Below are 144,179 nucleotides of genomic sequence, written 5' to 3'. Positions count from 1 at the left end.
TTTTTACCGTAACTGTATATTATTTCATCAGACTTATGATTACAATATTTGGTAGCTATTTAGAGGTACTTGTTTTGTTTTGCGGTGTACATAATGGTTATTTGTGTTGTAATATAAAAAAAATTGAGTGGAGCATAGAAATTCGCAACGTCGGCAGTGCGTGCCTTATCTATTCTTCTCGAGCCTTATGACCTACGGCGCTTGTACCCTTTCCGGCAATAATGGGTTGCAGCAATTTTCTCTTTAATTTAGGGTTATCTTTGGCTTTATTACCGACTGGGCTACAGAAATACTACTCTGCATTAGCATTACCTTTACTTTACCTATAGTATAAGCTAGTAGAAGCAGGGAATTACAAAGTTTATTCAAAGCTGGATCAAAGCCACAAAATTTTAAACCTATTTTAACGACTTTAATAGTTTAGGAGTAGGTAAGTTATCCATCATCTGACACTGAGTTCGCGAAATTCTGAACAATTGAACGAACAATTGAAGTGAACGCACTTGATATGTAAAAAAACTACGAGTCTGAGGACTACGACTTCGGCATGTCGTTAGGTTCGTTATTAGGAACCACCTTGTTTAACACTTATAGTTAAATTGGCAAAAAAAAATTTCATCGTTTTCATATATAATAAATGAATTAGTGTGAGAGACCCTTAACAATAATATTCAAGTTAGTGTCAAGTGATTGACGGCACATGTCAAAACAAATAACATTGGGAAGTGTCACACACGTGTTCAGTAATTATTTTTATTTTTTTAATACCTAACTCAATAACCGTAAGAGTTAAGACGCTAGTTTCTTAGAGAAATTAATTGTATTTGATCTAAATAACCATCCCTTAAAGTTAACGGAATTCAATAAAAACAGGGTGTATAGCACTTTAGTGTTTATTTTATAGTATTTTATGCAACTGGTGGTTAAAAGAGGTCAAAAAAGGTGAGTGGCGTGGGTAACAATTTGAGGCGAAGCCGAAAATTGTTAATAAAGACGCCACGAGCATTTTTTGACTCAGTTAAACACCGTTGCATACAATACTTTTTCTACGACCAAGCACTTATTTTGAAAGAAAATTATAAATTCAACAAATACCTACTTTCAGTCATCTTAGTTATCTAGGTGGACCGTCTACCATTTTGAATATGCAGTTTGAGTGCGAACATGAAAATAAAACTGTCTATGGTATGGTTCTTTGAAGCCTGGCCACTAAGACGAATCGAGCCGAGTTGAATCGAGTTCTATACATTTGAATGCGATTCGACGCGTCGCCAATGAACGCAGCAGAAAACGAAGGAGTCTCGACTCTGCGAATTGGTTTGTTAAGTTGGTAGCAATGTATTTACTAAACTGTAAAACAGCTATATCGTGCGACTGCTACTAAATGTTTTCAGGGTATAGACTAGATAGACTTGTCCTGACATCTTTTATGTAGGGTTTTAAAGTTCTATGCACGACCTTGTAACTCACGAATAACAGTACGGGAGTAGAAAAAATCCTTTACCTACTGAGATGGCACGACAGTTGCCACACAACGAACTAAAAACACAATAAATTTAGACACATTTGCATTCGTGTCGAAAAGTTAAGTAGCGTTCCAGATTTTCTAGGTGAAACTAAAGCCACTTCTATTTGGGAAACGGTTGACGTTACTAGTTCGCGAACGCGCTGAAAAGGTCAACTCCACCTACATGAGTGCAGAAAGATTCGTTATATCCCACTTGCACAACTGCTCTCGTCACTAGCATTATTACCTCTAGGACACAAACCTTTTGTTGAGACAACTTTATATCACACACATCTAGGCCCGAACATGACATCCACCATATCCACAAACGTTTACATCCACCATAATAGACATTAAAGAGTTAAGTGTCGGTAATGCCAACATGCCAACCTTTTCTACCGGAGCGAATGAAACGGTATTGATTCTCTATCGCACTAACATATAATGGTAATAGAGAGAGGTTAGTTTCGTTCGCTAGGGCACAAACGATTGGCCTCTTCGCTAGTCCCTCAGGTACGTCCCCAAGCACGAGTTAATCTCCTAGCAGCATCATAAACTCCTGTATGGCTACCTCTGTCTTATCGATTTCTCAGACGGAGCTATTTTTAGACTGCAGCGCATTTTACGATCGGGTAAGCAAACCTCGTTACGCTGCAGTTCTCGAGTAGGTAGCTTTTAAAGTCGGCATGACTTATGTCAACCTTAAAAAACCGGCCAAGTGCGAATCAGGCTTGTATGTGTGATTCTCATGATCTTATAAAATTAAAGACTGTAAAGTAACTTAACGCAAAGTAAACCATGCTTTAAAATGTTGGCTCTCCAGAAGAGAGTGTTTCTCCACCAAACACAGATTGGTCTCAACATACAACAGAATTTTAAATCTTTCAGAATCTTAAATTAATTTTCAAAAGGCCGAAAATTATGCCATGTCAGAAGTGAAACCTATAAGTATACCAAAACTGCGCTCATACATGAACACGACACACTGATAATAACATGTTAATTACATTATTAATATTTGGATATGCGTCCGGATTATGATTCATACCTGTCCGCCAAGTTGTCGTTCGCTGTACACACCTGGAAAATACCAAATATCTGTGTTAAATTCGTGTAAGTATCAAGATAAGTACCTCTAAGGGCTCTACCTTCTCTTAGATTTTCCCAGTTTCAAAACATTTGAAGAAAAATATGTAAGCGTGAGAGTCACGCACGCGGAACAAATCGAAATAAGCAACGAATCACATAAGCCGGTGGCGAAATGTTCAAAGATTTGCATGCCAATAAGTCAAGTGATAAAAATCGACGATCAGACATCACATCTGTGATATAACGTGAATATTAGAGCTTTTGAGCATAACTCGGGAATATGTAAGGAAAGAATGAGAGGATAGCTAACGTATTGAACTTATAACGTAACGTAAAAGAACCAAGTAGCCGACATAGCCCGTACGACTGCACAGTAGAAGCAGAATAGGAAGGCTACAGAGTCAATGTAGTATCGATGTCGTTGACCATTGAGGCAGGACGGTCCTGAAGTGGCCACAGAGCCACAGATAGAAGAACGCAGGGTCAGACAGCCACAAAATACATGGACGAATGGTCTCGTACATGTCACTGTACCGATCCGATGGCTGCGTTGTACTAGAAATCGCTCCCAATGGGTAGGTAAGTATGGGTATGGCCTAAGTCTATCTGCCAGCAGTGGGTCCTGTCCACTGCTGGCATTTGTGGTTAATTAGGTATTAGATAAGTGTACATTCATAATATTGTTACTGTAATACCCGCTTTTGGCTTGGTTACCTTATACATTTATATAAGTACTTCCTCATAGTGCCCGTGTGGTGACGGGTTAAAAATTTCACCACCCCTTTTCTTCCCGTAGGTGTCGTAGAAGGCGACTGTGGGATATGGGTTGAATTGTGGCGTAGGCGAGAGGCTGTGGTAACCTGTCACTGCAATGTCACAGTTTCGTTTTCTTTAAACCTCGTCGGCACTGTGCACTGAAACTTGAGTAGTTTCTTGTGCCTGCCTACCCCTTCATGGGATACAGGCGTAATTGTATGCATGTATGTATTTACTTCCTTATATTTAGGTATTTACATAAATATGCGGGCTAATAATTCATTTCCTTTGAACAATACGCAAGATCGATGCAAAGCCGTAATGTAGCAAAGGAAAAAGATACCATAATCGAGGTTACGATATGTTTTATTTGGGTTGCTACACTCCTTATCCTAGTCGCCATAAAATAACGTCAATACACAAATTCGGCGAACGGATAGAAGCCATCTCCGAGTCGCGTTTATGTCAAGGAAAAAACTACACGAAAGGGATTAAGGGCGGACACTATCGCATAAAATATTAGGTATTTGCTCTAGGATTAGCGCGAATCAAAAGACATGGGTTAAATTGGTTCTTTATTTACCTACATACGAGTTAGTGGGTACCTAGTGAGTAGTCATACCAAACTAAGCTGGCAGTGATTTCGACAGTCCCGTGGGTGCAAATGTTATTTTAAACGTCAAACTTCTATGAAATTAAGACGTTCACACAACCCTTACAGGTTGGACCAATAAATATTTACTGGGGACGCTATTGCACAACACCCTGCATTTTATGATTAAGCACTGAGACTTGGCACAGGTTGTTCCTTGGGTGGCCCTGAGTAGATAAAGATCGGGAGGCATCGAGAGCCCCCCTTAATTTAGGAGGGAAGAGGGGGGGAAGGCTGGCGCCGCCGCGCTTCCTTTGAAACCATATTTCTCTAAAACTATACAAAATAGGGCATGCGATATATCATTTTCGGATAAATGAAGGACGAGGAATTCATTTTTGGAACAAAAAAAATGTATTTTAGAACAAAAATACAAAATAAAATGGGAAAATCTGAAAACGAGATTTTTTTTTATACATATTATTGCACATGTTATGATAACTGTAATGGTTTTTTCTAAATAAAAAATATTATTTAATAGCTACATTTATCTAGTTTTAGAAAATGTATAATTTGTTATAGAAATATATTATAGGACGAGTGATAAAAAATAATTTACATCGCCCGATAGGGTGATTTGAATGCTCATTTCAATAAGTTTTGTCAATGATTTCAGGTATAATCACTATTTTTAACACACGAAAGCCGTAATCATTGTAGTTTATGGCTATTTTAGTGATTAATGAACTTAAAATAAAAAAAAATACAAAATTTTTAAAAAATATTAAAAATGTGATTTTTTTTTAACATTATCCTATTTTGTTCTTTCTACACAATATATATCTAAAAGCAATAAATATCAATAAAAAGCCACATTTATGCAGTTTATAAAAATATATAGTTTGTTATATAAATATATTACGAAACGCGAGATAAAAAATAATGAAAATGAAAATTTTAATGTACGGGTCAGCTTGCATTATTCGATGAGGTGAGGTAAAGGTACTACCCGCTATGCAGTGGAGTTCGTCTAGTAATACAGAAATATACTTATTCTAATAACGTTTACACATGTAGGTATATCACGACCCAGTACAGAAAATTGTAAAAGTCCTATAATATAGTTTATTTTGATTGTAAAATAAAATTGCATGTGACTTATATTGCAAAAAAAATGTCTTAATCACGTTCTCCTCTCCTAAAGCAGTTCTGCATGCATAGGCTTGAAGATTTTTTTGTTTACTAGCAGAATTTAGTTACTTCCTTTGGGCCCCCTTAAATCGGTTTTACCCATCCATAAAAGATAAAATAAAAATCGTCATATTCTTCCTTTCAGTATCAATGACAGTTAGTTATTGCGCAATAGTGCCATAAAAAATAAACTAGATTCGTATTAGCATTAAACATGAATGATTTTTGAACTAAGACATTGCTTTTGTACAAAGGAGAACCTCAAAAAATGGTCTGACTAGACGAAAAATGTGTATCGGGGCTAGTACTCAAGGCTCTCAAAAAGTGTAGCTATTTTGAGTTATTCAAATAAAACAACATGAATAGTCTGAATTTAATTATGTATATGTCGCAGTAAGATAGATAAAGCCGTTATATAGTTATAACCCTAGGAATATAATTATACGTCGTAACATAGTTAAACGAAAGCGATTAATTGCTATCTTACTAGGAATATAACTATAATACGTTACTAGTTTAGTCATATAGTTATATGACTGGATTCAGTTTAGTGAAATGATTGTAGGCAGGAGTGCGGCGGTGCGGCGGAGGTATAGTTATAACCCTAGGGATATAATTATATGCCGTAACATAGCTAAACAAAAGCGATTACCATCTTACTAGGAATATAATTATAATACGGTATTTAAAATTGCAAACGGGACTTAATCGCGTATTACTATGTATTAAGTCCCGTTTGCAATTTTAAATATGTGTAAAAATCGTGAAAATTTAAATCAGTGTTCTATAATACGTATAGCAAGACGATTTGGAATAACAACACCGTCACTGACGTTAGAACAAAGTTTATTTTGTATCGAACATAGTACACAAGGTTTGGTTACTAAACAAACGAATCCAAGCTATATTAGTTAAAACGTAACAGTTAGGGCATGCTCCCGGTATTTCCCGGTTCTTGATTTCCCGGGAAATCCCGGTAATTTTATGGTGGCGAAAGAACCGGGACAAAAGTTTAGGAACCGGTGCTCCCGGTTCTTTTCAAAATATCCGATTTATTCATTTTTTTAATTGTATCTGCATTTGGATTTGTGCGATGGCAGTTTTAATTTAATCTGACAAGATAAACATGATATGTATTTATCCCAAATAGTGCAATTTGCAGCACTACACTGCTACAATTATACTACTGAACTTAATCCTGTAATATAACTATATTACTTAACTAGAGACGTATTATAATTATATCCCTAGACTAAGTTTAATCCAGTGATATAATTATATAACTAAACTAGTAACGTATTATAATTATATTCCTAGTAAGATGGTAAGGAATCGCTTTCGTTTAGCTATGTTACGGCATATAATTATATCCCTAGGGTTATAACTATACCTCCGCCGCACCGCCGCACTCCTGCCTACAATCATTTGACTAAACTGAATCCAGTCATATAACTATATGACTAAACTAGTAACGTATTATAGTTATATTCCTAGTAAGATAGCAATTAATCGCTTTCGTTTAACTATGTTACGACGTATAATTATATTCCTAGGGTTATAACTATATAACGGCTTTATCTATCTTACTGCGACATATATATCACAACATCCACTGCATAAGCACATCAGCTCCGAACATTTAATTTAAAAAGTATTTTTTACGATTGCACCTTACGCGGCACTGTTTTTTACACCTGCATCCGACAATTTCGAGGCATGTTTCTGCAGCAACAGGCAACGTTGCGGGCAAGTAGGCTCCCAAATCCCAATTGTTACAGACTTTCGTCCAGCCACAAGTAGGTGGGTTTAGTTGACCCCATAAATGGACACCTTGATATACATATAACCCTTACAAAAAAAGTGCAAGGCAGCTTTTGTCGGTGAAATGCTGTTAATTTGTCGGTCTTTTTTGGTTAATAACTATTTTCGGCACTCGTTAACCAAAGTACAGGACGCAGATCTGGAATATTATAATAAATATGTCAAGTAAGAATTATCCATAAATTATGCAAATCATATAGATAACTACTATTTCATAAGATGTATTAGGATCAGATGTATATATATCTGACCTATCATATCAATCGATCATTTCATGTAATATAAATAGTTAAATTCAGACTATATAGGAGTATGTTGTTTAATTTGAAGTACTCTAAATAACTACACTTTTTGAGAGCTTTGAGTACCTTTACCTCACCTCATCGAATCATACAAGCTGACCCGTACCGTACATCAAGATCGCCCTGCCACGTCACTTTCATTATTTTTTATCTCGCGTTTCGTAATATATTTATATAACAAACTATATATTTTTATAAACTACATAAATGTGGCATTCATTCATATTTATTGCTTTTAGATATATATTGTATAGAAAGAAAATAATAGGATAATGTTATAAAAAAGTTATCACAATTAATTTTTTTTTATTTTTGTATTTGTATTTTTTTATTTTAAGTACATTAATCACTAAAATAGCCATAAAATACAATGATTACGGCTTTCGTGTGTTAAAAATAGTGATTATACCCGAAATCATTGACAAAACTTATTGAAATGAGCATTCAAATCACCCTATCGGGCGATGTAAATTATTTTTTATTACTCGTCGTATAATATATTTCTATAACAAATTATACATTTTCTAAAACTAGATAAATGTAGCTATTCAATATTATTTTTTATTTAGAAAAAACCATTACAGTTTTCATAAAATGTGCAATAATATGTATAAAAAAAAATCTCATTTTCAGATTTTCCCATTTTATTTTGTATTTTTGTTCTAAAATACATCTTTTTTGTTCCAAAAATGAATTCCTCGTCCTTCATTTATCCGAAAATGATATATCGCATGCCCTATTTTGTATAGTTTTAGAGAAATATGGTTTCAAAGGAAGCGCGGAGGCGCCAGCCTTCCCCCCCTCCTCCCTCCTAAATTAAGGGGGGCTCTCGATGCCTCCCGATCTTTATCTACTCAGGGCCACCCAATGAACAACTGTGCCAAGTCTCAGTGCTTAATCATAAAATGCAGGGTTCCCATACAAGACATAGCAATAGCGTCCCCAGTAATAGTACTCCCAGCGATAAACGCTAACTTAGTGTTATAAAACAGCTAATAAAAACAGCTTTGCAAAAACAAACGCAATCCTGAAATACGAGCTGAGATGTTCTGAACGCTTATACATCTCTCAAACCAATATAAGTGTGACCTCTACTTCCATTTCTCTTATGCCTAGTATGAGTTGCAGTTTACGTGGTCAATTGGTCATCCAGATGTGCTGGGTCAATAACAGTCATGGAAACAACAGGGGCCTGAAAATTACGATAACACGGACGAGTGACGTCAACACACCCGACCCCACGTAAGTGTGCTATTCAGCTGCCCCTGTATTTCAATCATTCACTGAACGCACATCCTTTGAGTCAGAAAACCAGTTTTATATGATCCGAGATCAATAACACGTCTGCTTTATCGGAATCAGATTCAAACTGGTTCGCGGTAGGCTATCCCTCGGCTACAAATGGGCAGAACAGATATTCCAGCCAATGGCTTATCGAGCGCATACGATTCAATTCAAACGCTCAAGTGAGCAGAAGACCCGATTGTACCAAGTGCACGAACCACTATTTTATTGACGGTCGGAATCTGACCTAACAGCAAGGAACTACTTACACGCTGCATAGCGACTGCAGAATTTTTGATGACCGTAAGTGTTATTCAATGTTTATGTTTTGACATCTTGAAATCACAGTATACGGGTTCTGAACCAGCCAACAGGATACCAATCCCGAAAGATACACTTGTCATGTCTGTAGCAAATGCATATACATATACATATACATAAGAAAATAAAGCACAAGCAAATCGGAAACACATCAATGTAAGGACGAAATCCAGCCGAAAGGAATTCAGAAACGAGAAAATGGGAATTGTTTATATAGAGACTTTGGTGAGTCGAATATGTTGAATACTGGATGAAAAAATCCCGAAAGTTCCAAAGCTCTCTCGATCGTTACGAGAAAAGCTTTGCAGATCAGTGTCCTTTCTCCTGAAGGCTGAAAATCGATGACAAAATAACGTAGAAGAGAAAGTAACGATATTGTTTGCAGATTAAATCTGTAAGCTTTACACACGCTTTACACCACCTTAAATGATGATTAGTTGTGTAATTCACCTGCAATAATATGGAGGTATTGTAGGTAATACTGAGAAGCTTTTAGTATAGGACAAATTCGCTTTTTCAGACACATAAATTATCAACATTATTTTTTATTATTGTGGGTCACCTTACACTGATCAAACCAGCCCCAAAATAAGCAAGACTTGTACTATGGGTGTGGCGACGATATACATACTTATAGGTTATACATAGAAAACATCCATGAGTCAGGAACAAATATCTGTGCTTCATCACACAAATAAATGCCCTCAAATAAATTAATATAAATACCTACATACTTTAATCAAAAATTTTTTATAAAGTTTGTTATTTGTACCTTTCGAGTTAAATAACTACCATTACATAATCACAAGTCGCCGAAAAACCCTATATCGTGAAAAACCGTATACCTACTGAGAAAAGTAGGACCTTGTATTACACAAACAACTCAATTTGCAATCTCTCGAATATCAAAACGACTTCCAATATGTATGCCTACATTAAGCTAATGTACCGTACATTAAATGGGATCTGAAAACCTCAAATAAAATTGTCTTAAGACGCATGTTACCCCGGCAGAGTACCAAAGTTAAATATTTCAAACTCTCTGAACATGTGCCTGTATACTTGTTATTCAAAGCATGGCGTAAGAATTTTTTGCCTCTTAATAACATGTTGCTTTATGGAAATTTTTGCACATTGTTGTTGGTATTATAAATATATATTATAAGTTCGTGACTTTATGAGTTTACTTTTAAATCGAGAGCATATTAGATTCAGTACTTTTGATGTTATTTTATAATAATAGGGGATAAATGCGAATGAAATAATCCAATTTCTTTTCAAATATATGAAGTAGATTAAAGATATACATCAAAGGTTAATACTACTCGTAGAAACGGTCGCTGCCAGTGTCACCCTTTTCCAACGTAATTCTAAAAACAATTTGGTCTGTAATCAATGCGGCCTGGGCGAAAAATCGGTCTCATTCGACTTTTTATTTTTATTTATTGAACCCAGGTACAGTAAGCAAACACCCGTAGATATATAAACTCTTCTTTTAGTCAATGTTCTCAAAGCTTGCTGAGCAAAGAAAACATATTGATTAAAGTATCTTCATTCCGAGCCTGTATCTGGAGCTCCGAGTTCTCGGCCTTCTAGTTAAACACTTTTAATAGGTACAGTGCACCACACAGCGAGGACAATCCGGTGCAATAAACTCTAAGACATTTTAGTTAAGGTCTACAATAGGCGTGATTAGTCATGTGGCGTGCTGTACGCTGTAAATAGTTTACAATGAACAATAGCATAAAAAGATGTCGTGATTAAAGGTACAACATACTTTTACTCAATGTGAGTCGTGTGTTTGATTCGCGACGTCGCTTCGGCTCCGATACATATTGAAGATATCGAGGTAAGGACTTATTTATTCCTTAAAATAAACTTCTTGTAAAATAAGAGTATGCCTAAGTGCCTAAGGATATGTGGGCTGGTAAGGCAGTCTTGGTACCTTGATTTGCAAATAAATATATACATTTAAATATTTGTCCACTTTAATCAATCATCAATATGTAGCACTTTAAAAGTACACGTATTAAAACGTATGATGAATATGTACGTTTGTATTAAAGATGATCAGGCAATTAGTTACAGTCAGAGCATCAACCCTGCAGACATAATAATATACCTGCCATAGCCGGGCACCGTTAATCAAATATTTAACTTCGATAATCGTTAATCCGTTACTAAAAAAGTTAACTTCGTTAATCGTTAATGCGATACATTTCAACAAATTTAACGTAAGTTAAAGTTAATCGATAATCCGTTAACGCGTGACAAAAAAATATTTTTACTGTAGGTATATATTTAGTTGTATCAGTAATCCACTATAATGTATTATATTACTGTAAAAGCCCGAATTACAGCAAGCCTATTGAACTCTAGGCTACATGTGGAAGGCAGTGATTGCCTGAGCTACTGCCAAGAACTGTGTCAGGAGAGCTGCAAGATCACAGCAGGCGGAAGCCGGGTAGAAGCTAGGGAAGAGAATGTGGTCTTAAATTGGGCTCGAATTTGCTGCCCTGTCACTAGAACCACAGTATAATCTAGAACAGTTGCCATGGTAAAACTTAGGATTCATCGAATCAACGTTGGTAAAAGCGAACCCATGTGAACAACAATTTTTTAGGTAATATTTGGGCTTTTGGCGATCAAAATCGGTAAAAGCTGGGATTTACCGGTTAAATCCTAGGATTTTCCGTACTTCGGACTTTTACAGTAGCGTGTTTTTAGCGGCGCTGCCCTGCTAAATTAACGATTAACGGACTCGGAGAAATTTAACGGAAGTTAACGAGTCCGTTAACATTTTTTAGAGTTAACTTAAAAGTTAATCCGTTAATCGAAATGTTAACTTCGTTAATTAACGATTAACGGATTAACGAGTTAATGCCCAGCTATGATACCTGCTCAGATTTGCCGAAAAATAAATGAAAATGTCAAATTAAATACTAAATGGTCTCAAGTGTTGACACGAAAGTAGATTATTTTTCCTTCAGAGTAGAAATCGGATGAGAAAATAGTTACGTGTTATACAAGGGGGCTAAGTTATATTTTAACGCCGAGTGTGGAATTGAAAAACGAGCAAGTGAAAGGATTCTATAGTTGAACCACGAGCGAAGCGAGTGGTTCGAGAATAGAATCCTGAACTTGCGAGTTTTTTAAACACACGAGAAGTAAAATACATTTGCACCCGAGTGTAACACAAAACTTGTCCCCTCACTATAGCGAGGAAACTACAACGCAAAAAATGCGTTTATCACTGCTTCCAGTAGTTCTACAGGTGGTAAGTCATGTGTATTACTAGATTCACCTACTTTTATCAATTTTAAAGCAGTTAATTTGACTTTATTCAAGGTCAAATTACTTTACCCACTAGTGGACAAAATGCGTTTTTACCCGCTGGTATTAAAGGACAAAACACGTGTTTCCGAGCTAGTGAGGTGAGGGGAAAAAACAATTACTTCCACATTGCGATTTGGTTTTGGTGCCCAAGGATACCCGCGTCAAGCGTAGGAGTAATACTTGAAAAAGTGCGTGGACACGACAGTAATGTAATAAGTAAATCCAAGTGGGATCTTGCTTTCACCACAACTGGTTAAATGCCTGCTTTATTCTTTAAAAACCGATTAAATAGTTACATTTAGAATTATAGGTGCTTTGATTTGTTATCGCGTTTTAATTTGGATTTGGTTGTTTGTATTTTATTTCATTTTGAAGAAAAAAATCGTATACCTAATAACTCTCGTGCTTCGAAATCCTGAGAACATTTGCTCGAGGGGTTAACCAACTACTTTTCCCTCCTGTAAATCTAAGGTTGAAGATGTTCAGAAATAAGTCGGAAACTCGGAACTAAAGGATTGTATTTACTATTGGGTTGGTAAAAAAGTAATGAGCGAATCATAACCAATATTGTAATTTTTATTTAATTTATTATTTTATTCATTTATCAAAAATATAACGGCCTTCGTTATCTACTACTTGTCTCCATCGTTCTGGTAAAGAATGAATAGCATCGGCGAAGAAGTTCTTAGGTTTAGATTCAAAAAACTCAGCTATGTACTGTCGTAGATGGGCTTGATCATCGAACTTTTTTTCATTCAAGGCATTGCTTAGCGATCTGAACAATGCGTAATCCGTAGGTGCCAAGTCTGGAGAGTACGGTGGATGAGGTATCACTTTCCAACCTAGCTCCAATAGCTTTAGCCGAGTCACTTTTGCAATGTGTGGGCGAGCATTGTCGTGTAAGAAAAAAACTTTAGCATGCTGTGGACGATTCTGACAGATTTTTTGGTTTAAATTTTCAAGCTGATTACAGTATACTGATGCGGTAACAGTAATTCCACTTGGTAGGAGTTCCCAGTGAATAATACCATGAATATCCCACCAAACGGACAGCATAAATTTTTTCGGGTGAGGCTCTGTTTTTGGTGCCTCTATTCCTTTTTCGTTTGGAGCTAGCCACTGACGTTTGCGTGTGTGATTTATATATAAGACCCATTTTTCATCTCCAGTGATAAGATGGTCCAACCAGTTGAATGTGCGGCGAAAAGACAGAAGTTGTATGCAGATATCGGCACGGCGGTTTAGTTGATCTCTATCAAGTTCGTGCGGTATCCAAACACTGTATTTGTAGTTTTTTCCCAACTCGTGTAAATGTGTTTCTATGGTGACATGAGAGCAGCCTAACTCGGTGGCAAGAGTACGACTCGTTAGCCTCGGATCTCCTTCAATTAAGGTTTTTAATTTGGCTACATCAATCTTCACCGGTCGACCAGACTTAGGTTGATCTGATAATGAAAAATCGCCACTACGAAACCGCTGGAACCATCGTTTCGCCGTGGCCTCAGACACAACTTCAGGAGCAACACGCTGACATATATTACGCACTGCTTCGGCGGCTGAATGGCCAGACTGAAATTCATATAGTAAGAAATGCCTTACATGCACTTTTAATTCGTCCATTTTCTTCCTTATATTAGCTCGGCGACAGCTAGTGAATGACTGACGAGAAACTGTGCGACTCGCCCTTTATATACTTTCGACTATAGAAGATTCTAGAACTCTCTCAAAAATTTTATGTGGAATTCAATCGATCGCTCATTACTTTCTTACCAACCCAATAGACTACATTGTATTTAATAATACCTACATATTTTAAGCAAGGCAAAGCAAAAATTATTATTCAAATATCATATTGATATTACATATGTATTTACTGTCGTGGGATGACAGTAAGAAATCCAATACGAGCACAAAATGTTACAGTACCTGGGTCATTGTACTTTGTAGTACAATAATCTATCTTCAATTCTTCATATTTACTTACTCTTGAGTTAATTTACGAACCAATGATTTTGTAAGAAATAAAATAATTTGAAGAAATAAATTTCGGCCCAGGTACGTGCAATTGAGAATGCCAGAAAATTCGGTGATGGAGTTAATCGCATTGGTAAGCTGATATACTGTGCACTGAACGGCTTTTAGGCAAATGATCGATCGCAATATCGTTAACATGATATGACGTGACATGTATTGTAAACGTTGCGATACCAAATATGTTTTTTTTTTTAGGTCGACCGCAGGTAAAAAGGAAATTAAATTCCTTTGCTACGAGGTAGTAGGATTATTTTTGGAAGTCTGTAAAAATGTAGCCTACGGCTGGTATATCACTCGGACCATGAAGACAAATCGATTGACACCTCATTCATCAATTTCGGTCGAGTAGTTTCGCGTTGCTAACGACAACACCACACGCTGGAACAGACAATACCAGGAAAAAAAAGCTACATAGACTTCTGAAATAACATTTCTTTATATGTATTTACGTCATCGTGGAAAACGGCCTTAGATCAAATATTTACAATATTTACTTTAGAGAGGTAGGTTCGATTCGTCCGATCGATTCATACAGACTGACTGGCGAAAATTAATAAAAGATTTTAGTATCAAATCCATACCTTTGTGTCCCAAACCTACCAAAGAAGTGATGTACCTACTCGCACAGTCGCTATCAAATATACCTATCGGCAACGCACCACCCTTCTGGTGTTTCGGGGCGACAGTGATCGCTTACCATCAGGCGAACTGTCTGCTCACTTGCCTGCTATCACATATAAAAAGTCTGCCAAGGTGATCACAAACATCTGAGCACGCCTAGAATGTGCAGGCGTTAAGTTTGTTTTTATATATATAACCGATATTCCGACGGCTACTGTACCAAAAACCTTCCGACTCTACTCCTTAGCAAACAATATATATTATTCAAATCCAAAGTACTAAAATTATATAGTACCTATTTTCTACGAGGAAATATCTGCTTTATAAATGCAATTTCAAACTGATGCGTAGTAGAAGGCCTGCCACAAGGTGAACCCGGGCTTATCAAGGACATGCTGCCTGCGCTAGATAGGGAGTGCAGATGTCAAGGTTCATTTGAATTCTACCTGTCCGGAGTTTTTTAAGATTTTAAAGTTCGTATAATATTATATATATATAGCTATGTTATTACTTTGACACATGGCTTCCCTACCTTCTGTGCAATAATGATTACCTAGATAAATATATATGTATACTTATCAAACATCGTAAATTTTCTAGCAATGCAGCATGGCAGAAATAAAGGAGTTTATATAAACATTATCTCCAAGCCATTGTACTATTAACTTGAACATCTGTATAATAAAAACCCAATAGATACGGCGTCATCGTGAAATCGGTTACCTATACTTGAAGTAACGAACTAGCTACTGAATGTTTATTTTTTTGCATTCCTAATGTTCCATGATGGTTTTTCCAGCGTAAATGAAGAAAACTATCCGCAGTAAAAGCACAGTGAAGAGGTTATTAGAGTACCTAACCTATCTCTGCACATTCTGACATGTATCCTCTTAGCCCTCGACATTCAAATATCGTGACGACTACGACCCTTGGTCCCTTATTCCTGTTCCATCAGACTGTTGCTCGATAATATTATAGCTTGTACACATGAAGTTGGGCTACTGTATAATAAAAAATCTACTCTGGTGAATGGCTGCCAATAGAAAAACGTTTACGCCTTCGTATAAGCTTTACTCGGCGTAATGTTACGAGGTTAAATCCCAATCTCCCCATGACTTCGAACTAATAGCCTCTGGCGATAAGCCTACCGTAATGCTATATGTTTTTTCATCTCAGTCAGTTTCGGAAAAGACACAATTATAATATATATAGTTCAAATTACCTTTGGTACCTGCTGGATGTCTCGAGAACCCGGTATTTAGTTATGGTTAACAAAATATTGACATAAGTAGGTGCTTTGCAAAGTATTTTTGCCGCATCGTTTACGTTAGTGAGAACCAAGTTCCGTAATAAATGATTGTAACCCTCGATTTAGTAATTAGTTATCATATCACGTCCACGATTAACGGCTACTGCTCCCCACCCTCCCCTCCTCAGTTATAGATTGATATTATTAGTATTATTACGAACGATTACATTCAGTACAACAAAAGCCTTTTATGTTACGTTGCTTTTGTATTAGACAATCAAGTAAAACGTAGTTTTTTAGAATTCGTGTGCATAGAGGGGTGAGTGGATTACATAATAGTATTTACCTAACCGGAATGGTTTAGTAGGTAATTTAATGGTAGTAAGAATTATTTATTCTGTGGTAAGAATAAGAAACAATACAAGTGATATGCTTGGAGATAATCTTTAAAATCGTCCTAAGTAAAGGCCTTTTTTCCGCAAGGCTAGTTTTTAATTAAACATGTAATGAGAATAGGTATTGCTAGTGGGTATATCTACCTATACATACAATTACATACATAGCATCTAGTATGGTATGGATAAAGCTACAGATTTTACCCACATGTTCATTGAAAACAATGGGTTCATATAAGTGGATTCCCTGGTTCACCTGGTTGATGAAGGCCCTGACGCGCAAAATGTAAATCGACATTTCTTCTGTCTTGCATATTCGACCTTGCATATTCTTGCATAAAGTAAGTATGCAACAATATATACCTAATGAAGCTAACTTCTGAGACTCGCTACGGAAACTATTGAGAAGAATCTAAGCTAAAGACACCTGTACTACAACAGTGTCCAGATCCCATTGTTACGGTACTAATACTAAGTCAAATTAATATTAATAGTCCTATACAAAACATGCCTTAAAATATTGGCTTCAGAGGGTCTGTCACTCAATTTAAAATAGCTCATTAGTAACATGTGTGCTTGTGAACCATGCGACGTAACGTGGGTAAACACGTCATAGTTACGCCATAGCTAGCCAATAAGCAAAAAATAAGTAGGTAAGCCCTTACTGAAATTGGGTACTACGTTGGCTTCTAAAGAGGATAACTTTCTCAATTTGGTGGCCATTTAAAAAACATAGCTTATTTATAATTAAGTTTTATTATAACTTAAGAAACTTACTGTATTGAAACAAATTTCCTAAACTCTGACGCTGTTTCACAAAAATTGCCAACGAAGAACTCATCTAAATTTTAATTCCTTAAATTTCAATTGGGACAGAGTATCACGATGCCATCAGTCGTTTGACAGACCCACAATGCAACATGCTACCCCTCGGTTCAGTTCAGACGGGGCGGGGAGCGAGAGGGTAACGAACGACCCACTGTTATTGGGAAGGGTGATCCAACTTCTAACTACTGTTAAAACTGCTAACTAAGCGAACGAGACTGTGGTAGTGAGCTGTTAAGAGCGTTATAACATTTCGGCGTCGGGCGAAATTAGGTATTTTACCCGCCGCGCGAGCCCAATATGCCGACCCTTTCTAGCACGTCTTATCACTCGCTCGCACTACAATAATGGACAAAACAATCTTGATCCTTTCTATGGAATTTTGATAACAACCACAATCTACTATCTCGATATAAACTTTTGGTTTCTAATAAACATTATTTTGTACGAAAATACGAGAATATAGCGCGAAATAATATCAATTATGTTAAAATTTATTTAAAAAATTAAAGTAATAATTATAAAAGTAGACCCCATCCCAAATATTTGCTTTTGTTATATGATAAGTATTAGAGTAAAGTATATATTAATATGATGATAAAATAAGACAAATACAATTCTAATTACTTCAAGATGGTGCTCACGCTCAGGGTCTGATGATGGAGCCAGATGGTGGTCACCAATACTAATGAACAATATGACTATACAACTTCGTGGTTTACATGTCATTCTAGCATTTTCACTTTCACATTTCAAGTGCATATACCACGAGTATAGGTTTTCGGGTGCGCTGATTTAAAAATTAATGACCGATTTGGAATCTGACATTGCTGACTGTCACTTTGACACAAAAGTCGTCATGGGTGTCGTAAAATAGGTTTTAGGGGGTGCTGATTCCAAAATTAATGACTAATGTGGAATCTGACATTGCTGACTGTCACTTTGACGCAAAAGTCGTCATGGGTGTCGTCAAATAGGTTTGCGGGGGTGCTGATTCCAAAATTAATGAACAATGTGGAATCTGACATTGCTGACTGTCACTTTGACACAAAAGTCGTCATGGGTGTCGTAAAATTGGTTTTAGGGGTGCTGATTCCAAAATTAATGACCAATGTGGAATCTAACATTGCTGACTGCCACTTTGACACAAAAGTCATCATGGGTGTCGTAAAATAGGTTTTAGGGGTGCTGATTCCAAAAATAATGACCAATGTGGAATCTAACATTGCTGACTGTCACTTTGACACAAAAGTCGTCATGGGTGTCGTCAAATAGGTTTCGGAGGTGCTGATTTGAAAATTAATGACCGATTTGGAATCTTGACATTGCTGACTGTCACTTTGACACAAAAGTCGTCATGGGTGTCGTCAAAAAGGTTTCGGGGGTGCTGATTCCAAAATTAACGACTATTTTGGAATCTCACAGTGCTAATTGGACACAAAAGGAATCATGGGTGTAGTCAAATAGTTTTTAGGGGGTACTGATTCCAAAATTAATGAAATGATTTAAAAAGTAATGACCGATTTGGAACCTGACATTGCACAGTACCCCTGGAAACCTATTTGATGACACCCATAACGACTTTTATGTCAAAGTGACAGTCAGCAATGTCAGATTCCAAATTGATCATTAATATTGAGATCAGTACCCATGAAAACCTATTTGAAGACACCCATGATCACTTTTGTGTCAAAGTGACAGTCAACAGTGTCAGATTCCAAATTGGTCATTAGTTTTCAAACACCTCCGGATACCTATTTGACGACACCCATGACGACTTTTGTGTCAAAGTGACAGTCAGCAATGTCAGATTCCAAATTGGTCACTAATTTTGAAATCAGCACCCCCTAAAACCTATTTTACGACACCCATGACGACTTTTGTGTCAAAGTGACAGTCAGCAATGTCAGATTGAACATTGGTCATTAATTTTGGAATCAGCACCCCGGAAACCTATTTTACGACACCCATGACGACTTTTGTGTCAGAGTGACAGTCAGCAATGTCAGATTGAACATTGGTCATTAATTTTGGAATCAGCACCCCCTAAAACCTATTTTATGACACCCATGACGACTTTTGTGTCAAAGTGACAGTCAGCAATGTCAGATTCCACATTGGTCATTAATTTTGGAATCAGCACCCCTAAAACCTATTTTACGACACCCATGACGACTTTTGTGTCAAAGTGACAGTCAGCAATGTCAGATTCCAAATTGGTCATTCATTTTGTAATCAGCACCCCTAAAACCTATTTTACGACACCCATGACGACTTTTGTGTCAGAGTGACAATCAGCAATGTCAGATTGAACATTGGTCATTAATTTTGGAATCAGCACCCCCTAAAACCTATTTTACGACACCCATGACGACTTTTGTGTCAAAGTGACAGTCAGCAATGTCAGATTCCACATTGGTCATTAATTTTGGAATCAGCACCCCCTAAAACCTATTTTACAACACCCATGATGACTTTTGTATCAAAGTGACAGTCAGCAATCTGAGGTACTACATATTCGTAATCTGAAAGTAATCAAGTCAATAATTTCAGTTATTTTGAATCGACTATGATTCCGAATTATTGGTAATAGTAATGATTGTATAGATGATTAGTGATTCCTTTACATGTAATGGTAATTTACCGTTTCACTTGATTACATTACAAGTAATCTGACACCCAGTAGTGTCAGATTACAAAGTAAAATCAAGTAATCGTGTAATCCGGAATCGATTACGATTTCCCCATCTCTGGGTTTAGTTATACGGTTCATTGGTACTGGTGACCACCATCTGGCTCCATCATCAGACCCTGCCGGCGTATCATGCTGCCAATTTTATCACTTATCCACGTGGATAAGACATCTGTCACTCTCACACTGACATACTTGCTAAAGCGTGACGGATGCTTTATCCACGTGGATAAATGATAAAATTGGCAGCATGATTCGCCGGCTGAGTACCACCTCTTGTCAAAGGTCTTGTTGAGACGAACCCAACGAGCCTAAACACGAAGTCGTTTACTTACATGGTTCACTGGTACTGGTGACCACCTTCTGGCTCCATCATCAGATCCCGAGTACCATCTTGATGTGTCTTATCATCTTGACCGTATTGTAATTTTCACATTTTTATCATCACAATGTTGTAATACTTTAACATTCAAACATAACAAAGTATTACAAAAGCAAATATTTACGGATCTAGGATCAAATTCGTTGGTCGCTGTTTACACACACACAATGCGAGGATAGCCCGTGTATAAACAAGGCGTCCGACCCACACAACGATAAATATTCTCGACGTTTGCGATGAAAACTCGGAGACCAAAGCGACATACGTCTTACCTCCTCGAGCTCCGGCGCGGCACTGAAATCGCAGGCGTCCGTCGCCGGTAAAATAGCGACAGGAAGGCTAGTTTTCAAAAAATTGGCAAAAAATCATGATAAAATATTATAACGACAAATGGATAACAGCAGTTTAAGCACATTGTGCAGATTATTTATATACTAAAATAACTTCGATAACATGTAGATTTTCGGAGAAATGATCACTTGTTTCGATGTATTTTCAAGAAAAAATTGAGTTCGTTTTACTTTCAATTTCTCAATTTCAAAGGATTAAATGATAAATATTGTTTAATGGGCCTAAAGTACAAGATATTAGGAATTTAAATTTACCGCATTTATGAGAGTGAGCTTATCAAATTGTACATAATAAGAGCTCCGAAATCTGTGCTTCGCGCGGTTTTTCCTAAACAAGCATCAGAAAAAAAATCATTACTAATTGAAAACGCTTTTTCATCCATATGTTTTTTAATGAACCGACAGTTAATTAGATTTTCTAACTGAAACAAGTACTTTAACTGTCTTTTAGTATGAGTAAAGTGTACAATTTTGCCGATAAATATTGTACATTTTACAATATATCGCCTTTTTTTGTCATAGCGCTCTTAATTAGACTTGCGAATACGAAACTGAAAAGAAACATTTTGGTAAAAGAGATCAGTATAGGCTGTTATTGTACTTAAAAGTGCTAGTGCTACTCAAGTGCTAGCATTAGTTTAATTAATATTACTTTGTATCTATCTGTGAGATCCTGTAATTGGCTTTCTGAATCATATCTTGTTGTATACTGCTAGTTTTATAGCTGTTGGTTCTCCATAACATAAATAAACAAATAAACAAAATAATACCTACATCATAACGTTATAATTATATGCGTATGAAGCGAAGACTCCTTTACGGGACTAATTTAAATTTGTTCGGTTTTGAATACTCTGTGTATTAGACTAAGCATCAAGCTGCTACCGAAATTTTGATATTTTCCCATGGGGATTCTAAGAACAAAAAACACACTCCATCAAAATTGGGGTGTCATTGTTTAAGGCTCATTGTGTTAGGGCCATGTTATTCCGATAATTTTATCAAACGAGGCGAGAGTTCTACAATTCTGTAAATCAGACTTATTTTCAAGAATTTGCTTTAATTGCATGACACTGGTTCAATTGAAAACTTTTTTTTTAAATAGTGAATATAGTAATCCATTCACTAACATAACTTTCTACGGGCCTATAAAGATTTGATTTTCAGTACCTTCTATTTTATTTTGTTGGGCATAAATATAAACAAGGCGGGAATAAACTGGAGCTAAATAGTTCGCGCTTGCAAAACTTTTTTCATTAGTGTCTGTCTTCAGATAACATCCTAAAAAGCAATTAGGTTACATCAAATTTAGTTTCTAAAAGGCGTTGAATATGGCCATTATGCTTAGATTATGATGTCCATCTAAATGAATAAGTAGGTTACGGAATGTAATATACAAACACTTTGCATGTTGGCTTTATGTCGACTGAATACTGATTCTGTATCTATTTTTTAAGACCTAAATTGTGATGTATTCTAGCAAATAAACATTTCTATTTCTATTTCTATATCAATGACTAACCATGCGTGTGACCTTTGAATCAATCAAATGGCAAAAGTTATAATATAACGTAGATTCTTCATGACTTATTAGCGGATTATTGCAGGCATCATTCAAGTAGTTAAAGTGAAATCAGTAGCAGTGAAGACCCTACTTCCGACTAGCGTATGGATGACCGACATTTGCTAATTGAATTTCTGTAAAGCGAAATCCGGACGGCGAGCGATCGACCGATAAAGATATTATCCTGTAAGGTTGCCACGAAAACAAATTGCAAAAATTAAAGTTGAGCCAAGTAAATGGAACGTTAAATTGGGAAGCCGATTTCACCCAATTTGAGGTGTTTAGTAATGAAAAACCTTAATAGGAATAGAAAGCAATTATTACAAAAGTTTTGCACGACGGCAAAATGCGGACGGTTTTTAATAGTACGGACAAAATACTTTTTAGGAGTTAACCAAATGTAACAATTAGAAATAGATAGATAATACCTACTCTCTAGATTGACATTCTATTTATTAGCAGTATTAGCACCGTGTAGTGTTACTAATTTAGAAAAGGGGGTATGGCGGAGCAATTTTAAATTTTAAACCGTAACGATCACAAATGTCACATGACAACTCGCAAACTAACAGAACGATTAAATATTGCACCACAAAGACAAAACACGAACAAAAACAAGATAAACTAAAGTAACAAGCTGATTGAACACAATATTCTGTCAGTAAGCAAAAGTTCATGAACTTACCAACTAATCCTTACTTCGTTGAGGGTACCGGCGTCCCGCCAAATTGAACACCCGAACACAACGCATCTCACGGGTAGCGAGTAGCTAGGGAGGCGATCGATACGCCCGGTCAGTACGCGGAGCGTCCGTTCGCCGGCACCCGACGCGCGACGCTCGCGGACCGACCTACAACACCTCGTAATATTCTCAACTTATTATTTTACACGCACGTCCACTCATGAGAAAAGCAACCTGAGACGACCGCAGCGTTCGAAACCTTAATACTTCCCTTCGCTACAAATATTAGGTGACAGATGCCGCTACAAACCCGATCGGATACCGAGGGAATAATTTGCACAATTTCCAGTCACTTAATTATTAATAAAAATTCACATTTTCACTTTCAGCTTGCTGGCGATATTTTAAACGGAGCTGCGAAATCGCGACGCGTCATGCGTATACCGATATAAAAATAATCTGAATGTGAACAATATGGGGACAGGAACAGGAGTCGCGTAATAATAAGAGTACTCTACGCGTGGGGATGGTACAGAGGGTGCATTGTGCACCGGCGAATTTCGGAAGGGCCCGCTCCGAAGCCCTTGTTTGTTCCCCCTCTACTTGCGCAAGATGCGAACCAGTTTTGATTTTTGTGTATTAAGCATGGAGTTAGCCCGTTCACGAGGGGGTTCAGCCTGCTGTTAGAAACGGCTAATTTGCAGATCGCGGACAACGCACCGAGTTACTTGAGCCGGCCGGTTCGTTTTGTATACACTTAGTACACACGTTTTATCATAAGTTTTCAATCTCCCTAAAATCTCGTTAAGAAATAGAAACTGTCCTAAGATTTTTTCTATTTTACACCTTATTTCTAAGGACGATGGGAAAACAAAATAGAAATAAAGTAGTTTTAATGGTTTATTTTAAAACAATATCCTAAAATATGCGACGCGACGTTTGTAAACAAAAACCACATTGTCGCTAGACGCTAACCATGTGGATCAAAATTGTTTGTATCTTTATACAAATAATATGTCAGATCGTCCATCTTAAACTAGGTACTCTTCACTGATTTAAACTTTCACGATTATTACACATCATTATTTTTAAAATCGGGACTTAATCGCGTATAACTACATATTAAACCAGTGTATATCAGTGTTGTATGTCGACAGAGTAACATCCCTAGTGCGCAAACAGTTCAAGTTGATAATCAAAACCAAGTGCGGGTAGTTCGAAAAACTCGCGCGGCTGTCAGAAGGTGTTGATGTCATTTCAAGCCAGTCTTCTCCGAGACCACGGGAACAACGCCGTCCTTGATACGTTGGAGGTCAGTTTAATATGTAGTTATACGCGATTAAGTCCCGATTTTAAAAATAATGATAGGTACTCTTCGTCAAATATTAGTGAGAATAAAAAGCCTGGTCAAGAGAGCGATTTTTGAATCTCGCATACGGGATTTTGTCACTAAAATACCGGTTGAAAACGGTGACTTTCTTATTATTTTCAGTGACAATTTTCTGAATTCGAACGCGTGAGACTCAAAAATCGGCCCTGTTCATCAGACTCATAGACTTTTTTTTACATTTACCGTTTTTAGAATTTTTTTCTGTATTTATGTACATTTCATCACTTTTGTAGGTAGGTACGTATTTTTTAGAAATGTCATAGTGTTCTATTCTAGGGCAACCGGAACTAGGTACCCTATTAATTTTGATTCCCTTGAGAGGATAGAAGTAATTATAGGTCGATATTTATGTTTTTTGTGACAAACGGATCTTTTCCTGTAAACGTAAAAAATCCATTCTTCTTTTTTAAGTGCGGAATCCTAAAACGGCCAAATGCGTATCGGATCACCCATAATAAAGGGTTCGGTAGTTTCCATACCTTCATACAGTAAGTAGTGTAAGTACCAAAGAGCATATTATTCAAGTGATGAAACAATATTATAGGTAGGATAAATAGTACAGTCAACAAAACAGACAAAGTGCCAGAAATATGTTTACACTTAATGTACAGGGAATAGAGTTCTGTATATATATTTTTGGCACTTTGCTGTGTTGTTGACTGTACATAAGTATATGGAACAGTAAAAAAACTTTGTCAATAAGGATCTTTTTATCCGAATTATCTACTGTTGAAATTATAGATGGAAAGGACCTTATTGCATATCTACTTGAAGCATAAATACTCTTCTGAGACGGAAAGCCAGTCACAAAATATTCGTGAATTTACAATTTGTCGTGAAAATATTGTTAGGATATTAGTGAGGTTTTCTGCAAAAAGGAACCCTACCACGGCGCGCCTATCAATGTTAGGCCTCTTTTATTGACCGCTACACATATGGAGGTGCTTCTTTCTTTAATTCTATTAACATTCTTTATTCAAGAGTTAGAGAGAACGTAATTAAATTATAAATGCCGCTTGAATATTGTATTACCTACCAGTCCTACCACCATGCAAAGGTCTTAATAATAAAAGTTTCAGGAAACAAAGTTACCTTGAAGAAATGTATTAATTTAGACATGACTAATTGAATGAAACACACACGCTTTTGCAAATATTGCACGGATAGGTAAGTAAATAATTCGTAACATTCATTGAACAAATTTTGCTAGATATAACATTGACAAAAAAAAGACAATGTGCACACACATTCGGGACGTAGTCGAGTACAGTTCATACCAATTTTTATTTCTACTTAAAATATCCTAATCTTATACTTTTAAACGAGCAATTCTTGTATATTTATTTATTTATTAATTTATTTATTTATATATACCGACGATCTCGGAAACCGCTCTAACGATTTCGCTGAAATTTGTTATGTGGGGGTTTTCGGGGGTGAAAAATCGATCTAGCGTAGCCTTAGATCCCGGAAAACGCGAATTTTCGAGTTTTCATGAGTTTTTCTTTCGCGTTAGTAAACATAAAATATGGTCGTTAATTTCGCCGCGCGCGCATCGATTCCGCTTAGCTCAGTCGTACGAGGTCGGTCTAATGTACGCAGATAGATCGTAGGTGTCAGGGTTTCGAATCCCGGCCAGAAATTAAGTTTTTGTTTTTTGTCTTTTTTTTGTTTTAGTATTTATAAGAGTTTTTTTTTATCTAAAGACGTGATATATTAAAATAGAACCGAGCGAAACTCGGTCGCCCAGATATTCTATTTTTAAACGACGAATTTTATAACAAAATAATGATAAGATAATGCATACATAATTATAAATCTAAAGTGTATAATTTAACTTCTGATAAACTAAAGCTACTTAAATACCAAGCTAACTAATACTGGGGACGCTATTGCTATGTCTTGTATGGGAACCCTGCATTTTATGATTAAGCACTGAGACTTGGCACAGGTTGTTCCTTGGGTGGCCCTGAGTAGATAAAGATCGGGAGGCATCGAGAGCCCCCCTTAATTTAGGAGGCAGGAGGGGGGGAAGGCTGGCGCCTCCGCGCTTCCTTTGAAACCATATTTCTCTAAAACTATACAAAATAGGGCATGCGATATATCATTTTCGGATAAATGAAGGACGAGGAATTCATTTTTGGAACAAAACAAATGTACTTTAGAACAAAAATACAAAAAAAATGGGAAAATCTTAAAACGAGATTTTTTTTTATACATATTATTGCACGTTTTATAAAAACCGTAATAGTTATTTTAAAATAAAAAATACTATTTAAAAGCTACATTTATCTAGTTTTAGAAAATGTATAATTTATTTTAGAAATATATTATAGGACGAGTGATAAAAAATAATTTACATCGCCCGATAGGGTGATTTGAATGCTCATTTCAATAAGTTTTGTCCATGATTTCAGGTATAATCACTATTTTTAACACACGAAAGCCGTAATCATTGTAGTTTATGGCTATTTTAGTGATTAATGTACTTAAAATTAAAAAAAAATACAAAAATTTTAAAAAATATTAAAAATGTGATAATTTTTTTAACATTATCCTATTTTGTTCTTTCTACACAATATATATCTAAAAGCAATAAATATCAATAAAAAGCCACATTTATGCAGTTTATAAAAATATATAGTTTGTTATATAAATATATTACGAAACGCGAGATAAAAAATAATGAAAGTGACGTGGCAGGGCGATCGTGATGTACGGTACGGGTCAGCTTGTATGATTCGATGAGGTGAGGTAAAGGCACTCAAAGCTCTCAAAAAGTGTAGTTATTTAGAGTACTTCAAATTAAACAACATACTCCTATATAGTCTGAATTTAACTATTGATATCACATGAAATGATCGATTGATATGATAGGTCAGAGATATATACATCTGATCCTAATACATCTTGTGAAATAGTAGATATCTATATGATTTGCATAATTTATGGATAATTCTTACTTGACATATTTATTATTCCAGATCTGCGTCCTGTACTTTGGTTAACGAATGCCGAAAATAGTTATTAACCACAAAAGACCGCCAAATTAACAGCATTTCACCGACAAAAGCTGCCTTACACCATTTTTGTAAGGGTTATAGGTACTCGTATATCAAGGTGTCCATGTATGGGGTCAACTAAACCCAATTCAAAATTTGCCAATATTTGCTACTTGTGGCTGGACGAAAGTCTGTAACAATTGGGATTTGGGAGCCTACTTGCCCGCAACGTTGCCTGTTGCTGCAGAAACATGCCTCAAAATTGTCGGATGCAGGTGTAAAAGACAGTGCCGCGTAAGGTGCAACCGTAAAAAAATACTTTTTAAATTAAATGTTCGGAGTTGATGTGCTTATGCAGTGGGTGTTGTGATATATACATAATTAAATTCAGACTATTCATGTTGTTTTATTTGAATAACTCAAAATAGCTACACTTTTTGAGAGCCTTGAGTACTAGCCCCGATACACATGTTTTCGTCTAGTCGGACCATTTTTTGAGGTTCTCCTTTGTACAAAAGCAATGTCTTAGTTCAAAAATCATTCATGTTTAATGCTAATACGAATCTAGTTTATTTTTTATGGCACTATTGCGCAATAACTAACTATCATTGATACTGAAAGGAAGAATATGACGATTTTTATTTTATATTTTATGGATGGGTAAAACCGATTTAAGGGGGCCCAAAGGAAGTAACTAAGTTCTGCTAGTAAACTAAAAAATCTTCAAGCCTATGCATGCAGAACTGCTTTAGGAGAGGAGAATGTGATTAAGACAATTTTTCTTTTACATTATAACTATTATAAGTCACATGCAATTTTATTTTACAATCAAAATAAACTATATTATAGGACTTTTACAATTTTCTGTACTGGGTCGTGATATACCTACATGTGTAAACGTTATTAGAATAAGTATATTTCTTTATTACTAGACGAACTCCACTGCACAGCGGGTAGTACCTTTACCTCACCTCATCGAATAATGCAAGCTGACCCGTACATTAAAATTTTTATTTTCATTGTTTTTTATCTCGCGTTTCGTAATATATTTATATAACAAACTATATATTTTTATAAACTGCATAAATGTGGCTTTTTATTGATATTTATTGCTTTTAGATATATATAGTGTAGAAAGAACAAAATAGGATAATGTTAAAAAAAAATATCACATTTTTAATATTTTTTAATTTTTTTTTTTTAATTTTAAGTACACTAATCACTAAAATAGCCATAAACTACAATGATTACGGCTTTCGTGTGTTAAAAATAGTGATTATACCTGAAATCATAGACAAAACTTATTGAAATGAGCATTCAAATCACCCTATCGGGCGATGTAAATTATTTTTTATCACTCGTCCTATAATATATTTCTAAAACAAATTATACATTTTCTAAAACTAGGTAAATGTAGCTATTAAATAGTATTTTTTATTTTAAAATAACTATTACGGTTTTTATAAAACGTGCAATAATATGTATAAAAAAAAAATCTCGTTTTAAGATTTTCCCATTTTTTTTGTATTTTTGTTCTAAAGTACATTTGTTTTGTTCCAAAAATGAATTCCTCGTCCTTCATTTATCCGAAAATGTTATATCGCATGCCCTATTTTGTACAGTTTTAGAGAAATATGGTTTCAAAGGAAGCGCGGAGGCGCCAGCCTTCCCCCCCTCCTCCCTCCTAAATTAAGGGGGGCTCTCGATGCCTCCCGATCTTTATCTACTCAGGGCCACCCAAGGAACAACCTGTGCCAAGTCTCAGTGCTTAATCATAAAATGCAGGGTGTTGTGCAATAGCGTCCCAGCTATAACGTATGGACGAGTTATGAGTCACATTAACCGTGTAGGTTTTTGTAATATCATGAATCATAAATAATCATGAATATCATGATATGTAACTTTGCTTGACCGCAACACGACGTAAGTATAGGTATTACAACTCCACTTGTCTTAAATACCAATAGGTTACACCAATTGAACGTACTTACTAACCAAGTAGAACGGAACGGTGTTTAAAGACAATACATTATTAAAATTTTCTTTAAAAAAAAATGTTGTTTTGTATTGTTATTTTAACAATTCTATTGCAATTTATAATAACCAAGCATATTTCTGAACGAAATTGTTAGTTCCCCGTCCAAGCCAGAAGATGTCGCTCGGAACACGTTTAGCGCTGCGCTAGTGTATCGATTTACCAACACTCGTCTGTGTTTACACCCGCAAATACGTTTGGAGAAAAACATATTTTACTCAAGAAACAGGCAGAAATTACACATGTTCCCACTTAATACATAACTCATTGGGAATGCAAAATGAGATAACCAAGTCTACACAAATTAAACAGTCGTTTTTGTGATGACCAAATTAAATATTTTTAGCTCGACACTCGGGCAACACAGAATGTCTATGAATTTGACCCCGAAGCTCGTGTCCCGAACGAGCAGGAGAGTGTAGTGTAGGGCCTGGCCCTTCGATTTTGATCTTCATCTCGTTGGAGATTGTATAAAATGGGCACATAAATAGGTAACAATATTTTCGTAATTAAAAATCGTATCGTTATTTGTGCGTGACGCCGCGGAGTGATTGTAGTATTTTTTATCATCGAAAATTATCGTGACCGAACTGTAGCACTCATACGGACTACTATTGCTAAGAATATAATCTTATGTCGCGCTTTGATCGCTACATTACTACATTATTTATAACAGTGTTATTTTTAAATTTTATCAAGCCACGATGCAGCGGCGAGCGCTTGTGGGAATTATTTCATCCATAAGTGGATTATAATAAAGATGTTCGAGTTTTGGTGAATGTGTCGAGACAATGGTGTATCGATTATTTTGCGCAAACGAAATGTCATCCCGGTGCCGTAGTGTTAATATTAGAAGTCTATGTTTGTGACCACGATTACAATTGTCTAGGTATCTACGCGTTTTATATTGAGCTTGCAGATCTTCGATTTAGAATGAGTGACAAAAATAGTGCAAAGATTTTCATTCGGATAAGTTTGATCTGCTCTCGGTATCATCAGCATTTATTTAATCCAACGCTGTGCATTCACATTAATGCATCGTACTAAAAATGCAAATACATCATATTATTAAAATTAATACAAAAGCTGCAAATATCGTGGTTCATGAGGAAAATGATATGGACATCTCATCTCAATAATCAGACATAAGGTCAGTTGGGGTAAGTGAATCTATGGGGAAAGAGAATCTATATGCTATAAACTAAAAACTATGCGATGCAGCAAAGTGGTTACTGTGTCAGTAAAGCAGTATACACGGACTAATTCCAATTATCTAACACAGATGAGGGTAGATCACTTATGTGACAGTTGAGGGTGCAACAAAAAAATCAGTTGGCTTCTTGTTTGAACTCGAGCTGGCAGGAGGTTTTGCGTGCGGCGATAAAATAATAAATATAAGTGCTCAGAGGCTGACTTTCAAGGTAGTGCAATATAACAGTTTTTACTTTATTCACATAACCACATTTTTTAAATTTTCGTCATTTTGTTATTGTTATGATGGATTAAAAATACATCATATATAAGATACCGAGTGGGGAAAGAGAAACTGGTAACACCGGGAAAGTGAATCATATGTCTCTCTTTCCCAGTGTCAGGAGTTACAAACATTTACATTCTCGTTCGTATAAGAAGTTGAAGAAGAGTTATTTATTTATTTATTTTATTTTTCATTGGACATCTTACACTGATCAACCCAGCCCTAAACTAAGCAAAGCTTGTACTATGGGTGCTAGGCGACGATATACATACTTAAATATAGATAAATACATACTAATATACATAGAAAACCTCCATGACTCAGGTACAAATAACTGTGCTCATCACACAAATAAATGCCCTTACCGGGATTCGAACCCAGGACCGCGGCGTAGCAGGCAGGGTCACTACGCGCTAGGCCAGACCGGTCGTCATTTGTTTTGCAAGGTTGTTTAACCGCACGTGCCAATATTGATACCCGAGCAAGCGAAAGATTCCAATATTGAACTGTGAGCGTAGTAAGTGGTTCAAAAAGTGGAATCTTGAGCATTGCGAGGGTTTCAAGGCACAAAGGATAAACAAACTTTGCCACCGAGTGAAACTCAACATTTTACATTTAATACAACAATAATCTAATACTTCAATTTATTCAATATTAATGAATCAAAATTATCACTTACAGATAAATTCTACCAGCCCGCTTAAGACATCAAGTTAAAATTTGTATGAAATTACTTTGCACTCTTGAGGATAAAATTAAATTTTGCTATCTGTTTTCGAAGAACAAAGTAAGCCTTTACCAGTTGGTGTGGTGTAAAATATATGACGCTTTTCGTTTTATATGTTGCTGTCCAAAAAATTAAATATTTATTTCTGCATTTCCAGAATAGTCTTTCAGTGCACATTAGTGCGTAGTTTATCACACTAGTGCGAGAAATTGTACTTTATATGTGTCGAAACTTTAAAGGGCTATATGTGTATTGTGCACCTACTGAAAACGTCGTACAATTACAATACACGTGCGTAGAGGAAATTCGTAACCTGTGTCAACTGTCAATTTAAAACACCCCGTTCGGTCGTGCAATTAATGAACTTAAAACTTGGGTTTAGCGCCACTCGTTTTGTACATCCTCTTTCCCGCACTTGTATCTATAATTTTGAACCAACTGTTTTACACGTCTGACTACATCCCGTATGTTTCTCTTGCCCCGTTTTCGGCAATGTCACTCTAGTTCCAAAATTAAACCTTATACCAATATGTTAAATATTATTTTGGATTAACTTAACTATACTTAGGATATTTAAGCGTGAACTATTTCATAAAACGTCAAATTAGCAAGTAAAATGGAACCAGTTTCACTTACCCCAAAAACCGGGAAAGAGAAACTGTTCTTCGCTGTGCTACTTAGTTGATGATTTGAGCATTATGCAGTGCATGCAGTTTATTAAAAAAAATATATAGATAAGCTGAGTATCACAGCAATATTATCCAATTATCATCAAAATGAATAAACGTCTTAGAAGCGAATTACATGATTTTATATTTTATTTTAAATAAAGTATGTTTCTCTTACCCCAACTGACCTTATAGGAAAAATATAGCTTAATATAAATACATAATTATTGATTATTTAGGATGTTCATTATAATAATTAAATGAATTAAAAAATGTTGAACTTAATTGAAATAATTTTCAGAGTATTAACATTTAAGATTAAAAAATACTTTAGTGCTCAGTGATAACATTTTTTTCTTTTTGTTACAGTCACCAAATCCGAAATATTCGTGCTCAAAGTGACGGTTTCACCTTAAACTAGAACAGTGAGTATACCTTAAGTGTTAATCATGGCAAATCCGAATCGCGATGGTGTTAGCACGCGTTTTTCTGATAACTACGACCTTAAAGAAGAGCTGGGAAAAGGAGCATTCTCTATTGTGAGACGAGCTGTCCAGAAGTCGACAGGATATGAATTCGCTGCCAAAATAATCAACACTAAGAAGCTCTCAGCTAGAGATTTTCAAAAATTGGAAAGAGAAGCCCGAATTTGTCGAAAGCTGCAACATCCTAATATTGTAAGACTGCACGATTCCATTCAAGAGGAGCATTTCCATTACCTCGTGTTCGATCTAGTTACTGGCGGGGAACTGTTTGAAGACATCGTGGCACGTGAGTTTTATTCTGAAGCTGACGCTTCTCACTGTATACAACAAATTTTGGAGTCCGTTCATCACTGCCACCATAATGGGGTAGTGCATAGGGATCTGAAGCCTGAAAATCTGTTACTGGCTAGCAAAGCTAAAGGGGCAGCAGTCAAGTTAGCCGACTTCGGTTTAGCTATTGAAGTGCAAGGGGACCAACAAGCATGGTTCGGGTTCGCGGGAACCCCTGGTTATTTGTCACCTGAAGTTCTCAAAAAAGAACCATATGGAAAACCAGTAGATATATGGGCCTGTGGAGTGATTCTTTATATTTTATTGGTCGGCTATCCACCTTTCTGGGACGAGGACCAACACCGGCTTTATGGACAAATTAAAGCAGGTGCCTATGATTATCCATCTCCTGAGTGGGATACTGTAACGCCTGAGGCAAAGAGCCTCATAAATCAAATGTTAACCGTTAATCCAAGTAAGAGGATTACTGCATCTGAAGCCTTGAAGCACCCATGGATTTGCCATCGCGAACGGGTGGCATCTGTGATGCACAGGCAAGAGACTGTAGACTGCTTGAAGAAGTTCAATGCTCGACGCAAACTAAAAGGCGCTATCCTAACTACTATGCTTGCTACCCGAAACTTCTCTGGGAAATCTATGGTTAACAAAAAAGGAGACGGCTCTCAAGTGAAGGAGTCGACTGACAGCAGTACTACTTTGGAAGATGATGATTTGGATAAAGACAAGAAGGGCGTAGACCGTGCCTGCACTGTTATCTCCAAGGAGCATGATGACGAGGGACTTACTAAAGCTGATTCATTCGGCAAAGCTCGCGGTGACAGCAATGCGTCACAACGTCGCTCAGAAGTAATCAAAGCCACTGAGGTACTTATAGATGCTATTAACAATGGCGACTACGATACATATTCGAAATTATGTGATCCTAATGTGACTGCTTTTGATCCTGACGTACTAGGTAACATGGTTGAAGGAGTAGAGTTTCATAAATTCTTTATTGATAACACTCCTCAGCACGTTAAGGCCAATACAACCATACTTAATCCTCGCGTGCACCTTATTGGCGACGATGGAGCTGTTATAGCATATGTGTGTGTGACGCAGAGCGTCGATGCCGAAGGTCGGCGAACCACACAACAAACTAAAGAAACTCGTATCTGGCACAAACGCCACAACAAGTGGACAGCGATACATTTTCATCGCTCCTAACTAGTCTCTTTTTCGATCCCAACTTTTATGCCGAAGGATGGCGGTCTAACGAAGAAAAGTATTTGTAATGGTGAAGCCATAGAAACACGCGTAAGTTCGTACATTAAATATATATAATTAGACCCTTCAAAAGTCCTAAGGCAGCGACGTAAGTTATAAATAAATACTTAATATCCAATTCAGCTATAAAATTACACGAATTTTATTAGAAATTCTTTGTAATCTCAAGGAATTATGTTAATTACATATAGGTAAATGTTATTATCTACACCAATATAAGCATTTCAAAAGTTCTTATAACGTTAAAGGTCACTATACTATTAAAGTCTTTTACATCACAATGTGACTAAAATGTGATACCGTTTAAATACCTAATGCTTTGTACTAGTTCTAGTAGAGTGTACAACCTGATCTCCACGATCGAAACAAACACATCGAGGCAAATGTACCGATGTAATATTAAAATTCTCGATCTAATCAAAGTCAGATCTGATCAAAATGAATCTATATTAAATATAAAAGATCGACAAGGATTTCAAAAAATTTAGAATTATTAGCACATTTCTCAGTAAGTCTCTCTACATTTTTAACTATGAATGTTTTGTCGTGCTTAAAAATGGTGTTCTATTTGTTATCAAATACCTAGTTAGTAAGGTTTAAGTAACTGATGGTACAGTTATTGGCACTACGCATCTTACAGTGAATGTTTCTATAGAATATTCGTAAGATTTTACTTCAATTAGCTATTAGCTTGAGTGGATTCATTGTAACATTTTACATATTTTAAGTGAAATTATATCAATTTCGTCAATTTTAGATTTATTCTCAATGTTGTTGTATTATTCAGCTTTTTATTTATGTTGCGTTATAATTATTCAACGCGTACATTGTTATACCTGGTTATTCAAATTATATGTATTACTTACTTACTCTTATTCATGCGATAGCTAATAATTTGAAAGTGAAAACTGTGCAAGAGAATGGTCTGGTTGTTGGTACTTTAGCCATTAATAAGAGGAGCTTGTCAACCGTGATATTAATGTGTATTAAGATGTAAAGTGTTTTTTGCACAGTTTCACTTAAGAGAATGTGCTTTAACTATTGGATCTAAACCTAACTGTAAGTCTGCAGTAAATTCAGTATTTCCTAGGAATATATTTAGATATAAATAACATTGAACCGTGTTTTTTACAATTTTGTAACATATTTTAGGATTTTAGTATAGTTAGCATCACTTAATTTGTATAAACCTGAAAGGAGTTGGAATTGTAATTATAAAATGCAATGCATACATATATAAAATAAATATAAAGGATATTTATGGTTACCATCATGTTCACGTAACCGGAGTACATAGTTGTGCCATTATCATGAATTTAGTGCCAATAACTGTAAAAACTAAAGATGTATTCTAGTCTTTATTGTTATGCATATTTAGTATTTAATCAACGTTTCTAATTTAATTTTGATCTATAAATAGGTTAATAGTAACATTACGTAAATAGATATTGATTTGCACATTGTGTGTTTAAGAGTGTCGTCTTCTACATACCTACCTTCATCTATCAAAATGTTTGTATTTACATTATATGTTTTATGGGTCACAAATAATTGATCATATTTTTGATTCCTTGGCATGTTAAGTAAATATACAGAAGTTACAAAATTATATCGTTAGGCAACTTTACCGCCGTGCTCACAACAGACGCATATTTAGGTAGTAGAATTTGTTTTTGTTGTACTTTAAATCCGTCACAGGAAATTAGTTAACTATCACAATTAAATATCTAGGTCTAGCAAGTGTTACGTACCTGACCTGCCTTCTTTTGGAATCTTGTATAAGACACGACAGTGTTGAATAGACTAGTAAATTTTGAGAATCTCTGAGCCTAACTGAATGGTAAAATTATCATCCCACTGTAGTATACCTACTTGAATGTTTTGTATAAAATATTCCTCCTTTACAAATATCACCTCTCCTTTATTAATATTCAAAGAAAATATATTTTTGCTTGTCTTGTAGGTTTACTACAAAACGAGATTTAATTGAACTTTCATGGTCATTAATAATGGATCATGCTCTGGGCATTCAGATACTTAAGTTAGCAAAATATAGTACATATTTTATTTGCTTCGAAAATATAGCCCAAGTACCTGTTGCTCGTGACTTAAGGGAGATACTTCATTAATGGAAGAACCCAAATGAGACTTAAATCTCTGACTAACCAATCTATTATTTTAAAAATAAATATACGTAAGATATTTGAAATAGTTACCAGATTATCTCAATAACGTGTTTAGTATTATTAACTAATTAACTATCTTTATAAAATCCCAATAACAATGCATTGGAAGCCTCCTAAATAAATAAAAAAATAAAAGATGCACAAATACAATATCATGTATCTTCCAGAACCTTTACCAAGTTTTCAACCGTTTTAAATATTATGCATTGTCTTCCCTAAACTGTGTTCCAGTATAATGATCTTCTATAATACCTACAAAAGGGATGCCTATCAGATGCATTTGGTTATTTCAAAGTCACACGTTACACAGCTGTCCACGACTTTTTGCACATTAATCTCTTTGCATGCATTTACTTACCTACTCCACCATGCTTCTACGATTAGGGGAGCTACCTACTTAAACTAAATTTCAATTCCTTCTATTGGCTACTTTTATATAATGCCTGCTTATACATATTTATTCATACTTAAGAAGTACTTGTTCAAATCTCAAGTGCTATATTTAAAAATATTCGTTATAAAGTCACCTATAACTTGGAATGGAACTAAGTGCTGTTCACAAGTACAAATTATCTGAAACACCAACTAATGGGTACAGTGCAATAAAAAACAGAACTAATTTATAACGTGTTTAAGATTTTAATTATGTTTTGATAGATAATTAACTCATAAAGCTTCGTAGCGTTAAAATTTTCACCATTCAGCTAGTATTTGTATTAACCTACGTTATTGTTACTGTTTTGTGTTACTTTGCGTGTTTGGTTACTTATGCCTCTTCATTATAAGATGTGTATACCCTGTACTGAAATTATAATTAGGGTGTATGTTAAGCTTATTTGTCCAAAATACTAATATTGACACTCATCTGTGTCTAGCAAAACTATGGAGATTACTTTTCGGATAGTGGTTAACGAAATTTATATTAAGTACTTTAAATGCACCACTTTCTTAAATATTCGAACTTTGTTATGATGAAGGCTAAAATGTTGTAGCATAATTTCCATATGTGCAAGTGTAGGTGTATTGAAAAAAAAATGTCAGTATATTCGTATTCAAAATAATTTCTTCAACCTCTGCATTGCCGATTACCATGTAACATTCTCTAAAATAAAGTTCTTTTGATCTAAACTATGTTTTATTTTGGCCACTATGTAAAAAATCTCAATCTATTTTCCGCTAGGTACCGTTTTTAAAATTAGGACTTTTTGTGTTCTACAGGGTATTAGATAATATTAAGTCATGAGAAATAATTTACCGAGTAATATAAGTTGAGGTTGAGTTATGATAATTCATAACTACTGAGAAACTTTTACTATATGGAAGCAAAAATTAACCTTAGAAAATATCATATTCATAGAGTTTTGAATGATTCACGGTTATTTTCATTAGACTTATATTGACCGGGATATAGACCGTGATTACCTTTTTGAAAAGGTAATCACGGTCTATATCCCGGTCAATATAAGTCTAATCATATTCATAGGTCAAAATGCTTGAAACAAACCATTTTTTTCGTATTAATGGGGTTGTGGTTCCACAGTAAGAATTAATCAAATAATCAGTAACTTTGTATTCGACACGTAAATGATCGCAAGCGACATAACATTAAAAATTGCCCAATGTAGCTATGACCTCCCAATCTCCTACCATTGCCAATAAATAGAGCGATTCAAGAGATGTTTACAAAAACAACGCTGAGTACACTGGTTGACACTTATACAGGAATATTATAGATGGCTGTAGGTATCAACCAGTATAGTGAGTTATGTTATTTTTGTAAACACCCCTTCTATTTTTGTCACCAGAGCTTGGAAAAAAAGGTGAGCTGTTTCATGTTAAGGTAGTAAAAGTGGTCATAATTTTGAGAAACTACTTATCTTCTGAAATATCATACGTTAAAGAAAAAGCGACCGAATCTACCGGCGGCCGAGCTGGGAATTGAACCCGGCTTACCTAGTTAACATTCTAAAGGTTTTTTTCATTAGTGTATTATTAGCTCAGTTTATAATTTATTAAAAAGAAATAAAAATATTTTTTGATAAATTTATTTGGTTTGTTTCCTAGGTAAAATACCTATAAAACCATGGAACAAATCAGTTATTTTCATTACCTATATGTATTATTTTTGCTATGCAAACACTACAAAAGAGCATAGCCATGTTAGCATGGAAAATCCGTAATGTCACCAAATGTTTACTTAACTGTAATTTTTTTTTAATAAGAGCTCTCAACAAATATTATTTATTGTAACTACCAGCTTTCTATCTTTGTTATTTTCTAAAATATGTTTTTTTTTTTCGCATAATAGCCATTAGCTAATTAATGCAATTCACCTGATCTTATGGTTCAGTAATATACATATTTTATAGTGACTCACTTATTCCTGAAGTAATACTTATTATTTCCAGCTTTTTATAAATGTGACACCTACACTTCTTTGTTAGATGATTGCTTATATAAAGACATTAGAACTAAATCTACTGTGATTATGACATACTTATTTAAAAAAAAATCAAAAAATATCAAAATAATTTATTCAGCAAATAGGCCACAGGGGCACTTTTACACGTCACAAGTACATAGGTATTTAAAAAAATATTTAAAATTGAGTTGAAATTACAATTGATACTATTATATACTAATTCTAAGTTCTAACTAAAGTTAACTCTATACAATTAATTAGAGATGTAGAAGGTCTCTAAATGTCGAATTACAACCAAGAACTACACTAAATTTTAATATAAAAAGTACAAATACAAAAAAAAAAAGTCTAAAATTACTTAAGAGGTGCAAATGACTCTAAATGTCACAACTAAAAATAAAATGTATATCTACTTAATCTAATTCTCCTTAGAGATGTATATGGTCTCCATGAGTCAAAATCATATATTTAAAATATTCACTAAAAGAAAGGAAACAAACGACAACCGAACAAAGTGTCCTAATTTAATAAAAATTAGAATTAAAGTTACTAAGTTATAACAGCCCCAGTAAGCTTAAACAGACCGGTCTTCACAGACGGCACCCGTTCACGAGTATGACGCGTATCTCAGCCATCGCCTCCCTCAACCTTTATTCGGGAAGGTGGCGACCCGATCAACGACGCCACCGAAGCAAAGACTTTTAAGTGTGCATGACATGTTCAAGCTGCCAGGCTAAATTAAATATTCAAATAATAAAACATAGCTGTAAGACACTATATTCTGTGCTCGTATGTTACAAAGGAAGGAAATATAGATTTATACAATAAAATTAAAGTAAGATAAACATTAAACATTAAACACATAATCTTGGAGATGTATAAGGTCTCCAAGTGTCCACAACTAAACTTAAATAAAAACAATATAATCAGACGAGAATATGTTCTCATACGTCAATTGAACACTAGTATGCTTAATTACACAATGCAGAGAAAATGAAAAAATATATACGACTTCATTCATCTATTGACAAGCAACCACCTTAAAGGCATCCCTATCATCTATAAAATCCTTCACAGTGTAGTACGCCTTACATAACAACAAACGCTTAATGCGTGCCTTAAATTTGTCAAATGGCAAATCCACTATATCGGTTGGTACTTTGTTATAAAAACGTGTACAGTTCCCGACGAAAGACGTACCAACCTTACGGAGACGGTGGGCGGTCACAGCAAGTTTATGTTTGTTCCTTGTGTTATAGTTATGGATGTCACTGTTAAGCTTGAATTCGTGGATATTTTTCCGAACATACATAATATTTTCGTATATGTATTGAGAGGCAACGGTAAGAATGTTCACCTCTTTGAATTTTTCTCTTAAAGATGCTCGACCGCCCAATCCGTAGATTGAACGGACTGCTCGTTTTTGCAGCACAAAAATAGCCTGAATGTCTGCAGCTTTTCCCCATAACAGGATCCCATATGACATAACACTGTGGAAGTAGCTAAAGTATACCAGCCTGGCCGTCTCTACGTTTGTTAGTTGTCTGATTCGCCTTACTGCGTAAGCTGCAGAACTAAGTTTGCCAGCTAAAGTGGCTATATGTGCATGCCATTGCAGTTTTGAATCCAAAGTGACTCCAAGGAAAACCGTTCGATCTTCAAATTCCAGCGTTTCACCTTTCATTTGGATCTTACTGTTATTTACCTGCTTAACGTTCGGAAGCGCAAATCTGATGCACTTGGTTTTCTTGGCGTTTAGAAGTAAGTTATTCGCCGTAAACCAGTCTGTTATGCTAGACAGTGCATCGTTGATGTTATCGAAGCTGCTTTCCTTTCTGTCAACTTTGAATATAAGAGAAGTGTCGTCAGCAAATAACACTATATCATGTTTATCTTGCACTAGTTTCGGTAGATCATTAATGTATACTAAGAACAGGAAGGGACCGAGAATTGAACCTTGAGGCACTCCAAGTGCTACCGGTGAACCTGCTGATTGAGTCCCATTGATAACAACTCGCTGAGTTCTGTCGGAAAGGTACGATGAAACAAGGTCAAGGGCAGCAGCTTTAACCCCATAGTGGCTCAATTTTCTCTTTAAATTCTCGTGATCAACGCAATCAAAGGCCTTTGATAGATCACAGAAAATTCCAACAGCATCTTGAGCTCTTTCCCAGGCGTCAAAGATGTGTTTTAGAAGTACCACACCGGCATCAGTAGTTGAACGACCTCTGGTAAATTGATTATTGTCAAGCAATTTATTTCTGTTAAAGTGAGACAACAGTTGATTAAGAATAAGCTTCTCAAAGACCTTACTTAGCGCTGGTAATATTGAAATAGGTCTAAAGTTGGTCGGGTCTGATTTCGTTCCTGATTTAAACAGCGGGATAATTTTGCTGTGTTTCATAATATCAGGAAAAATGCCAGTTTCAATACATCTGTTGAAAATCTCAGCTAAATAGGGTGCGATTGATTCTACTATTGAGTGTAATACTTTAACTGACAAGCCCCATAGATCTTCAGTTTTCTTTAAATTTAAAGATCTGAACGTTTTAATAACTATGGTCGGAGTAACATAAGAAAATGTGAATATTTCTGAACATTCTTCTACATTAGCTTGCAGCATTTCTTCAGCGACAATTGGCGATGAGTTAAGAGACTTTGTTGTCTCTGCCGGTATATTCGAGAAAAATCGCTCGAAGTGATCTGCCACTTCACGGTCGGAACTTACTAAAGTATCAGCAACTCGTAGGTTGTAGTGCCGTTCTTTTATTTTACGCTTTCCTGTTTCACTGCTGATCACTTGCCATGTAGTTTTAACTTTATCGCTGGAATTTAAGATCTTTTTGGATAAATAATCAGCTTTAGCGGCGACACACATCCTTTTAAAAGATTTCGAGAAATTCTTTACGTACTCTATAAATTCCGGCCTTTTATCAGTTGTTCGCAGATCATACAAATCATAGAGCCGGCGTCTCTTATCGTGAATATCCGGCGTAGCCCAGTCGCTAAATTTAACCTTGACCTTGCCCTGCATCTTCTTGGGGATGAAGCAGGCATCAAATTCCTTTTTTATACAGTTAAACAACTCAGAACTCAGACAGTCAGGGTTCTCTCGGTTACATGAAAGAAAAGGTAAGTTGTTCCTAATATTACGATTGAATGACTGTAAGCGCCTTTCGGAAATCAGTCTGCACACAGTGTCTTGTGGAATATCCTCTATCTTCCCGCCAAAAGAGGCTTTTAGTCCACAGTGGTCAGAACTCAAGGTGTTTATTACAGATTTACTAATCGCAATATCGTTACTGAAGATGTTGTCTATACATGTTGCACTGGTTGCCGTGATTCTAGTTGGTTCACAAAATAAATTTACTAAATTAAAAGATTTAAAGGTATTTAGTAACCTTCCACACAAAGGCGAATTTTCTAGCAAATTAATATTAAAATCGCCACATACAACTATAGTTTTCTGACTTCTAAAAACACGACTAAGGACTTCATCTATAACCGATTCAAATACATTATAGTCCGCCGATGGGGGCCTGTACACGCATACAACAATAAATCGTTCCAACTCGACACAAGAAAGTTCTATAACGCGTTCTACAGACAAGTCAACAATGTCTCTACGCTCTTTACTTTTTATACTATGTTTAACCATTATCAATGACCCGCCGCGAATGCAGGATCTTCTGAAGAAATAACTAACTATACTATGATTATTGTAATTAAACATAAATTCATGCCCTTTAAGCCAGTGCTCGGTTATACAGAGAATGTCAATATTCGAGGACTGTAAAAACAAATCTATTTCGAGTTCCTTGCTGGCAAAGCCTTGAATATTCTGGTGAACTAAATTTAATAACTCGGTTTCACTAAGCATACTAGCATCAATACGAGCAGAGCCGGCCGGTGCAGACGTTGTCGTAGCGGTTAGTTTAAATACAAATCACCAGGCGACTCCGTCTCGGAACCCACGCTACCGAGACATAAAGAGCTACGCGAAGTAAAACTACTAGACGCCGCCCTAGATACGACGGAGTCCTCAATATTATATGCTAACAGGTTAGCACAATCCACAAGACATCTTTTCGGTAGGTAGGTTCTGTTACAGGGCATTACAAAATCATATATAAATTTATTCGTATCAAAATACGAAATCGTACTACTATATACTGAGAGATTGTACAACAAAGAATTATAATGGTAAACTCTCTTATTCACCTTTCTCGACCTTCTGTATGGGAGCGCACACATAATTATTTTCCCTACCTCTCCCCGATCGAGCGCCGACAGAGTAGCGGACAAATTTAAAATATCGCGTTTAGTACAGTCTAAACTGTTCCCTACAAAAACTATAAGCGTCGAATCGCGGTCAAACTCGCCTGCAGAGATGCACTCGACACACAAATTGTTGCCAATAAAAAAATACCATAAATGGGCATGGACGTTTATGTTTATGTATAGTAATATACAATCCTTGAATCCGAAACTTATAACATAACATATAATCACGCCACGCCTGTATCCCATAAAGGGGTAGGCAGAGCATATGAGCATATACTAGGTTTCAGTGCCACTCTTGGCAAAAATTAAGTTCGCAATTGTTGGCAATATTATTAAGAGCGCTTTCAAAAAATCTGCTTATTCGCATTTCGACGCCGGCGGCGCTGGCGTGCGCCTGTGTGCAGACGCACACTATAACCAGAAGCATAACGATTGTAGCCTGCGGTACAGACATAGCGTGCGATCCTCTTCGAACCAACCTTACGTGCGGCTAGAGCGAAAGGGATAGCATTCATGGTCGGTACCGCCACGCCGTCAGTAGCGTTGCGGACTAACCATTATTGATACTTGCGTAAAAACACCACCATATATTATATTACATATTTGCATACATGATTTCGTGCATAAATACTTGACCTTTTAGTTTAATTATTAAACTTATCACAGTTTTTTTTATTAAAACGTGTGTAGCCTTGGAAGAAATAAATTTAAAAACTTTTATACTATAATAAATTGTGTATATAATATTGTCTTCTGTCACCGCGATAGTTACTCATGAAATAAATTTATGGAATCAGATTATATCGCGTATAATGAATATAATCCGTTTTCTTAGTTTTATTTCATTTTGTATATGATATGTTTTCTAGGTTCTTTTCGGTGAAGGAAAACATCGTGAGGAAACCGGACTTATTCCAATAAGGTCTAGTTTACCCTTTGGGTTGAAAGGTCAGATGGCAGTCGCTTGCGTAAAAACTAGTGCCTACGCCAAATCTTGGGATTAGTTGTCAAAGTGGACCGCAGGCTCCCATGAGCCGTGGCAAATGCCGGGATAACGCAAGGAAGATGATGATGTTTTCTAGGTACATATATATAATGGAACTAAGATCGGTTTTCTTTAATTTTAAGTAGTTTTTTTATATTTAAAATGTGTTTTTAGGGTTTCGTAGTCAACTAGGAACCCTTATAGTTTCGCCATGTCTGTCTGTCTGTCCCTCCGTCCGCCCGTCCGTCCGCGGATAATCTCAGTGACCGTTAGAACTAGAGAGCTGAAATTTGGTACCAATATGTATATCAGTCACGCCGACAAAGTGCAAAAATAAAAAGTGGAAAAATTGTTTTATTAGGGTACCCCCCCTACACGTAAATTAGGGAGTGATTTTTTTTTCATTTCAACCCTAACGTATGATTTATTGTTGGATAGGTATTTAAAAATGAATTACTGAAATCGTTTTTTGATAATATTAATATTTTCGGGAATAATCGCTCCTAAAGGAAAAAAAAGTGTCCCCCCCCCCTCTAACTTTTTAACTATATATTTAAAAAATATTTAAAAATCTCAAAAGTAGAACCTTATAAACTTTCTAGGAAAACTGTTTTGAACTTGATAGGTTCTGTAGTTTTTGAAAAATATGGAAAACTACGGAAGAGCCGAGCGGCTATTTACCAACGCGGCTTTAAAAACCGGCCGAGAGCGTGTCGGGCCACGCTCAGTGTAGGCACTGAGCGTGGCCCGACACGCTCTCGGCCGGTTTTTAAATATTATGTTGTTTTAATTGCATGGAGCACAGGAAGGTCCACATCTATGTATTAGTTTTTTGTAAGGAAATACAACTCTACGCTACACCTACCTGCTTTAGTTGACTGTTGACACACTGAGACAGTGGATGCGCCAGAGTATAAAAGAGTGATTACCATCTCTTGTCAAAGATCTTGTTGAGACGAATCAAACGAACCCAAACACGAAGTGGTTTCAAGACCTGGTCGTGGAATACTCTTGACTACCTTCCAGCTTCATCATCAGATCCTGGGTACCATCTCTTGTCAAAGATCTTGTTGAGACGAATCAAACGAGCCCAAACACAGAATAGTTTCAAGACCTGGTTGTTGAATACTCTTGACTACCTTCCGGCTTCACCATCAGATCCTGGGTACCATCTCTTGTCAAAGATCTTGTTGAGACGAACCAAACGAGCCCAAACACGAAATGGTTTCAAGACCTGGTTGATGAGAACTCATGACTACCTTCCGGCTTCATCATCAGATCCTGGGTACCATCACCTCTTGTCAAAGATCTTGTTGAGGCAAATCAAACGAGCCCAAACACGAAATGGTTTCAAGACCTGGTTGATGAGAACTCATGACTACCTTCCGGCTTCATCATCAGATCCTGGGTACCATCACCTCTTGTCAAAGATCTTGTTGAGGCGAATCAAACGAGCCCAAACACGAAATGGTTTCAAGACCTGGTTGATGAGAACTCATGACTACCATCTGACTTCATCATCAGATCCTGAGTACCATCTATTGTCAAAGATTTTGTTGAGACGAGTCAGTAACCTAAAATGATATTCAATAATAAATAATACTTACTAAACCCAAGGATCAAAGTTTTCGGTCGCAGTATACATGCAACAGTACAGCCAAACACGCACACAAGTGCGGTTTTGGACACGGCGGGTGCCGCACACAATGACAAAATAACTTCGCGATCGTCGAGCCGCGTGCGGAGCGGACTAACATACGTCCTGCCTCTACAAGCTCTGCCGCGGTACTGACATCGCAAGCGCGCGTAACCGGTAATAAGGAGGCATTTTTAAAAAATCGTCAAAAATATTAAATTGCAATTAATAGAGAACTTTTGCATAAAATCTGTTTGAGTAAGCGTTGCAGATTATTTTTATATTAAAACTACTTCAAAAACACGTAAGTTTTCGAAGAAATTGACACTTATTCTGAGGTGATTTCTGAAACAAATTGGATTCATCATATCCTCATTTACTCTATTCTAAAGCCTTATAACAAAGAAGTAGTCTCAGAAGATTGTAGTACAGGATATACATAATACAAATTTACCACTTGAAGCATTCAAAACTATCCAAATTTTACAAATTAGACGGACTAAGTCAGCACTTTTCGCGGGTTTTCCTAAACAGGCACCAGAAAAAAAATCATAATTAATTAAGTGAGTTAGTTTTTAAAAATCCAGTCTCACAACATGTAAGTTAAGAAGATGTCCTAATCGAATCCTGAACTTAATAAGTCTTTTAGATGACGGAAAGTGTAGCATTTTGCCGACTAAAACTATCAATTTTACATTATTACGACGTTTTCGTTGAATGCCCTCTTAAGTTCGCCTTTGTACAAATGATGTGTGTTCTTTTTCTTTCCTATTATTATGTGTTCTTATTTTTGTACAACAAAGTGTATTACTACTACTACTACTATTATTAAAATAATTTAATTAAGAAGCCATTTTCATATTAGCCCAACTTTTACGGGGGTTTTTGGCAACCTTAGGTAAATATCTTACCAAATTTCCAATCTCTGATTAACTTAGATAAATGTATCTAACCAATTTAAAATTTATATTCCACAAAGGGTAATTTGGATTCACCAACACATATGGCCAAATGAGGGTTTCCATATCTAAAGGGTCCATTATGCTGCAAGAGCCATAAGGTCTATTCATGAGAAATTCTAATGAAAATGTCCTTAAGCTTACTGCACATAAAGCATACCCATAAGGCATGGAACACCACCAACAATAATGTAGAGGAATGGGCAGTGTACAAAATAATTCATGTAAGGTTTGTTTAATTTAGAAACCATCATTTTAATAATTTTATAATCAACATAACTACAAGCCTCTAGCTACAAATCAAAACCAAAATTATAACATACCTAATATCACAAAACATTCAAAAGTTTCATTTTAGTGTGAACACCTTTACAGCCGTCCAAAGTGACATTAAAATTCTTCACAATCTGCTCCATGTTGGCCACATTGTAATAACCCAATTCATGTTTTATGCACAGTTTCAAATGCTCCTCAGTCAATGGCTCAAATTTTATAAATTCTTTATAAACATCTATGTCATTAAAAGTCTCTCTCAGCTCAAACTCAAAGAAAGCCACATTGGAATGCTTCATAAAATTCTTTTCTATATTATCATAATTGTAGACCAAGATAACAGTTATGTTCTTTTTCAAATATTCACTTTTATCAATGACATTCTTTATGTGTTCCTTGATATGGAAATCATTCCGTGACAAGTCATCAACAATCAGTATGGAGGACTTACAAAAAGACATACCCAATAGCAGATCATCCGGAAAGGTCTCCATGAAACTGGGCATCAAGTAGTGGTATACATTAGTCAAATTCCATACTTCTCCAAACATCATAGTGGTAGCATATGTCTTTCCAACTCCTGTGCCACCATATAGGAATAATATTTTACTACTCACTTGAGTATCCAATGATCTTGTTAACAAATCAATAGCCCTCTTTTGTCCATACAATTGCCTGCCCAGTGTAGCTTTCATATTAATTAAATTCAATTCTTCACAACAGGTAAATGTATTCTGATAAACTAACGCACATGCGACAACTACAAATAGAACTGAAAGTTTTACCATAAGACATGATCCCACTGTTTTTTTAGGCTGCATAATGATATGATACTTCTTAACTGTTTGGAAGCATTTTGGTCCACTGTCACTAACTGGAACCGGGGCGATATCTTCTATTACAGGTTCTTGTTTAATAAAATTTGTAATAAAGGTTATAGGAGAAGAAGATCTTGAAACAGTCTTTCTTTCTTCAGGTTCACAATGTATGCTATCGTCTAAATTCTTTATAGAATTCGAGCTCAAATCTATGTCCATTGGTTCATAACTTACGTCCAAATTTTGGTAATTCATCTGCAATCGGTTTCTTCTGTGTATCTTATCGCAACTTTTACTATTCATGTCATGAACTACAACACAATGTTTTTAAAATTAAAATTGACATATGATATAACTTGCTGTCAAAACTTTCAAAAACAACGGAATAAATGAGTTTATAGAAGTAGATACTTGTTTTTGAACTAGTTGAGATTAACATATTAATTATTAGGCTTCAAATAAACAAAATTAAAATATATCCCAAATATTGATTAACGCATATTATAAAAGTATTATACGGGTAAGTTTTTATTAAATGCGTTCATTCGTTAAAAATATGTAATAATTTCATATTCTTTTTATATTTATATTATGACAATCTGTGTAAACGACTTTACTGTCAGAACCACAGATAATACTAGACAATTTTTTTGAGGGACTATCATAGTACTTTTTTAACTTGTATTGGACTTCCGGTTCGAACGCCATCTTAGCGGTATCGTGTCGTGAATAATTTCTCCTTCTTTTGCTCATTAATGTTGTTAAAGAGTAATATCGATAGCTTATTATGCAATAAACTAATGTTATAGTGAGAAGCTGATGAAGAATTAATCGCGAAACGCATTTAGCTACTTTTTTGTCGTCAACAGCCGATAGTCCACGAGCCCTTGTAAAATCTAGCTATCAATTTACAAGTGCCAACTACCGAACACTGTCGTACTTACCGTACCAAAATCAATAACAATTAGCTTATATTACCTTGACACTAGCAAAATAGTCCCACCAATGGACTGAGGCCATTCAATTTTAAAAACTTAACTTAACTTGTATTTGTATGCGTGTAAAGCAGCTACAAATATTATTAATAATATTTTGCAAACACTTCATAAGTAGAACATGTTGAACTTGGTTTGTTGTGGTCTCTCTGATTTTAATAATTTGTCAAGGACGTAGCTAATCTACGTGACAAGGAAATTGTAGAACAGATGTGGAACGCAAAAGTGCATTAAATACAGACGGACTGAAAATTAGCAGCTATCAGCTAATAACGATAGGTGATAATACTTCCATTCAATTTCTAGTCCGTCTGTATTTGATGCATCTGTGCTACAATTTTCTTTGTCGCGTACATTAAAACATGATAAATTATTATTATTTAATTATTACCGGTCCCGGGTTCGAATCCCGGTAAGGGCATTTATTTGTGTGATGAGCACAGATATTTGTTCCTGAGTCATGGATGTTTTCTATGTATATAAGTATTTATATATTATATATATCGTTGTCTGAGTACCCACAACACAAGCCTTCTTGAGCTTACCGTGGGCCTCAGTCAATCTGTGTAAGAATGTCCTATAATATGTATTTGTATTAATATGTATGTATTGTTACGAAGGATAATGGTGTGAAATCCATATGAATTCGAATAAATCTCTTGAAGCGACATCGTGTATGATACGATCAACACGTACCATTATTTCACCAACATTAGAATCGTCCCACGATAAGTCTGCATAGATTTTAATAGCCCCGCCTCTGCAAGGGTTAAGTAAACGTCATAATTTCATCAAAGTTTGACGTTTAAAATAACATCTGCACTGGCGAGGCTGTGAAAATCGTTGCAAACTTATCGTGGTGAGTCTCTACCTTATACATACATGCCACTCCCTACGCACACCTATAAAAAAAACTTCAAAAGACAAATCATAAAGATTAATATTATTTATTAATTAAATATCACAAATCACGAATCTTCGTCAAGTTAATAAGTACGAGACATTTCCTCCATAAAAATTAGTTTTTGACAGGTGGCGCTTTAGTCGGGATATGGGATATGGAATATGGACCATGTATTGAATTTGAATTGAGCCAGTGCAGTGCAACAGCTACAATCTGTGGTTCCGCCTGCATTTTGTTTGACATGTCCTTGGGGTCATTGTGCCCATGCCAAAACTAAAGTAACGTTAATTTCGAAATGAACGACAGAAATGTTAGCCCACCAAATAATTCTGTATCAACTCCGCCAACTTATAAAAAAGTGCGAAATCCGTTTGATAGAGTACTGATCGAGAAATTACACAAACCAATATGCAGGTGAGTAAAATTCCAGTAATGTTATAAAAAACCTTCGATGCAAGATGCGTTGCTTACGTTTTACTTTTGCTTATTTCAGTACTAATACATGGTCACTAGTATTGTAGTAGTATGTGCCGTTATGCCTTAACATTCAGCTAAAATTTAAAAAAACGTTTCAGCCCTTCAATGTGCAAAATTTATAAGAAAGAACGGCGAGGTTCGTTCCGTTGGGACATAGACCAGGCATGCACGTTAGATCCGAAGGACATTGTAGCCTGCAGCAGTCAATTCGAGCCTTCGCCAGACCCAAATTTCGATAAAATAGCTGAAGAGGCTACAGACATGTAAGTCCTTTATTTTTTTTTTTGTTTTTATTTTATAGGGATTGTCTTACACAAATTGGCTAAAACCCACAGTAAACTCAAGAAGGCTTGTGTTGTGAGTACTCACACAACAATTTATACAAATATTTATATATACAGTCTCTCTTTTCTGGGTTTTACTCAATTTAACAGAGATATCTTTGTGATAATTTATGAACAGATGGTTAACTGATTTTTGTGCTGGATTACTGGATGTACTGGACCATCAAAGAACAGAATAATAGACATTTTACTGCATAGAAAACATCTAGGACTCTGGAACAAATTTAATACCTGTGCTTATCTGACAAATAAACACCAGTACTGTGGGTGTAGCGCACTAGTTTGATAAACTTTATCACATTGGTGTATGCCTATTGCACTTACAAATAGTGTGAAAAGGATGGCCTTATGTTATATTGTTTTAATTGTTTATCACACAACCATGCTTGTCTGGGATTCAAACCTGTAAGTAGGTGTAAGGTCTAATGGTATACAATAGATAGGGACAACACAAATTGTCCCTAATTCACTGTCAGGGGGCCGATTTTTGAGTCTCACGGCATTTGAATTCAGAAAATTGTCACTGAAAATAATAGGCAATTCACCGTTTTCAACTGGTATTTTAGTGACAGTGAGACTCAAAAATCGGCCCCCAGTTTTAGTTTTGTCAGAAGTTTTCTTTTATATGGTAACACTTAGGTATAGGTGAAAAACTTAAGAAAGTCACCTGTTGTATGTGAGTGACGTGTTCGAATAGAGAACACATATTTAAAATTAGTAACACAAACAAAACAAACGCCTATTTGAACATGTCACTCACACATACAACAGGTGACTTTCTCAAGTTATTCACCTATACCTGGGTTGTGATAGTGTTAAGTAAAATATCCCACTTTGTCGCTAACCATGAAGACATTTGCTTGTTTCTTTATATGAATAACACTGACACAGGCTTTATAGCAATCAACACAATGGGACGTCTTACTAATTCGCTCACATTTATTCTGTGGTAGTTGGTCCATATGGTTTGTTTTCAGGTTCTTTTCACAAGAAATGGTAATGCCAAGCCCAATGGAGTCCTCAAAGAAGAAACCACAGCTTATGCCTCTTGATGAGAGTGAAAAGATTGTTAAAAGTTTTACAGACAGCACTGTTGTCATGAAAGATGGTAAGTAGAGTGTGGGTCAGTATCATAAGCCACATTTCTGAAATAAATTGAGTCATTCTGACGACCGGTCTGGACTAGCGCGTAGTGACCCTGCCTGCTATGCCGCAGTCCCGGGTTCGAATCCCGGTAAGGGCATTTATTTGTGTGATGAGCACAGATATTTGTTCCTGCGTCATAGATGTTTTCTATGTATATAAGTATTTGTATACTATATATATTGTTGTCTGAGTACCCACAGCACAAGCCTTCTTGAGATTACCGTAGGGCTCAGTCAATCTGTGTAAGAATGTCCTATAATATTTATTTATTTATTCTGAAATAAGTTGAGTCTTGGCTTTCTTTGTTTAAGGCCATAATTTGAGGAAACACATACATGACAGAAAAAAACTATGTTTATTCCACTTTTGAGAGTGAGTATTACTTGTGGAGGAAGGAAGGTTATGCTGGAGTAATCTTCTAAATGCTCTCAATTTTTGTTTAAAATTATCTATCTAATCATTCCACTGTGCCATGCAATGAAAATGTTGTAACATGTTACATTATGTTAGAACATTCTTACACATATTGACCGAGTCCCACAGTAAGCTCGAAAAGGCTTGTGTTGTGGGTAGTCAGACAACAATATGTATAATATATTATATGTATGTATACAGATACTTTTATACAAAGAAAACAATGTCCATGTCTGTTCTCATCAGCCTCATCACACAACAGACCCGTTGTGGACTCATGTTTACTGCAATGAATTGCTTTACCAGTTTCAGCTCAGACTGCCCTCAGTTTACCTCCAGAACTACCTCCAGAATTAGAGAAAATATTAGCACCATACTTCACATTCAGTCAGGTAATTAAACATAGTACTTTTTCCATCAATTTCTTGAGTATTGTCGGATGGAAACTCAAAATCTAATTATTTACTAAAATAACATTAATAAAAAAAAAAAATTCGAGAGATATAAGTAAGTGCCTTAGACCAACTTTTGAATAGGAGTAGATGTTTGATGTTTACCTGACCCAGTCGCGACTAAATGCAAGAGCGATAGAGATAGATATATACGAGCGTTTCGTTTCGTGAGCGTTTGTGCATTCGGCTAACGTATGCGGAATGAAATCTGGACAAAGTTTTGATATCGTACAGACGGTACAGAGTAAGTAAATAAATAAACTAAAATAATGTATAAATGCCAGATTAAAGTTTACATATCTGTCATTTAAACTGGTAAGTTTCATGAGTATTGGATTCCTTTTCTCGAAATGATGGTCAATCGAGAAGGACGACCTAGCGAAACTGTTTGTAATTTCTACATACCAATATTCTGTGACCGAATGCAAAACCCGAGGAAAGTTTTGTAGGAAGGGTTAGAAGCTAACAGTCAATTTATAATATTTTTGCGTCCTTTTTCTTTACAAAAACTACCGCAACAAAGCGTGGTCCAAGAAAACATTACAGCATTGGCAAGTTTTCTGGGAGAGATTTGATTAAAAGAAATGTCGGCCCCCTAAGGCACAAAATCTCACAGAGAGCTCGAGACAGCATTCGAATTGGGCAGCGAAAGTGATAAAAATTATCTTGAAGACATGAGTGAAGAAGTTAGGCCTATAGTCTTCAAAAATAAAATAAACAACTTTGAAAATGCTGCTACGCCGTTAAGTCAAAAAATTTAAAAAACAGCTGTTTTTGCATTTCTGGGTTTATGAATGACTAATAATATGTCGAATAAATGGAATTTCACGACAAGAAAACTATTATTTTGAGAACACTAATGATCCTACGGACAAGAATGTGAAAAATGTCGAGCATACGAAGCTTCTTTAAAAAGTTATCACATGGAAGATAAATTTGGACCTTAAAAAATGCTAACATTGGTTTTGTCGACACCGATGGACATAAAGTATCACAAGTTCTGTTAGAAGCCTCACATTGGCGAAAACTAACTCTTTTATTTATCGATATTCAATACATAATTAAAATCACGAAAGATATTAAAAATAAACTATGTTATATTAATTTTATAAGACATTGAATTTTGTCCAGATTTCATTCCGCATACGTTACGCACGCTGTATAGCATTTTAGTCTATGTGGCCTTTTCTTAGAAGAAGGGTTCTGTTTCATATACATGAGAACTTATCAGAAAAGGTTTCTTGCGATTACGGGTCCTTTTTTGATGAAAAGCCTCCTCCTCCCGTGTGGCAGCAGGGGGAGCTGTGTGAACAGCTAAACTGTTGAATAAACTATCGCCTACAACAGTGTTTTCAGCCGGATACGACCATTAAATCTCAAAGGCGGGAAACACACCTCATCTGGGGCCCGTTACTCGAAAGGTACAAGCCTTGTATTACAAGTGCGCGAAATGTCAAATCATATGGGTTGTCATGGAAACACACTTGTAATACTTCTTACCTTTCGAGAAACTTGTAACCTTTCGAGAAACGGGCCACTGGTAGTTGCAAACATCAAGCTATCAGTTTGATAGTTTCCTAAGTTAAAAGAACTGTCTTGTGCTCTCATTTCTTATATAAATATTTCAGGGCCAAGACAGATTCGGAGAGTATGAAATCACAGCAAACGGATCTTTACGTCGGAAGTTATTCTTCGAACACAGCGACACCGAGCACCATAGCGAGTGCGATTCGGAACAAACAGATGATGAGCATCACGAGGCGAGGCCACCGTCGAGCTTCGAGGCGCACGATCCGGTCACGTTCAGTCCTGATTTGGTGAGTGAGATAGCTTGAGTTAGAGTAAGATAGAATTACTTCACACACAACAGTAAAATCACTGGAGAAGAGACCCACTCCGTCTCGTGTTGTACATACTTCAAACACAGCGACACCGAGCACCATTGCGAGTGCCATTCGGAGCAAATAGATGATGAGCATCACGAGGCGAGGCCACCGTCGAGCTTCGAGGCGCACGATCCGGTCACGTTCAGTCCTGATTTGGTGAGTGAGATAGCTTGAGTTAGAGTAAGATAGAATTACTTCACACACAACAGTAAAATCACTGGAGAAGAGACCCACTCCGTCTCGTGTTGTACATACTTCAAACACAGCGACACCGAGCACCATTGCGAGTGCCATTCGGAGCAAATAGATGATGAGCATCACGAGGCGAGGCCACCGTCGAGCTTCGAGGCGCACGATCCGGTCACGTTCAGTCCTGATTTGGTGAGTGAGATAGCTTGAGTTAGAGTAAGATAGAATTACTTCACACACAACAGTAAAGTCACTGGAGAAGAGACCCACTCCGTCTCGTGTTGTACATACTTCAAACACAGCGACACCGAGCACCATTGCGAGTGCCATTCGGAGCAAACAGATGATGAACATCACGAGGCGAGGCCACCGTCGAGCTTCGAGGCGCACGATCCGGTCACGTTCAGTCCTGATTTGGTGAGTGAGATAGCTTGAGTTAGAGTAAGATAGAATTACTTCACACACAACAGTAAAATCACTGGAGAAGAGACCCACTCCGTCTCGTGTTGTACATACTTCAAACACAGCGACACCGAGCACCATTGCGAGTGCCATTCGGAGCAAATAGATGATGAGCATCACGAGGCGAGGCCACCGTCGAGCTCGAGGCGCACGATCCGGTCACGTTCAGTCCTGATTTGGTGAGTGAGATAGCTTGAGTTAGAGAGAGATAGTATCGATATACACATTTAGTGGTTAAGGTTATAGCGAGTGCGATTTGGCAAACGATGATGAATATCACGACGCGAGGCTGCCGTCGTGCTTTGAGGCGCACGATCCTGTTAAGTTCGGCCCGGATTTGGTGAGTGAGTAGAGGGAGAAAGAACGCCACAGCGCTTGTGATCCGCAACATACTGATGAGATGAATATTGACTACCGAAGCGGTCAAGATGAACCCTTGTAAAAAAACCGGCCAAGAGCGTGTCGGACCACGCTCAGTGTAGGGTTCCGTAGTTTTCCGTATTTTTCTCAAAAACTACTGAACCTATCAAGTTCAAAATAATTTTCATAGAGAGTCTTTATAAAGTTCTACTTTTGTGATTTTTTTCATATTTTTTAAACATATGGTTCAAAAGTTAGAGGGGGGGGACGCACTTTTTTTTCCTTTAGGAGCGATTATTTCCGAAAATATTTATATTATCAAAAAACGTTCTTAGTAAACCCTTATTCATTTTTAAATACCTATCCAACAATATATCACACGTTGGGGTTAGAATGAAAAATATTATCAACCCCCACTTTACATGTAGGGGAGGTACCCTAATAAAACATTTTTTTCCATTTTTTATTTTTGCACTTTGTTGGCGTGATTGAGATACATATTGGTACCAAATTTCAGCTTTCTAGTGCTTACGGTTACTGAGATTATCCGCGGACGGACGGACGGACGGACGGACGGACAGACGAACGGACGGACGGACGGACGGACGGACGGACGGACGGACGGACGGACGGACGGACGGACGGACGGACGGACGGACGGACGGACGGACGGACGGACAGACAGACATGGCGAAACTATAAGGGTTCCTAGTTGACTACGGAACCCTAAAAATAGCCACATACATAACATAAACTAGCGACTTTATTCCCAAAAGGGCTAGGCAGAGCACGTGGAAAATTGATCATGTAAAACAAAATTGTAGTAGGTAATAAAAAATAATACTCCACTTTGTTTTAATGGTTACTATTTTTAGCGCTGCTGACAGGTAAAATCCATTCTGGCGTCATCTGTAAACTACCTACCTACTTCGATCACATAATCACATTGCATTGTTTGTGTCTCATGGAAATCCTCTGTCAACCAAACCGTCTGTCACCGTTAAAGCGTTAAATTTTATTGTATGGGAAGTTCCATAGACGTCTGCTGCGTGACGATGATGTGTCTGTCAAATGTGGTTGATGCAACTGGTCCTAAATAATGTTAATATTTCAAGGTTTATCTCTGCGATTCATCAAAATTTGATGAATTTGAATATTTAGGTATAATTTGAATATTGATGAATTTGAATGTTTAGGTATAATTGTTAACTGCCTGCATGTAAGGCGCATTGCGTAGGTACATGGCGTAAACAAAGCGAGACATACGAGAGCTGGCATTCTCCTGATAACGATATTTTGAACATTGATGTGTAGAATTATACAATTAAAACAGTACGTGGTTGTAATAAGCTATTCGGTAGGTAGGTGTAAACTACCGTGTGAACATAATTTATTAGGTATGTTATGAGTATAAAACATAAATCAAAACAATAATAACTAGGCAACCAGACAAGACATGCAATAACTCACAATCTTTTACGTAAATGAAAACCACTGTTTTATATCAACATCTTTAATTACTGGCCGTAAAAAGTAGTTACCAACATGTAATTGTGTGGGTGGCTGATAGATAAACTAAGTATAGCAAATAAATTGAATATTCTGATTCTGATACCTTCTTTATCTTTTTTCAGTACAAGGACTTCGTAAAGAAAGGGATGAAGCGAACATTCGGCACGCCTCTAAGACAAGGCCCGTCGCACTGCAAACTTCGCAACAAAATCTTAGATGTCGTAGATTTCGGGGACAACTGTTTGAGTCCTATACACTTCAACACTCCACCGAAGAGGCTCGATGAACAGTCTTCTGCATCGTCGTTTGCTTCTACTTCTATATCACCGGTTACTAAAGTAACTTCTAGTGATGAAGAGGTAATAACCAATTATGTAACATTGTGGTTGTTGTCTAAGTCCTATACAGTACTTAACTTCGCCAGAGTGGAAATTGGGTACGCCTCTTAGACATGGCCCATCACACTGCAAGCTTCGCAACAAGATCCTAGACGTAGGGTACAACTGTTTGAGTCCTATACACTTCAACACTTCACCGAAGAGGCTCGATGAACAGTCTTCTGCGTCCTCGTTTGTCAAAGTCACTTCTAGTGATGAAGAGGTAATAACCAATTATGTAAGATTTTGGTGGCTAGTGTCCAAGCTTTACCCAATCAAAACTCAGCCTGAGTGGAGATTTGGCACACTTCTAAAACATGGCCCGTACACTGCAAGCTACACGACAAGATCATAGACGTAGTAGACTTTGGGTACAACTGTTTGAGTCCTATACACTTCAACACTCCACTGAAGAGGCTCGATGAACAGTCTTCTGTGTCCTCGTTTGCTTCTACTTCTACATCACCGGTTACTAAAGTCACTTCTAGTGATGAATAGGTAATAACAAATCATGTAGTGTCTAAGCCTCTACATATAGCACGCCTCTAAGACAGGGCCTGTTGCACTGCAAGCTTTGCAACAAGATCCTAGATGTAGTAGACTGGGTACAACTGTTTGAGTCCTATACACTTCAACACTCCACCGAAGAGGCTCGATGAACAGTCTTCTGCATCCTCGTTTGCTTCTACTTCTATATCACCGGTTACTAAAGTCACTTCTAGTGATGAAGAGGTACCTAATAACAAATTATGTGACATTTTGGCGGCTATTGTCTAAGCTTTACTTACCCAATGCAAAACTCAACCACCAACAGTCTTCTACGTCATAATTCGCTTCGACCTGTATCACCGATCATTAAAGTCATCAAAGTAAGTAGGTCGATCGGTCAAGTCTCATGCGCAAGGGGGCGTTGACCAAACGCCGGTTTGAACTACTCAAGAACTCAAGTTACTCAAGTACCCATAAATAAATAAATTGGGGGACACCTTACACAAATCAACCTAGCCACAAACTAAGCAAAGCTTGCACTATGGGTGCTAGGCGACGATATACATACTTATATACATACACCTTCGATTTCCTTTACCAACAGATGTGTTTAGATTTCCTCACGATGTTTTTCTTCACCGAAACGAAACCACTAGCCAGTGGATACAAATGAAATGATATCAGGTCAGTGTGGGGAAGACCGTCTACCCGGAAAGACCGTCTATTGACTATAACTTTTTTGTTTATATATCTACGCCTCTCACACCTCCGGAGGTATACCAGTTTTTCATCCTTAATCCATTGGTCTTCAATACATATCCCTAGGACGAACACTAGTTAACAATAAACTTGATTCGTGTTTCGAACTCGAATATCGAGTTCAACATGGTTCCGCAAAAAATTATAATAAAATAGAAGCAGTCGGAATATCTTATACTTTTAAACAAGCAATTCTTGTATGTTTATTGATTTATTTATTTATATATATATTTATTTACACTGACGATCTCGGAAACCGCTCTAACGATTTCGCAGAAATTTGTTATGTGGGGGTTTTTGGGGGTGAAAAATCGGTCTAACTTATCCTTAGGTCCCGGAAAACGCGAATTTTCGAGTTTTCATGCGTTTTTCTTCGCGCGCCATCTCGTGTGCAGTAGTTGTACTGTTAAGATAGAATTTTTTCGGTTGATGTAAGTACTATTTATTGCAAACACTAGATAGCGACACAGGTCAAGGCTAAAACGAATAGAAAAATACACTATTTGAGTTTTTGTGGCGAAATGCGCGCCATCTCGTGTGGAGTAGTTGTGTTGTTAAGACTGAGAATTCTTTCGCTCGATGTAGGTACTATTCATTTTTGAACTAGATGGCGACACATGTCAAGGATACGAAACAGAACCGAGCGAAGCTCGGTTGCCCAGATATTTTGTATATCATGTATGTAACGTAGTCATTTAATAACCGTTCTTTCTGACTAGTACTATTAATCTCCTCAAAACGCGCTCAATTTCTAGTTTTATGTTCTGAAATATGTAACTTAGAAATTGTGCCTACTCAGAAAGTCCGGCATAAAAGAGAAAGGCAAGACCGGCATATGATAAACAAGGAGTTGCCAACCTTTTCTAGGCTTTATTGGAAATAAGTCGAGTGTACGTGTCATCAATAGATTTTCGGGGGTAGTGATTTCAAAAATGAACACCACTTTGGAATCTGACATTGCTGACTGTCACTTTGACATAAAAGTGGTCATGGGTGTGGTCAAATAGGTTCTCGGGGGTGCTGATTCCAAAATTAATAACCAATCTGGAATCTGACATTGCTGACTGTCACTTGACACAAAAGTCGTCATGGGTGTCGTCAAATAGGTTTTTGGGGGTGCTGACTTCAAAATTAATGACCAATTGGAAATCTGACATTGCCGACTGTCACTTTGACATAAAAGTTGTCATGAGTGTCATCAAACAGTTTTTTGGCTGTATTGGTTATTGGGATCAGCACCCCCGAGAACCTGTTTGACCACACCCATGACCACTTTTGTGTCAAAGTGACTGTCACTTTGACATAAAAGTGGTCATGGGTGTGGTCAAATAGGTTCTCGGGGGTGCTGATTCCAAAATTAATAACCAATCTGGAATCTGACATTGCTGACTGTCACTTGACACAAAAGTCGTCATGGGTGTCGTCAAATAGGTTTTTGGGGGTGCTGACTTCAAAATTAATGACCAATTGGAAATCTGACATTGCCGACTGTCACTTTGACATAAAAGTTGTCATGAGTGTCATCAAACAGTTTTTTGGCTGTATTGGTTATTGGGATCAGCACCCCCGAGAACCTGTTTTACCACACCCATGACCACTTTTGTGTCAAAGTGACAGTCAGCAACGTCAGATTCCAAAGTGGTGTTTAATTTAGAAATCAGCACACCCAAAAACCTATACTCGTGGTATATGCACTTCGCGCATACAGTAAAGAGTGACAGAGATAGCACTATCGTTATTGAGATTCGTGGTAGTAAGAGTGAGAAGAGACCTCGCTATTACCGCGCGGTTGCCACCGTCTAAGCAAGACACCTCGTAATAACCTTTCAGATCAACTTTCGGTCGGGTACCCGTAGCTACTTGAAACGGTTGAAACGGTCAACATAAGAGTTCAATCGCCCGTTTTAGATTCACACCCGTATATGAAATATTAAAGGCCATGCCTAGATCAGAGAAAGGTATTAATCGATTAACTTTTTATCAGACTAATTAATCGTTTAAAAAAAATAATCGTCAAAATTAGTCGACGATTAATTTATTCTCGATAAACGTTAATCGAATATCTTCGTTTAGAACTAATTGATCGTCTTTTTCAATCGATTAAAACTAATTCATCGTCTTATTTTAATCGCTAATCGTTAGTCGATTACTTTTTGGCCAACTCTGGTAGTGACTATAGCAAAACCAAGCATTGCTAAGAAATGTTACCAAACTAATTCACGTATCTTAATATCCTATTACCTTTTCTTAATACCAAAGTTTCAAAACCTCCTATAGAATATCCTATTACCTTATCTTAATACCAAAACAGATAAGTAGTTGGATTTATATGAGCCTGTAATATCGTGACTAAATTGGATTCGCAGGTGTTCGTTGGAAAAACAGTATTATGCAATATCTGGACCTGAAAAGAAAAGGTTATGAACCCCATCTACAGGACATATGCCGGTCTTGCCTTATAAATAGAAAAATGCTTATATGTTCAAAATTTCAATGTTATTTTATTAATTATCTAGCACATTCTGCCCTGTTATTACGTAAAATAACAATGATCATGATTTTGGAACCTAGTCTCATATGAAATTACGCGACAACAAGGACTAGACGGTCTTTCCGTACTCATCGTGGGATGACGGCCAATCCGCCGAGCCTTAAAAAATGTGATTTTTATCACTTAAAAGTACCTTATTTCACCAAAATGTTGTAAAAGCTTTGTAAAATATAATATTTGCTATCCCTTAGGACCATGCGCATTACGCCAGACTACATTAATTATAGAGTTTTATCCACTCAAACTTTATTTCAAATAAACTATGCCGGTCTTGCCCGCACTGACCTTCCTGTCCATATATTGCAAAAAAAAAACTCATTGGTTCGAGTAATGATTCAAAACCTCATGGTTAAAACTAAAAATCGGATGTCACATCCAATCGGCCAATCAGTCCACTGCTGTTTCATTCAACATCTAATAAATTTTAACACTTGTGTTTTCCAGAAAAATAACTTCACCTCGCCCGAATCCGAAGCAATGGCGACATGTTTAGACTGCATAGCCTCTGACTCAGACCCCGGCAAGAAACGCCAGTGCTTTTGCAAGTCCGTGCCCAACATTAGCTTAAAACGCAGCGCTTCCTTAAAGGTACTTCATTCATCTTTACCTAAACTTATAGAAAAATAGCTTCACGGAGTCCTAAGCTACAACAACATGTCCATCTGGACTGCTAATCATGTTGCCTTGACTTTTTTTTTAATACTACGTCGGTGGCAAACAAGCATACGGTCCGCCTGATGGAAAGCGGTCACCGTAACCTATGGGCGCCTGCCTCAAGGAGTGTCACATGCGCGTTGCCAACCCATTAGAAACTTGTACACTACCTTTTTCTGTGTTAAGTACAAAGCAAAAAGGAGTATATAAGTTCCAAGGAGGGTTCGGCTTGCTGACGACTCAAAGGATAATAGATGGACAAATTAGTTCCGTAGGTCCTTCCGTCACCAGCACACCCACGTTGAGCTCTGAAGCATAAAAAGCACGCCCAATTTAGAATTCGCCCAAGATTAGCTTAACACGGTAGCACTTCGTTAAAGGTCAGTGAGCTAACATCTACGAGTACTCCAAGCAGGCAAGCATGGTCGCCCGATAAATGATAAAACATCAGGCCGTCCCTACCGGATGTTTTATCATTTATCACTCGGCTATGCTTATACGCCAGTAGTCTACTACGAGAGCTCCGTGATATTGTAGCACAAAATATATAAAAGTACAAGTACAGAAGGCTCACTCTCAACAACCTGTCAACGGACTGCATGCGACATTGAGTTCTATTGCGCAGCGTGAAGGTTGTTAAACTTTATGAGCCGCGAACTCGCGGCCGTCGAAATGTACGGAAGAAAAGCGGAGTGAGCCGCCCCTGATTGTATAGTCCCATTACGAATTGAACGGAATAAACGTAAACAAACTGCTGTCACTGTCAAAGTAACACGTGCAGCTCAAGTCAGGGGTTCTCAAAGTAAGGGCCGAGAGAAAATCAAATTACTTTTAACCAGTTATTAACGATCACTCTATTACATACTTAAAAATCGTGAAGCGATCGAACACAATGACTGTTATATTATGTTGATCCCATGCAAGTCAATATAGAAATCGGTCCAAAATAGACGATGTCCTGTCATATCAGATACTCACAAAACCAATAATTTAATTTATAACCACCTTATTACTACCATCGCATTTGAAGAAGACGGTTTTAATTAGTAATTAATTTCAATAAATATACCAAAACGTTTAGTGTTTCAATTTATTTTCGTTTAAAAAGAGTCATTATTTGTGTAATGGAATATGTAAAGATTTTTATTAAACCTGTAAAATATCGGCAATTTTAATACCTCGAATGGTGCAAATTTTTTATAGCACCGGCCACACTTTTGTTTACAATAATTCCGGCTAATTAAAAATAGGAGTATAGTCAATTCTAAGAGAAAAGTAGTTCCTTTTCTTTGTAATTGACTGAGTGAATTCGAAGTTATGGCGACATGTCTAGACTGCATCGCTTCTGACTGCAACTCGGATAGAGGTAAGAAAGGCCACTGCTTCTGTAAGTCAACACGTAAATACGTGAGTAACCCAGTTTTGCAAGTCAACGCCCAATAGACCAATATTCATAGGCCCATCCTGAATACAGCATGCGGCACAAATAAACCCTTTCGAATGTAGCTAGTTTTTAGGGTTCCGTACCAAAAAGGTACAACAGGAACCCTTATGGTGCGACTCTGTCCGTCTGTCTGTCCGTCTGTCACATTGTTAAATATCTCGAGAACTACTTATGCTATCGATATGAAATTTGGAATAGTTTTAAACATTGTGAACCTCTACAACTTGAAATTTTTTTTTTTTTTTAATTAATTAATATAAATGATAGAAAATGGCCAAAATGAAAGGGGGGCAAACTGAAAATTTCAAGTAACTAGGTCAAGTGGGGTATCGTTAGAAAGAGCTCAAATTGTACATATAAAAACTATTTTTTATAAATTTTTTGGTTGTGGAAAAAAAATGTTTTTTGAAGGAAAATGTAAAAAAAAAATACCGTTACCCCCCCCCCTTATCTCCGAAGTTTACCAACATAAATTTATGAAATTTTCACTAAACATGGCTATTATAATGAATATTACAGGAAAAATAAAATCGTACACGTATCTTGAAAACTTTTTTATTTATTTATAAAAAACCTTTCAGATTTACATTTTCAATTTCAACACCCTTGCGGGTGTTTATTGTACTGTATTTTTTAACAAAATAACAATGAAATTACCTGCTTTCAAATAGAGGCAAAATGGTTAAAATCGGTTCACGCAATAAACAATTATTCCATAAAAATCATCTTCCATACTAGCTCGCGCGCATTAGTTTACTCAATTTGCCGATAGATGTCGCTGTACGTTGATCGCTCATTTCCTACATCGCGTTTTTCCTGATATGATGAGGTCAGTTCAGGAGCGTCCTTGCGACATGTCGTAAGTCGTAAACTATTGAAGTCGAATAGTCTTGATTTTATTTGGACGTTGTCTAACAATAAAATTGTATACTAAAATATTACTTGTTATGTGGGAAATTGAGTCTTGAGGGATTTAGTCAAATCTGTAGAGTTCTATGAATAACATTTTGATGATTCAACTATTGAAAGTTTGTACGGAACCCTCGGTGAGCGAGTCCGACTCGCACTTGACCGGTTTTTTTATTATTGGCTGTGACAGACGGACCGACAGACGCACCAGTGATTCTATAAGGGTTCCGTTTTGAGGTACGGAACCCTAATATTACTTTCACTTAAATCACTTATTTTATTACCTACCTTTATTTCGATTCTTCGACTTTAAGGAGAAAAACAACTACCTTAGGCAGCGTTCCCACTTAAGCGTCGCGTGTCTCGGGGCGCGCAACGAACGTCCGCGCCACGCCGCCTGAATGTAATTCAAAAAACGTTTCCTCAGTACGTTTTTTGAATTACATTCAGGCGGCGTGGCGCGGACGTCCGTTCCGCACCTCAGGACATGCGTCTTTTAGATGTGGCTGGTCCCTTAGAAGCGTTCCTCCCAACGTTCTGCGTTTTCTTTTTGACTTTTATCTCCATTTACTAATTTGCTTCAATAACATTTTTTTTTCTTTCAAGGATTCACCGCCCCGGAGGAAACATTCGTTCTCATTCGCGGGCAAGCGCAGTTTGAGTCTGTCGAGTTTGCATCGCAGCCGGTCGGTCCAGAAGCTCGACTTCAGCATGAACATGAGCGTGGATGGCTCGCTGCACAACCATTCGCAAGGTATGTTCATCATTGCGGGCAAACGCATAACATAACGCATAATACACGTACGTACGCAAAATCATTCACGGTGCGCGCTGTGAAATTGTGGAATGAGGTGCCTCTGTCGCTCAAACGGTCTCAGTCTGTGACATCACTCAAGGTGAATCTGAAGAAACTTTGGCTTTCTGAACAAGTATGATAATGGTTGGGAATTTTATATATATATTATGTATGTATTGATATATTTATATATTGGTTAGGTACTTATTTTGTATTTTATTTATGTACTCTAGTATGTAATTTATTTAATAGTGTCATTTTGTATTTATGTAGTTTATATAATTGTTAGCAATATTTTGGATTACTTTTGACCTTTATTGTACTCCTGTAAGTTTGTCTATCTTACGTACTGGAACGATCCTCTCATCTTCTCCAAGGTTAGCAAGTAGTGACGATAAGCGTGTTGTGCAGTCATTTGTTTTCTGTAGATAAATCTCTGCAGCTTTGTGTGCATAAAAATTATGGGCGAAATTAACCGCCCAGTAATGCCATCTTTAAATGCCCCTAAATATACAATAAATGATCTTTTCACCCACCAACTGGTAAGGCTTACTTTGCTATTCGAAAACAGATAGCAAAATTGCATTTTATCCACAAGAGTGCAAAGTAATTTCATACAAATTTTAACTTGATGTCTTAAGCTGGCTGGCAGAATTTACCTGTAATTTATGATTTTGAATCATAAATATTGAATAGATTGTTGGATTTGATTTAGTTTGATGTTTTATAGTCAGTATTTTGTTCGTGTTGGTGTGGTGAACATTTTTGTGTTTAACTCGGCGGCAAAGTGTGTTTAACCTTCGTGCCTTGAAACCCTCGCAACGCTCAAGATTCCACTTTTTGAACCACTCGCTACGCTCGCGTTTCAATATTGGAATCTTTCGCTTGCTCGGGTATCAATATTGGCACGTGCGGTTAAACAACAACTTTGCCCCCTTGTAAAACAAATAACTATAGACGTCGTTAAACATCCCAGCCTAAACTAATTGGGTTGAAAAATTTATTTCCAGCGGATTGTGAATCGTCACCTAAGTCACCTACACCAGCCGGAGGCGATTCGTGGTCGCTAGTCGGAGAAGCCAGCGTCACCCATTTAGATACAGAATCTCACAACGAGCACACCACCAAAAGGCCTACTGAGAAGTACAGCGTAGAGACCATGGACAACACACCTATCAAAGGCAAAACGAAGAGTAGTGGGCGACATGAAATTAGCACAATTCGGGCACCATTGAACATGACCCCTATGGATATGTCCCTAGATAATAGCTTAGATACCTCAGACAACGCCCTAAGCATGGAGGATAAGAAGATAGATTTTAACAACATTGATCTCAAATTCTGGACTGAAAATATGACTAAGTTCAATTACACTGCCACGGACGTCACAAAGAACGCGACTGATGCGTCCTCTAGCTTTAAGAAACTCGATAGCGGAATTATTAACGAGAACACGTTCTATACGAACGCTTCTAGTTATTACGAAAGTGCCATAAAACCCTCAGAGTTAACTATTACTAATACTAATTCGTCGGCGTTGAAAGAGATCTCTAATGTACATTGGGCGAGAACGGATAGTGGGTTTAAAGATGAGACGTCCTCAGATAATACTCAATTTTATGCGGAGAAATCTAAAGGATTCCGCTTCACTGAGGCTAAGTTAGAACTGTTAGAAGAGAAAGAGAATGTGATGACTGGAAACTTCAGCGGGTTTCTGAACCAACCTATGAACAAGGGTGAGGTCATGTCTATGTCTGACTTGTTTCCGGACGACATGACATTCACCTGTAACTTCTCTTCGACCCCTTCCAAAATCAAACCCAGCACTCTCAACAGCTAAAGTGATGTCTAGAATTAGGGAGAGTAAAATGATGAAATTGGCTGTTGTGCCTCGGAGTCTCGACTCGTTTTGGCTCATCGCGACAATAAAGTAAGTAGTGAGTTAGTAAAATGATAAGGTCTACTATTAGATTCATGCTTATTTAAATAAAAATATTAGTAAATGACAAAGCGCAAAGAAAGGACGTGGACCAGAAAAAGGAAAAAAAAACGTCATTTAACTACCTGTTCCACATGACAATTAAGTTTTAAGTAATGAAATTAAAGACTTAATTTATTGAAAGTTTAATAACGCAGTAATTTAATATAACATATGCAAATGCAATTTTACTCTTTCTAATTCTAGACACACAACCGTGCCAATTTTAGCCGGCTAGGAGCTTTTTAAGAAAACTTATTTTTTTACGCGTTTACATGAATTCTAGATAATTTTTGACTTAGAATAATTATTAACGTTTTTATTGAATTATGTCTGATTTTGTGAGCTTAATGTAACACTTTCGTTGCCAGCCTATACAATATGAACTCGGCCGTCGGGTTGAAGGCAATGAAAGGGTTACCAGATAATAATTATGCATGAAATTTGTATTTTGTAGTTTTGATGATTGTTTACTTGAGCCAAGTAAAATTTAATAAAGTTTTTAAGACTGAAACTGGTGAAGAATCTACATTTTTGATTATGCATGCAATTTCGTCATTAGCCGGGTCCACACAGGGCGAGGCGTGTCGACAGGCAATCTGCTCCCGTGGCAAATCTACTATGTAGACTTGCCTCGCCCGTTGCTCGGCCGATTAACCTGTATCTGCCGAGGTACGTTTACATTGGACGTTGCCTCGCGACGTGCTCTTTCTGTGAACCCGGCTATTAATGTGTATCGTTTACCTTAGGGCTTTTTATGCGCTCCAGGGTAAGCCAACAAACTCTGACTATACAAACCCTGCACATATAAACCGTTAACTAAGAAAAAACGAGTTGGCTAACCCTGGAATTGAAGTGGCCTTTAGGCAATTCAAACTGCGCCGCGATTCACAAACCTTTGGTATTGATTTGTATCATGAGCATTTTTTCCTATGAGATGTTATTCACGTTCAATTAACAATCACGCCTGTATCCCATAAAGGAGTAGGCAGAGCACATGAAACCACTCTCTAGTTTTAGTGCCACTCTTGGCAAATAAGGGGTTGCAAGAAAACTAAAAATTTTGTGTGATTATTCTAGAGAAGAAAACGTTGGATGATATGACTCATGTCCAAAGGTTAATAAGGCCATACCTAGTTACCTATTATAATAATGAGGTTGCTGTTATCAGACAAAATAAATTACATACCTAAACAAAAATATACAATCAATACTGTCTGTACTGTTAAAATCGACCGCCGGTCACTGGTGGCTATATCGGTCGCCCACTGCAGACGACATGTAATAAAGTAAATGGAAGTAATATGGAAGTAATATAAGACAAATTTTCGAGCACTGTCGAGCGTACACATCACGCCGGGCCACCATACAAACCGTTTTTAGCTAAAACGCGTGACTCAGCTCATGGGTCTCTGGCCTGGCGCGAACGCAAAATAAAGTGCGGCTTATGAATCCGGCCAGTTGAACAATGTTATGCAACATTTTTACTAACCAACTGTTTTCTGTTCATATTAAAAAAAATATTTATTTTATAGCCTGACCAGAAATATATGACTGTTATTGATTTTATCGGTTGAGAAAAGTATTTAAAAAATATTTATAATGAAATTGAAGTGATTATGATATTTCTAGTCAGCCTTTACTTTTTAATCCTTTTTCAATTAAAAGTGTATTAATGCCTATGTGGCGACGTTAACGCTTAAAAGGGTTAACCAATTAACCATAATGCGCATCGGCTACAAAAGCACACACGAAAAAAAATCTATACGTGTCGCTCGATCCGAGACGCTGCTTAAATCATCTGTAAAGATGCACAAGGCCTAATGATGATGATGATGATTAATTAATTACCACGCAATACAATACGTCAACCATACACCACTCATAAACGACGATGATTCCGATTGAAGGGCATCCGTCTTGCACATTAGTATCATTTAGTCACGCTCCTATCCCGTTGCCTTATGACCTCTTTACTATGACTGACAGCAGACAAACATGCAGAATTGTGGTATAGTATTCTAATTATAATGTGCACGTTGACTTACATATTACTTCGTAAGGACAAAATACGGGGCTACGGGCATCAAAATTGGTGCCCGGACAACGGTACCACGAAGCCAGTAACACCGCTGTATTCGTGTACCGAGCAGACGAGCAAAACGTGCAGTCTATACACACACCGCATTATGAATCGTTTACAAAGAGCGCGTAGCCTTTAGACATAATAATATGTACACTAGGTACACAATTACTGGTACTTGAATGCTCATACCAAAGAGGATCAAACGTATTATAGAGAGTTACTGTCAAAGTAAAATATCGTCACTACTTTTAAAAAAACTTGTATCTTCGTCTGTCAATAAAAAGAAAATTGTAGTAAGTATGTATGGAATGCATAATTGCATATAGACTTCCTGCGTTTTAACTTTGAGGAGCAGCGTGAGATACGAGATTTTTTCAAAGTAGTGACGATATGTAATCACAGTGCATAGACTGCCATCTCTCGACACAGAAAGAACTTTAAACCTCAGGTGTGACAACTTGGCCCATATTCTTAGCTTGATATGTGTTAAAATGTCAAATATTAATATTAGCGCCATCTAGCCGTGCGTGCCCCAAAGGTGTAACGCCATTTAGGCCACCGTACCTTTTCCTTTATGGTTCGTTTTTTTCTTAGACTGTAGCTGTCTATACGGAGTTACATAAGTCTTTGCTCATACTAATATCGCTCGTGATGAGAACCCCTCAACCAATCGCATCACGATGTAGCGTTTCACTATGGCGCATGAAACGAGAATGTTAGACGAAATTATATGAACCGCCATATCCTTACTTTTGAAGTCTTTGAATGTGCAGCTAATTTTAGGTTCATTATCTATCGGCCGGGGCTCGATACGTTTCATAATTGATTTATCTTATTAATTGATATGTTACACGCATACCGTAGCTTTTTTACATTTGTATTTGTTTTCTTATTATTAAGTCCTATACATAACCCCTTTTTTCTAGCTTGTTATGTTAGTTAGCTTGGGATCAAATTACTTGTTACTTGGTTTACTAACTAGTCAATGAATTTTCGTATAATATGTAAAAAGTATTTATAATCCCCCTTCCCCCCACTCTATCGGGTTGCTAATTAGAAAAATAACGGTTTATTTTCTGTTTTCGATACATCTAACATTTTTGGATTTCTACACAAAACTATTTTCTCTAGAGTCCGGTCTTACGAATTAGCTAAATACGTTTTTCTAAAGACTGCATGTTTAATATAACTATTTTGAAAGCGAGATTCTCAATAAAGTGCATTAGGGTAATTCCGAAAGTCGTCTATTAATTTCGAAAGTCGCATAAAAATCACCATTATTTCCATCATATCAAGATTTCATTTCGAAATTACCCGATCATTTCTGTCATTCGGAATTACCCTAATGCACTAAACTTATAGCTAGGATATATTTTAGTAATATGTCCCTTTTCTGATGTGTCTGTAATAACATCGTTAAACTTAATTAGTTTATTTTGTCAATAACAGTAGGATGATAGAAAGTCCAGTCCAATCTTGTATTGGGCCTATCTTCTTGCAAAATAAACCTTTTTCCAGCAATAAATGTAGGTATTTAAACAGGCAATTGATTTTTAACCCCCGACGCAAAAACGACGGGGTGTTATAAGTTTGACGTGTCTGTCTGTCTGTCTATCCGTCTGTCTATTTGTCTGTCTGTCTGTCTGTCTGTCTGTGTGTGTGTCTGTCTGTGGCATCGTAGCTCCAGAACTGATGAACCGATTTAGATTTAGTTTTTTTGTCTGAAACCTGAGTTAGTCGGGAGTGTTCTTAGCCATGTTTCATGAAAATCGGTCTACTATGTCGCGGTCGGGGGTTTTTTCGAAGTTTTAATTTTGTGGTTATAAAGTTTGTTATGTAAAGTCTTAAAAAGGACAGTGTTAAAATGTACTTAACGAATTATGAAATTACTCTAACAAATCATTTGACAGAAAAAAATTTGTACCTACAAAAGTGAGACAGTCTTTCCGGATACCCAAACTATTCCTATTCGCTATACATTTGCGATGGAATCAGCTGAAAACGCAAGGCTTAATATCTTATTTCGTCTAAATCGGGTTTTGGAAAGAGATAATTAACGTCGCATAAGCAAGAAAGAGACAACGCTCTACGAAGACCAAAAACCGATGTGCATTCTTTATGGCCGGTTAGATACTGTACTTCGCTTAAACTTATCTTCCTTTCTCATGGACAGGGGCAAAAATCTATGTACTACATACATTTACATGTAGGAGCATTATCAGAATTTGGGACGTCCCAATTAGCGTTAAGTCGTTAACAAAAATTAACTCACTGTCAGTTTTGTGACGATAACGTCTCCTTTTCTCTGCAGCTGACTGTACTATTGTCGGCCAAACGACTGCCGTTGAAAGGTTCTGTCGGAGAATCATGCGCCGGTCAAAAGTTTTTTCGGAGAGTAGTTACTCCGATGAAAAAGTCAGTCGTCAAACAGGCGTGTCGGCGAACCAATGTGTAGGTCTTCGCAGCTGAAAAGTTATGTCCACGAAACGCTCATATATGAATAGTTATGTCGATGATCAATCCAGCGACGAAAACGCTGTAGGAGATAGATTGTAGAATCATAATTAGATTACTTAGCATGAAATTTCAATAAAAATATTGTTTATGTGTTAATTACATAAACTTTAAGCGATAATCTACATTCAGAATGTGAAAAAAGTAAATTTTTTGACAGATGTTATGCTTAATTGTCGTCACAAAACTGATTAACTGACAGCGAGTTAATTTTTGTTAACAACTTACGATAATTGGGGGGACCCAAATTCTGAAATGCCCGTAGATACCTATATCTACATATTCAGTGCAGACCACATGACAGACGGAGCTTCGCACTATAGGTAGATAGACTAGATAGCTATAGATATGTACTTGCACAATCGTCCAGACTGTTCGTGCGTCAATGGTTTTCAACAAATACACGATAACGCGTAACCCCTGTTATCGACTCCCGGAACGTCTGCCGTCGGATCTTGTCATTCCAATCGTTAATCGACCAGCGGGCCGATTTTTGAGTCTCACGCGTTCGAATTCAGAAAATTGTCACTGAAAATAATAAGCAAGTCACCGTTTTCAACCGGTATTTTAGTGACAAAATCCCGTATGCGAGATTAAAAAATTACACCTCGGGACAATGGCGATCAAATATTGAAAGAGGCAAGTTCCTACGCACACAATCTAAACTCGTGCAGGTAACCATGGTACCATCAGTATCATGATTGTATGAGTGAGATATGACAGGTCGACTGGTCGCGTTTTTGACAGGCGGCAACTGTGTGGTAACCGAGAGCGGCGCGGCACTTTCAGCGGGGAGCGGGAGTGGCCATACTGTACGATAACGTATGCGGAATGAAATCTGGACAAAATTCAATGTCTTATAAAATTAATATAACATAGTTTATTTTTGATATATTTCGTGATTTTAATTATGTATTGAATATCGATAAATAAAAGAGTTAGTTTTCGCCAATGTGAGGCTTCTAACAGAACTTGTGATACTTTATGTCCATCGGTGTCGACAAAACCAATGTTAGCATTTTTTAAGGTCCAAAATTATCTTCCATGTGATAACTTTTTAAAGAAGCTTCGTATGCTCGACATTTTTCACATTCTTGTCCTTAGGATCATTAGTGTTCTCAAAATAATAGTTTTCTTGTCGTGAAATTCCATTTACTCGACATATTATTAGTCATTCATAAACCCAGAAATGCAAAAACAGCTGTTTTTTACATTTTTTGACTTAACGGCGTAGCAGCATTTTCAAAGTTGTTTATTTTATTTTTGAAGACTATAGGCCTAACTTTTTTTGAATGTGTATCGATACTCATGTCTTCAAGATAATTTTTATCACTTTCGCTGCCCCATTCGAATGCTGTCTCGAGCTCTCTGTGAGATTTTGTGCCTTAGGGGGCCGACATTTCTTTTAATCAAATCTCTCCCAGAAAACTAGCCAATGCTGTAATGTTTTCTTGGACCACGCTTTGTTGCGGTAGTTTTTTGTAAAGAAAAAGGACGCAAAAATATTATAAAAATAATTATAAATTGACTGTTAGCTTCAAATATTGATACCAAGTGCAGAAGAATGAAAGAAAAATTATGCTGTTACACGAAAACGGTCCTAGAAAACCTAATGCACCTTACACTATTTCGCCATAGGTACAGCTCTCTGATATAGCTCAAACCGTTTGGGCAGCGTTTTCGATTAAGGCTCTCAGCCAATGGGATTTTATCCGACTTGTTTACTAAATATCATCATATTTCAAACAAAGTCTCAACAAATTATATGCCTAAACCTTCCCCGAGAATCACTAATTTATAGGTGAAAACCGCATGAAAATCCGTTCAGTAGTTTTTGAGTTTATCGCGAACACACATAGACAGACGCGAAGGGGGACTTTATTTTATAAGGTGTAGGATGCATTCAATTGATTCCATTCCTATTCAGTATCGATGGGGCAGTTGTACAAGTTGAATTTTTTCTCAAACTTGCCTCTTGCCTCGCCGTGAAAAGGGTTTACAGGCTTCGTATCACTATCCTACTCAGCTGGATATACCTACACAAATACACAGCATGCCCTTCTTTCCCGACATCTGACTTAATGTACTATTATTTGATATGAACACATAAAAAACCAGTTAGAATACAGACATCAAACTTCTTGCACCCGCCTAAATCGCTATTGCTAATACCAAGCTACCACTACACTACGAACAATCACACAAATACTCGTAAAGTCTGTCAAGCGATTTCTGTCATTAGAAAAAAGCAATAGCTTTAAAAACTGAAGGGATGAATGTTGGCCCATAGAAAATTTTAATTTATCGCCTTGACAAAGTTGTTGGACCGTCTATAGTTAAAATTTGAAGCCAATCCAATCGTTTATACTAAAAATATCGATTTGGGAAAAAGCAGGTAGATTTCTAGAAAAAATACAAGAAAATCAGTAGATCAGTAGATTTTTTCAAAATCAGGTAGATCTACTGCTAAATCAGTAGATCTGGCAACACTGAACCCTTCCTACAAAACTTTCCTCGGGCTTTGCATTCGGTCACAGAAAATTGGTATGTAGAAATTACAAACAGTTTCGCTAGGTCGTCCTTCTCGATTGACCATCATTTCGAGAAAAGGAATCCAATACTCATGAAACTTACCAGTTTAAATGACAGATATGTAAACTTTAATCTGGCATTTATACATTATTTTAGTTTATTTATTTACTTACTCTGTACAATATCAAAACTTTGTCCAGATTTCATTCCGCATACGTTAGTACTCTTTAGTATACTGTGCCTTAACAATAGAGGCGTGTTCAGATATTTATAAGAGACTTGGCTGTTCCGATATATTTAATGGTGATTCAGGAGAGAGCGAGATGCAAGGGCGAGATATATTAAAAATAAATCAAAACGTAAGTTCTTATTGGCCTCACTAACCAGTATAAATACGGTTTGTGATTGCACATAGTTGTTAAGGAATCTGGATGTCATGTTACATTGGCGTACGATTTCTACTTCACCGCCCAACTGAAAAGAAGCTCTGCCTGTTAGGTAATGAGACTGTTAAGGGCCTTGTCTCAGGCGGGTCGGGACCATTTCGTGATAACTTATATGTTTTAATATATTTTATTGTTGTTTTGTCTTTCACGAGTACATGTCTATGTAATTAGTTATCACGAATAAATAATTGAATTGAATTTAATTGAATCGTTGTCCTCTTTGCGTAGACCATCTGTACATTGTTGAAAGCGTCGGGATATATAGCGAGATTTCGATAAATACAACTTTTTCTTGACATTTACTTAAAAATAGGTACCAATCAAAAGGGGTACCGATTCGATAATTTTGGGCACATCCATTTTGGCACAAAAAACGGATTTCGTTCCTTTTAATTTAATACCTAAATTAAAGCGTATATTTCTGCGAGTTATGCTTTTCGTTACTTAAGGATATTTTACAAACAGGAAATAATAGTAATTTAACAAGGATGAAGTTATCTTGCATCTTCCTGTTACGCGTTTTGAACTAAATACCTAGTAAATTAATGGGAGTTATTTCATTATAAATAAATACCGAACTAAATTTACTTTTCTGAACTAATAAATAGAATACCAATTTTGATTTGCTGCGGTAAATCATCATGAATTTGTTTACTGCTACCTGTTTATAGCCTTTGTAAACAAACTTAATCTCAAGAACCCTTTCGGACGCATCCCGCCTCTATTTAAACAACCAACTTCGCGGCCGCGTCTCATTCAACGACACAGACTCGCAACAATTAGTTCGAACCAATCGCGTTCCGATAACACACGTGTTCAGTGATCGAAATGTTCAATAAAAGTATGTCGCTTATGGTGCAGACCATATTGGTCTTGATGGAGAAACAGAATTCTACTGGTGTTCAGATTAGTGTTAATGGTTAGTACGTGTTTGGATTTTTATTATAGTTCGGATTTTTTAATTGCCAAATGTTGATGTTTTAGATTGATTGTACCAGATGCCGAATGGGTCTTACCTACATGTCAAATACTTTGAAGAGATACAGTATTTTTTTAAATATATTTTCTTTGGAAGTATGTATAATAATTCTTATTTGTTTCTTCGAAACTATACCTATATAAAATATTAGATAACATACCCCAAAGGGAGTAGATATATGTATGTATCATAATAATGTATATTAAGTATGGTCACTGTAGTTCATATATTTTTTTATGTATACGGCATTGGACAAAATAATTATGTACCTACGATCTATCTGATGCTGACTGTTCGATTAGCAATACAACATAAGGTACAGCGGGGCAGATCTCGACTGGGGGAAAATGTAAGTGGTCCATTTTTTCCATGTTTTACACTGTTTGCATTATTAAATAGAGTGTCCACCAGTTGTATATGGTAAATGTGTTCAGTCGATGCATGTGTACTACACTCAACATCATAGTGTAATAATGGAAAAAATGGATTAGTTACAATTGTCCCCCAGTCGAGATTTGCCCCTATAATGTAGGTACCTTACGGTAAATAATAAACAAATATACATTTTTACGTTACCTGTAAAAAAAATAGTAGAATTATAAACTGAAATAGATACCATACACCAAAGAAAAAGCGATCAAGCCCACTGGTGGCGAAGCCGGGAATCGAACCCGGGTCTCCAGCTAACGCGACTGACGTGTTCGACCGCTACACCACGCCGACCCCGAATCGCTTTTTCTTTGGTGTATGGTATCTATTTCAGTTTATAATTTATATATAGTAGTGTTACTACTTAAAAAAAAAACAAATCAAAAAAAAATTCATCAAATAATTTGATTTGTTCCCTACATAAATAGTAGAATGTTTAACTTGGGTTGTCCTAAGTCCGTTTCACATTATACGATCCGATATCGGATGTCGGAAGGATTTCAATAGAAAAAATTCAAGATGGCGCCTGTAATGTACCTATGGGATATCGGTCCGACGTCCTATATCGGATCGGATAATGTGAAAACGCACTAAATTTCGAGTGTTATTTATTGTTGTAATTTTGTAGATGATATGGACTTGGAGCGATGCTACGAGTCTTTTGGGTGCTTTTCTAAGGCGTATCCCTGGACGGAACACCGGCCAGACAACTACTTCCCCGAGTCTCCTCAATCCATGAGAATAAGGTATGTTTAATCTTGTATTTTTTTTTTAATTGTAAACACTGTTTATGTCCTATGTCCACCACAGGACAGGCTATGCCTAGTGTGGGGTGTGGGGACCAGACTAAAATGTAACTCACTGTGTTATTTAAATAAATGTTTCAATGTCAAAAAAAAAAACAATAAGGTATGTTTATTTATCTTGTCTTCATTCGTAGGGTCGTTGTGCTAGTTTCTGTTCATACGTTAGGGCCCATTTACAGGGCGCGCAAACTCATGATATTTCAGTTAACATTGAGGATTGTTGAGGTTACATCCAATTCAGTATTCAGCCGACCGATCACATGCTGCTTTGTATCTAGTGAAACTCGCAAGCGAGGTCCTTACCGTGTAAATCAGCCCTTTTCGACCTCCATATTTTTATGGAGCTAATAGACGTAGGTATTGTATAGATTGCAATAAGTCTACATTCGTACAGAGAAGAAGGTTTAACTTTTCAAAGTTCGTAAACTAGATGAAAACTAGCATAATGAGCCTATATTTATCCTGCCCTTATACCAGTATTAACATGTTAATAACAATCAGTCTCTGGAAAACTCAATAAATTGTTAAACGAATTGGGACAACCAATCTCAAATTGGCGGCTACAACTGGTATTCTTGGTGGCTGGATTTTTCAAAGATTCTTCATCATGATTAATTGATTATGCATGAATGGTTGAGAGATGAAACTGTTTTAAGAACTTGGTAACTGGTGGTCATAACCCTCAAAAGAGTAGGTAGCCATTCTGCTGGTTGTGGGGTAACCCTCTTGTAGGGAAATCACAAAAAATCGTATTGGCATTTCACACATTCAAGTACCTAATATCTTTTATACAGCGTGTGTATTCCGATACGGGCGAATATTTGAATAACGATTAGTATTGGACCTAAGGAGCCTAACTACATGGTTTTTTTGTTGAATAGATGAGATATTTTTTTTCATACATAATAATTCAGCACGCAATGTATTACGTCCACATCAATTAGCGTAAGTACCTACCTAAACGTCATTACGACATGACGTTTATGTCATGTCAAGTTAATATGGACGGCGTACATTGCTGCTTGGTCAGATTTAAAAAAATAATTACTCTTAATTAATAACACTTTTTAATAAAATGATTATCCTATATGATTCGTATGATTAGATACTATAACTGGATACATTATTCGCCCGTATGGAATCCACACACTGTATAGTTAATCGGTTGAACGTCAACGTCAAATTTTGCAGCCATGTGTTACAATTTAGACAATATGAAAACGTATGTCTTTGTAGTGAAGGCTCTTATTAGCCCAGTAAGTGCGTTTTCACATTATCCGATGCGAGATCGGATGTCGGAAGGATGTCAATGGAAAAAATCCAAGATGGCGCCTGTAATGTGTGGGATATCGGTCCGACATCCGATACCGGATCGGATAATGTGAAAACGCACTAAACATCCTTATTACGTCTAAAAGCTTATTTTGCTTATTATCATTAACAGCGTTTCCCCCTGAACTAGACCTTTTTATCCAATTAAAATTCTCACAGGAGTAATTTTAAAATCGTCCACATTCTAAGCGATGTTATAAGATGAAGCATAACGACTAGGTATATACCTACACAATAAACGTCTGTCTATTTATGTGCGAGAGTCGAAAATCAAATGGCAAAAAATAATGGCGACAGCTTTAGTAATTGCGGTCATTATAATTAGGTAGGTGTTTTGTTTTCTTTTTATGTACACATATGACCAGAAGTTAAGTAATCAAATTTATATCAATTTTATTTTAAAGACGTGCTCTCCATACATGTAACTATTTTTCACAAAAATAAAATTCAGAAATTACCAGTGTGTTATACATCATCTGATAGGTCTTTAAAAATTAATTGAATGTTTCTAAAAAAGTTTTTTAATAATATGAACAGTTTTGGAATAAAACGATAATTAAGGCCGAAATAATGTTTATACCTTTATAACTTTCGAATTCGTTGTTCGAAAAATATCCAGAAACCGTCAAATTATTGTCCATATAATACAAAATACAAAACTTGTACTTTAAACGTCATCAGCTGAGCCATTTTTGAGTTTTCTTTAGAAAACCCTTAATAAAAGGTCGTAAGTGCCACATTAACAATCACTTCCGAACGTCATGCCGTTATCTAGAACATCAATTTAATTTAAGTCTCATACTTTTACTGTAAATACCTGCTTTTTTAAAACAAAACTGCTAACTAAACATTATCACTATTTTTTTCTCACAATGATTACCTCTTTTTCGACAAACTAAGACTCCCATAAGCTTCTAATAATATAAATATCATTTAAACATGTCCACACAGTTAAAATAAACACGACTAATTACTTAAATCTCAGTTTTTAAATTATTTTTAGGTAACAGTTTCTACTCACCCAAATGAGTAAATACGAGTATTTACTCGGGGCTTTGAGTAAATTACGGGTAAATACTCAGTATTTACTCACCCCTACCCATCTCTAGCTGGGACGCTATTGCACAACACCCTGCATTTTATGATTAAGCACTGAGACTTGGCACAGGTTGTTCCTTGGGTGGCCCTGAGTAGATAAAGATCGGGAGGCATCGAGAGCCCCCCTTAATTTAGGAGGGAGGAGGGGGGGAAGGCTGGCGCCTCCGCGCTTCCTTTGAAACCATATTTCTCTAAAACTGTACAAAATAGGGCATGCGATATAACATTTTCGGATAAATGAAGGACGAGGAATTCATTTTTGGAACAAAACAAATGTACTTTAGAACAAAAATACAAAAAAAATGGGAAAATCTTAAAACGAGATTTTTTTTTTATACATATTATTGCACGTTTTATAAAAACCGTAATAGTTATTTTAAAATAAAAAATACTATTTAATAGCTACATTTACCTAGTTTTAGAAAATGTATAATTTGTTTTAGAAATATATTATAGGACGAGTGATAAAAAATAATTTACATCGCCCGATAGGGTGATTTGAATGCTCATTTCAATAAGTTTTGTCTATGATTTCAGGTATAATCACTATTTTTAACACACGAAAGCCGTAATCATTGTAGTTTATGGCTATTTTAGTGATTAGTGTACTTAAAATTAAAAAAAAAAATTAAAAAATATTAAAAATGTGATATTTTTTTTAACATTATCCTATTTTGTTCTTTCTACACTATATATATCTAAAAGCAATAAATATCAATAAAAAGCCACATTTATGCAGTTTATAAAAATATATAGTTTGTTATATAAATATATTACGAAACGCGAGATAAAAAACAATGAAAATAAAAATTTTAATGTACGGGTCAGCTTGCATTATTCGATGAGGTGAGGTAAAGGTACTACCCGCTGTGCAGTGGAGTTCGTCTAGTAATAAAGAAATATACTTATTCTAATAACGTTTACACATGTAGGTATATCACGACCCAGTACAGAAAATTGTAAAAGTCCTATAATATAGTTTATTTTGATTGTAAAATAAAATTGCATGTGACTTATAATAGTTATAATGTAAAAGAAAAATTGTCTTAATCACATTCTCCTCTCCTAAAGCAGTTCTGCATGCATAGGCTTGAAGATTTTTTAGTTTACTAGCAGAACTTAGTTACTTCCTTTGGGCCCCCTTAAATCGGTTTTACCCATCCATAAAATATAAAATAAAAATCGTCATATTCTTCCTTTCAGTATCAATGATAGTTAGTTATTGCGCAATAGTGCCATAAAAAATAAACTAGATTCGTATTAGCATTAAACATGAATGATTTTTGAACTAAGACATTGCTTTTGTACAAAGGAGAACCTCAAAAAATGGTCCGACTAGACGAAAACATGTGTATCGGGGCTAGTACTCAAGGCTCTCAAAAAGTGTAGCTATTTTGAGTTATTCAAATAAAACAACATGAATAGTCTGAATTTAATTATGTATATATCACAACACCCACTGCATAAGCACATCAACTCCGAACATTTAATTTAAAAAGTATTTTTTTACGGTTGCACCTTACGCGGCACTGTCTTTTACACCTGCATCCGACAATTTTGAGGCATGTTTCTGCAGCAACAGGCAACGTTGCGGGCAAGTAGGCTCCCAAATCCCAATTGTTACAGACTTTCGTCCAGCCACAAGTAGCAAATATTGGCAAATTTTGAATTGGGTTTAGTTGACCCCATACATGGACACCTTGATATACGAGTACCTATAACCCTTACAAAAATGGTGTAAGGCAGCTTTTGTCGGTGAAATGCTGTTAATTTGGCGGTCTTTTGTGGTTAATAACTATTTTCGGCATTCGTTAACCAAAGTACAGGACGCAGATCTGGAATAATAAATATGTCAAGTAAGAATTATCCATAAATTATGCAAATCATATAGATATCTACTATTTCACAAGATGTATTAGGATCAGATGTATATATCTCTGACCTATCATATCAATCGATCATTTCATGTGATATCAATAGTTAAATTCAGACTATATAGGAGTATGTTGTTTAATTTGAAGTACTCTAAATAACTACACTTTTTGAGAGCTTTGAGTGCCTTTACCTCACCTCATCGAATCATACAAGCTGACCCGTACCGTACATCACGATCGCCCTGCCACGTCACTTTCATTATTTTTTATCTCGCGTTTCGTAATATATTTATATAACAAACTATATATTTTTATAAACTGCATAAATGTGGCTTTTTATTGATATTTATTGCTTTTAGATATATATTGTGTAGAAAGAACAAAATAGGATAATGTTAAAAAAATTATCACATTTTTAATATTTTTTAAAATTTTTGTATTTTTTTTTAATTTTAAGTACATTAATCACTAAAATAGCCATAAACTACAATGATTACGGCTTTCGTGTGTTAAAAATAGTGATTATACCTGAAATCATGGACAAAACTTATTGAAATGAGCATTCAAATCACCCTATCGGGCGATGTAAATTATTTTTTATCACTCGTCCTATAATATATTTCTAAAATAAATTAGAGTAAAAGGCACCAACTATTTTCAAAACCAGTTTGCATTATTGTGTTGCACTCGTGTTGATACCAAGCAATAATTTTAAGCCGCGCACTTGTTTCTCATCCCTTTGATTAGGTCGTCATCTTCCTTGAGTTATTCGCATTTGCCACGATACATGATGGAAGCTCGAGGTCCGCTATGACAACTAATCGCATACAACAATAGGCATACGTTTTTATGGAAGCGACTGCCATGTGCTCTTCCAACCGAAAGGGTAACTGAGAGCTTCTTTTTTTTCGCCACTTTTATGAAATGTGATATTTTTGAAATAAATTATGCTGTTTCTACTCAGAATCACTAGCTTTTTAAATCCTAGTACTTAGTTAAAAAAATTGTTCCGTACGATTTTTTCTTATTTTGTTACCATTTTCCGTACATGTTGTGTGGGGTAAGAAACGAGGAAAGTAACAAAAATGTATGGAAATTCTGGGACGCCTTTTGTCTCCCAGTGAGATTGAAAGTAGTCGTGATTCTGAATTCTACAATTGACCTAAAATTCCCTAAAAAAATCAAAATAAAAAAAAATGGCAAAAAAAAAGAAATGCTCAAGTAAGTCTTATTGGGGTTACCCGGGTTCACGATTCTTTCACCGAAAAGCGACTGCAAAATATGAAATAACATTCCGCACGTAAGTTTCAGAAACTCATTGGTAGGAGCCGGGGTTCGAACCCGCGACCTCCGGAGTGAAAGTCGCAGGCTCTTACCGCTAGGTCACCAGCGCGCTTTCATCCATTAGGTACTCTCTAGCGGATCCCCTAGGTTACCTAAACAGTACCTAATAAGAGTAATAAGCTTTTTATAATATGGAATAGTATTAATGTACCGTTTGACGCATCACACTTTTGTTGATTTGGTACAAATTGCGCTCAGGAACTAATTTCGCAGTACAATGATCCGCACAGGCCTATCCGATCTCAAATTACGCACCTATTGCATAAAATTATCAACATATGTTAAACATGGTTAAAACGCGTTCGGCTATTAAAGTCACAGACCAATCTAAATATATAAAAGAAGAAGCTGACTGACTGACTGACTGACATATCAACGCACAGCTGAAACCGCTGGTCCTAGAGATTTCAAATTTGGCACGTAGGTTCCTTATATAGTGTAGAGGAGCACTAAGAAAGGATTTTCCAAAATTCACCTCCTAAGGTGGTCAAATGGGGGTTCAAAGTTTATATGGGGAAACAAGATTAGTTTGACTATTTTATTCGAAACTTCTCAGGAAGATTCCTTAAGACATATGACTGAATACGTGTTTCAGGTTTTTTGAAAAATTAACCCCTAAAAGGGTGAAAAGGGGGTGATAAAGTAAAAAAATCAATATGGGTATCGTTTTTATGGTTTATCGGGTCGCTGATCACGATAAATACAATGTTTTTAAAATCTAACGAGGCGGAAGTGAAATACCTTCTCCCCTGTTGTGGTGCAATGGGGTTTAAATATCAAAAAAATATATAAAAGAAGATATTGACTGACTGACTGACATATCAACGCACAGCCGAAACCGCTGGTCCTAGAGATGTCAAATTTGGCACGTAGGTTCCTTATATAGTGTAGAGGAGCACTAAGAAAGGATTTTCCAAAATTCACCTCCTAAGGTGGTCAAATGGGGGTTCAAAGTTTATATGGGGAAACAAGATTAGTTTGAATATTTTATTCGAAACTTCTCAGAAAGATTCCTTAAGACATATGACTGAATACGTGTTTCAGGTTTTTTGAAAATTTAACCCCTAAAAGGGTGAAAAGGGGGTGATAAAGTAAAAAAATCAATATGGGTATCGTTTTTATGGTTTATCGGGTCGCTGATCACGATAAATACAATGTTTTTAAAATCTAACGAGGCGGAAGTGAAATACCTTCTCCCCTGTTGTGGTGCAATGGGGTTTAAATATCAAAAAAATATATAAAAGAAGATATTGACTGACTGACTGACATATCAACGCACAGCCGAAACCGCTGGTCCTAGAGATGTCAAATTTGGCACGTAGGTTCCTTATATAGTGTAGAGGAGTACTAAGAAAGGATTTTCCAAAATTCACCTCCTAAGGGGGTCAAATGGGGGTTCAAAGTTTGTATGGGGAAACAAGATTAGTTTGACTATTTTATTCGAAACTTCACGGGAAGATTCCTTAAGACTGAATACGTGTTTCAGGTTTTTTGAAAATTTAACCCCTAAAAGGGTGAAAAGGGGGTGATAAAGTAAAAAAATCAATATGGGTATCGTTTTTATGGTTTATCAGGTCGCTGATCACGATAAATACAACGTTTTTAAAATCTAACGAGGCGGAAGTGAAATACCTTCTCCCCTGTTGTGGTGCAATGGGGTTTAAATATCAAAAAAATATATAAAAGAAGATATTGACTGACTGACTGACATATCAACGCACAGCCGAAACCGCTGGTCCTAGAGATTTCAAATTTGGCACATAGGTTCCTTATATGGCGTAGAGGAGCACTAAGAAAGGATTTTTCAAAATTCACCTCTTAAAAAGGGTGAAATGAGGGTTCAAAGTTTTTATGGGGAAACAAGATTAGTTTGACTATTTTATTCGAAACTTCACAGGAGGATTCCTAAAGACATATGACTAAATACATGTTTCAGGTTTTTTGAAAATTTGACCCCCAAAGGGGTGCAAAGGGGGTAAAGTCAAAAACACAATATGGGTATCGTTTTTATGGTTTATCGGGTCACTGATCACGATAAATACAACGATTTTAAATCTAATGAGGTGGAAAAATAATTTTCTCCCCTGTTGTTGTGAAGCGGGGTTAAAATATCCAAAATAGTCATAAGTATAGATTTAGTTTTTATCTTTACTTCTGGTTCAAGAGATTTCAAATTGACACGGAAGTTCCTTAGAGGAGCACTAAGAAAGGATTTTCAAAGTTCACCTCCTAGCATGATAATTTGACAGGGGAAAGGACAGGGACAGGGACAGGGACAGGGACAGGGACAGGGACAGGGACAGGGACAGGGACAGGGACAGGGACAGGGACAGGGACAGGGACAGGGACAGGGACAGGGATAGGGATAGAGATAGGGGACGGGGACGGGGACGGGGATAGGGATAGGGGAGAGACGGGGGCAGAAACGGGACGGGGACGGGGACGGGGACAAGGATAGAGCTAGGGAAGGGGATAAGAATAGGGATTGGGGTCGGAATAATCGGTCGGCAATCGATTTCTAGGCAGTGTAAAATGCAGGTGGCTCAGTGGGAAGGGATTAGTATTGAAGTAGGCATCGGCGAGTATCCTGCATCCGTAATAACTATTACATTGCCTACTGCGTGTTAGACTAAGGAATGAAAAATGTATTGTTATTATTTTGTAGTTTTTGTATTATGTGGATGTCTACCGTCTCAAACTCTCCCTCAAATGCTCGAAGGTTAACTGGAAGAGATCCCTTAAAGGGATAAGTTCGCCTTTGTACTGGAACTTTTTATTTTAAATATTATGTGCTGTATTCTTTTCCTGTACAATAAAGTGTTTACTTACTTACTTACTTACTTACTTACTTACTTTGTTTGCTTGCCTTTTATATGTTTACGTTTGCAATAAGTATAAACAAAATGGAAAAAATTGTAAGCGATAATGCAAGGAACTACTTTTTAACCTACCGACCATAGCGTCGAGATACTGGCTATGTGGGTTGTATGAAGTTTCCCCAGTATAAATATTTATATAGGTAAAATACATACACATTCGTACCTACTACCTACGCTGTGGTCGTTGTGTAACAATTCTACAATCATTGCTAGAATTTCTTTTAAAACAATAGTAATATGTGTAAGGTACAGTCAGCCAAAAAGCAGTGTAAGGTTCTTGGCTGACCGTACAGCAAATTGATCAGTTACAATGGCCCCCCAGTCGAGAATTGCCCCGCTTTACCTTAATCGAAATAATCGCGGACAGATGTACCTACAAAGAAACCTACGGATCCAAATGAAAATATTATTTTTTGTAAACGTTTCAATAAGAATACTTCTATTACGCGGGCGAAGCCGCGGGTAAAAGCTAGTTAATTATATGTAATCTAATATTAAAGACGAACAACTTCCATATAACCACAAAATTAACATTTTGAAAAAACCCCCGACCGTGCCATAGTGAACCGATTTTCATGAAACATGGCCACAGACAAACCCCTATAGACATCTATTACAAGACGACTCGCGGTCGCCAGCCTTCCTAGTATTTGCACTGATATAAGCGCGGGCGCTCGCCGTGCCCGATCAGTATCGACCAAGTAACAGACCCGAAAGCAGCGCGTGTTTTTCGCACAAAAAAATTGGAAAAGGGTATTTTGATGCCTTAAAGATGTCCACCTGAAGTGTGAAATGGTGTGGAAAGGTAACAAGAAGCTCAAATTTAAAAACAGACGGCATTACATTCCACAAATAAGTCATATTTATAATTTATTCAGAGCCGGCATAGGTCAACTTACATTGGCCACTTACGCGTCAGTAGAGGGACAGTCATACTTCTGTCCCTTTTCATCTGGCGCGACTGCCCGCCGTCCTTGAAACGGCCAATCACAGCGCGCTTAACACATTCCCCGCCCGCTCCTCGCACCCCAAACACTGGTGACTCGTATCGCGAACCAAATATACAAGACTGCCACTCTATAGGAGGTTCTCTGTGAACATGGCTAAGAACATACCCGACTAACTCGGCTTTCAATAAAAAAAAACTAAATCTAAATCGGTTCATCCGTTCGGGAGCTACGATGCCACAGACAAACACACACACAGACAGACACGTCAAACTTATAACACCCCGTTGATTTTGCGTCGGGGGTTAAAAATAGATAACTAGGTACTTTACATCGGAATACTGAGCAATGGGTCTAACCAACAAATCGCAAAAAATGACTTTATGATAGAAAATATCAACATTACAGCGTATAATCTAACAGGCCAATCAATTACGTTACATATTGAATAAAACTTAAACGTAGGTATCTTTTGAATTAAAGGTATTAATATGAAAGTGTGATAAAGACGTTAGCTACGGAAGAAACGATTGGCTTCTTACAAATGTTACACGTTCTGAGGCCAGACTTAGAGGTCTAACTAGTAAGTAGGTACATTTTCGAAGTTTACTAACTGGATAGGATACAGGATAGGCTTTTATTATTCCTACGTAGGTATATAGTAGTCCTAGACTAAACTAAACGATGTCAAGTCGTCCTACAATAATTAATTGTTACGCAAATACACACACCCCTGAAAGCCCATTAAGACTATTAATTAAGATAATTTACTCCGATTACAACTAATTGGTTGTTATTTATCCTCATCACAATTCAGCGTAAAAGCCGATGATAAGGTCTTGTTGTTTTCTCACTGATTTGATTGCAAGAACACGCAAATAAGGATCCGCTTCACATCTCATACTTTATTAGAGACTAGTATTAGTCCACGGCTTTTCTTGCACAGAAGCTGTTTCAATAAAATTTTCATCCCCCTTAAGCACGAGTTTTTTTTTAATAAGATGATGAGATAATAAAATATACGAAAACAGCTTTAGATCCTAATCTGCATCCATTGATCGCATATATGCGTTGATCGCATAACAAGCGCATAACAAGCGCGCGCTTTACGACCGCGCTCCTTGCCATTGGAACAGTAGGTACCTAGGTAGATTAGGTAGGTATAGGTATTTATTTGTGACAATTAAGTAACGATTAATTTTTGATATATCAATATAAACATTAGATAGTGTCGTATAAAAAGATTGTTTATGTAGGTACGATTGATAATTGATAAGTCGCGCAAAAGCTGCTAACCGCTACCATTGCACATGTACATAACATACTACAAGTAGTGCTAATAGTTTTCCATTGTAATTTCTCAGAAAAGTTCGCATTTGTCATGCAAGTTCCGACAATATCTATCAGTACTTCTTGTACTGAGATGAGACTGACTGAAATACAAGTATCATGACACGTTCGTGAGAAACAGGAAGGAAAAACATTCGCACTTCATAATTAATGATGAAGGTTCTTATCTACTACATTTTACCTACCCAAAGTTCGACATTTGTTTACCTAATAAACAAAAATAGACTATCAAACATATCCACGATTCTGGAAATATCTAGAACTCTCTTTACCATTCTTAAGATTCGAACTCTGACCTACACGGACGTTATTTTCAAGACAATTATATCCGTTTCTTATCAGCCACGCCCACGCCCAAAGGTCGACAGACCCAAACCGAGAGTCGATAATGCACATGCAGTCCAAACACGTCATTTAAGCATTTATTTTTAACTCGTTTAAGTCTGGCCGTCATTACTTGAGCTCGGATCTTGAACTGTGAAGGATATACAATTATACATTGGATGCTAATTGATATTAAGCAATGAATGTGTCAACCCACATGCATTTTGCAATAGGACGTCAACTCAAAAAAGGGGGGGTTAACACATTTTAGCTAATCACTATTTTTTTTAGCTTAGGCAAAAAAATAATTTGGAATGTGATTTTAAATATAAATAAATAAACAATTAGTGTAATCCTATCCTATCGTATCCAAAACAGATTGGCAAAAAAGTTTAGAAAATAATAGGGGCGCCACCGTCTAGGTAAACCGTTTTGCATGTGGCGACTATTTTGACACTTTTCTAAGGCCCACTATCATATGTTTATCATAGAAATATGATCACGGTTAAGTGTAGCTATGATAAAAAAAATTGTTCAATTTCTACTTTTTTTTGCCAAGCTGTCTCTAAATTTAAAAATTTCAATAATGACAAATACGTAATAAACCCACCATCTTACACTTTAAAAAAATAAAATAAAAATACATTTGATGTCCTAATAAAAAAACCGGCCAAGAGCGTGTCGGGCCACGCTCAGTGTAGGGTTCCGTAGTTTTCCGTATTTTTCTCAAAAACTACTGAATCTATCAAGTTCAAAACAATTTTCCTAGAAAGTCTTTATAAAGTCCTACTTTTGTAATTTTTTTCATAATTTTTAAATATATGGTTCAAAAGTTAGAGGGGGGGGGACGCACTTTTTTTTCCTTTAGGAGCGATTATTTCCGAAAATATTAATATTATCAAAAAACAATCTTAGTAAACCCTTATTCATTTTTAAATACCTATCCAACAATATATCACACGTTGGGGTTGGAATGAAAAAAAATATCAGCCCCCACTTTACATGTAGGGGGGGTACCCTAATAAAACATTTTTTTCCATTTTTTATTTTTGCACTTTGTTGGCGTGATTGATATACATATTGGTACCAAATTTCAGCTTTCTAGTGCTAACAGTTACTGAGATTATCCGCGGACGGACGGACGGACGGACGGACGGACGGACGGACGGACGGACGGACGGACAGACAGACATGGCGAAACTATAAGGGTTCCTAGTTGACTACGGAACCCTAAAAACACGCGTAGTAAATTGGTACATTGCATACGATGCGCGCTATTGTTGTTTACAACGAGCTTGTTTATCAAGGGACGTCACTATGCAATTATGGGACGTAAACATTTGTTATGTCTGTTAATGATTGATGTCACGGACGAGCCCCCGTCTTATCATTCTTATCTCACTCATGGCTTCGCCGTAATCTCTTGCCCGTGCTAATAAATGAGAGAGCTTTGCTGTAAACAACTTTGTACCTATTGTTGTTTTAACTAGATAGTGTTAATATGTTAGTCGGTTTAAGTAAACAGTACTTAATAAAACTGATTTAATTTACCTAAATAACCAATTTATTAACTCACAGCGTCGATTCTATATACATTGCGCTCTTGCACGCGTACCCATATTTGGAAGTCGCGCTCAATAACTCGCGCGCGAGAACACAAGTTGTGCTAAAACGATTGGTGAGGTATAAGGTCAGCTGAGCTCTGAGGTAAATGCTTCTTTTAGAGATAGGTATCATTTAAACAGTAAATACGAGTATGAGCGATAATATTACGAAGGATCAAACTTTCATAGATTCGGAAGTTTTTAATAAAATCCTTCAACTTTAGACAGATTCTCGAGTATCAACACACAGTGAACTCTCTTTACTTACCCTCATAATTACTAGATAGTCGAACAATTGTAATCAATATTATTTACTCAAATTATTTTTTATCTATTGCGCTTTCGTGGACTTGGAAAAGGCGTATGATAGAGTGATGAGGAATGAATTGTGGTCGGTAGTGTCCATGTATGGAGTAGGCAGTCAACTCGTTCAAGCACTGAAATCTCTTTATGAGGATTCCAGTGCTTGCGTGAGAATAAACGGGTCATACACTGAGTGGTTTAGCATCGAAAAGGGTGTTAGACAGGGATGTGTAGCGTCGCCGTGGCTGTTTAATTTATTCATGGATAGTTGTTTGCAAGATCTGAAAGATTATGATTGTGGGTTGAGAATGGAAGGGTTACTGGTCAAATGTCTCCTATATGCCGATGACCTAGTATTACTTGCGTCGTCGGCCGAGGAGTTACAACTGATGGTAACAAGAGTGCATGCATCCTTCGAGAGGAAAGGAATGAGAATGAATGTCAGTAAGACGAAAGTAATGGTATTTGAAAGAGATGAGATTATGACAGATTGCGAAATTGAGATCGATAATGAAAGTTTGGAACAAGTGAAAGAGTTTGTGTATTTGGGAACGTTGTTTACAAGGGACGGTAAACATGGAAAAGATATTGAAAGGAGAGTGAATGCTGGGAATAGAGTGAATGGAGCACTAAACGCTTTTATGGGCAGCCAGAAAGTGTCGCAAAAAGCACGTCTGGCGGTGCATAGAGGAGTTTTGGTGCCTACACTTATGTATGGTAGTGAAAGTTGGGTGTGGGAGAAAAGACTTCAAAGTCAAGTGAATGCCGTAGAAATGAGAGCGTTAAGAAGCATGGCTGGTGTAAAGTTGAGTGATAGGATCAGAAATAGCGTGATAAGAGAGAAGTGTGGAGTGGATGTAGATGTGGTGACAAAGATTGAGATGGGTATGTTAAGGTGGTTTGGGCATGTAGAGAGGATGGATGAGAGGAGATTAACGAAGAAAGTATATGAAAAAGGAGTGGAAGGGTCAGTTGGTAGTGGAAGACCTAGGCGAACTTTTCTTGATCAAATCGGGGAAATATTGCAAAGAGGCCAGGTCAGAAGTACTCGAAACCGACGAGCGTGTATGAGAAATGTTATGAAAGTGTGTGAAGCGAAAGTGGTTTGTCAGGATCGTAGTAAATGGAAATCCGTGATCTCTGCCTACCCCTCTGGGAAACAGGCGTGATTGTATGTATGTATGTATGTATGTATTTTTTATCCCTTATTTCAGATATCCAGTGTTTACCAGACGGAACAGGAAGATACCAGTGTTATTAGAAGCCGACAATGTCGACAAAGTGCGCAACGCGAATCTAGACCCGAGAGGACCTTTCTATCTGATCTCCCACGGGTTCTTAGAAGGCGGTGATAAGAAATGGGTAAGCTTTTCTTTTCATGTGGAACCTTTTTGTAATTCGTATGAGAAATGTGCAGTCGGTGTGGCTGAAATTACAATTAGGCTGAGCGCACACGGAGGCGACAGTTGCACGGCGACATTTTTTGTCTCTGTCTTGGACGCATGTAGTAACGACAGAGAAATATTTACGAAAATAATGTCTATGCAATAATAGTGTAGATTTTAGGAAATAAAATAACCTTGCAAATGTTTAATGTATTTCCTAAAAAAGATAAATGTTCTTATCAGAATATTCAAAAAATTGTTAATATTTCAAATAATTTAATTTTACTACGGGGTTATTATTTTTTAATCAAATTTTTCTGACAACGTCTATGACCTAGAATTTCCTAGACTTTTCTATTCCACGTCCATCTTTCATGAAGAGCCAATGCCAAGTGATTGGTTTGTAAACAGCGGCTCTTATCTTGGCCAAGGGGTTTCACAAAGGGCTGGTGGAACCGTTGGCCATATGTGTACAGCGGCCATTAGGTTGCAGTGCGTTTGTACTTGTCGGTCGTTAAAATATAATATATAAATAAATCTATTAGAACCATCGGGCATTCCGACAGGGTTTACGACGACTTGCCCTTCAGTTAACCTCTGTAGGCAACTATTTAATTAATCATATTTTTCAAAATGTTACTGACATAACTTTTTTTGGTCCCTTACCTACTTAAATTAGTTTTATATTAGATCAGAATCGTTACACACAACCTTTCCTATTTCAGATCCAAAACATGGCGGACGCCTTACTGAACCTAGAAGGCAACGATGCCGCATCAGTTCTCGTGGTAGATTGGCGCGGAGGCTCCCAGCCACCTTACGGACAAGCTGTCGCCAATATCAGGCTCATTGGCGCTATGACAGCTCATCTTGTTAACGATATTAAGGTACAGTAATTATTACATTTTTATATGATCTTTTGATATTTTAACTAAGGAAATGATGCAGCAACATTCCTCGTACTTAGACTGGCGCGGACGTTCTAAGTTGCCTTACGAAGCTTTTGCCGATATCAAACTTATCAGTGCTATTTATTATGCCCGTGTTCTTCTGAAACGTTTATATGTTGGGTTACGTTTACAGTATAGAAGTTTAGGGTTCTGAGCTTCTGTGCAATGTGTTTTTCTTATTACAGGAAGTATTGGGTCTGCAGAATTTGGACAACTTCCACTTCATCGGGCATTCTCTAGGCGCGCATCTTGGAGGTTACTGTGGACATGCTTTACAAAAGGTTTGTTGCATAATATGATAAATATCTGGGCAACCGAGCTTCGCTCGGTTCTGTTTCGTATCCTTGACATGTGTCGCCATCTAGTTCAAAAATGAATAGGACCTACATCGAGCGAAAGAATTCTCAGCCTTAACAACACAACTACTCCACACGAGATGGCGCGCATTTCGCCACAAAAACTCAAATAGTGTATTTTTCTATTCGTTTTAGCCTTGACCTGTGTCGCCATCTAGTGTTTGCAATAAATAGTACTTACATCAACCGAAAGAATTCTGTCTTAACAGTACAACTACTGCACACGAGATGGCGCGCGAAGAAAAACTCATGAAAACTCGAAAATTCGCGTTTTCCGGGACCTAAGGATAAGTTAGACCGATTTTTCACCCCCAAAAACCCCCACATAACAAATTTCTGCGAAATCGTTAGAGCGGTTTCCGAGATCGTCAGTGTAAATAAATATATATATAAATAAATAAATAAATAAATAAATAAATAAATAAATAAATAAATATACAAGAATTGCTCGTTTAAAAGTATAAGATAAGTGCGTCAATGATTGATTACAGAACACAGAATACAGATTTTATTGATAAAATAAGAGTACATTTTACAAGTCAAAAATAATATACAAAATTTACAATAATTTACACAATTAAAATTTCAATATCAGTAATAAAACACTATTTGGTAATTTTTTTTTCAGTGCAATTTTGGGGGGGATTAGTCTAGTAATGAAATAAAACTATGAAAACGGAACATAATTATCGCGTATAATGAATTTACCTCTATATTAATACATCCCGATCGATATAATCCGATTTCATAGTTTTATTTCTGAGTAGTAACTCTAACTATCGCGCTAACCGAAGACAATACTTATTAGTCTAGAGTAAGTTAAACCCACACTTTGATGACTAGCTATAAGCTATGTACTTAGTGATTAATGTCATTATAAGAATATTACCACTTGAAGTCACAACGGGCCAAACGGCTTTGTTCAACCACGTTTTCGTCTGGGTCTTTTGCACCCCTCCATACGAGTAAAAAGACTAAGAAGAATGCATGTGCTGTAAGAATAATTTTATCAATATCAACTTTTTTCATTCCAGAAATTCAACTTGAAACTGGGAAGGATAACAGGACTGGACCCCGCTGCGCCGTATTTCAGCCAAACCGTGACGCTGGTCCGACTAGACCGGTCTGACGCGAAGTACGTGGACATCATACACAGTAACGCCATGCCGTTGTACTATGCTGGTAAGAAATTATTGAATTGTGATAAATGAAATGAAATGAAATATTTATTTAACATAACGATTTACAAACAATCAGTTCTATGGTCCCACACTAGGCGAAGCTTGTCCCGTGGAAACCAAGCATTTACAAATTAACAGGCCATGCGACTTAGGTTTGAAACAATGCAAACGAGTGCCTAATCTAATTAATTTTAAGACTATTCCAGTTAATATTAAATTAGTATTAAACTATTAAACTTAAATTACATTACAGTACCTATGTTAAATTAGTAGGTACTTAGGCAAGCGCTGATAGCCTAGTGATAAGAGCGTGCGACTTTCAATCGGAAGGTCGAGGGTTCAAAACCCGGACTTTCTTCGGAATTTAATTTGCGAAATGGAATTTGCGATATAAGGAAACCGGAAACCGGACCGGTTGGAAGGTCAGATGGTCGTTGCTTTTGTAAAACTAGCGTCTCCGCCAATTCTTGAATTTAATTGCCAATGCGGACCACAGGCTCTCATGAGTAATGACAAAATTCCGGGTTAAAAAAGAACGTTTGTACTTAGAAAGACCATCATCCATATGATAGTTTTCTATCCGACACAACAAAAAACATCGTCAAACAAAAAACAGTGCTAAAGGGGCATTCCACGAGAAAATCGCTTACGACATGCTTTTGCCTTGTATGGCAGCTATATCTATCAAATCCGTAAAGCTCGAGAAAATACTGCCAATTGGTTGACCAAGTCATGAAAGGTTGTCAGACACAACTTCGCTTTCTTAGCGTCTTCAGAAGTATTAGAAGAATTGCATGTCGTAAGCGACATTCTCGTGGAATGCCCTTAAATAACATTTTATCTCTCCAGGTCTGGGCATGTCCGAGGCCATAGGCCACGTGGACTTCTACCCAAACGGGGGCGTCATCCAGCCGGGCTGCAAGAAGGTCGACAACCATGTGACAACTCTCAACGATGACATGTACAAGTGGATGGTCAAGTCAGTCGGCTGCAACCATGAGAGGAGTTACGAGTTCTTCACTGAGAGCATATCGCCGTCTTGCCCGTTTATGTTTATACAGTGCGAGTCTTATGAGGTGAGTTATTTGTACAAATGGCCTGGCAGGCAAGTATGGCCGCGCGAAAAATGACAGGACACCCCTACTCTCTATTGCCGTCCCTATCGCACTATTTGATAGTTCAATATGGACGGCCTGATGTTTTATCATTTATCGAGCGACCATACTTTACTGCCACCTTTAAATTTACTATACAGGGTGTTATCTTCCACTGAGGTTTCAGTAAGGTTCCTTAGGTCACACGAAGCAACCTTTACTATGGGAACAACCCCGAAATAGCGAAAGAAAATCACTCAAACGAAATGAATGAAACCGACATTTTCTTTTTTATAATTTCGGAGTTGATCCCATACCTAGTAGGTAAATGTTCCTCAGTAAGACCTACACATAAGGGATGTTTGAGTTTTTAAGTAAATACATTATGAATAAATAAATAAAATAAATAAATAAATATTGGGGACACCTTACACAGATCAACTTAGTCCCAAACTAAGCAAAGCTTGTACTATGGGTGCTAAGCGACAATATACATACTTAAATAGATAAATACATACTTATATACATAGAAAACATCCATGACTCAGGAACAAATATCTGTGCTCATCACACAAATAAATGCCCTTACCGGGATTCGAACCCAGGACCGCGGCTTAGCAGACAGGGTCACTACCGACTGAGCCAGACTGGTCGTAAAGGACATACATTACATTAAGGACGTTATGATGATTACCTAAGCGGTAAAGATATGATGCATGCCAGTTACTCGTCAAATATAGATGTGCTCCTTAGTTTCTAAAGTCCAACTCGTATACCATATTTTATGCAAAAACAGATATTTAATTTGATTTAACTGGACCAAGGTCGCGATTCCGTCTGTTAGCACTATTAGGTAATTTATCATTGATATATTGACCATATCCAAAGACATATATAACTCCGTATAGACGGATAAAGTCTAAGAAAAAAACGTCCCTCAAAGCCATAGGGAAAAAGGTACGGTTACAGTGGCCTAGATGGCGTTACACGTTTGGGGAAATGGCTCTAACATTGATATTTGACATTTTAACACATATCAAGATAACAATATGGGCCAAATTGTCAAAACTAAGGTTCAAAAGTTTTAAGCTTGTGTCGAGAGATGGCAGTCTTTCCACTGTGATTAGACGTTTTACTTTGACCATACCTAACTGAACGACCATTACTAAACTTATCTCTTAGGCGTTCCTGGCCGGCAACTGTACATCATGCAGCCAAACACAACTCTGTATCCCGATGGGATACCACTCCTATAAGGCGTACAAAGAACTGCTGGATCGAGGGCTTGTGGACTCCATTTCGAACGTCGCGCTTTACGGGAAGACTGGAAGCAAAAAACCTTATTGTAGTAAGTATTTATTTACTGCTTATTCACTGCTTTTTTAGCTATTTGATATCTCTTGTCTAATGTTAGGCTTGACTGGACGCTCGAAGCACAGTATAATAAAGAGTACTATCGTACAGTATGGCCACTCCCGCTCCCCGCTGAAAGTGCCGCCCACCCCCTCTCGTTTACCTCACAGTTACCGCCTGTCAAAAACGCGAACAGTCGACCTGTCATATCTCACTCATACAAGCATAATACGCGTTCACCTACACGAGCTTAGACTGTGTGCTAGGAACGCGCCTCTTTCATATATTTGATCTTTCGGTTCGGTGACGCGTACACTCGTACAGCGGGGGCTGGCCATCGTGTACGCTATATGCAGCGTCAAGTCAGGACTTGTATGAGCTTCAATTGCTTGACATGCCCACCGCTCGTCCAATATGAGCCTGCACTCTGGCCTTAGGCACTGTATGGGACCAGTAAGCTATGAGCTATCGGCTATAAAAACGCAACAAAAGATAATTACTCCCGTGTAAAAAGAGACACGGCTATGTTTATAGTTACTCGCCCAGCAGTGAACTATCAATATCGCCGTGTCTCTTTTATTGGCACGGGAGTGCTTATCTTTTGTTCGTTTTTATAGGCAATAGCTCATGAAAATGAAAATGAAAATATTATAGGACATTGTTACATAGATTGACTGAGGCCCACGGTAAGCTCAGGAAGGCTTGTGTTGTGGGTACTCAGACAACGATATATGTATATAATATATAAATACTTATATACGTAGAAAACATCCATGACTCAGGAACAAATATCTGTGCTCATCACACAAATAAATGCCCTTACCGGGATTCGAACCCGGGACCGCGGCGCAGCAGGCAGGGTCACTACCGACTGCGCCAGACCGGTCGTCTGCGCCAGACCGGTCGTCAGCTCATAGCTTAACTAGCTCGCGGTGGGACCAGTGCCTTACCCTTATACTTTTAATCGCGAAGATTTGGTCAACCAAAAGGGTTATTTGTAATTTCCGTACTAGTGAATTACAATCACCTAATAGAGTTGGTGGTGTGACCCATATCTGCTTCGCTCCATTTCTGAAAAGAGGCAGCCTGCGTGCTTGAGGTATTGACCATCAAATTGGCCATAATAATGTGTTTTGCGGGAAATTCAATAACTCTTCCGCGAAATCTTCCGCGATTTCAAATTAGAAGCATTTTTCTTGCTTGACACAATGTTATTACCTACTACTAATTAATTAAACTAGGTCCTCGATATAAGAGTTAGTGTTCAAAAACCTAATGATATGTGCTAACGACAATACTTTTTTTTTCAGGAGTACATTACGAAGTGGTCCTGAAAGTGTCAAACTCAACGGCCAGCAGAACACACGGACCAGATGTAGGAAGAGTGCAGATCACTCTCATAGACAGAAACAACAACAAGAGCGACCACAAGTTCTTGGATGAGGAACAGTAAGTTTGATTTTATGGCTCTTAAATGAGATCCCATCAGCTATTTTCTTTTTGTTTTTGAAATTCGAACAATTCATTACTTGGCCGGCACTAGGCGTTTAAAGAGGACAATATCTGGGCGACCGAGCTTCGCTCGGTTCTGTTTCATTATGTAGGTACTCGTATCACGTCTTTAGGTTAAAAAAAAAATTTTTTATAAATACAAGAAAAAAAAAACTTATTTTCTCACCAAGATTCGTAACCCTGACACCCGCGATGTGCCTGCGAACTGTAGACCAATCTCTTACGACTGAGCTACGCACAGCCGATGCCCGGTCGGCGAAATTAACGACCATATTTTGCGTTTACTAACGCGAAAGAAAAACGCATGGAAACTCGAAAAATCGCGTTTTCCGGGATCTAAGGCGAAGTTAGATCGATTTTTCACCCCCGGAAACCGCCACATAACAAATCTCAGCGAAATCATTAGAGCGGTTTCCATGATTTTATATATAAATTAATTAAGTAATATACAAGAATTGCTCATTTAAAGGTATAAGATAGCAGGCTGAAAGTTGACGCATTGAGCGTAAATTATTAATTGCACTATGGCCAAGGTCCCCGTATGATTATGAGGTTACGTTATAGTTATAGGTCGCAACAGATCACAGATATGACGTACATGTTGCCGGATCTAAATTATCACCGTTATCAAATCATACCTTCCGGCCCGGTCATTGACGTCATACGGGTCACACCTCTTCAGTTTCGTAATAAAAAACATATTATTTAAAGTCACACACAGGTCGAACGCGATTAATTAACATTATTCGTTGTCTACCCCGAACATTTATATAAATTAATATCGGGTAGTTTTGTGTTGTTTACATCTCCGGTGACACTTTGCTGGGACGTCAGTCTTCCGCGACCACGGCCAGTGCAACCTGGCCGAAACGTTGGGAAAAAAGGTAAAAATAATGTTAATTAATCGCGTTCGACCTGTGTGTGACTTTAAATATGTGTACAAAGCGCGAGAACTTAAAGTGTTAAAAAACATATTATTGTTGTTTAATTTGGTTATCGATTGCATTTCCTAAAGTGCGTCAATCGATACCTAAGTAGGTACATATGTATTTTGGTTTGGTGTAGTAATTATCTTATTTATTTATTTAACTTTGTCAGTTATATTCCGCTGATTTAAACATGAATACATACCTTAACTACTTGTTTTTAATTCTATTGTTTCTAAAAGCTAATGGAAAACCGTTTTAAATTCTATCCGATATCGGATGTAGGAAGGATTTCAAAGGCAAAAATTAAAGATGGTGGTTTAAATATATGGGATATCAGTCCTACTACCGATATCGGATCGGATAAATGTGAAAACGCAAGTGTCTGCTCGAATAAGTGTAAGTACACTTATTCGAGCAGACTCTATCAATGTGTTTCTGTGTGAAAATAAAATCGACGATTGTTTGCCGCCATAGCTTAAAGTTTTCGAAAATGGAACACGCAACGAATCGGTTAAACAGTCACTTATTGGTTATTGGTGTACCGAATCGTTTTTAAATTTGGAACTACCACTTTTTAAATTTCCAACGGCGTTTTTCTTAACCTCCTCTCTGTTTCAGGAAATACTACAAGCCCGGCGACATAGACAAGCAGATGGTTGCGGTTAGGGACACAGGTCTGCCGCCGCTGTCAGTTATGGTGGAGTGGAAGTACGAGACCAACCTCTTCAACCCCATTACGTGGCGGCTCCTGAAATCACCAAGCGTCTACGTCGAGTACCTCAAACTGTCTTCCATAGAATACAATACTGAGTAAGTATTTATTTAAAGTATGCTAAGCCCTTACCGCTTTCTAGAATCAGTAATGTGAAGCCCGCTCCAGACTATGCGCGCGAATCACGGCGCGATGCCATGATGGAACTTTCTGCGTATCGAATCCACACTCGTGTTCGCGGCGTGGGCATAGTCTGAAGCGGGCTTGACAGACTGACAGAGTCGCACCATAACTGTTCCGTTTGGACCTTTTTGGTACGAAACCCTAAAAAGCGGCAAGTTAAAAAAATGTGGGCGCGAATATTTATCCTTCGCGCTCGCGCACTTTTCGAGTGACAAACCTGTTTGATCGGCATTATATTTCCCGACTTCCTTCTTCGCAATTAGGTTAACTATTTGTAGCTGGTATCCCACGCTATAGCCTTACACCACAGTATAAAACCAGTAATAACTCTTCTTACAAACTTCACGCCGCGCGGTGTGTCCCCCTCCCTCCCCTCGCATGCGGCGAAAACATGCGAAACTGGTGATTATTGGGCTGGACAGTCGGGGCCGCGTTTGCGCGCTGTGTTGACGTGTTGAGTTCGGGAGAAAATGACGTCAGCACCGAAGACATATTTTCGTTACTGTAGTGTTTATGGGTGTATGGAAAGTTCTCAAAATGCGGAAATGTCATTCTTTAGAATTCCTAGACACCCAGAAAAGTAAGTGGTTGTTATATATTTGCAGTGTTAGGTACATTATTGCTTACGTAAATGGCGTAAAAGTGAGATTTAAAGCTAGAATGACACATTAAAATCAATAAGGATTTATCTGTAACGACATTTAGGTAGATGCTGCGATCTATCTAGCTCGAAAGTTTGGTACCTACTTAAATATTGTGCAAACATCTATTCAAACATTTTATGTAAATATGATTTCGTCAGTATTTAAGAAACAAATACGTACTTGAATCTTTATTAGATAAAAAGGTAGAAAGAGCGTTGGTACTAGCATAGCGCCATACACAGTTACTAATACGAGTAGGACAGTAGGTACCTACGTTTCTAGTTCAAACGAATCTTTTTTTTATTGTGATGGATTGGGTGTATTCTAGAGAAAACATATAAAATGAACACTTAAATTAACGCTTTTGCAATTATTGTTACACAATCTACTATTGCGCGTATGAGAGTAATATATTTATAATGATTTTTTGTATCTTCAATACTGACTAATGTGATGTCATGACGTGGTATTGTTATACTAAAACCTACTTACAGTTAATAGTACCTATTAGATTTACAACAACTTACATTGTACGAAGTCGATTATAGTAACGTTGTACAACCCTGCGTGACCTTGCGCAGTAGTAACGACCGCGCCGCCGCTGCCGGAGATTAACTACTGATATATCCTTATACTGTGCTTACACGGATCTTAAGAGGGTAAATTAAAACATTAATGTGGCAACACTACCATTACCACCATCCGACATCACCGGTTCACCGCCCTCATTCTGTTTTTTCCGTGCATAGCCTTAACACGTAGTATCGAATATTCAAACGTGCCTCAAGATGGCGCCTAAGAAGAGGAAAAGTGATTTGGATTATTCTGAAGAAGAGATACGAGAAAAAATCAGAAGATTAGAACAGCAACTTTCGAGGAAAAAAGATCGACGTCGAGTTATTTATACATCGTCATCAGACGACGACGATGAATATGGTTAGTATTATCTACCCTCAATGTATATTTTTTTCTTTGCACGTCGACGTACGTCAAGTTTTACGTAAAAATGTTATTTTATGATGCGAGACATCTGCACGGGGTGTCTTCTTCATACAATATAAGAACGTTAATTGCCCGAAGCACACATAAATGACGAGATGTGATGCGTTCGTCCTGTATGGGGTCGATACCTTCACGACAAAATCTCTTCGATAAGATATGCTGTGTTATGTTGCGAGGCATCTGTATGGGATGTCTTCTTCATACATTATAAGCACGCTTTGTCCAAATGGGACTAAGTAATGCTAGATTTACCTAAATGGGCATTCGCATATCGTTACAGAACAAGTCTGTACTCGTTCGGCTGGAGAGGCGCGCACCGGCGCGGCGATACCGTCGGCGGGGCCGAGCGGCGAGTCAGCGGAGCCTGTGCCGGGGCCGAGCGGCGTGTCGTCGCGGCCCGCGGGGAGGCCCGGCGGCGAGTCGGCGGAACCCGTGGCGGGCCCGAGCGGCGTGTCAATACATCGCGCGCGCGCGGACGCCGGCCCTACAGTATCGAGCCCCTCACCGGCACCAGCGACGGCCGCAGCTCCTGAGGTTCCTTGTGCACCAGAGGTCGCTGACCTCGCGCTAAACGAAGACGTTCTTTTATTGCTGGGTGACGCGCCTGAACCGGAGGTTGATTTTGGTAAACCCGTACATAAGGATATCGCCTCCAGGTGGCAGGAAATCCTTATTAAGGGCCTCCCGAAAGAAGTAACTGAGAATTTGCTCAAGGAATACTTGATTCCACAAAATTGTGACTTTCTAGTCCCTCCTATTCTTAACCCAGAGGCTAAAGTAGCTTTATCTGACTTTATGGTAAAAAGAGATGCCGCATTATCGGCAAAACAGAAACAAATAGGTATTGCTCTAGCTGCCTTGTCCCAAGTGGTTGAATTAGTAATAAATAAGGAAACTTCGACACAGAAAATACTTAAACCATTGGGCGACGCTTGTCGTGTTCTTTGCGATAGTCATTTTAGTGAAACTAAGACCCGTCGTGGGTTCGTAACTGCAGCCATTAACGCTGATGTTAAAGATATTATTACCGAAAGTCCTCGAGACAAATTTTTATTCGGTAGCAATATAACTGAGCAATTAAAATCCGCTAAATGTATTAAAGAATCAGGATCTGTTTTAAAGCAAAGCAAAAATGAAAAATCTCAAAAGTTCAATGTTAATAACTTCATTAAACATAAAAACTATAACAATACACAGTATAGCAGCCGTTTAAACTGGAAGACAACGCCTCGAAGAGCCCCCAACAGACAGGAGCACCGGAGACCTTCGACGCGTCGTCCGGCGACGAGAGCGAGCTTTCAACGGAGGGAGAAGTCGGAGCGGTCGCCGAGCCGGAGCAGGCGGGCCAGGAGGCGCTAGCACCCGAGGTAAGCTACTGCGGGCGGCTCAAGCATTACGTTGCTAACTGGTCCCAAGTCACCGATGATCCTTTGATCATATCTTGGTTAGAAGGTTACAAAATACCTCTTACCACTACACCTATCGATACCTGCAAGCCAGTTGTGTACCCTAAATCGTCCCAGGAACACTCTGATTTTACTAAAGCCATTAATTCTTTAATAGAAATAAATGCTATAGAGAAATGTTCACATCGTTCGGATGAATTTCTATCGAGTATATTTTTGATTCCAAAGCCTAACGGCGATAAAAGATTTATTTTAAACTTAAAACGTTTAAATAAACATATCACTACGAGTCATTTCAAAATGGAAGATTATAGGACGGCTGCGAAACTAATTACAAAAAATTGCTATATGGCAAATATAGATATGAAAGATGCTTATTTTTTGGTACCAGTTCATCGTGATTTTAAAAAATATCTGAGATTCAAATATAACGGTACATTGTATCAATTTAATGTTGTTCCTTTCGGAATTTTATCGTAGCACGTATGTTCACAAAGTTACTGAAACCTGTAATGGAGTACTTACGGGCTCGTAATTTCGTTTCAGTAATTTATTTGGACGACATTTTTTGCATTGGACGAACTTATAGTGAATGTTACGAAAACGTAACACACACAATTTCACTTCTAGAAAATTTGGGTTTTCTAATAAACTTCCAAAAAAGTTGCCTTGAACCTCATAGAGAATGCAAGTTTTTAGGTTTCATGTTCAATTCAAAATACATGACAATGTCACTACCTAAAGATAAAATTAATAAAGCTTTATTAAACTTTTCGCACCTGAAAAAATGCAGGCTCAGAGAATTAGCGAAATTTATAGGACTGCTCACCTCTGAATGTCCAGCCATTCAATATGGGTGGCTACATACAAACAATTTAGAGCGGTGCAAATATCTTTGTTTGCTAGATAATCCTGACTATGACCAAAAAATATCCATACCTCGGTATTTAAATTCAGATATACGAGTATCTTGGTGGTTACAAAATATTCATCATGGTTACAATCCATTGCGTTGCAATGAATTCAAAAAAGAAATTTTCTCTGACGCATCTGGAACTGGTTGGGGTGTTTTTGTAGTGGTCAGGAAGCATCAGGTTTTTGGAAAACAGACGAGATCAATTTGCATATTAACGTACTTGAGTTAAAGGCAGCTTTTTTCGGATTAAAGGTCTTCGCTGAAAATATGTCAGATTGCGAGATCTTGTTGCGAATAGATAATGTCACTGCAATATTGTGTATTAACAGGATGGGTAGTATACAATACCCACAACTCAACCAAATATCCAGGGAGATATGGAAATGGTGTGAAATGCGTAGAATAATGATTTATGTATCTTACATAAAAACTAAACATAATCATGAAGCAGATTTTTTGTAGTTCGGCGTATGAAAATATTGTAACCCATTTTGGAAAAACACATGTTGACCTTTTTGCCAGTCGGTCGAATGCGAAGTGACAAACTTACATTTCATGGAAAAACGACCCTAATGCCTGGGTGGTCGACGCTTTCACTGTCTCCTGGTCGAGTTTGTTCTTCTACGCGTTTCCACCATTTTCAATGATTTTAAAAATGTTGCAAAAAATTATATCAGATAAAGCGGAAGGTATTGTCGCTGTACCATTTTGGCCTACCCAACCCTGGTTTCCGCTCATGCAAAAGTTAATCATTTCAGAAACATTATATTTTGGACCAAACATAAACCTTCTGACGTCTTCTTTCAGATCTGCACACAGTCTGCACAAGACTCTTATCCTGGTTGCCGTCAAATTATCCGGCAGGCGTTACTGAAACAACAGATGTCCCCTAATGCTATAGAAATTATGATTGCGTCCTTAGCGGATAACACTTATAGACAATACGATTGCTGTATACGGGCTTGGGTAGATTATTGTAATTTGAAAAAATGCGATTATTTTTATTGCTCAGTTATAACTATAATAGATTTTTTAAGCCTGACCTTTGAAAAAGGTGCAAAATATAGTACGATTAATTCATATAAATCAGCCTTAGGACTTATTCTAGGCCCAATAATTAATGATGAAAAAATCAAGCGATTCATGCGAGGTGTATTCAGATTACGACCTACTGCCCCAAAGTATTCTTTAACGTGGAATCCAAATATTGTTTTATCTTATTTAGCCGACAAATGGCCAAACGAAGATCTTGATTTGCAAAATCTGTCCATGAAAACTTCCACTTTATTAGCATTAGTGACCGCGCACCGTGTCCAGACTTTGTCTTTAATAAAACTAGATAACATACAAGTCTACGATGATTTGGAAATTATCATAAAAATCCCTGATATCATAAAAACATCGAAAGCAAATGCTTTACAACCTGTGCTCAAACTCGCTTTCTTCAATGAAAGGCCTGAGATTTGTCCGGGGCGAGCACTTGTATGTTATATAGAAAAAACAAAGTTATTGCGTCAACATAATCAAAAATTTTTATTTATCAGTCATAAGAAACCACATGGAAAAATTTCGTCTCAAAGACTTAGCCATTGGATAAAGGACACCTTACATAACAGTGGTATAGACACTACGTTGTTCAGTGCCCACAGTACGCGGCACGCGGCCACTTCTGCTGCAAAGAAACTTGGAGTTAATATAGAAACAATTAGAAAAACTGCGGGTTGGAGTGAATCGTCGTCAGTTTTTGCAAAATTCTATAATAAAGAAATAATTGATGATCCTAATCAATTTGCAAAGTACATATTATCTGGTAATGGTGAATAAATAAAAATAAGTAATTTGTTCATTACTTGTACTCAATGTGATGTGATGTGATGATTGAAGGATATTTGAGAAATATAAGTATTTTTTATCCACGTAATTTTTTTTTTTGTTACATCCTCTCAACATCCTACAAATAGTTAACCTAATTGCGAAGAAGGAAGTCGGGAAATATAATTAGTGATTAAACGAACTTACCTGTAAGTGAAGTTCGATCACAATTATATGACCGACTTCCTTCGAAGCAATTAGTAATGACCCTCCTCATTCAAGTACGTTACAACAGTGTACTTTATACCCAACCCCTACAAAAAAAAAAAAAACAGAATGAGGGCGGTGAACCGGTGATGTCGGATGGTGGTAATGGTAGTGTTGCCACATTAATGTTTTAATTTACCCTCTTAAGATCCGTGTAAGGCTATAGCGTGGGATACCAGCTACAAATAGTTAACCTAATTGCTTCGAAGGAAGTCGGTCATATAATTGTGATCGAACTTCACTTACAGGTAAGTTCGTTTAATCACTAAATATTAATTGTATAAAATTAAATGTAATACGTAAAAATCACATTAAAAAGCAGTACTGGTACTTATAAAAGTGAGTTTTACAGTGTGTTTTCTTTGTTTCAGTATCACCGTGTGTCCAAAAATGAACAAACCAGTGGTTGCAAACCTGCCTTCTGTGATGAAGACGAAATATTGCAGATTTTAAACTGTCACAACATACAATTAAAGATCTCACTCAAGGTGCAGTTCTATTGAAATGTTCATACTTGTTTGTTACATACAGTAAAGTATGTAGAGTAGGTACAGTCGAGTTCATAAATATGTGCTGTACATTTCTTTACCCTCGTTGCAATAAGGTAAAAAAAATGTACGTCATGTTTATGAATCCGACTGTACTAGGTAAGGAGATTACTCTGTGTATGAAAAACTCGTAGTTATTTAATTTAAAAAAATCAAAGGTCAGACGTAGCGCACTTCACTGTATCAATAACGTTAATTTCATGCAGTATAGTTACTCTAGTGCCATTATAGACAGATTTGAAACTGATAGTTAAAATCTGCCTGATAGCTGTAGATATACTTTGCAACCATTTTTTACTCTAGTCAGACGTAGCGCACTTCACTGTATCAATAACGTTAATTTCATGCAGTATAGTTACTCTAGTGCCATTATAGACAGATTTGAAACTGATAGTTAAAATCTGCCTGATAGCTGTAGGTATACTTTGCAACCATTTTTTATTCTAGTCCTCAGTTACTGTTCTATAAAAGATTTGTCTCCTTACCAATCTAAACACTATGTATGTAGGGACATGTCACAAGATTGCCAATAATTTGCTTAGCAAATAAGGTTAATTTCAAGCCGTCTTGTCAGTTATTCTTTATAAGCCGTGACATGAATTAAGTCTATATAAAATGTGAATAAAATTCATGTAGGTATTGGATTGTTATGCATGAGATTTTTTAAATAATTATTGTTGGCTACATGTTTAGTGTTATATCGGTTTTCAATGCAAAATCTATACTGAAAGTATTTGTAAAGTATTTATACATAATTTTTAAATTTTGCCTTTAATTAATCATAGTCTAATTAATAATAATTATGATTTTTCTTTATTAATTATGTCTAAGCCTTTTTAAACTTCAACGTAAGATTGTAAATAATATAATTATAAATATAGAAGCATAAGTAGGTACACATATTACTATTAAATAATTTTATGAAGCAATATATTAAATAAAATAAGATTTGTGATTCAAAAATAAAGTACTATTTAAATAAATATATCTTATATCTTCCCCTTTTTGCCCTGCCCAAAGACCTTTACAGGGGACAGCTCAATCACATTTTTTGCCATACGAAATTAAACCTTATTACTGAAACAGAAAGTCGATCGTATCAGACTAGCGAAAACGGTCCACATGAGAGGGCATTGTTTGGGCTGGTGTCCCTCTCGCACGTGTTGCCAGTGTTAATGAGGTTCCCATATTAGTAGTATTTTTATCTGTATATTACCTGACTTTATAACTTCTTATTTTATTTTAATGTTATATTCTAACTAGGGTTTCGATATATTTCAAAAAATTTGAAAATAATTATAATGTAATTATTTTGATGCCAGTAAATCAAAGATTTGTATAATTAAAAAATACTTTCAATTGGGTGTTTGTAGATTTAGTAGTAACTTTGAAAATTGACTGGTATCCCCAATTTATGACAGTGATGACGTCACTGAATAATGTTGACATTGTCAGCAAGTGCGAGAGGGACACCAGCCCAAACAATTACCTCTCATGTGGACACACTTTTTGACCTAACTAAACAATCTAGTTTAATAATTCTAAATTTATGGCCCTGCCAGTTTACGGCTGTACGATGTTAATACTCTGACACAGTGACCGTGTCAGTAGAATAGGCGGCAAACAAGAAAATATAGATAATATATTGTGTCAAACAAGTCTGTCAGTAAATAAGAACTAAGAAAACTATAGGTATCCTTTTCTCTAGCACCCTAAAGAAAAGGATGCAAATAGTTTTTGTTCTTATTTACTGACAGACTTGGTTGACAGAGTATAGTTATGGTACTTCCCTGAACTTCCAGCAGAAAATCTTAAATTTTTGCTCCTTGTTCTACTGACTAGCCAAGTGTGTTTACAAATATATGTTTAATCAAACATTTTGAAGCAAAATCATGTGTGTAAATAAAGAAAAAAATGGTTTAAAAATATCTCATCGTGTGAAAAGTCCTAAATACGTGCTTGCATTTAAGTTTTGTAAAAATGTCTTTACATAAATGACAACTAGTTTGACGTTTGTTGACATTGACAACTTGACATGTTGATGGTGTGATTGCGAGTTTATAATTCCAATTCAATACGTAATAATCTGTTATATCATACTCCAGAGTCCAGGCTTAGTCAAAAGCTAACTTTAAATTCACTACGTACAAACAGTTACAATGGGTGACACAAGAAAAAAGAAGAAGTTCTACTTTCGGAAGCGCAGGAACAAATATTTCTTGGAACCCGGCTTTCGCGGCTTTTTTTGCACGTGTAACTTCAGGGAGAAAGACTGCGTGAAAGAAGTATACAATCTGTTAAATGAGTATGCGGAGAAGGTGTATCCTGATTTGGGTAGCGAGAAGTCAAAGGAGGCGGCGGGCGCGGCGGAGGACCGCTCCGGCAGTGAATCTGAAGAAGAGACTGATATTGGCGATGCGCTGAAACGAGAAGTGGAGTCATTGAAAGTGGACTCGCAAAAGTCCCTCAAGCACAAACGCTTTCAGGTCGTGGAGACCGGCGCGTCCAACTGCATTTTCATTAAAACTAATCTGCCTAGTCCAGAAGAATTGACAACGGCCATAATCAAAGATTTGTCTGAAACAAAAGTTCAAAAAACCCGGCATGTCCTTCGCCTACTTCCCATCATGGCGACTTGCAAAGCGAACCTGCCTGACATCATGGAGTGTGCCGGGAAGCTGTTTGACAAATATTTTCTGAAAGAGTCTTCAACATTTGCTGTGATTTTTAATAAGCGATTTAACAGTAGTGTGTCTCGGGACTTGGTCATAAAGGAGCTGGCAGAGATGATAGCGCTAAAGAATAGTGATAACAAGGCTGATTTGAAGAATCCTGGGCTCTGTGTGATTGTTGAAATTATAAAAGGAATCTGCCTGTTGAGCATCGTGGAGGATTATTATAATTTTAAGAAATATAATTTACATGAATTATGTAAGGAGGAAAATAATGATGGTGAAGCAACACAGGCCAAGCGACTGAAGGCTAATTCAGTTTCAGAAAGTAAAGATCCAGAGGATGCTGCATAATCTAGAATAATAATATGTAATGAATACATAATTAATATATTATTGTTATGTAAACTCTTGTCTATGTAACCAATGCCCCCTATACCAAAATGTGTCTGTACTCTTTTCCAAATGTGAACAACTTTGATAAATATAAATGGTCAACTATGAATTGTGTTTTAATTTCATTTGAATAAGCAGGTTTAGCAATTACAAAAGACATGACTACATCAGGTTATGTAATGTAGTTGATCAATAACTTGGTTTGTTTATGTAATGTGATGTTATACAACATTCCGCGTCCACAACAAAGTTACGTAACGCGACATGCAGGCTCCTCCCACCAGTTGCCTCGCAAGGAGCGCCCAGTTGTACTGGACGAACAATAGATGGCACCTGTAGTCTTCTTTCCTGAAAACAAAAACTAAGTTATTGCTTCAAATTCAACAAAATGCTTACTTTGAAAAGAAGTTTTGATAATTTTATATGTATTTAATTTCTAAGGTTTTCATATTAACTTGATTTAGCTTTTCTGTAGGTATAATTCACGTAAATTTTTTGAACTTTATATCAAATTGTACCCTATTGGTTAGATTTTGGGTAACTTTTTCCACATTACTATACTTTGTTTTCTTAGGACGATTGACAGTGCCGGCTCCGATGGCGGTGGTCAGAATTAAATATTTGATCAACACCGATTAGCACCGTAAAAGGGTTTAGGAATGTGCATTTCAAATATCGATACTACTTCAGTGTACAGTCGACCATTTGGAACCCTAGGCCACTGTAGAACTATGTCATAGTGACGTTATGAATCAGATTGTAAGACACTCTTACTGCTTGTCATTTTGACATGGTTGTAGAGTGGCCTAGAGTTCCAATTGGTTGACTGTACCTACATATTTAACATTGAAAATTTGTATTCTTTTCCCATGTAGGAACTGAGTTGAACTGACCGAACAATGGTGTTCCTGACCTTTGAGAGGTGCGTGCGGGGCCGAAGCCAACACGTAGAGGCATTTTTGACACTATAATTAAATGTAAAGGATACACCGAGTGGAGAATAGGCGGTGTATAATAATAATGATTGAATTATGTAACTTTGTACTACATAAACTTTTAAATTGTGAAAATAAACGTGGAGGAAAGAATGCCTCATACACAAAGCACCTTACCTTCCATCATAGAGGGCGGTGTGACTAAGAAAACAACACAAAACTCACTAAAGCTTGGAACATCGAAAAAACAACACCAAAATAAAATTACCTCCCATAACGAAGCATTCTCCAGGCGAATAATGCAAGTGAAACGTAGAGAGCCGGTAACTAATTTTGAAAGTAGGAAATGGGAGCCGGCAAAGGTGTTGAAACAAAGGGGGGTAATCAACAAAGCGCTTGGTACTCGGCGATAGGTCAGTCACTGATAGTGGATTGGGTAACTAAGGGCTATTATGGATGGAGCTAACCTTGCACGTTAATTGTTTTGTTTGGTAGATTTTACTGAAAAATGTCGTTTGATAAGTTTTGCTCTCGTGTAGCTGGGCATTTTCAGAATTTGGGACCCCCTCAATTAGCGAAAGTTGTTACCAAAAATCAACTCGCTGTCAGTTTTGTGACGGACCCAAAAAAATGCCGAGCTACCGTGCCGCATTTTGTACTAAAGTGTTAATAATACCTATTCCGTATTTCATAAAAGTATTGGTTACATAAAAAAACATTGTGAGTAAACTAGACTAATCCTAAAAATGCCACCTTTCCCGGTTGTCAAGGTCGAATTGCAATCACCTTCATCAAAGCTGACGCCTACGTCATTCTTTGGGATTCGTTTCCAAGTGGAGGATGCCCATTAACCGCTGCCGGTGTAAAATCGGATCAATTTTTTAATTGTGTGTGCCTTGTGAATAAAAAATAAAAGAATTTTTTTCAGGATATCATTTTTTATACCGAAATACGAACGTTTGACCGTGTTCGGTCAAAGATCGGGTAAGGTAACTGTACCATATTACGGGAACTTAAGACGTTTCCTACTTTAAGTGAGGATTGAAACAAAAATGCGAGGTTTCTAGTCGTGTTAACTATTTTATTTTGAGGATAAGCCTTCTACGATTGATTTAAGACACTATTTTGCATCGTAACTTCTAATTTATAGAAATTACCGTTGTTTTACTAAACCCTTAGTTTGCCCATTATTCCGGGATACAATTTTGGTATGGCTTTAATTCCGGGAGTCGTTGTACATTATTACGGGATATCTTCTAAATCCACTCTGTTGAAGCATAATGTAAAGAAACGAATTAAAAATATTGTTTACATAAATATATAATGCACATATCGTTTTGATAAATGCTTATACAGAGTGTATTTTTTATAATTGGCAATATTTTGGTGGGCTGGAATGGGAAGGGAAATATGATATTTTACGGTAGAACGATTATATCATATAACGACAGGGTGTTATAGTTTCACTGTCTGTCTGTCTGTCTAAGGCATCGCTTTCGAATGGATGAACCGATTTTGATTAGATTTTTTCGTTTGAAAGAGCTGAATTAATCGAGTGTTCTTCTTAGCCATGTTTGATGAAATTGGTTTAAATAGGTACTATTTTATATTTATATATGTCTATCCTATTATGTTTTGTCCTCATGTAAATTTTAGCTTTCTAGTACTAATGATAATTGAGCTAAATCGTAGACGGACAGACTGACTGACGGACAAACCAATATGCGGTATAAAGATTTTTAGCTAACTAAGGAAGTTTAAAAACATAATATCCGGGTCTCTGTACCTTAATTTATGAGTTTATATATTTTAATATACTTTATATAAGTATACAGGAATAAGATACACTCATATAAAGTCGTGTACTTAATTACGGCAGTCAAAAAAAGGCTATATTAAAAGGTAAACCAGATTTTTTTTTGTATATTGGAAGATTATATAACAATTACACTCAGAACATTGAAATAAATAAACTTTGTGCTTTAATTTTATGAAATAAAACAAATTTAATGTTGATGCCACAGTCCAATATTTTGCACGTATTACTCAATGAGTATACATTTCGTATTCAATTATGAGATTAAAATCTAAAAAATATATGTACCGTAATTATGTCACTATAATCTGTAATCTTTACTTAATGTATTTACATCAAATATATAAATATACTTAACCGTAAATAGTAATAGGACACAAAAACATTACGGACTGTGTTTCCGTTATTCCGTGATACTCCCGCAATTATGTACACCTCGTCAAAATGGTGTACATTATTCCGGGAGCGGGCATTTTCATAAAAATATGTTTAAAATTAACTTGAAAAGACGATATAAATGTCTTTTAACAACTATAAGACAATTATGATACAAATTTAATATCAATAAACTTACCATCATCACAGCAAACCCTTACGAAGTTCCGCTGCCGCGTTAAGCTCACCGTCAAACACGCCCATAGAAACTACTGCGTGGTTGCGACTGACGCATTTGGAGGTACCTCATGGCTTCAAAAGATAAGATAAATATCCGAAAATCAACTTTTTCGGTTCTATTCGATCTATAGTTAATTAAATACTGCATTAACTTAAGATTTTACTGATAGTTTCCTTATTTTGCGACAAAAACCAAAGTATCCCGGAATAATGTACCACATTTTACTATCCCGGAATAGTGTACAGATACCTTACTTCATCAAACTTAGCTCCCCGCTAATTCATGCAGAGGCGGTGTCTGCTTACGCCGAAAAAGAATCTAATTTGGATTTGAGTCATGCAGCAGTGGACATCAGCTAATGACTTCCCCTGACGGTCGTTAAGGCCGTTTCTCGATTTATTTTTTCCCTCGAGTGACTTAATCAGCGAGTTTCCTTTTTCAACGGGCCGGTTTTTATCGCACAGAATGATGAAAATTCGTCATTACTTAGCATTGCGAGTTGACGTGAAATAGTGGAAGCTATATCACGTCGTTTGCTATTACATTTTTGTAGGCGTTTGATCTTTATTTCCATTTGTTCTGTGTTGAAAGAACAAGTAAGAACAACTTGGTACAATTTAATTGTCCTTTCGGGAATCAGAGATTCCTGAAATTTAATTATTGGTGCAGTTTAAATCAGAATGACTTATTTAAAAGTTAACTGAAATACTTAGGTAAAATAAATTATTTTCTATTCTGCTATACAGAAGGTTGACACGTACCTATCTCTAAAATTTAAGTTATAATAATGAGTGTGTAATAAAAAAACAAACGAGCACACAGACAGCGATCATCACCGCCGTTCATGGACCTGCTGTACCATCATTGAAAATCAGGTATAATTAGATAGTACCTAGGTAAGACTTACGTAAAATAATCCATTTCATGTGACCCAGAATCTGTCCTTCCAGCAAGAATTATTTAATATAGGATTTACAATCTTCATACTAAGAATCTTACCTCAATTTTTTAGCGCCACCTATTAAAGTATACTATCATAACTACACTGATGTTGCCTACAATTTTTTTTTCTAAATTTGTATTGACGTGATATCATAATATTAAAATAAAGAAATATGTCATTTCTTCTTATATAAAATAAAAACACAAAAATATTTGGGGAAAATATGATTTTGGCCACTTCCAGGCTGCGAAACAGCGCCATCTAGTTTTAAGCCTAAAAAGCCCATACATTTCAGGGGTACGCTTTTTTGTATGGGCTTTGTCAGTCCCGTATATATCTTTCTTGCTTCCAGCAATACAGGATGTAGGTAAAATGGGCAAGTGAACTCTGGCATACGACTCGTCCCGCCGTAAGCAATTACGTCGACAGGCAGAATCAATAACGTGTCAATGAAGTCCACACCCGGTCTTCAATTTGTTGTGTGCCCGGGAGTTGATTGCGTCTTACGACCTGTGTCGCAGTGGAGTTATGTGCAGTAGTTTATTGTTGTCACTATAAATGTAGGTTGCAGGCAAAAACAAGTGGCAAATCGTTACTGCTGAAGGCGCAGCTTATTTATTCACCACGGAAAATAGGTAATTTTTGGTTTCTAGTACCTATTAATCATTTGAGGCGCTGTTTGTCATTTTGCTATGAAGTTTATGGGCAATTTTTTCAAAGTTGTCCATCCCACTTTTTTGTAACATGGGTATTTTTTACGCGTTTAATACTCAGAATCGCGAGCTCTTTCGATGCTGATAGGAGAAAAAAATGTCCCAAGAATTCCATACATTTTTTCGAACCTTCCATTCCGTTACCGTCATATAAAATGTATGAAAAAATGGTAAGGGAATGGGAAAAATCCTTGGGACACTTTTTTCTCATATTAGAATTGAAAGAGCTCGCGATTCTGAGAGGAAACCACATAAAAATTTCCAAATTAAAAAAAAAAAGTGGGGTGGACAACTTTGAAAAAAATGGCCCATAATGCTATCGAGTGACCTATTAATTATAAACAGTCATCGTAACCTTGAAAGCAATTTCGGTGCAGCATGGCAGAAGGAATTGAATTCATGCATGTGTTTTATAGATAGATGATCAATTACGGCTTATTTTACTGTTATTAATCCTAATTAACTATTCCTGCTGACTTCGAACATATATATTGAGATAATGCTGCATCAAAATTGCTGGAAGAGTTACGATGTCCGATTATAAAACATTAAAACACTGGATTAGCAACGACACACACTCGAATAGTATTGTTCGGTAATTTGAAACTTAGGTAGCTCGTAATTACTCATTTTGACTGGCGCGATAACCTGAACACACACACACCACCACACACACACCACTCCTGACACAGTATGTTCGTTTGACCTCCCGATCATCTTCTAATCCTTTCAAGGTTGTCAATCTATCTTATCTTATAGCTTTAAAACAGCAATTCTTGTATAAAATAAATAATTTATATTGGGAGTTTTGGAAACTAAATAATACCTAATTGATTGATTGATCGTACGATTTCGATGAAATTTGCTGTAATTATAGGGACGAAAAATCGGTGTAGCTAGATCATATCTTAATTTGGAAAAACGCTAATTTGAGTTTTTATTATACAATCGAGTTTATCCCAGATATTGCTACTGTCACAAAACTAATATCGAGACAATTTTTGTTAACAACTTTCAATAATTTTGGGTAATTTTTGAAAATGCCCTTAAACTGCTTAAACAGTAATTCTTAAACGTTTGAAGACAGATTACTGTTCTTTCTATACTCTACATGCAAGTATCCCCATCCCTACTTGCAAGTATCGTGCAATTGTTTGGTACTTGCATTAAAGCTGGATATACGCCTTCTATTTGATTGTCGTTACTAAGAATACCTAAACCAATACCTACTTCTTGTTGTCAAAGTTTCCTTGATCGAGTTTGACATATTGGTATTGTAATAGGCACAACGTTGTACCTACCCAAGTTATATGGAGTTTATTTTTCTCTTCCATGAATTCGAATACTCCATTACCAGATATTGGAAGGGGCGAAAAGTTAGACATGATTCCATGAATTAGTATTAAGTAAGGTACAGAGGGGCATATCTCGACTGGGGGGCAAATGTAACTGGTTCCATTTTTTCCATGTTTTACAATGTTTGAATTATTGAATAGAGTGTCCACCGGTTACATAGTTATAGTAGGCGTGTTCAGTGGATACATGTATAATAGAACTCAACATCATAGTGTAATAATGAAAAAAAATGGATTAGTTGTCGAGATTTGCCCCGCTGTACCTTACGTCAAAATGATGTAGAATGAATTGACACAATAATGTCTTCTTAAGTTAAGCAAGTAGGTAAGTCTAAAAAAATATTAAGTCGTTAACTAGGTACTTGGTTTACCAGACTATACAACGAGTCTTCACTGTCGAGTCTAAATAGGTGACATATTAAGTGCATTGGGGTTATATTGAAGGATCTTTCATGAGGGCTATGGTAAGTCACCGTAATGATTTTTGATCTTTTCCCTCATGACTATATGACTATATAACCCTTTCTTATCCGATGGCACCTTATAAAATTTATATTATTTATCTCTACTCGAACCCTTGGTAAGATAATGCAATATGTGACTTTACGTCGATATTCTTTTTATTGCGGAAAAAAGCTTAAAATATTATTATTCTACAGTATACTTTCAGAAAATTATTTTTACCTCTTTTAGTTTCTGAGATATGTTTCTGAACAACGACGTAAATAAAAGCAATGGACGTAAAATTATGCTACAAACACAGAATATATAATAGTACAAGTACAGAAGGCCCACTGCTTTGATGTTCACAAAATGCCGCCTTTTTAAATGCCTACAAAATTCTAACAAAGAAACGAGCCGCACGTGCGCAGCGTCGGATGATAGGGTTGCCTATGGATTAAAACGAATTAATTCTCAGATAAAATGTTATACTATATATTCAAGTCTTGGGTACTTTCTAGCTATATATATAGTATTTATATATTTTTGTGTAAGCCTTCAGCATCACAAGCCTTATTGAACTTTTCCGTGGGACTTAATGAATAAGATCTGTGTAAGATTGTCCTATTTTATTCATGATGTCTATTTAACTATGCATTATTAGCCGTTCCACACGTGGACATCGCATATGAACCCTAAAAAAACTCGCGACGTAAAGTAACAATAGAAAGTGCGAACGTGCGTTCCGTGAGAACGCGCGCCACCCCTGATTAGGCCGCGAACTCGCGGCCGCCAGCATGTACTTGTAGCGCGGCGATACAAACGCGGAGTGAGCCGCCCCTGCTACAAATGCGTATGTTTCGTTTTTTTACGTCGTTTCCGGGAGTGCAATACGGCGCGCATGCCGTCGTATAATCAGTTGTGTCAGTGTTACTGGAACATTTACATGTACCGCTCGATAGATCAAAATTGGCATAAATAGGGTGCAAAAATAATATCCCGAATGGAGAATAGTTTTAAATGTTATTAAAACAGTCTTGCGTAAAACATACGGCTGTTGAAGTTCTGTTTTTTGGAGTAAATTAGGCAGTCGGATCATTACATACGATATTCTTTATTGATTTTTGGCATATTAATAAAAACTATCTTATAATGTTTTAAGTATATTTTGCTGATACTATGCTATGAATAATTCTGACGTTTTTTAAAATATTTATAAATAACGACGGATCATCACATGCGTCACTTGACCTTTGGTAAAATAATGCCGTATGTGCACAATTGCACATCCGACGTACTATTTTCAAAAATAATGCATTAAATAAGACAGAGTTAAGCGTATAGAACTACTTGCATTTACAAAAATACTCACACAAAATTTTGGGGACATTGCTTTAAATACTAAAAAGTTATCCTCAAAAATTCACTCGCGAAATTTTTAAACCTCTCTCCTGAAAAGTGAACATTTTGTAGATGTGTCGTTATTTGACCAAGGGTACGTACTGTTCACGTATTACTTTTATCACTCTTTAGTACCTAAGTGCTTTTGTTTTCATACTTACTCGTATTATCCTCTTCCCCCCGGACCGCTGTAGTGCTAAGACGTGCATTCACCAGTGTTACAATTGTTACAAATAATAATTTTCAAAAATATTGCAAATTTAAATACAATAAATTCGTACTAATAAATAGGAGTGCAGAAATCAAAGGAGTGCTACGCTCACAGCACAGGGGACATTTCAGGTAAGGTCAAGTTACAATTGACGGAAAGCGATTTTGTACTAATAGCTCGACCTCGCCAAGTAGTGGAGTAAAAGTAAGGTACCCTGGACATAATTCAATAACTCGTCCTTTTTGATATTTTATTGGGTATTATTATTAAGCATCAAATAGTAATTATGTACATAGATAAAAAAAAAGACGATCGTATTCATATCTTATAAAAATCATGAGATAAAGTACATTATCCCACTTTTCGCTAACAGCAAAATAGTTAACCGAAAACTTTGTTAGATTAACTTTGTGGTGCACTCAGATGCGATCAGTTATTAGCGATATTACACAGAAAATAAATCTGATTGTGTACTTTTTTTTACCGTTTTCATTTAATGTGAATATCTAGGTAGGTAAAAATGGTGACCATGATATATATATCAATTTGCATTGTATTAAGTATATATAGACATTTAACACCGATCTTAAACATATATTTTTAACGCTTAAATAAACATGAATTTCTCAGTAGGTATAAATTGTAACTGAGATTTTTTTGCTTAAGACCAGGTTTTTGTGTACTATAATCATGATTTTATCAAAATTAATACTGTGAAGGTCGCGCTTAAGAAACTGTAAATGTCAGTAATTTAAAAGGGTGCAAAGTTGTCGTAGAGCGGCTGTCGCGGGGCGGGGGAGCGCGCGGGGCGCGGGCCTGGGAGAGCGCGCCGCGCACCGGCCGCGTCACCGCGGCGGATCGGTTAATAGGTTAGGGACGTAAGGTACCGGCCACACCAGAGCGTCGCGTGTCTCGGGGCGCGGACGGACGTCCGCGCCACGCCACCTGAGTGTAATTCAAAAATCGTCTCCTCAGTACATTTTGTATAGGAAGGACGTAAGACGCGCCCCAGGCGGCGTGGCGGCGGCGTGGCGCGCGCCGCGCCGCCTGGGACTTGGTGCCAATAGGACCATCTCGGGGTTATACCCGTTCGATTAAAAAAATAATTTGAAAATCGGTCCACGATTCTCGGAGATATCGAGTAACAAAAAAACCGGCCAAGAGCGTGTCGGTCCACGCTCAGTGTAGGGTTCCGTAGTTTATCGTATTTTTCTCAAAACAATTTTCCTAGAAAGTCTTTATAAAGTTCTACTTTTTTGATCTTTTTTCATATTTTTTTAAACATAAGGTTCAAAATATAGAGGGGGGGGGGGGACGCACTTTTTTTCCTTTAGGAGCGATTATTTCCGAAAATATTAATATGATCAAAAACCGGCCAAGAGCGTGTCGGGCCACGCTCAGTGTAGGGTTCCGTAGTTTTCAGTATTTTTCTCAAAAACTACTGAACCTATCAAGTTCAAAACAATTTTCCTAGAAAGTCTTTATAAAGTTCTACTTTTGTGATTTTTTTCATATTTTTTTTTAAACATATGGTTCAAAAGTTAGAGGGGGGGACGCACTTTTTTTTTCTTTAGGAGCGATTATTTCCGAAAATATTAATATTATCAAAAAACGATCTTAGTAAACCCTTATTCATTTTTAAATACCTATCCAACAATATATCACATGTTGGGGTTAGAATGAAAAAAAATATCAGCCCCCACTTTACATGTAGGGGGGGTACCCTAATAAAACATTTTTTTCCATTTTTTATTTTTGCACTTTGTGGGCGTGATTGATATACATATTGGTACTAAATTTCAGCTTTCTAGTGCTAACGGTTACTGAGATTATCCGCGGACGGACGGACGGACGGACGGACGGACAGACAGACATGGCGAAACTATAAGGGTTCCTAGTTGACTACGGAACCCTAAAAACGATCTTAGTAAAAGTAAACCCTTATTCATTTTTAGGGTTCCGTAGTCAACTAGGAACCCTTATAGTTTCGCCATGTCTGTCTGTCCGTCCGTCCGTCCGTCGTCCGTCCGTCCGTCCGTCCGTCCGTCCGTCCGTCCGTCCGCGGATAATCTCAGTAACCGTTAGCACTAGAAAGCTGAAATTTGGTACCAATATGTATATCAATCACGCCGACAAAGTGCAAAAATAAAAAATGGAAAAAAATGTTTTATTAGGTACCCCCTACATGTAAAGTGGGGGCTGATATTTTTTTTCATTCCAACCCCAACGTGTGATATATTGTTGGATAGGTATTTAAAAATGAATAAGGGTTTACTAAGATCATTTTTTGATAATATTAATATTTTCGGAAATAATCGCTCCTAAAGGAAAAAAAGTGCGTCCCCCCCCTCTAACTTTTGAACCATATGTTTAAAAAATATGAAAAAAATCACAAAAGTAGAACTTTATAAAGACTTTCTAGGAAAATTGTTTTGAACTTGATAGGTTCCGTAATTTTTGAGAAAATACGGACAACTACGGAACCCTACACTGAGCGTGGCCCGTCACGCTCTTGGCCGGTTTTTTTTAAATACCTATCCAACAATATATCATACGTTGGGGTTGGAATGATAAAAAAAAATCAGCCCCCACTTTACATGTAGGGGGGGTACCCTAATAAAACATTTTTTCCATTTTTTATTTTTGCACTTTGTTGGCGTGATTGATACATTGGTACCAAATTTCAGCTTTCTAGTGCTTACGGTTACTGAGATTATCCGCGGACGGACGGACAGACAGACAGACAGGGGGAAACTATAAGGATTCCTAGTTGACTACGGAACCCTAAAAAACATTCAGTCGAATTGAGAACCTCCTACTTTTTTTGAAGTCGGTTAAAAAAACAACCTTTATTGCCGGCCGGCAAACGGCTAACCGATTGAAACAGAAACATAAATGAAAAGAGAGGGCGAACGGCGACACCTGTGTGTCGGCGATTTCAAAGGTAAGCGCACGTGCACCCGATCTCGCTACCTACGCCCAGGTGCGGGCGCGGCTTTCGACCTTCGCGCCGTGCAATAGAATTTAATGTCGGCTGCTCGTGTGCGGTCTGTTTGTTTTATAGAGTGGCGGCATTTTCAACATCAAAGGGTGAGCCTATTTTGTGCAAAATTCTGTTATATCAATAACTTCTCACGTCACTAGATTATCGACTTTGAATGTCGAGTATATTTATAGTATCATCACTTTATTACAGTGTACGAATTTCGTATGTGTTAAAAATCATTGTTCTAGCTTCATAAACCAGGGAGGAAATAATGGAGAGCGTTTATATGTCTTGTTTTGCCTTAATTCAATATCATCACATATTTTTGTTGCTGATAAAATAATACATCCTATATATCAAGGCCTTGTAGCTCGGCGAAAGAATCGTGATCGCGGAGTGCGCCGGCACTGATTATAATTATTTTGTCCAGTTATTATAATAACCTATACAAAAAGTACCGATAGAATAGGTATTCTAATCTATATCTGCATAGAACTATTTAAAACAAACCACAAAAGTTCATAGTTGATCGTTATTGGTACAGTCAGCAACTCAGCTGTGAATACAGATAAAGTGCCAAATATATGTATACACATACCTTAATGTACCAAGTACCAACACTTGTACAGGAAATAAAATACTCTATACATATTTTTGGCACTTTGTCTTGCCAGCTGTGTTGTTGACTGTACACGATCTAAAAAGGAGCCGAACGGTTATTATAATTACGCGGCGACTTGCGTAGTCGGCGGCCGCGCGATACATAGTGCTGTCTCTGTTCAGGCCCCGTAGCCGAATGCCATTTCTCCGACGCGAAACGAAAACGAAACGCAGTCTGGCTCTGTCGCGCCAATACGCAAGAGCGATAGAGATAGATATCTACTAGCGTTTCGTTTCGTGAGCGTTTGTGCCATTCGGCTACGCACCCTGTTCTCACTACCACGAATTTGAAGAACAATATTGCTGTCTCTCTCAATCTTTAGGCGTCATTCATATATTACGTCATACTAAATGTGACAATCCATGTTAAAGGATTAAAAAAGCGTGGCATTGGGGGGTCCAAATAGTAGTCCATAAACCACGTCTTTGACCAACGTGAGTGATATCTCTGTCACTCTTTACGTCTTTACTAACAGAAATTTAAATAACAATAGTGCTATCTCTGTCACTCTTTACTAACAGAAATTTAAATAACAAAAATGCTATCTCTGTCACTCTTTACTACCAGGAACTTAAATTATTATAGTACTATCTCTATTCTCTGTCACTCTTTACTATCAGGAACTTAAATTGTTATAGTGCTATCTCTGTCACTCTTTACTACCAGGACCTTAAATTATTATAGTGCTATCTCTGTCACTCTTTACTGTGTGCGGGAAGTGCACATACCACGAGTTTGACTAACATGAGTGCTATCTCTATCACTCTTTACTACCAGGAACTTTAATTATGATAGTGCTATCTCTGTCACTCTTTACTACCAGGAACATAAATTTTATTATTACAGTGCTATCTCTGTCACTCTTTACTACCAGGAACTTAAATGATTATAGTGCTATCTCTGTCACTCTTTACTTCTAGGAACTTAAATATTTTTTTCGGTTTCGGTTTTGGTCTTGGTTTCGGTGTCGGTTTTGGTGTAGGTTTCGGTGTCGGTTTCGGTTTCGATTTCGGTTTTCGTTTCCATTCCCGTTTCGGTTTCCGTTTTCGTTTTCAGTTTTGTTTTTGTTTAAACTAACAGAACTAAAACTAAAACCAAAACCAAACCAGAAACGGGAAACCGAACACGGGAAACCGGATATCGGATACCGTATATCGGATGCTGGTTACCGGTTACTGTCTACCGTTTACCGGATACCGGTTACCGTCTACCGGTTACCGGTCACCGTTTACCGGATACCGGTTAACGGTCATTGGTTACTGGTTACCGGTTACCGGTCACCGAATACCGGAGACCCGTCACCGGTTACCGGTTACCGGACACCGGTTACCGGACACCGGTTACCGGATACCGGTTACCGGATACCGGTTACCGGATACCGGTTACCGGATACCGGATACCGGTTACCGGATACCGGTTACCGGATACCGGTTACCGGATACTGGTTACCGGATACCGGTTACCGGATACCGGTTACCGGATACCGGTTACCGGATACCGGTTACCGGATACCGGATACCGGTTACCGGATACAGGATACAGGATACCGGTTACCGGTTACCGGTTACCGGTTACCGGTTACCGGGTACTAGATACCAGAAACCAGGTTTTGATTTCTGGTTTCTCATGTTACAACGTGTATAGATTAGTCGATACCAAGTCGGACACTTCCGATTAGGCGATTTCGGCTCGCATTGTTACGCAGCATTCGAGTGTTGAGTTTCTCACACATGAGGCCCCCTAATAAAATTTGTACCACTCATATTATTGATTTGACTCTCGCAACACAAACACCTCATGCCCACACAAATACACACAAAATAAAATCATTCACAAACTTCAAATCATTCAAAAACTCAACAGTCACACGCGCTCCTCGCGGTCCTCTAAGAACTCCCTCGCGAGAGTCGACACTTCAAAATGAAGCGACATCGCATCGGCTCATCATCCACAAATCCGAAAAGATCCACCGATAAATTTGTACCGGAAAGACCTCACCGCGACAATGTCATATTACCCAAATTACTTCAAAAATCCTCTGAAAGTGAAACAGTTCATTAGGTTTACCGTAAGAGTGAGTGAGACAGACACGCACTGTGCTTCAAATTTGCCTCGCCAAAATACGTTACACACGACTCGAAAGAATACAGTCTTAAGCGCCGCAAGCTTTCATACATATTACGTTGTTGTGATCCAAGCATCTCGTCAAGCTCGATAGGTACTATTATTGAGCTAACGACTTGACCAGTTTAACGTGACCTATCGGACTAATTGATTTGTATGACTTTTGTCACTTGTAATAAGGGAGCTCTCTTATACTGGACGGTGAAATATTTGTTATCGAAGCGTTTTGAAAACGCGGCGCCCTTGATATGAAACACGTGTTGACGACTCGCCGCCCGTTCCCGCTACTACTATACTAGCTATACCTACTCTGTGCACGACCTTATTCTGCAGGTAATAACGTTCATATTAAAGCGCAAGTAAGAAAAATATCAATTAAGTAATGAATCTTACATATTTGTTGTTTAATTGATTTCGTATAGTACTAAGAATATATTAACGGCAAAATTTACCATCTTTCAATTTAGTTAGGTATTTTTCCTTTCCTAAAATTATCAATATTTAAGATTTTGAACAAGCGCCAAAAGTATTGGTATAAGTTTTAATAATTTATCAACACACGTAATATTATATTCATAATAAATTGCAGGATTACGGTTAACAATATTTTCTAGTGAAATACGCCTGAAAATGTGTAACTTACTAAACCTTCTTTATAAATGATAGTTCTGTATGAATTATTTATAAAAATTAGATGTTTTTATATGAAATGCAGGTGTCACAACATAATACAAGCACTTTTTCCGGATTACATTTAATACTTTAGTTATAAAATCAAAAAATATTCAAAGTTCGTTTTTATTTTTTTTTAAATTGAATCAGAACCCTAATTTGATTAATAATTTGTATTTTAACTATCACTAATGATACTTTATACGACAGAAAAAGAAAATTACGGTTATCGAATTATGTCCAGGTCAAGCTATTTTTCCTGGTCTAAAGTGTAAGTTGACCCTTCATTGACTATCGTGCATCTTGTCAAACCTCCTTCAACGTCTGGGTCCCTGGTACCTAATATCGAAATGTCGTCGCCCAAAAACACCTTCGAGCGCGCGGAATCCCCCGCGCCCCGCGTCGGCCCCTCCGAGCCCGCCCCGCAGCCAGCGGCCGCCACCGCGGGCGTACTTGGAGTTGAATCGGAATATTATCGCCTACAAACCTATGACTCGGACACGTCAGAGAAAAGCGCGGCAAGCTCAAACTATATTACTATGCGGCAAAAAAGGAAGCGAGAGCACGATGAGTTGTCTGATCTTCGAAATGAAATGCGAGGCCTAATGAACTCACTTAGAAGTCTCACAACTACGGTTAATGAGATTAAGGAAATGACAACTGAGTTGCGCACAAGTGTCCAGTTCATGTCAGACAAGTATGACGGTGTCATGGACAAGCTCCATGTGCTGGAAGTGGAAAGAAGTAAAGATCGACGATACATAGCTGAGCTTGAGGACAAAATGGAGGGTTTGGAACGTAGAAATCGCATGTCAGGTATTGAAATTCGTAACATACCGAAACTTGACACAGCAGATGGGAAGAAAATAGAAACCAAAAAACAGCTCCTGGATATAGTGAAGAATATAGGACAGACTTTGAACATTGAAATACAGGAGGTGGACATCCGAGACACTTATAGAATAAACTCTGCCAAAGGAGACACAAAACCACTGATTGTTGATTTCAACAGCGTTATTATGAAAGAGCACATTCTGGAAGCCGTCAAAACCTTCAACAAATCTAAACCAAAAGGGGATAAACTTAATACATCACATCTAGAGATTATTGGACCAGCTAGACCGATTTACGTTTCGGAAACTCTCACGCCAAAAAATCAGAAACTTTTCTATATGGCTCGCGAGTTTGCTCGGGACAATGGCTACGCGCATCGCTGGACTTCAAAGGGATTGGTTTATTTTCGCAAAGCTGAAGGAGAAAGACCAATACGCATTGAAAATGAAACGGACTTCTCTAAATTGCTAGAGTCTAACTGACTAGCCTTAGCTCTAACAAGAAATTGTCTCTATATTGATTTGAATATGTATACAAAAATTGATTTTAGTATGTTGCATGCCCTCCTATATATATACTTTGAAAAACTTCTAATATATACTGAAAATGTTACCAAACACACAACTTACAGCTTACACACAACTCACATTCCTTACAAAACGCTCAAACATGACTTATCAATTCATACCAGTATCACATTTGTCACCCAAATACCCAGAAAACTAAAGTACCAGCCAGAATATGTGCTAGACTACACTTATAAAGACTTGCTCCTCTTACAAAAATCAAACACCTCTAATATGAATATTACGCATTTTAAAAACAGCGCAATCTTTAGGGTCTTTTGTACTTATACACGTTTAAAATAGATTCAATAAATAATATGAACGACTTAGACAATGTTCAATTCTCAACCTCATTAGTGTGTAATCCCGAGGATTGCAAAGCGTATCTGTCTCCTCAGCACAATCCATCTTCAATTAATCTCCTCACACAAAACATACGTAGTATATCAGCAAACTTTTCCAACTTTCAGACCTTACTCTCTCGAATAAATACTCAACAGGATATCATTATATTAACTGAGTGTTGGTTATTTTGTAACCCGTTTATTCCAATAATAGATGGATATATGTGCTACTCTTCTAAGGCTAACATAAACAAAAATGATGGAGTCGTAGTATACATACGAAGTAATACCACTAATGTGAAAATTAATGAACCAGATTTTGCAGGCGCTACTTGTATTACTATACACATAGGTAGTGAGATTTGCGTAGTGGCTATTTATAGGCCCCCATCAAACAAGAACTTAGCAGGTTTTCTGTCATCACTTGATAACGTACTGACCAATAATAAAGCCTGTAAAACTGTTGCGATTATAGGTGACATAAATATAGATATTCTAGATCAAAACTGTGATTCGAACTCCTCGGATTACCTAAACCTCACAGCTAGTCATGGTATGCTACCAAGCCATAATTACGTTACACACGGAAAGACAAATCTCGATCATACCATTTTGAAAACGAATAAAAATGCGCTTACACTTGTCTTAGATTCAACAATAACAGATCATAAAGCCGTAATCCTTTCCATAGGTAAAACTAAAACTCCAGTCGCTAGTAAACTTAAAAAGACTATAAATCATTCTCAATTAGCAATCGATATTAAAAACATTGACTTTACCTACATATATAATTCATCAGATGCTAACCATGCACTTAATTACTTTGTAAATTCATTAAGTAGAGAAATAATAAACAACACTAAAATAAATTACGTACCACACCGAATGCGTATACTTAAACCCTGGATAACACCAGGACTACTGAGGTGTATGCGCAACAGAGATAGAATGTATAAAAAAGTAAAGTTAGCCCCTCATAATTTGGTACTCGGTATAACATATAAACGGTATCGCAATTTTTGCAACAATTTGTTAAAAAAAATTAAACAACAATACGAGACAAATGAATTAAATAAAGCAGGAACTAATACTAAAAAACTATGGAGTACAATAAAAGAAATTACATATACGGCCAAAACCAAATCAACGTCAGAAGAACTCCTTGCCATCAAACAGTCTCCTGCGGAATCCGTAGATCATATCAATTACTTTTTCGTCAATGTTGGTAAAAATATAGTACAAAACCTGATAAGTGAATCCACAGAGACTGAAAGTTTGCCTTGCTATCATCACCATAACTCATTTGTACTTTTGGAAACAGATGTAGAAGAAGTAGAATCTATAATTAACTCTCTCCGATCAGATTGTGCTGCAGGAGTGGACTTCATAACAACTAAGCTCTTAAAAGAGCATAAGGATACTTTGTTAGTTCCGTTGACTTACATATTTAATCTATGCTTGAATACTGGTGTTTTCCCTGATGCTTTAAAAAAAGCCTTAATACATCCTATTCACAAGTCTGGAAATAAAGATCAGGTCAACAACTATCGACCAATTTCCATCTTACCATCCATATCAAAGATCTTAGAAAAAATCATAAACTTTCGCTTAAAAAAATATCTAGAATCTAATAACCTGTTGTCAACTAGACAATACGGCTTTAGAAATGGTATGTCGACTAATGATGCTGTACATGAGCTTACTGATACTGTAATTGAGTCTCTGGATAAGGGATATAAGTGCCTAGCTATATTCTTAGATCTAGCTAAGGCATTTGACACTGTATCCGTTCCTAGACTTGTGAATAAGTTGGAATCAATAGGGATCCGTGGAAATCAGCTTAAACTATTTCATAGTTACCTAACTAACCGCACTCAGAGTGTCAAAATTGGTGACTGTATAAGCAACGAACGTCAAGTTGAATTTGGTGTTCCTCAGGGGAGCATTTTAGGACCTACGCTGTTTCAAATATATGTCAACGATATGTGCAATATTCAGTTATCCCATGGCAAACTTATAGCCTTTGCTGATGATACTGCTCTGGTGTTTAGTGGCAACTCATGGGCTGACACCTTCAGTCATGCTCAAGCTGGTTTTAACAAGGTGACGGGATGGCTCGCAGCCAATACGTTGTCGCTTAACGTTGATAAAACTAGGTACTTGATGTTCTCGCTCTCTGCAGCTGGCGCGAAGCTAGCAGAAAACTATCATATTACCGTACATACACATGCAATGGATAATCTTCAAAACTGTAGCTGCCCCAAACTGAACCGAGTTGATTGCATCAAGTACTTAGGGGTGACTATTGACGATAGACTTAATTTCCAGACGCATATTGAAGTACTCACTGGTAGAATCCGCAAATTAATTTATATCTTTAAGCACCTGCGCAATGTTGCTAGTTGTAAGGTAATGAAGATGGTTTACTTTGCCCTATGCCAGTCTCTATTAGGGTATTGTATTCTTTCATGGGGAGGAGCTGCTAAAAGCCACCTCATAAAAGTAGAGCGTGCACAGCGAGCACTGCTGAAAGTCAGTTACCGCAAGTCGTACCGTTATCCTACAGAGGACCTGTATAAACTTTGTCAGGTTCTTACTGTGAGGCAGTTATTTGTGCAGCAAATACTGTTGAAAAAACATGCCGATTTAAATTCCAGTCAAGGTCATAATTCGCATCGGAGAGGTAGACGTACTAATGTTGTAACTAGTAGTCTTATTTGTAAAACCGCGTCTAGTAAAAGATTCTATTACTTCCTTGGACGCTTTTTGTACAATAAGGTGAATAGGGAAATAGCTATTGCAGGAAAGAGCAAGTATCAATGTAAGAAAGATGTAAACACCTGGTTGTTAAGCCTAAACTATGATCGCACAGAAGATCTTCTGCATCCTATAACATAAACTTACCTATTAGGCAGATATATATATATATATATTGGGGTGTCCCAGAAGTAAAGAGACAATAATAAATTGATTTTTTAAATAAAATAACTGATCAAAGTAAATAAGTTACGTATAATAAAAATTAAAAATATAATAAAATTAAACATTTTATATCAAATTTGCACCAACGACGCCTTTGTACCCAATTTTTCTCAGATTAATTGCTGCTCGCCGCATGACAGCTTTTCCTGACTTAGCTGCCACATTTTTTGCCAATCTGGTCCACCGATGTTTGAAAGCTGTTATTGATTTGGGCTTATCTGTTCGTTTTTTATATTCTTTCTTACATAACGCCCAAAACATTTCAATTCCTCGAGCTTGGGGCACATTTGGAGCATTATTACGCTTGAGTATATACTCAATCCCTGTGGACTCCAAGTACTGGGTGACTTCAGACGCGTAGTGACAAGTCGCCATGTCCGGCCAAAACACAACATCTTCCGTGCGATGATATTTGTTTATAAACGGAATCAATCGTTTAATTATGCACTCCTTGAGATAAACCTTTGAGTTCATAGATCCAGTACAAATATAAGGTTCAGATATATTGCCGTTTTGGTCAATCGCTTGCCAAACGAGATATTTGTTAAAAAATTTAGCCTTTGGCAAGACTCTTTGCGTGTAATCCACAGCGTCTCGAGTGGTTGAGTGGAAATATTGCTTGCCAGGCACATCGCTCGGGTCCACCGGTACATATGTCTCATCATCAATAATAAGGATTTTTTCAATGTTTTCGCGTAGACTTTACGACATCCTTTTTTAGCACGCACCTCCTGGTCTTTAATGTACTTGGGAGCAGATAGCTTTGCATAGGCTTTCATATTTAGGTCGTGCCTTTTAATTCTAGATACACTAGACTTGGATATTTTTAATTTATCCGCCACGGCTCTGACAGATATCGAGGGAGCCTGGTTAAACGCCTTTTTACCTTATTTAAGTTTCGAGCCGTCGAAACTACACGTGGTCTTCCCGGTAGGCTTTTGAAATTTTGCTCTTCTGTTTCTTCAAAACGTTTAATTATTCGATATAAGCTCGTTCTTCTCGATCCCTCTTGTGTAAAATGGTGTATTGTGTCTATTTTACCATGACACTCGTAATATTGAATAACTCGCTTCGCGAATAGCTCATATACAGCTCGTTTCATTTTCGAAAATCTTATGAAACCAATACGCAAATGCCGAATAATTTGACGTATTTGCTCATGTCAGTCGCCATGACAGTTTTTTTTCTTTTTTTGAAAAATCTGTTTTCGGCCAGTACGACATTAAAAAGTTGTCTCTTTACTTCTGGGACACCCTTTATATTCACAATACATAATGTACATGGGTACAAACAACAAGAATGGGTACACTTTAACACACACATACACACACGCACACACACGCACACACACACACACACACACACACACACACACACAAACACACACACACACACACACACACACACACACACACACACACGCGCACGCACGCACACACGCACGCACGCACGCACGCAAACACACACTCGCTTGTATATTACTGTTACTTTTACTTTGGCTTATTTTCCTTTAATTTCTAACTTTTGTATTGGCAACTAATATAATGTCTCTTATTACATAATGCTTTAGACATATGGAAGAAATTGATACTTGTAGCACAGGTTCTCCTATTGCAAGTATCAAAGTCTCATGATTTTGTGTATCGTTTAACTATTCTATTGTAAAATAGTTGTTAAGTGATTTAAGACCAATAAATACTTATTATTATTATATTATATTATATTATTATTAAATAGGTAATGTTTGTCACTCTTCTGATTCATTGAGTTATTTAACTAGACGCCGGTTATTTCCTTCTCAGCTACCCCTGAATTCACCCCAGTTCCCGACAGTGACAAACGGTTAAAAGCTCCCCATATTTGTCATTTACATCCAAGTTGTAATTATACCACTCGATAGCTAAAAGATCAAAGATTCGTTACGTTGATAGAGGACATTGAAGTATGGCAAGGGGCGACGCCGCCATTTTGTGTTCGTTATCAATGAATTTCTTATAAATTGGTTTGATAGAACTTTATAATTTATGACGTATTTAGCTCAATAGTTAGTTTTGCGAATCGTGCATTAGAAAAAGATACCTACTTAATTATTCTTAAACAATTAAGATTATACGTAGCAAGTAAGTAATAGTACAATCACTATCAGCCGGCGTATCATGCTTCCATTTTTAGGGTTCCGTACCAAAAAGGTACAACAGGAACCCTTATGGTGCGACTCTGTCCGTCTGTCTGTCCGTCTGTCACATTCCTAAATATCTCGAGAACTACTAATGCTATCAACTTGAAATTTGGAATAATTGTGAACATTGTGAACCTCTACAAATAGAAGGTATAATTTTTTAAATTTATTATTTTTAATTATAGAAAATGGCCAAAATGAAAGGGGGGCAAACTGTAAATTTCAAGTTACTAGGTCAAGTGGGGCGTTAGAAAGAGCTTACATTGAACGTAAATAAACTATTTTTTATAATTTTTTTGTTGTGAAAAAAAAAAGAATTTTGAAGGAAAATGTAAAAAAAAATACCGTTCCCCCCCTTATCTCCGAAGTTTACCAACGAAAAATTATGAAAATTTTAGGAAACATTGTTTTTATGCTAAATATTACAGGAAAAATATAATCGTGTTTGTATCTTGAAAACTTTTTTTTTAATTCACAAAAAACTTTTCACATTTTTACTTTTAATTTACCCACCTTTGCAGATGTATATAGTACTTCAAATTAATACGATTAGACCAGGAAAAATAGCTTGACCTGGACATAATTCGATAACCGTAATTTTCTTTTTCTGTCGTATAAAGTATCATTAGTGATAGTTAAAATACAAATTATTAATCAAATTAGGGTTCTGATTCAATTTAAAAAAAAATAAAAACGAACTTTGAATATTTTTTGATTTTATAACTAAAGTATTAAATGTAATCCGGAAAAAGTGCTTGTATTATGTTGTGACACCTGCATTTCATATAAAAACATCTAATTTTTATAAATAATTCATACAGAACTATCATTTATAAAGAAGGTTTAGTAAGTTACACATTTTCAGGCGTATTTCACTAGAAAATATTGTTAACCGTAATCCTGCAATTTATTATGAATATAATATTACGTGTGTTGATAAATTATTAAAACTTATACCAATACTTTTGGCGCTTGTTCAAAATCTTAAATATTGATAATTTTAGGAAAGGAAAAATACCTAACTAAATTGAAAGATGGTAAATTTTGCCGTTAATATATTCTTAGTACTATACGAAATCAATTAAACAACAAATATGTAAGATTCATTACTTAATTGATATTTTTCTTACTTGCGCTTTAATATGAACGTTATTACCTGCAGAATAAGGTCGTGCACAGAGTAGGTATAGCTAGTATAGTAGTAGCGGGAACGGGCGGCGAGTCGTCAACACGTGTTTCATATCAAGGGCGCCGCGTTTTCAAAACGCTTCGATAACAAATATTTCACCGTCCAGTATAAGAGAGCTCCCTTATTACAAGTGACAAAAGTCATACAAATCAATTAGTCCGATAGGTCACGTTAAACTGGTCAAGTCGTTAGCTCAATAATAGTACCTATCGAGCTTGACGAGATGCTTGGATCACAACAACGTAATATGTATGAAAGCTTGCGGCGCTTAAGACTGTATTCTTTCGAGTCGTGTGTAACGTATTTTGGCGAGGCAAATTTGAAGCACAGTGCGTGTCTGTCTCACTCACTCTTACGGTAAACCTAATGAACTGTTTCACTTTCAGAGGATTTTTGAAGTAATTTGGGTAATATGACATTGTCGCGGTGAGGTCTTTCCGGTACAAATTTATCGGTGGATCTTTTCGGATTTGTGGATGATGAGCCGATGCGATGTCGCTTCATTTTGAAGTGTCGACTCTCGCGAGGGAGTTCTTAGAGGACCGCGAGGAGCGCGTGTGACTGTTGAGTTTTTGAATGATTTGAAGTTTGTGAATGATTTTATTTTGTGTGTATTTGTGTGGGCATGAGGTGTTTGTGTTGCGAGAGTCAAATCAATAATATGAGTGGTACAAATTTTATTAGGGGGCCTCATGTGTGAGAAACTCAACACTCGAATGCTGCGTAACAATGCGAGCCGAAATCGCCTAATCGGAAGTGTCCGACTTGGTATCGACTAATCTATACACGTTGTAACATGAGAAACCAGAAATCAAAACCTGGTTTCTGGTATCTAGTACCCGGTAACCGGTAACCGGTAACCGGTAACCGGTAACCGGTATCCTGTATCCTGTATCCGGTAACCGGTATCCGGTATCCGGTAACCGGTATCCGGTAACCGGTATCCGGTAACCGGTATCCGGTAACCGGTATCCGGTAACCAGTATCCGGTAACCGGTATCCGGTAACCGGTATCCGGTAACCGGTATCCGGTATCCGGTAACCGGTATCCGGTAACCGGTATCCGGTAACCGGTATCCGGTAACCGGTGTCCGGTAACCGGTGTCCGGTAACCGGTAACCGGTGACGGGTCTCCGGTATTCGGTGACCGGTAACCGGTAACCAGTAACCAATGACCGTTAACCGGTATCCGGTAAACGGTGACCGGTAACCGGTAGACGGTAACCGGTATCCGGTAAACGGTAGACAGTAACCGGTAACCAGCATCCGATATACGGTATCCGATATCCGGTTTCCCGTGTTCGGTTTCCCGTTTCTGGTTTGGTTTTGGTTTTAGTTTTAGTTCTGTTAGTTTAAACAAAAACAAAACTGAAAACGAAAACGGAAACCGAAACGGGAATGGAAACGAAAACCGAAATCGAAACCGAAACCGACACCGAAACCTACACCAAAACCGACACCGAAACCAAGACCAAAACCGAAACCGAAAAAAATATTTAAGTTCCTAGAAGTAAAGAGTGACAGAGATAGCACTATAATCATTTAAGTTCCTGGTAGTAAAGAGTGACAGAGATAGCACTGTAATAATAAAATTTATGTTCCTGGTAGTAAAGAGTGACAGAGATAGCACTATCATAATTAAAGTTCCTGGTAGTAAAGAGTGATAGAGATAGCACTCATGTTAGTCAAACTCGTGGTATGTGCACTTCCCGCACACAGTAAAGAGTGACAGAGATAGCACTATAATAATTTAAGGTCCTGGTAGTAAAGAGTGACAGAGATAGCACTATAACAATTTAAGTTCCTGATAGTAAAGAGTGACAGAGAATAGAGATAGTACTATAATAATTTAAGTTCCTGGTAGTAAAGAGTGACAGAGATAGCATTTTTGTTATTTAAATTTCTGTTAGTAAAGAGTGACAGAGATAGCACTATTGTTATTTAAATTTCTGTTAGTAAAGACGTAAAGAGTGACAGAGATATCACTCACGTTGGTCAAAGACGTGGTTTATGGACTACTATTTGGACCCCCCAATGCCACGCTTTTTAATCCTTTAACATGGATTGTCACATTTAGTATGACGTAATATATGAATGACGCCTAAAGATTGAGAGAGACAGCAATATTGTTCTTCAAATTCGTGGTAGTGAGAACAGGGTGCGTAGCCGAATGGCACAAACGCTCACGAAACGAAACGCTAGTAGATATCTATCTCTATCGCTCTTGCGTATTGGCGCGACAGAGCCAGACTGCGTTTCGTTTTCGTTTCGCGTCGGAGAAATGGCATTCGGCTACGGGGCCTGAACAGAGACAGCACTATGTATCGCGCGGCCGCCGACTACGCAAGTCGCCGCGTAATTATAATAACCGTTCGGCTCCTTTTTAGATCGTGTACAGTCAACAACACAGCTGGCAAGACAAAGTGCCAAAAATATGTATAGAGTATTTTATTTCCTGTACAAGTGTTGGTACTTGGTACATTAAGGTATGTGTATACATATATTTGGCACTTTATCTGTATTCACAGCTGAGTTGCTGACTGTACCAATAACGATCAACTATGAACTTTTGTGGTTTGTTTTAAATAGTTCTATGCAGATATAGATTAGAATACCTATTCTATCGGTACTTTTTGTATAGGTTATTATAATAACTGGACAAAATAATTATAATCAGTGCCGGCGCACTCCGCGATCACGATTCTTTCGCCGAGCTACAAGGCCTTGATATATAGGATGTATTATTTTATCAGCAACAAAAATATGTGATGATATTGAATTAAGGCAAAACAAGACATATAAACGCTCTCCATTATTTCCTCCCTGGTTTATGAAGCTAGAACAATGATTTTTAACACATACGAAATTCGTACACTGTAATAAAGTGATGATACTATAAATATACTCGACATTCAAAGTCGATAATCTAGTGACGTGAGAAGTTATTGATATAACAGAATTTTGCACAAAATAGGCTCACCCTTTGATGTTGAAAATGCCGCCACTCTATAAAACAAACAGACCGCACACGAGCAGCCGACATTAAATTCTATTGCACGGCGCGAAGGTCGAAAGCCGCGCCCGCACCTGGGCGTAGGTAGCGAGATCGGGTGCACGTGCGCTTACCTTTGAAATCGCCGACACACAGGTGTCGCCGTTCGCCCTCTCTTTTCATTTATGTTTCTGTTTCAATCGGTTAGCCGTTTGCCGGCCGGCAATAAAGGTTGTTTTTTTAACCGACTTCAAAAAAAGTAGGAGGTTCTCAATTCGACTGAATGTTTTTTAGGGTTCCGTAGTCAACTAGGAATCCTTATAGTTTCCCCCTGTCTGTCTGTCTGTCCGTCCGTCCGCGGATAATCTCAGTAACCGTAAGCACTAGAAAGCTGAAATTTGGTACCAATGTATCAATCACGCCAACAAAGTGCAAAAATAAAAAATGGAAAAAATGTTTTATTAGGGTACCCCCTACATGTAAAGTGGGGGCTGATTTTTTTTTATCATTCCAACCCCAACGTATGATATATTGTTGGATAGGTATTTAAAAAAAACCGGCCAAGAGCGTGACGGGCCACGCTCAGTGTAGGGTTCCGTAGTTGTCCGTATTTTTCTCAAAAATTACGGAACCTATCAAGTTCAAAACAATTTTCCTAGAAAGTCTTTATAAAGTTCTACTTTTGTGATTTTTTTCATATTTTTTAAACATATGGTTCAAAAGTTAGAGGGGGGGGGGACGCACTTTTTTCCTTTAGGAGCGATTATTTCCGAAAATATTAATATTATCAAAAAATGATCTTAGTAAACCCTTATTCATTTTTAAATACCTATCCAACAATATATCACACGTTGGGGTTGGAATGAAAAAAAATATCAGCCCCCACTTTACATGTAGGGGGGTACCCTAATAAAACATTTTTTTCCATTTTTTATTTTTGCACTTTGTCGGCGTGATTGATATACATATTGGTACCAAATTTCAGCTTTCTAGTGCTAACGGTTACTGAGATTATCCGCGGACGGACGGACGGACGGACGGACGGACGGACGGACGGACGACGGACGGACGGACGGACAGACAGACATGGCGAAACTATAAGGGTTCCTAGTTGACTACGGAACCCTAAAAATGAATAAGGGTTTACTTTTACTAAGATCGTTTTTAGGGTTCCGTAGTCAACTAGGAACCCTTATAGTTTCGCCATGTCTGTCTGTCCGTCCGTCCGTCCGTCCGTCCGTCCGCGGATAATCTCAGTAACCGTTAGCACTAGAAAGCTGAAATTTAGTACCAATATGTATATCAATCACGCCCACAAAGTGCAAAAATAAAAAATGGAAAAAAATGTTTTATTAGGGTACCCCCTACATGTAAAGTGGGGGCTGATATTTTTTTTCATTCTAACCCCAACATGTGATATATTGTTGGATAGGTATTTAAAAATGAATAAGGGTTTACTAAGATCGTTTTTTGATAATATTAATATTTTCGGAAATAATCGCTCCTAAAGAAAAAAAAAGTGCGTCCCCCCCCTCTAACTTTTGAACCATATGTTTAAAAAATATGAAAAAATCACAAAAGTAGAACTTTATAAAGACTTTCTAGGAAAATTGTTTTGAACTTGATAGGTTCAGTAGTTTTTGAGAAAAATACTGAAAACTACGGAACCCTACACTGAGCGTGGCCCGACACGCTCTTGGCCGGTTTTTGATCATATTAATATTTTCGGAAATAATCGCTCCTAAAGGAAAAAAAGTGCGTCCCCCCCCCCCCTCTATATTTTGAACCTTATGTTTAAAAAAATATGAAAAAAGATCAAAAAAGTAGAACTTTATAAAGACTTTCTAGGAAAATTGTTTTGAGAAAAATACGATAAACTACGGAACCCTACACTGAGCGTGGACCGACACGCTCTTGGCCGGTTTTTTTGTTACTCGATATCTCCGAGAATCGTGGACCGATTTTCAAATTATTTTTTTAATCGAACGGGTATAACCCCGAGATGGTCCTATTGGCACCAAGTCCCAGGCGGCGCGGCGCGCGCCACGCCGCCGCCACGCCGCCTGGGGCGCGTCTTACGTCCTTCCTATACAAAATGTACTGAGGAGACGATTTTTGAATTACACTCAGGTGGCGTGGCGCGGACGTCCGTCCGCGCCCCGAGACACGCGACGCTCTGGTGTGGCCGGTACCTTACGTCCCTAACCTATTAACCGATCCGCCGCGGTGACGCGGCCGGTGCGCGGCGCGCTCTCCCAGGCCCGCGCCCCGCGCGCTCCCCCGCCCCGCGACAGCCGCTCTACGACAACTTTGCACCCTTTTAAATTACTGACATTTACAGTTTCTTAAGCGCGACCTTCACAGTATTAATTTTGATAAAATCATGATTATAGTACACAAAAACCTGGTCTTAAGCAAAAAAATCTCAGTTACAATTTATACCTACTGAGAAATTCATGTTTATTTAAGCGTTAAAAATATATGTTTAAGATCGGTGTTAAATGTCTATATATACTTAATACAATGCAAATTGATATATATATCATGGTCACCATTTTTACCTACCTAGATATTCACATTAAATGAAAACGGTAAAAAAAAGTACACAATCAGATTTATTTTCTGTGTAATATCGCTAATAACTGATCGCATCTGAGTGCACCACAAAGTTAATCTAACAAAGTTTTCGGTTAACTATTTTGCTGTTAGCGAAAAGTGGGATAATGTACTTTATCTCATGATTTTTATAAGATATGAATACGATCGTCTTTTTTTTTATCTATGTACATAATTACTATTTGATGCTTAATAATAATACCCAATAAAATATCAAAAAGGACGAGTTATTGAATTATGTCCAGGGTACCTTACTTTTACTCCACTAGATATGTTACGTAAATCATCTTCTTTCCAATAAAAATTGTTTAAATCGGTTAACATTATAAAGAATAATCCCTGAAAAACCAACATACTATGGTCGCGCAAATTAGTTAGCGAATTCACCGAGAGATGGCGCTATACACAATAATGCTCATTAGTACCTATACTTTTGTATTCTAGTCAAGTCGTTAGAGTTATGTGAAAACATGAGATTATTTTAACTGGGGAGTTTGAAAGTTTGTACGGAACCCTCGGTGGGCGAGTCCAACTCGCACTTGACCGGTTTTTTTATCACTTATCCGCGTGCATAAGACATCTGTCTGTCTGTCTGACGACCGGTCTGGCGCAGTCGGTAGTGACCCTGCCTGCTACGCCGCGGTCCCGGGTTCGAATCCCGGTAAGGGCATTTATTTGTGTGATGAGCACAGATATTTGTTCCGTAGTCATGGATGTTTTCTATGTATGTAAGTATTTATACAGAGTGGGGCCTGTAACAAAGGCGAAGAATTGAACTGTAGACTTTTAAAAATTATGAAGTCTTTAAATTTTTAATTTTTCATACAAAATAAATATTATGTACGCCATAATTGTTGTCATTGACGTTGTCTGTCACACTTTAGACTTAACAGAATTCGCAATTGGCAGGGTGCAAAGCGGGTGGAGGGGGTAGCTAAAACGATCACAGCGCTCACTATGGCCAAAATTGACATCTTGGTCGCTGACTTACGATGTCAAATTCATATTGGAGTAACATTTTCATATCGTTTTTGAAATAAATTTTAATATGGACCTAGTAAAATTTGTTATGGTGAATTGTAATAACTCCAAGAAAAATAGCGACTAAATTCTAGCAATTTCCAAGACCGTGGTGGAAACGAAACCACCGTTTAAGTGGATAATTGCCGTAAGAAGAAAAGTGTCATCTCACCTCTGAAGTTTTACTTAAAGTGCGTGATCATTTTATACAAGTATTGAATTGAATTTACGGTGAATTTGTAGTACAAACTTTATTGGAGGTAGAAAAGCCGATGTGGAAGCCAATCCCAGTTAATATCGAGGTTTCAATGGGACGAAGGAGCAAGAGAACAATAGAAGTAGAAGCAATCCACTGCAGGCTTATCACATTTTAAATACAATTCCTGAGAACTTAGGGATTTCATCGCATTGATGATTACATATTTGATGTGATATCTGGTAAACCTCCAATATTTTCAAGTAAATGAAACAAGTTTTTGTAATGTATATTATAATTAAAAGTTATTATAGAGTTTGTTTTTATTTGACAATAAACCCTGTACCCTGTAAATGATATATACTTACAGTTAGCCTATGAAATTGACTTAACATAGCAGTGAACTGATCAACAATTTCAAAAGCCAATGATTTATTTATACTTTATTGCACATAAGTACAAATGGTGGAATAATGTCTTCAATCTCTAGAAAATGCCCAGCTGGCACCAATTTCTTGCATTTATTATCGTCTCTGGTTGGAAAATGATTTCGTGAGTGATGGTATTACGAAACCCCGTTTTAGTCACCAGTTTGTTAATTTCTCACTGGAAACAACAATTTTAATATTATTGGCGATAATGTTATAACCACCATCGTCCAAAATTGTCTAATATAGTAAAATAACACAAAATTTCATTAATTTTTTCACAATGTTTACTTATTTCTCGCTTGACCGCGGCGACAATATTGTCCATAATGGTCACCTGTCAGTCTGTCACGTGGCGTTGTCGTCGTGCACGGTCCCAATACATTACCTCTTAGAAAAAACTTTCAAGGGTGATAAAAATCAAAATACAAGTTATTTTTAAAAGTCGCCGAACAAATGTTGATCAGTATAAGGAGAATAGCCTAGAGTTCAATTTTTCGCCTTTGTTACAGGCCCCACTCTGTATATATGTCGCAGTAAGATAGATAAAGCCGTTATATAGTTATAACCCTAGGAATATAATTATACGTCGTAACATAGTTAAACGAAAGCGATTAATTGCTATCTTACTAGGAATATAACTATAATACGTTACTAGTTTAGTCATATAGTTATATGACTAGATTCAGTTTAGTGAAATGATTGTAGGCAGGAGTGCGGCGGTGCGGCGGAGGTATAGTTATAACCCTAGGGATATAATTATATGCCGTAACTAGCTAAACAAAAGCGATTACCATCTTACTAGGAATATAATTATAATACGGTATTTAAAATTGCAAACGGGACTTAATCGCGTATTACTATGTATTAAGTCTCGGTTGCAATGTCACTGACGTTAGAACAAAGTTTATTTTGTATCGAACATAGTACACAAGGTTTGGTTACTAAACAAACGAATCCAAGCTATATTAGTTAAAACGTAACAGTTAGGGCATGCTCCCGGTATTTCCCGATTCTTGATTTCCCGGAAAATCCCGGTAATTTTATGGTGGCGAAAGAACCGAGACAAAAATTTAGGAACCGGTGCTCCCGGTTCTTTTCATAATATCGGATTTATTCATTTTTTAAATTGTATCTGCATTTGGATTTGTGCGATGGCAGTTTTAATTTAATCTAAGATAAACATGATATATTTACTATCGCAAATAGTGCAATTTGCAGCACTACACTGCTACAATTATACTACTGAACTTAATCCTGTAATATAACTATATTACTTAACTAGAGACGTATTATAATTATATCCCTAGACTAAGTTTAATCCAGTGATATAATTATATAACTGAACTAGTAACGTATTATAATTATATTCCTAGTAAGATGGTAAGGAATCGCTTTCGTTTAGCTATGTTACGGCATATAATTATATCCCTAGGGTTATAACTATACCTCCGCCGCACCGCCGCACTCCTGCCTACAATCATTTCACTAAACTGAATCCAGTCATATAACTATATGACTAAACTAGTTTAGTCATATAACTATATGACTAAACTAGTTTAGTATTATAGTTATATTCCTAGTAAGATAGCAATTAATCGCTTTCGTTTAACTATGTTACGACATATAATTATATCCCTAGGGTTATAACTATATAACGGCTTTATCTATCTTACTGCGACATATATATCGTTGTCTGAGTACCCACAACACAAGCCTTCTTGAGCTTACCGTGGGCCTCAGTCAATCTGTGTAAGAATGTCCTATAATATTTATTTATTATTTATTTATTATCTGTCATTCTCACACTGACATGCTTGCCAAAGCGTGACGGATACTTTATCGACATAGATATAAGTGATAAAATTGGAAGCATAATACGCCGGCAGATCTAGTAGGTACCTACCTACGTACGTATGTACAGTCAGCCTCACAGATGTGAATACAAAGTGCCAAAAATATGTATACAGAACTTTATTGCCTGTGCATTAAGCTGTGTAAGGTGTATTCGGGTAATGCCGTTAATCGGATAATTCCGAAATTCAAATGATAATCACCCGTGATTCCATAGTAATAAATAAGTCGATAAATTCCGAAAAGGAAGGGTTCCTTTTCGGAATTTACCGATGGTTTTTGACGTTCGGAATTACCCGAGTACACCTTATACATATTTTTGGCACTTTGTCTGTATTCACAGCTGTGTTGTTGACTGTACTGTACCTACATAAAGTGTGCATGTCGTGTCGCGGATACAAATTAAAATTGACTGCGTTCTCTTCTCTAAAAACGTGTGGAGCGAGATTGACCTCTGGTAGAGGTACCTACATACCTATAGGTACATATCTACACTAGCTTTTTCCCGCGGCTGCGCCCGCGTACTAATCTTATTTTCCCATATAAACTTTGGACCCCCATTTCACCCCCTTAGGAGGTAAATTTCGAAAAATCCTTTCTTAGTGCTCCTCTACACCCTGTAAGGAACCTACGTGCCAAATTTGGAATCTCTAGGACCAGCGGTTTCGGCTGTGCGTTGATATGTCAGTCAGTCAGTCACTCAGAGCATTAAATACTACTTTTTCTTAAATCTGTGGTCAGTCAGTTTCATCTTTTATATATTTAGATAATATTTCAAATGTTTTACTTTTAACGAGCTTTTTTATGTTGGCGAGCATTATTTTATATTTGACTATAGTAAATATGTATTCTATCATGTTTAAGACCAGTCACCCACGTATTTATTCTTAGGGACCATCCACACACAGGCGACGCATGTCCTGAGACGCGGAACGGACGTCAGCGCCACGCCGCCCGAATGTAATTTAAAAAACGTCTCCTCAGTACTTTTTGTATAGGAAGGACGCGCAAGGGACGCGCAAGGGACGTCGCCTAGGGGCGCGTCTTACGTCCTTCCTATACAAAATGTACTGAGGAGTCGTTTTTTAAATTACATTCGGGCGGCGTGGCGCTGACGTCCGTTCCGCCTCTTAAGACAAGCGTCGCATGTGTGTGGATAGTCCCTTAGAAAACAGGTAGGTACACAAAAATATCGGGTTAATAGAATATTCAAGGGCATTCTCGTATTTCGAGACCACTTACTATTTGGTAATGGAGGCTTCAAAGCCTTTTAAAGTGGTCAAAATACGAACATGGAGGCCGAAGTAAAAAGGAAAATGACCTCCCTGCGGTTCGCTTTAGTAAACTACTGCAAAGAGTTTCGTTTCAGGACCAGTTTAAAACTCGTAATTTTCAGTGATTTTGAGTAAGTAAATATGAATAATGCATAATAGTTAATACAATTTAGTTAATTTATTAGTTTCGAAGAGTGTATATACCTAAGTTATGTAACTTAATTAATAATTACACACGTGTCTATGTGGGCATACTTACATACGAACTTTGAATACCTATTGAAGACTTTCTAAAGTTATCCACGGACAACTTTAATTACATTTATACTTTTAAACATTTGGTGTAACAGTGATATAGTATTAGGTTGCGGTAGTGATAAAACTAGCCTGTGTTTCTAGTCTTTAAACAGACAGACAGACAGACGGATAGGGCGGCACCATAAGGGTTCCTTTTGTACCTTTTTGGTACGGAACCCTAAAAAAGACACGATCGTACTATGTATAAGTAGTCTTTTTTTCATGCAAAAACCAGGAGTCACAAAATAATAGTCAGTTGTTTAAATAAAGCTTTCAGGGGTCATTGGTTGACTGAGCTATACATATTACAAACTATTAATTTACCGTAGCTGTACTTACCTCCTGCGGATAATAGATTTATTTTAATTGTGATCGGTTCTCACACCGTATAGGGGCATGTAAGATAAACTAGGGCACGATTTTCATAGTAGGACCTCTGAAATGAAACCGCCCATATTTTAGATGGGTAGAATAGGCACAATATAGACACGTTCTGTATAATGCTAGCTCGTAATGTTGGCAGCTTTGTGTCCTAGTACTTTTAGTTTGCTCCCTAAGGTTCTGTACTAATTAGTGAATTAAATTAGACGTCTAGTTAACGTACTCAGCGAGCACGTTCAATCAGATAGTAACCTATAGTTCGCTTCATAAGGTTATGTCGTGTCATTGACTTATAAAGTTTAGACTCGATATTCAAGGGTAGAATTTAAAAATAATTGAATTAACTAAATTAATATGGAGGTCTACAGTCACTACTGGTGGTGGATGAAAAAAATGTTGCAATTATTATTACCTACTCTCTCGGCTTAACTGTCAATCCTTATAGGAAAGGCGAGACAATAAGTATTAGAGACAGGTCGCCTGCAGGAATCTGTCACTTATTTCAGGTAAAAGGAGGAGTAATAGTGGGTTTCATTGTGGTCTGAACGTTGGACTGGCAAGCTGTCACTGTAGAATCACAGTTTCTTTTTTTTTTCAATATCAATTTTGCCATACCCTTTCAAGGTCCATGTATAATATGGTATGCAAATAAAATACTATTAACTATTAACAGTCCCCTAACGTGAGTTATTTCGTCTGATCTGCTTATCCCGTTTGGGGATACCGGCGAGAGTTTATCTATGTATGATGTATGTAAAGTTGTATAGTATGTAGTTGAAACTCTATACCATTTAAAGGTCCATATAATTGGCATGTCTACGACTAGCCGTATTCGTGTAGTCCATCGAGCGGTGTAGGGACACGGCCGACACGTCGCAATGACGAGACAAATTGCTCGCCAGTAATTGGCATCGCGTTGTGGACCGACAAAAACGTCAAAGGTATTGAAAAATTGCATGCAAACTTTGATACATTGTGTCCATTAGATAGTGC

General features: G+C 37.1%; 5 protein-coding genes across 9 annotated transcripts; all 5 read left to right on the top strand.

The window, feature by feature from the left end:
- Positions 1-24,284: 24,284 nt before the first annotated feature.
- LOC125226115 (calcium/calmodulin-dependent protein kinase type II alpha chain) lies at positions 24,285-37,648 on the top strand. 5 transcript variants are annotated; one of them, XM_048129983.1, is made up of 2 exons: positions 24,285-24,305; positions 32,662-37,648. In XM_048129983.1, exon 2 carries the CDS (start codon positions 32,742-32,744, stop codon positions 34,272-34,274), a length of 1,533 nt encoding a protein of 510 aa, XP_047985940.1. In that variant the 5' UTR covers positions 24,285-24,305; positions 32,662-32,741; the 3' UTR covers positions 34,275-37,648. The 5 variants fall into 5 exon arrangements, with proteins under 5 accessions (XP_047985940.1, XP_047985936.1, XP_047985938.1 ...); XM_048129979.1 differs by lacking the exon at positions 24,285-24,305 and adding an exon at positions 29,797-29,911; XM_048129981.1 differs by lacking the exon at positions 24,285-24,305 and adding an exon at positions 29,986-30,309.
- A 12,268-nt stretch (positions 37,649-49,916) lies between these two features.
- Positions 49,917-68,302, top strand: LOC125226680. Its single transcript, XM_048130740.1, has 9 exons — positions 49,917-50,210; positions 50,372-50,536; positions 51,595-51,725; positions 52,484-52,569; positions 54,258-54,446; positions 57,161-57,397; positions 61,659-61,802; positions 64,828-64,975; positions 66,028-68,302. Exons 1-9 carry the CDS (start codon positions 50,092-50,094, stop codon positions 66,855-66,857), a joined length of 2,049 nt encoding a protein of 682 aa, XP_047986697.1. The 5' UTR covers positions 49,917-50,091; the 3' UTR covers positions 66,858-68,302.
- A 7,023-nt stretch (positions 68,303-75,325) lies between these two features.
- On the top strand, positions 75,326-106,409 carry LOC125226099 (pancreatic triacylglycerol lipase). The gene is made up of 11 exons (XM_048129959.1): positions 75,326-75,492; positions 76,610-76,727; positions 91,057-91,204; positions 91,953-92,114; positions 92,363-92,458; positions 93,568-93,715; positions 94,564-94,790; positions 95,991-96,156; positions 97,472-97,610; positions 99,221-99,412; positions 105,916-106,409. Exons 1-11 carry the CDS (start codon positions 75,402-75,404, stop codon positions 105,995-105,997), a joined length of 1,569 nt encoding a protein of 522 aa, XP_047985916.1. The 5' UTR covers positions 75,326-75,401; the 3' UTR covers positions 105,998-106,409.
- Positions 106,410-108,031: 1,622 nt separating this feature from the next.
- LOC125226100 (THUMP domain-containing protein 1 homolog) lies at positions 108,032-109,269 on the top strand. Its single transcript, XM_048129960.1, has one exon. The coding sequence runs from the start codon at positions 108,252-108,254 to the stop codon at positions 109,116-109,118; it is 867 nt and encodes a 288-aa protein (XP_047985917.1). The 5' UTR covers positions 108,032-108,251; the 3' UTR covers positions 109,119-109,269.
- An 8,458-nt stretch (positions 109,270-117,727) lies between these two features.
- LOC125226507 lies at positions 117,728-125,350 on the top strand. The gene is made up of 2 exons (XM_048130490.1): positions 117,728-117,781; positions 124,304-125,350. The coding sequence occupies exon 2, from the start codon at positions 124,385-124,387 to the stop codon at positions 125,348-125,350; it is 966 nt and encodes a 321-aa protein (XP_047986447.1). The 5' UTR covers positions 117,728-117,781; positions 124,304-124,384.
- Positions 125,351-144,179: the final 18,829 nt, after the last annotated feature.

This window comes from Leguminivora glycinivorella, chromosome 5, assembly GCF_023078275.1.
Source record: "Leguminivora glycinivorella isolate SPB_JAAS2020 chromosome 5, LegGlyc_1.1, whole genome shotgun sequence".
In the NCBI taxonomy this organism is placed as follows: domain Eukaryota; kingdom Metazoa; phylum Arthropoda; class Insecta; order Lepidoptera; family Tortricidae; genus Leguminivora; species Leguminivora glycinivorella.
The sequence above is the reverse complement of the archived record's forward strand: the minus strand, read 5'-3'. Positions and strand labels throughout refer to the sequence as shown.

Bases quoted from the DNA above. Each gene is read 5' to 3' on its own strand.
- LOC125226115 (XM_048129983.1), top strand. From the start codon at position 32,742: ATGGCAAATCCGAATCGCGATGGTGTTAGCACGCGTTTTTCTGATAAC.
- LOC125226680 (XM_048130740.1), top strand. From the start codon at position 50,092: ATGAACGACAGAAATGTTAGCCCACCAAATAATTCTGTATCAACTCCG. The intron at 51,726-52,483 runs GTAAGTAGAGTG...TTGCTTTACCAG, and splicing joins CACTGTTGTCATGAAAGATG to TTTCAGCTCAGACTGCCCTC. The intron at 54,447-57,160 runs GTGAGTGAGATA...ATCTTTTTTCAG, and splicing joins TCACGTTCAGTCCTGATTTG to TACAAGGACTTCGTAAAGAA.
- LOC125226099 (XM_048129959.1), top strand. From the start codon at position 75,402: ATGTTCAATAAAAGTATGTCGCTTATGGTGCAGACCATATTGGTCTTG. The intron at 75,493-76,609 runs GTTAGTACGTGT...GTAATTTTGTAG, and splicing joins TGTTCAGATTAGTGTTAATG to ATGATATGGACTTGGAGCGA. The intron at 97,611-99,220 runs GTAAGTTTGATT...TCTCTGTTTCAG, and splicing joins AAGTTCTTGGATGAGGAACA to GAAATACTACAAGCCCGGCG.
- LOC125226100 (XM_048129960.1), top strand. From the start codon at position 108,252: ATGGGTGACACAAGAAAAAAGAAGAAGTTCTACTTTCGGAAGCGCAGG.
- LOC125226507 (XM_048130490.1), top strand. From the start codon at position 124,385: ATGTCGTCGCCCAAAAACACCTTCGAGCGCGCGGAATCCCCCGCGCCC.